Below are 121896 nucleotides of genomic sequence, written 5' to 3' on the forward strand. Positions count from 1 at the left end.
TGGAAGGAGCACAAAGGAACAGGCTGCCTGAAGACAGAGGGCTCCTGCAGGGAGGGCAGCAGCAGACCCCCCGGAATTACTGCTGACCAGAGAACCTGGCTCAGAGTGGAAAGAGAGAGTATTAATTAGGATTAAAGGGGAGTAACTGGCTTAGTATAATATGACAGCTGTGCCAAAGAGAATGCCACATTTTCTAGCTGCAATCCCTACTGTCAGATCTCTGTGTTATATTTTGGGTATTGGACAAATTGTGCTGGCTGCAGAATATTCTCTGTTACTGTAAGTCACTGGAGAGGGGCAGAATTTCTATATTTAGGCCACCAAGTCCCCCATGTTAATCCTTACTCCCTCTTTGTTTTAGTACTCTGTTTTCTATTTTTACCTCGCATATTCTGCCGCAGGTCTGGATGTCTGAAGAAGTCAGGGTGTCCTCTCCCCAGAAGAATTAATGGCCATGCCTGTAGTTTGTTTTCCATTTACTTCTTTCTTCCCATGTGTGGGTTTTCTTATAATACAGAATATAAAAAATACTCCAACCAGAAAACAGCAGACCTGAAATGGAAAGCAAATATGGAAAGCAAACGATAAATCAAACAGCAGTAGTAGAAAAGAAGGAAAGGGGTAACACTTGTAGGGCAGTTTTGCCTAGAATTTCAGTCACAGCTGTGCTTATTTAAGATTATGAAGGTACATTTGAAAAAGAAAGCAAAGGATTTGTGGATGACGATGCAAATCATAACAGCACAGTTGCCAGACTGAGACAGGAGCAATACTCGCTGCGTACCTTTGTCCTCCATCAGCCAGGCTCTCTGCTGCACTCGCAGCCAACAGCACCACGTTCAGCCAGGAGAATGGCTCACTCAGTAAAAAGGGTGGTAAAAAGGGTGGCACCACATAAATAAGACAGTCATATACTTATCATTGCAAGCCAGGGTTATTTCTGAACATCTGATCTCGACATGATTTGAAGCATGGGCTAAACCAGTGATATTAATTGGCATTTTCCATTAATGTGACCTTCAGGAGCTTTGGTTTGCATTATTCATCAGTCTGAGCAGAAGTCCACAGGACCACCTCGAGGTGCTTTCCTTCTGATGGGACTGAGCCTGGCTGGCCGCCTCCTCCCTGGAGCGATGGAGCAGCTCCGGTGCACTCGGGGAAGGGATCGAGGCTGCCGCAGGAGACGGGGTGCTTCGCTCTGGCTCTGCATGTTGCTGCTGGACCACTCCTGCCCTGGGCCTGACCATTCACCCTGCCTCATCCAGTTCTCCTCAGAAGGAACCTGATCTGGGCAGAACATTTTGCATTTCCTCCAGCTTTCCCGGTTTGTGAACTCAGACACAGCGGCGATGTGCATGCCTCTCGCCTCTGCCATCCTTGAGAGCGCAGGCAGCGCCAGGAAGATTTCCTTCTGTTGGTCCTGATCCCTTGCTGCTTTCCACTGGGCTGGGAAAAGCAAGAAAAAGAGGTGAAGTCAGAGGAAGAACAGCTGTGAGAGTGGTCCCGGAGCCATCTCCCCGCCCAGACAGCACAGGGGTCTGCATTGTTCCCCCACCTTCTCTGGCACTGTCCTGGGAAGCTCCTCCAACAGCATCTTGTGGGCAGGTTTGCACTGAAGACCAGGAGCAGGCAGCTGCTGGCCCCCCAGGAGCTGCCTGCTGTGCAGGGACGCCAGTATGGCATGGTATGTCATACACTGCCTTCCCTCGCCATCTCTTGTCTTCCCAGATGTTGCTGCTGGATGCACACTGCAGGAAAGGAAAGCCAGCAGAGCACTGCGGAGGGACAATGCCCGGGAGATTCAGTCCTTGCCAGCTGTGATCAGTCGTCTCAGAGCCCTTTCCCTGCAGGACATGCTTTGGAGCAAACTTTGAGTGGTTTCAAATAATACAGATCAAAGTGAATTCCCCACTAAAGAGAAATCCACTAACCAGCACTGATGCTCTTCTCAAAGCAGGAAAGGTACGAAGAGGAGCATAGGCAAGGAGAAGGGAAGAAATGTCTTTGGAAAAAAGCCTCAGGGCTGCTGACGATATGAAATGCACAACCTCGAACCTGGTCAGTGCACAAACAAACAGCACTCTGGAAAGACAAAAAAAAAAAGAGAGAAAAGGTTAAGCAGCATCTCTGAGCCATGGTGGGGCCACCCTACCCCTGCCAGTAACTGCCAGCAGCAGCAGGTAGGTAACGCCTGTTCTCATCCGTCTCGATAGACAAGAAAAGAAAAAAAGAGATGAGAAAAAATAAGGGAACAAGGCATTTTCCTGGGAGCGAGGAGCAGCAGTGTAGGAGGCTTAGGACTACAGCACTTTCCTGGCAAAGGTCCTGAGTGTTTTTAACTTCCACTGGGTTTGCTGGTTGTTGGCGACACAGCAACAGTGGGACAGCAACAACAGGTCGAAGCATGCTCCCTGTTTGTGGTAACTGAAGTCAATCCTTTACAGAAGTTCCCCTTTGTAAAATCCAGCAGGGCGCTGTGGGTGTGAGCTCTTCCTTCCCAGCGCTGAAGGGACGTGGGCCCTCCCTGCCCGGCTGTGTCTATGGACAGATTTAGATGGACCTCTGTCATCTGCCTGCACAAGTCACGCATTCCTGCTGAGGATTTATTTTAGCCACCTGGCACTCCCTTCAGAGAGAAGTGAATTACTGCAGGGGCAGGCACAGTGGGACAGGAGTACTGGACACCGGGATGCCCGCGTCCTTTTCAGCCGCCTCGCTCCCTGAGCTTGAATCGAGAGTGCAGGTGCCTTGGCTCGGCTCGGGGCTGAGCAGATCGCCACAGGGGATGTGCAGAACGACTCCAGCGGGAATCGGTACCAGACAAAGCAAGGCAGCGAGGAGAGGTAGTGACATGCAGGATGGAAGGGGGATAATGCAGGGAGGGTGGGGGGAGAAATTATTTCAGAGCTGGAGCTAATTTTGTAGAACCTGGCTGTTAAACAAAGAACCACAGTGTTTTTAAAATTCTGCTTATTGAATTAAGTCACTCTCCTGCCAACTGGATTACTTCAGCTGGCTGAACAATCTGACACCTCTTTTTAGAAAAGAATTTGCTAACATGACCAACTCAGTATGACGGCATACCTCACCATCCCCTTCACTGTGCTCTCGGGGAAAACCAGGCACTACAGCTGAAAACAAAGCCCTTTTATGGGAAACTTCTATAGAATGCAGAAAAGGCTTCGAATAGAAATTAAAAGAAAACTCAAAGCATTTCTACTTTGGAGCCTAATAGAATCATTGGTACTTATAGTCTAGCACTTTTTATACATTTGCATTAATGTATAAAATGTGTATTCTTTTGCATTAAAATTTAAAAATAAGAAATAATTTTATTATTACATATTCATGGGTGCTTCTCCTTGGCTTCTGAGAATGCTCTCCATAGAAACACTCAAAATCAGGCTCTGAAGTCAGGTAAACGGCCTCCCTTCGCCCTCTGCGTCGGCGAGTACTGCGCTGCCAGCAGGGCTGGATGTTCGTCGTGTTATTTGTACCGCAGCGCTCACAGAGCGGAACTGAGATCGGGTCTTTATGGTGCTGGGCGGGATTTTTACACCCTCAGAGGCAGTCCTGGACTCAAACAAGTCTGCTCAGGAGAAGGGAAGTTTGTCTATGTTTGTTTTATATAAGGGAGCAGATGCAGAAAGATTATCCGTGCTACCTAAGTGAGATTGCTGGAAAGCTTTTTTTGGATGCCAAAGCAGTGGCTTAACCTGAAGATACGTCTGCTAAAAGGAAACAGATAGCTACTAAACTTCACCTTTTAACTTCTTTACTGTTACAGCTGAATTACTGCGCAGCCTGAACACCTGATACAAGTCATTCCCTCCCAAGCCTCCCCTGCAAACACGCTTCAGCTCTCCTTACAGCCCAGAGTTGTGATGGGGACAAACGCAAACACACCGAGTTTTGGAAAGTTATGGGCACCCGCTGGCTGCTTCTGCGGTATCTCCAGGATATCGCGACTTCTTCTTCCTTACCTCCAAGACAGCTCTATCAGTCTCTGAGGCCTTTTCACTCCCCTGAAATCCAGTCCTGCCTTCTTGCCCACTGATTTCTTGCTCAGAAATAAAAGCAGGTGTTTTGCCCCCAGCCGGTACTTTCAGTGTTAAAACACTTGGATGTCACAGGACAGTATTAAAAACAAAACAACACACCTGAAAAAAGCTGGAACCCTCTGGGACAGAAATCCCAGCGGGATTTTTTGGGATGCCATTTGTGCGAGAGGTCGCTGTTCTGGAGAGTCCTTCAGTGGCATTTTTGGATCTCAGATGCATTGATGGAAATCATCGGACTTCATTAGATCAAAAGGTAACATCTCTCTCTGCCCACAGACAGACAGATCATAGCCTTTGGCCACAAGTTGTACCAATCATTGGTTCTTAAACTAAAACTAACTAGTCAATTGGCATAAAGCCTAGCATAGATGCATTTAGATCAGGTCATGATTTTAGTTTAAAGTTATTCTCAGTGAGCATAATCTAATATTCCCAAGATAGCTCCGTATTAACTCAGGGAAAGATTTGATGGGGATTGTGAACCAGCTTAGCAAAATCAATTTACAAAACATGTCTTCAGTTAAACCGGTTCAACTTCGCGTAGTTCTTTAAATAACAATCCTTTTTATGGCTATTGTTCATCTGAAATGGGCCTGGTGCAATGCAGCATGCTTTACTCGCCCCTTTTCTTTTCGACACTTGCTCCAAGTGTGAGCTGGAGGAACAGAGACATTTCCTTAACTTCCTTGCACTCCTGGAAAGCTGGATCCCTGAATTCCCCCCAGACACCGCTTTGGTTTCTTGCCTCAGGTGCCGAGGAAAGCAGAGCTGAGAATGGCGTCCTCCTGTATGGCCGGCCCAAGGACCCGCCGAATCCACAATATGCCCAGATCGGGAGAGAGAGCAGAGGCTTTGGGGACCCCACGGCTTCGTGGTTCCCGTGCTCGTGCGCTGCCAGCCCTTTGTGACCTGCCGCTGCCAACCTCTCCTGGAGATGGGACCCTTCCCAGGAACTCCCCCAGTTCTCCAGGGGCCGACGGCACCTTCCCCCATTTCCTGCGCCGGGGACGAGCCGTGTGTTGCAGCAGCACAGTGCGTCCGGACAGCAGCCGTACCGCCGGCTGTTCGTCCAAAGGCCGCTCACACTCACTGACCTCAACGTGTTACGGACCAGGCGCTGCGTGAGGACACCGGTCCCCGCAGGGCTCCTGCAGAGCGCCTGCGACACCAGCCACGTCTGGGTGCCACGTCAGGAGGAGACGCAGGCGTCCTCTCTCTTGTGCTGCAGCCTTAGTGCAAAGGAAGCCCAGGTACAGGGTCGCGCCAGCGAGCCCAAGGGCCCGCGCGCAGTGCACGCGTGCAGCCAAAGGCTCCACCGACACCACGGCAAACACCGGAGTGCTGGAAAGCACCTCAGCGTCGTCCTCCTGCGCTGTGAAACCTGGAGCCTTCAGACGTCGGTTCGTCCCCCGCTGTAACGTGCTGGTCGCAAGGTACACTACAGTGCTCCGGGCACCTTCTTTAATACCGTAATTTGAACATATTTGCTTTTCCACTTAATACAGACAACTGTTGTTTCAGTGTCCCCTCAGGACAATATGTTCTCCAGAGAAAGGCCCAGGGACAAAGAGCATCTTTTGAAGGCTCTCATTACTTTGCGCCATATTTCTCATACCTGATAAGCCTATCTGTGAAATTCCAAAAAGAGATGGCTATCTCCTCTTACACAAATAACTTGGGCTAACGTCACTTTGATACAAACCTTCTGTGATACATTTCTGTAAGCAAAGAACTACTTAAGTGCTACCCTTGAGGAAATACTAGCATAATGTTTCACATCTGTCTCGTTTTGACTCTAAGGAAGACTATTTTTTGTACCAGCTCTGCCCTTATATCATTACAGTGTGCTTTTTTCTTTCAGTAAGCAGTTATAATTCTCTTTACTAGCTACTGCAGTTACCGCTTCAAATGCATTTCTCTTCGGAATCAGCAAAACACCAAGGATATTTTACATGAAAGAAACATTTATGTGATTTTGTCAAACAGTAAAAAAGGCATTTTGTGAATTTTTTGATTTGTCTAAGTCCTGTATATTTTTATTTCTTGATAATACTCCAGAGTATATGAGAAATTAACAACTGTGCCTTGGAAACTGTAGTAGCCCTCGCAGGCTGGACCCTAGGTCAAGGCCCGTAGCCTTAGGCTATCAGTCAGCACCACTGACCCGGTACTGAACCATATTCCCACCGCCACAGAACATTAATTCTGACTTATCCATGAGAATGGACAATCTTCCAATGACAGAACAGTCTGAAATTGGTGATCTTGGCCAGGCGGGTTCTAACTAGGTGAGAGTCGAGCCTCGTTAAAGGTCTCGCAAGCACAAACGAACGAGGCAGCCATTCCTCCTACATATGCAAGGCCCGTAACGGAGGCTGTGGCCAAGCAGGCTGGCTCGGTCTGCGGTGTCTGCAGTCAGTAATGAAAAGGCTCCCGCAGGAGCAAAGCCCGTCTGCCGCACCGTGGACCTCCCAGCGGGGCTGGGACGCACCTTCAGCCTCTCACAGGCTTTTTTGCACAGACAGAATCGATCTGGCGTGGCAGGGACCCGAGCAGATGGTCTCCGTAGGCTCACGTCCCGGGGCAGCTTTGCCTCTGGGGCTCGCAGGCTTGCGTAACCGCGCCTGGCGTGCCAGAGCATCACCGCTGCACCCGCAGCTACTGACCTCTCGCGCAGCCTGCCAGCAGGACGCTGCACACCGCGCTGGTGGCTGTGCCGGGGACGGCCTTTGCAGAGCAGTGTAGCATAGAGTAGAACCAGCAACAGGTTTCTTTGTCTACTGCATTCGCTAGACTTATTTCGCTGGCTGTTGTGGTCTTCAGCCTTTTTTTTAACATGCAGATGGAAATGCACATTAAAGGGCAAAAGAGAAAAAACTCTATGGTGTTGCCAGAAAAGATCTATACTTTTCCACAAAACATGTATTAGACCAGTCTAGGCTAAGCTTATCATAACTCTTAGATCTCTGCATGTTGCTCATTCCAATGCAGAATCAAGGGCTAACCACAGTAGAGAGAGAAATAGCTGAGGACACAAAACGCAAGAAGAATTTTAAGCATTCACCACTAAAATCCAGTATATATTAAAAATGCTGTCAGTGTTTACTGCTAAAGTCAAGAGCATCTCTGGATTTAGGCTTTGTTCTATATTTCATGCTGAGTTCAACAATAAATATTCAATCACAAGAATTTAATTTGAAAGTTCAGAAATTTTTAAGGCCCCTCAAAAAGAGTTTAAAATGACTCCCTAAAGCAAAGTGCCTTTCACAACATACAGAACGCATCGCGGTTATTATTGCAAATCGTGGACTCACAGTGTAACTGCAAAGCCTGTTGCACAGAGTACTGCCTTTTAAGAAGTGGTTTATGAAAGAATGAATCCATTAAGAAACTTAGGTCGAGGGTTTGATGTGGAGCCGCCCCTGGCTATTCTCACCCACTCTGGGCCAAGCCCAGCACAGACCAAGCTTTAGCGCACGAGAGACACAGATTCTGCAGCTCATGGCAGGACTTCACCATCAAAAGGACGCAGGGCTCAGGCTCACCCAGAGACTTTATGTGGTGACGCCCAGCAGGACTAGAGACTGCTCCACCTGCGGGGACGGCTGGTCTGCTTCTGAAGCGCTTCCCAAGCCCTGGACGGGGAAATTGTTTGAGTTCAGCAGTTCATGCAGTACTGTCGTCATCGGTTCTGCTCATTAATTAGTGCTCCCAAGCCCGAGAACACAGTTGTGCTTCACTTCCAGGTGGGCCACAGAGAGCGGGCACCGCTGCGGGTGGGACGTGGGTACTGCACAAGGGGGACACGGGCACCGCTGCGGGTGGGACGCAGGTACGGCGGCCGGCTCCGCTCTCTGGGACCCTGCGGGGGCACGCACAGCCTTCCAGGACAGGTCTCTCTGTGCCAGGTGAAAAGCCTTCCACAAAGGGATCCTTCACAAATTGGCCTTGTCTCCTGTTTTGTTTATTTATAAAACTGGTCTGAAATGCTGGGGAGCAGGAGAAGGAACAAGTTTGGGGTTTCTTTCCCCCTTGTTTAAGAAGTATTTGAGGAATGTTAAGTCTGCCTTGATTTGCTAGAGGGTCTCTTGGGGCCTGCAAGGATGTTACTTTTCCCATTGCTTCCTCAGTACTTGTACAGACTTTCAGGACCAGAATGTCTCATCTAGAATACAAAACAGCAAACCCCCATACTTTCCTGCAGTAGTTAAACCTGCTCTTCTTTATTTATCGCAGCAATATCCCTCAGAAGCAAGAAGCCCAGCTCCTTCCTCCCCTCCCGGCAAAGTTCACGCCGCACCAGCGAACGCTCACGACCCGCGACAGCCTGGCAGCTGCACCGCCAACCACCCGCACCGCCGCCCGCCCGCCAAGGGGCCCGGCGAAGCCAGCCACGAAGGGCTGGAAGTGAGTCTCAGAAATGCTGCCAGTCAGAAAGATCAGTAAATCTCTCACAGGTTTGCAAAACCCCTGAAAATGCAAGCGCAGCTTGCCAACTGAAAAGAGAGAAGACAGGAAACACATTAAACTATTCAAAGTGAGGAATAAAATAAAATTATTCTGATGAGGAACACTTGCATTTTAAAAAACTGACACATATATTATCAGTCAGAAAGGCTGCTGTCTCTTCCAGAACGTACTGCTTCTGACAAGACCTCAACTTGTCGGCTGGTATCCCCACTAACACCTGAGACAGCAAACAACAGCTAATCCTTACACTGTTTCTGTGCTAATGACTGAACCAAGGTAACTGGAGTCCCTGGCAAGCTTCCCGTTTAATTCAATTAACTCCAGCCAGGCCTGTGGTGATTGCACCAGTCAGTATAAGAGAAAGCCAGAAGCCAGCTCCCTGGATTCAGATGTTAGAAACCAAGGAAGTCTCCACCGTAACTTTCTGGTACGGTCACTGGCAGTCTACCCTGCTGTTACTGAGCGACCCGGCATCCTCAACAGTTTCTACAAAATGGTGTGGAAAAACGTCATTTTTTTCTGAAAATGCTCATCTTTTTGCAGAGAAAATGGAAGCAATTTATTTCATTGTGTATTTTTTGTATTTATTCTGAAACGCTCTGCTGTGTGTCGGTCGAAGCAAACGTTACGCTGCATCTCCGTACCCGTACGCTGTGCGAGAGCTGCGGAGCCTCCAGGAAGATCACGTTTCCCCTAATGCAACGCAGATGTCCTGATGGCCAAGCTGCTCAACGCACCCTGGGAGCTGCTGACCTCTCCCTGGGGACCCTGACACTTGGAGAGATTTAGGTTCCTGAGGTATTAGCTGAAAAATGCAGCTTAACGGGGAAAAGACTTCAAGTGGAAATTGACTTTGAAGCCGGTTCAACAAACTGAACACTATTGAGTCTGGGAATGTCAAAATGTTTCACTTAAATAAAAAGACATTCCTGACTCGTTTGGAGTTTCATTCCCACACACACACAAAAATTAAATTTTCTTTGTTTTTGAGATGAAAACAAATGGACTCTACATAAATTTCTCATCAGCCAGATACTTGGTTTCATTCATCTCTGATTTCATTTCAAGGTAATTTCTTCAGAACACAAACAACAGAAAATCTAAACAGTGGCCAATATACAGTTAGAGCCCCGAGGGGGTATAACACCAGGTCTCTCCCTCCCCAAACTCACAACACATCTGATTCCACTAACACCATTAGCTGCTTTTTGCAAACAACTGTGAAGAGGAGGAGGAAACCTGACGCTGCTGCCGGTGTTTGTACAGATGCGGCTCTCCAGCACGGCTGGGCAGCAGCACCAGAACCAGGAGAACTCGAGGCCCGCTCTGAGGAATGTGCGAAGACATCGGTGCAGACCTTTGTGAACCCTTGCAAGCCCTGCCAGAAAGCACTGAAGGCTGTTCAGCTGGCGGGACAGCTTGGCTGGCGGGACATTCTCCACGGCAGCTGAGGGGAGGGTGCCCTGTGCTGCACAAGGACTTCTGTTACAATAGGCTGATCTACACCCAAGAAAGGAAACTGGCAGCCCCACGGATCTTAACGACGCAAGAAAATTAATACGTTTGCCTGCAGAAAGCGAGTTACCTTCGTAGCACCCTGCTAGCACGAATCAAATTCACAGTGCAGCTGTATTAGACAAAAAAATGCCGTTAATACAGAGAGGGCCAACGATGGACAGTGATCCCACCAGGTCACCTCCGACGGCAGTATATTTGGCAATCCACGGCTGTGGGCACGGCATACCATTGCTCAGCAGACGGAAACTCCTGCCCTTGGCGGGGCTCATCAGCGCTGCGGCTGCGTAGGGGCTGAACTCGGGGGCTGCTTTCGGCAGCTCCTCTCACAGAAATCTTGCCACACAGCGTGCTTGTAATACTTAAATGAAAACACGGTGATGTTTTTTGTCAAAGCGTTGACCATTCATTGACGACTAAACAGTTCAAGCATAGAGAAACATTAGGAAGGGTTTTGGTTTGGTACCTTAGAATTCTGATAAACATGAAAAATAAATTAACCGGGGAAAATTAAGCTGCAAGAACAATTGGTATGTCCCCTCAGTTGATACAATTTCCAGGTCTGTGTGACAGTAAAAAAATACTTTCCAAATATTTTCCTTTTACTTTTGAACACTCTTCTACTTTAAGCCCCAACAGGCTGCAACATATTTGCCCACTCACATTATTTAGTTAAGAAGTTTTGAAATAGAAAGAGATTTGCATACATGATTCCTTGGTGGTGCTTTTGAAGTGTTATTGTCTGGGATAACTGGTAAAATCCCCAGAAGTCTGTACACTGCCAACATTGATAGAAAGTGTATTTAAGGAGGGGGGATTATCCGTTCCTTGACAGGGCTGTGCTACATACCACTAGCTGTCATACATAGTCTGCTGTCAGTTCCTAGCAGCCATTTTCTTTGAAGCTCAGTCCAGCACAAATAATGCTCAGATAGGCTTTTCTCCTGGAAAACAAAGCGTTCAAACCTTCAAAAGGAGCTGTAAGGACTCATCTGTGACCACCATCTTGGACGTATCTCAGAAACAGCAGGAGCCAGTGGAGATTTTTGAAGCTTCAGAAATTTTGTTTTCTTGGTACAAAACCTGTTACGACATTCCTGTCATCTTCTGGCCTGTGTGTGCATCCTCCAGGATGGCTGAGAGTATAACGGGGAAGCCAAAACCGGCGTTAACAGTTAACATGATGCTGTGTTCCTACCTGCAAATTCACTGGAGAATAACAATTCTCTGCAAATAGAGCTCAGCTGCTCTACATCAGCAACCACTCTTTGAAGTTAGAAAACCTGTGCTGTGGGTCCAGCTCATTAACATTACGTACTATGTTTAAATAAACCTCTACGTTTTATGGAAGTTCTTCCCATCCCATGGCTCCAAGGGGTGGAGGTGCTGAGCACTCCTGGCAGGGATGCTGGGCACTTGTCTCCCACGCGCTCCCATCTACATGCTCAGTATCTTCCAGAAAAGAATAAACCTCCCCACTGCGCTCTAAAACCCAACCGCGTCCGGGTGTTTTCTAGAGGGCCCAGGTCACCCTGCCAGGCACCACTTTTATGCTAGTTTAAGATCCATGAGGGAGACTACAGCCATGCAGAAACACCTGCAAGCAGATGCGACGCCACGAAGCCCAGTTACAGTTGAAATTCCCACCCTCGGCAGTGCCGACAGTTCCTTGGCAGGCTGGGCTCGTGCGCTGCCGTGGCCGTGCCGCAATCCGGAGCAGGGCTGCACGGAGCAAAGCACGTTACGCCCAGAAGAGGACCGAGCTGCGCTGGGACCATGCCAGCAGCAGGAGCGGGACAGAGCTGAACCTGCTGCCGTCCTTCGCTCTGACACTCTCCATCCCGGCGGGTCCCAGGGGACACACAGCGGAGACCTGCAAGCGGCTGCTGCCCGAGGGACGCTTCTTGTCCCTCCTCACTGCTCACAGGTTCAGGGCCACAGCAGCGCATGTCTATGGCATCCTGAAATCAGCAGCCTCCATGTTTCAGATTTGTGAGTTAGTGAGCTCTAATGTAACTGCGTTAACCAAACCTTTGCCTTTATCTTTTGCCAAATGGGGGGTCAGCCGAGGTGAAATCGTGCCTGACCAGGGCTGGTGCCTGTGTGGGTCATGGTGGGGCAGCAGTGGGGCAATGGCAGGGTGGCAGTGGGGCAGCAGCAGGATGGCAGTAAAAAAAGTGTAAAAAAACTCAGGGCCTTTTAAAGCATTTCCAAATGCTGTCCTGATACTCCTGCTGGGTGTCAGGTTAGAGGAACTAGACAATCCGCTCAAAGCAGCTGCAGAGCCATGTCTAAAACTGCATCACCTGCTTCGCAGACAGAGCTGACAATAGCATTAGCATGAAACTAAAATTAGAGGCTTAATTGAGCTCTGCAGTCACTGAAATTGATGACGATTCAGCAATTCATATCCCTGATTTTTCCTGACTGAAATAATCATAAAATCAGATCCCATTCATGCTTCTCCCTGCTCCGTGAGGAAAAGCCTGGTAGCCTGGCACACCTCGCACACGGGGAGCCCGTCTGACACCTTTGCCAGGGCTCTTGCCGTTCCCAGCAGTTCCTGTGCAGGAACAGACCTGGAAAGAGACTGTGTGTCTGCAGATCAGCGTCGTTTTACAGAAATGGGATGGTATCTCCAATGCCAGGGCATGGGAACCATCATTAACCATCACCAGTGCATGAATACAAACCAGACACAGTACATTAGAAACAGACAAATAAAAACACGTGCAGGGTAATGACAGAAGATGAGGAGCGATAAGACAGAAACAGGAGAGCAGTCAGGCTGTCAGTTACACGCTGAATCTCCAGTGCACTGGAGCTAAGAGGGACGTATTAGTGCTGAGTTTGCCTCACCATTTGAGATGGAAAAAGCTATCTGTTCATTTACTTGGGCCATTCAAAAATGAGAACTGGAGAATCGGAGAGAAGGACTAGGTTGCAGGATGCACACCCGTGAGCACACACATTAGGTGTGTGCTGGAAGAGCCCCATCGGCGGCCCTGCTGCCAAGGCTGAGGTGGGATTCCCACTCCAGGTCCTCTGCTCTGCGGGACAGCTAGCTCAGTGCTGCACATTCTTCCTCCAGCAGCAACTTGGTTCATATGCTAGCTCTAGAAGTGACTTTCTTTTTTTGCATTAATATTTCTGGGATGCAGTACTGGTCCACTGGAGTTGAGCAAAAATTGAAGAAAAATTTCAGATTTCTGTAGTTCTTGGATAATTTCATGCAATTAATTCTTCATGTGACAACAAAGAGTTAATTAATATATAGTCTGAAAGACAATCAGAATAGATTTACATTAATATTGTCAGGACTACCTCCTTCCCAAGAAGTGGGTCATGCCTAGATCTAGGCAAGTTTCCTGTTTTGTTGCCACCGCCTTCTCGTGTGGTGTCCACAGCTGCAGGGAAAGAGAGCAGCAGGGACCTGACCGTGCGATGCGATTGCGTGGTGGCACCTGGTCCTATGTGCAGGTAAGTCTGGAAGTGATGTCAGGCTTGTGCTGCTGCTGCTCCTAGCAAAATAGAGAGATGCTAATATTAACAGGTTAGGAAGTGAAAGCATCTCCTGCTAAACACCAGAGCAGGGCGTCAGAGTGGGAAATAGGCCCAGCCTCTACGAGCATGTCTTGTAAATAAATCAGAAGATCTTTTAAGGTGTGCAACAAAATCTACTGAAAGGAACGTGAGCCCTTCCATTGACCTCACTAGGGTGCGTCACACATTTTAGGCAGAGGAAAATGCACCCTATTTAATTGTACATGTTATTTACAAGTCGAGGGGCTTGTTCTTTAAGATCCAGAATGAGAGACCTAACATATTGCCATAACAGCTGCAAAGTCATAGCACTGAAGAAGCAAGCAATTGCTCTGCTTCTGTCTCAGAAGCAGAAGCATGTGTTGAAGCATGTGTTGAAGACCTGCTGTGAAGTATATGGCAGCATGAAGACTCTTGCAGGCTTTCCATGCACGTACTCTGTGTATGCCCTCCTGCCTGTGGCGTGCTCACCTGCAATTTGTGTGAGATTGCTACAGTTTTATTTTTAGTTCATTGTTCTGTACAACATTTGGAGTTTCCGATCCATAAATACATCTTCTCATGGTGGTACATTTGGAAAAGCCATGGGGTGCTCCCGCCTCCACTCACACCTGAAGCCTCTGGTCGCTGACCAGCGTTGAGCTTCCAAACCAGTCCCTCTTCCGTTCTTTCCTCAGCATCTGGCTCGCTTTTGGTCTGGCCAGACCAATTCTATTTGCACCCTCTGGTCCAGATGTTGCCCATGGCTCTTCGCAAGAATGTCCCAATTCCGCTGTGACCCACGTGGAAGGAAGGGGCATGGTACGAGACCTGTTCTTCACCTCAACTGGGATGAAGACCTGGGCATGGCTGGGCCCCTCTGGTGCTGCTCCTGCTCGATACTATGAGCAGCCCTGTATCTCAGTGCAATCACCACGAGCTCACTGCAGCTGGTCGGTCGTCTCTCCTCCTCCCTTCTTCCTACACTTGCTGCAGGCACGAAATGTTCCCAGGCTCCCACAGTCATCCCCTGGGGTATGCCAAGTCCATATGTTGCTGTCCCCTTTCACATGCGTTTCCAAAGAGCCAAAAAATTCACTCCTTGGAGATACACTTCTCTGTGCACAGTCCATCCAGCAGAATGAAGAAACCTAGCCAAGACGGCCACAAAAACATGTCGTTGCTTAGTAAGACTTCACTTGACATTCAGAGATATCAAGTATATTATTTTGGGGTAAAGTAATATAAGCAGCCCTCTTTCCAATGTAACAGTCCTAACTTTTTTTTTTTTAAGTAAAACCTTTTTATACTCTTTTGCTTTAAAATTCTCAGTTTGCCAGGAATAGAAACGTCCCTCTATATTATACTACAGACATCTGTTCGTTCCACCTTTTTAACCAGCATTTAGGGCTACGATCAGAGGACTCTGACTTTATTCTAAAAATCGTGTGTATTAGGAACAATCAGGTGTCTGTACTAAACGCCTACAGTTTACAGCTGTCCTTGGCTACCCCAGGTAGCTAATGCTGTTGGAGACGTCTGCTCCGTCCCGGCATCTGGCGGGGAACACGCCGTTTCGCTGTCGCTGCCGGCAGGCAGACTGGTGCAGGGGCCTGGACCTCTCCCGGTGCCCCGCTGCCCCTCCGCAGGCTGCGTGGGCCGGTCAGCCTCTGCGCCCAGCTCTTCAGCCGACGCCTCCGTCCCTGAGGAGAGCATCGTCACATGGACTGAGGCTTTACTTAAAGCTGGCTGCAAAATACAGACCACTGATCAGCATGTGTTCTAAACGCCAGACTTTTTTTGACTGATGCTCCCAACTGATGGGTAAGTTCATGTTTTAAGGTAACATCACATTTGTCAGTGTCACAAATGATCGCTGCTTTAAACATCATCAAAATATTTCCCTTCATTAAGTATCATCTGCGGAGTCCCCACATGCGGGAAGATGTCTGACACAACTCTCTAGGACACCAAGGCATAATCAGCGTAAAGAACTGCGCTTTGAATGAAAGCTTAGACTTTGGGCTGGAAACGTCGTCTCCTGAGCAGCAGCAATTGCAGCTCACGTCACAACATTCTCGACAACAACAGCTGAAGATCCCCGCTCCAGAAGTGACTGAACGTTATAATGCAAAGCTAAACACTGGTATTCACGGCTGTGACAGCCTCGTGGGGCTCTTCTCCCCTCCTGACTCTTAATGTATATGAATTATCCTCCCAAAGAGCTACTTTTCTATCAACAATATGCACAACATCTTTCCAAAGGCAAAGTGGAAATCCCTGCAAGTATTCCTGGTGCTGCTTCCAGCCAGAAATAACAGTAATCTGATCCACGAGTGAATTCCATTTCTGTTGCTGAACTCCTTTGTACAAATATCTTTGCTTTGAAAAAGGTTTGGCAACAGTGCAACGCAGGCTAATTTTACTTATAAGGTGTGAATCAAAGAAGATTTGCAAGTTTCTGAATCACAGAAAGGAAGCGTCTGTGGCCTCCCTTACCTTACCTCCCTTACCTCCCTTCTCCCTGTCAAGAGAAAACGTCACAGTTCAGCTATTTTAGACACAACTTCAGACCTACTTGCCGCAGCCCTGCAGATCCCCACCCCCCGCCGCCCTCATGCTCTCCCCGAGCACAGCAACGTGGCCGTGTCCAGAGTCTTGTCTCGGGACCCGGGAAACTTCCAGCCTTACTCAAACCCTTTGTTGTTAACGGGCGGCATTACCACGGGCAAAATTTAGTCTGCAGTGTTAGAGAGTTGAGTAAATTATTAGTTTGGGAGAATCCAGCAGATGCTTTGTGAGAGAAACAGATGACCAAGGAAAGGGTGAGCTACTCTCCACGCTGCACAGCGCTGAAAGCCCTGGGAAGCTCAGGGACTAAGCTACAAACACTGCTGCAGCAGAAGCAAACTTCCAAGACTTGCCTATGGCCTGACCCCGCTGCAACGTAAACGAAGGCCTACGATGAATCAACGCCTTCTGTGCTCCTTTGCTGCTGAGAGCGCTCCCATCCAAGGCAAGGCTGTTCTGAGGATGGGGACAGCTCTGCCGCACTGCCTGCAGCAGCCTCGGGGAACACGTACAGCCGTTCGGCTCCGCTTCCTCCAGTCCCAAAGTTTTCACAACTGCCAAGGTGCCGTTCGTGGCCATGTTTAGTCAGCAGCTCAGCTGCAGGGGTCACTGGCAAAACCCAAAACAATGGGAGTTTATTTCTGTCCAGGCTGTGCAGTTGGCCAGCCTGCTTCTGCAGTCCCCAGGAAAGAGGTGCTGCCACCCCGCAGGGTTCGCCAGGGTGCTGGGGCCAGAGCTGCTGTGAGCACTCCCCTAACATTTAGCTCTTCATTCACTGCTTACCACAGACTTGATCTCCTCCAGCCCTGCACGGACAACGCTGAGGGCTGGGAGGCTTTGCGTGTCTTCCCAGTACCACCACTCATCGCTCTCCAGCCTCTAACAGACCATCTCACTGCCCTGCCCCAGCTCACGGGTGAACACCACCGTATCTTCTTCTTAAAACAGGTCCTGAGGGTTTACGGATGACAGGCATGGTATAAAAAAATTAAACAGCATTGTTTGCAGGAGTGCAGGATCCTCCATCTCCCAGCAGTCTGTGGGATCTGGCCATTGAATATATGGGTGAATTCTCCCATAAAAATCGGTATCAGGCATGCTTAATCTTGCTTTATTATTTTTGTAGACTGCCACTCTGCAGCCCGACGGTTCATCTTCTGCACAGCTCCATGGCAGATCACAGCCATTTGTCAAACCAAATTGTTCCCTGACAGTCTGCGGAGACATATATTTGCCATCTGCAATCTATTCCTCAGTTTCTGGCGCATATTTTCAGTGCTTTCTTTTGAAAGCTGTTTCAGATTTCCCTGGGCTTCTTCATAACCTCTACTAGCAAAGCCTCACACAGTTTAATTGTTGACAGCTGTGTCACAAGAAGTATTTTACGTTTCTTTTGTTGTTCCTCTTGCTGCAGACGTACGAGTTGCTACGTAAGGGCTGCTTGGCTGTGTAACACGCACCAGGGTGTGGAAAGCAGACGATGTCTTCTGAGAATGGATTACTGGGCTGTTTAATTGTCTGTTACAGTTTCACAGAGATAGTTGCAGCTCCATACATTAAAACACTGACACGTAAAAGGCATTTGAGCAGACAGGTGTGAAGCTCTGAAATTACAGATTATTGATAAGCAAGTATAGAGTTAATCAGTATAACGACTGTATGTAATGTGCTCAGAGAGCTATGCGCCATTTCACAAAGGAAAATCCAATGCTAGTAACACATTTGTCAGAGTTAGGAAAACTTGCAGAGTTATATTTTCCTGCTCAAGCTCCAAGGACAAGCAGGGTCTGTCTCCCTGACAAAGGCACCCACCGCACGCTGCAGCACGCTGGCTGTGAACAAGCCAGCAGGCAGGCGGGTTATTAGGGGGAGGCCAAGCAAGGCTACGGGACCTCTGCTCGCACCTAACAGCAGCACAGAGAGAAGAAAGGGGCCACAGCGGTATTGCCAGCCCAGAGGCAGAAGAGCCTGGTACGAGCAGCGCCTGTGCCTCTCTGACCTAAAGCCCGACCGTGCCGGGGCTTGTGGTGTCTTTGATGCGCCCTGTATCCGCGGCAAGTCTCACTCCAAAGCAGTCAGACACATACCTAGATGCAAAAACCTCCGTATGTATAGCAAAGGCCAGCATTAATAAAACATTCAGGTCCTGGCCTCTGTGACTCTTGGGACGCTCAACACCCTCTACCCACACATTTCACTCAGTACACTGCCACATGAGGAGTACTAGGCTGGATAAAGTGAATTTCTCCTTTTCCTTTTGAGGAGTTTCCATTTCAGTTTCATGGTAAAGAAAAAGCTAGTAAAAAAAAAAAAATCACTGCTGATTATTTTTTTTTCCACACAGAAAAGGGACTGCAAATATCTGCAGAAGATGTGGTATCTGAGAGCATATCTAGGAGATGTGAGGCTGTGGTAATACTATGAAAGATGGAAAATGCTGAGGACTAGACTGTTCTCTCTTTTCTGCCAGGCTGAACTCAAATCTGAAACATCTGTTCACACAACTTGAGATGAGCTCTCACAGTCAAGTAACATAAGCACAAACTCTTCCTGACATCAGTGCAGAACAACTATCAGTTAAGCTCTTTGTGAAATCTAAGAATCCAGACACTTCTGATGTTCCCTGCAAGCACAGAATAACAATGTATTTTCACTACCAGCAAATCACTTGCAGAGAAAAATTAGCACTTTTTTCAAGTATTCTAAATCCCAAAATCTTTGTTTTTTCTAGAACTAAATTGTACACATTGTCCTTTAGGAGCTATTCAAACTGCCCAGTAACAGCTATATATATAACATATATCTCAGGCCAGCACAATTGGCACTTGAACAGCCGGTTTTAATTCAGCCTGTTGCAAAGATAAAGGTCAGTGGAAATACTCAGTTTTGAACATACACTACCACTACGAAAAGCATAATCCAAAGGGCAGAGAGTAGGATTTTAGCTGAAAGTATTGAGGACAGCATTTACTTGCAGAATTCGCATCCAGACTTTGGTTCAGGGCTCACATCCCTTGTTGCATCCCCGAGCTTGGTGGAAGAGGGATCTACGTTTTGTGCAGGGCTCAATTCTCATGTACATGCCCATGTATACTTACACAAGAAATACTTCTCTAGCTATGTAAGATACGGTAAGTTCAGAAACAGGGCAGTGGCAAATCAAGGAAAAAAACTGTGCACTACCTAGACCTTTTCCCTGCTTCGGCAGCTCTAAAGCAAGCATTGCCTGCAGCCCGCCGAGAAATCTCTGCTTTCAACACGTTTTGGAGAACGAACCCCCTCCTGTCAGGGAAACGGACTAGAAATCGGGGTCAGTTTCTGGTTCTGCTCCTCATTCTATACGTGCATGTAAAAGTCACTTAGTTTCCATGCTGCAGTTCTCAAATCCTTTGTCTGCCTTGCCTATTTAGCGACGGCCAAGTAGGGGCCGTCCCCAGCTATGCACCTGCACAGCATCCGAGGCAGGGAACTGGATTTGAAGTGGAGGGCTCCAAAAGCCACAGAGAGAAGAAAAGAAAGAAAAAAAAAGAAAAAAAGGGAAAGAAAAAAAAAGAGCAGTACATGGTATCCAGTAGCTTTTCAGAGCGTGTGTGGGGGAAGGCCGTTCTGGGTATTTTTGCCTTCTCTTTGTACAACAGTAGATGGAGCTCTCCTTTCACCAGCTCGGGAGTCCATTAATGCCTGCAGTATTACGAATTTGAGCACTGTAATTATTCTGTCAGCACCTGCTAGGGCTGCTGCATGTGACATATCCGTGGCGGTTACAAAGGAGGGCTCTCGGGCTCCACGGCTGCCTGCTTGACATCATTCGGCAGCGTGAAATTCTCTGAAACTTGTAAATGACAAAAATGTTCAATTAACCACAGTATCGCCTTTCTTTCCAGTTCAGCATTGTGTAATATTCTTCCTTTCTTTTGTAAATTGCTACCAGGATTCCATGGAATTCAGCACAGTTTGGGAAATGAGAAGGCATGTTTTATTTCTCTTGCAAAATAAGGAATGACAAATTTGGCTTGTCACATTTAGAGAGAACATATATAAAAATTGTATCATGCCTGTGAGCAATGAAGACTACGTTATCCAGAGGATTTTAGAGGAACTATAGGTCAAGGGATCTGTGGCCAATTTCTCAACCGCTGCTTGCAGATGTAACGCCTGCAATCTGTATGTAACAGCGGGACGGAGGAGGAAGGACGAGGGGGAACACTGGCATTGACTTGCATCTCTGCAAGCTGGGAAAAATTACAAATGCGTATGTTGATTGTCTCTCTTCCCCCCATCTTCATGTGCTACTGCAAGTGACTCCGGTAAGGCCCTGCAGGGACACAGAAGGCCTTCCTACTGCCGTGCACCACAGGACCAGCCCTACAGGTTGCAGTTTCCTCAAGACGTCAGCCAGATCTTCTGCAACAACAGCTGACAAATTAAATACTTCAGAGAAGTGAGAGCAAAATTAGGCTGCTCTCTCTCTTTTTTGGTTTTTTGGGGGGTTGGGGCTTTTTTTGTTGGTTGGTTGGTTGGTTAGTTGGTTGGATAACGCATCATGCACATCCTGCTTCATTCTGCTGCACATCCAACTGCAGGCTTGACTTTAAACAAGAGTAATCACATGCTACTGACTGCCAGGGAAGGCTATCTTCAAAGCCAGTGTACAACTTGTTATTCTCTGGAAACACGTACTGCTATACGAGCAATATATAAAAACATATTTTGACTTTTTTTAGATTTTTTGAAGAAGACTTCATTTTATGCAAGTAGGAAAACTGAGAATATTGTAGAGTTACACGAGATGCTGGAGATTTTACTTTGCCAGCAAAGTAATTCAATATACATCTATTCTGGCATTCAATAATTAAAGAGAGGCCCCCAGCAGTGAATTGCTGGGTGATTACCTCACAGCAGCAGCTATCCTCAGCCACCAGAGAAGTGCCAGCACCTGCAGACAGGCACCGGCAACTGCGCACCGCATCTTCACAGCAGGCACTGAAACGCAAGCGGGCAGTACTTTCAGCAGAACTGATTTTTCATTTCTCTGAATAGAAGTTAACAGAAGAAGGGAGACTAGACACCCGTCTCTGCAGACGGGGGTTTTCTACTGATTAGCCTAGTAGTGACTGGCTTTCTGGATTTAAGACCTTATCCTGGCTCTGATTCTGCCAGATATAATGGTCTGTTCAGACAGGATCCATGCTTCAGCCCTAACAGAGCAAAAATCTAGGTAAGGCCTTTGACGTTTGGTCTTTAATGACTAGAAGCCAACAGCTGACAAATTAAATACTTCAGAGAAGTGAAAATTAAACAGTCCTGCAGTCACGAGTGTTGGCATACAGAAAGCTGCCACTGAGCTAATAATAGAAGTGTCTACCGCAGCAGAGAGGGAGGTCCCAGCGTCCTAGAGCAAGCCATACATCTGGGCACTGGGAAGACAGCCACTAGGCAATGTATGTTTAAGTAGCACATACTTGCTACCTTCCTGCCAACTATTCATCTTTTGCAACCACAGGCCGAGGGCAGCAGTCCATAAGCAATAATGCGGCACTGGGGACAAAAACCAGATTGGGCTCTGCCCACCAGGCTCCCATTTTAGCAGGCGCGTTTCCTGTAGCCACAGGAACACAGGAGGGCCCTTCAACAGCACACTGCCTGGTTGAGTACAACTGCTTTACTTAATTCACCAAAACTCAGACAGCTGGTTCATTTGTCACACACTGGCATTTGCATATTCTGGACACCAGCCACTTTCTCTGGTTACTTCAGGTATCTATGAAGAGCATAAAACCACCTGAGGGCAGAGTCTTCCTTGCTCACTCCAGCCTGACCCCTGCATAATTTCCTTGTGCACAGTGGAGCCATGCTGCTGAGAAATGGGAGGAGGACCAAGGTCATTACATGGAAGATGAACAGAGCATGCAGATACTACTCACAACCAGAGATGGAAAATGATTTACAGACAGGTGGCTATGAAGCTAATCAATAGTGCCTGCATAAGGTATTCACCCGTTAATGAATGACAGAGGAAAGCAAATCAGGACGGCGGAACTGCAGACAGACAGCATCCAGGCTACTTACCTTCAGTTGTCTACAAACGGCAACCCAAGCAGAGATGGGAAAACCAAAGTATGTGATGTGCTACAGTAGCCAGCAGCAAGATCATATATTTATTATACTGCCCTAGGAGGAGAAGCACGCTCATGTGAAACATGCATCACCCACACATGCGTAGCTCTCTTGGAGATGACAGACAAGGTTGATTCACAGCACTACTCCTAAATAGTGTCCTACACTCTGTAATGCAGATAGCTGACAAGAGATAATGGGCACTAAAGAGCAGAAGTGAGATAAAGCTGAAGAGAAGAGGGAGATAAAGTGCTGAAGAGGAGATATGCATGAGTGCATGCACACACAGAGGAACAAGCTCTAATATAAAGTACAGGCAGGCTCCGCCAGCCTCAGCACTGAATCACTGCTTCTCCTCCTGAAGTATCTGGCCCATGTACTTTAGCAGACTTTCAAAGGTACGAAGCTGTAGAAAGCTTTTGGCTGCATCACTACTGAGCAAGCTGGATAATAAGGGGCAAACCAAGTGGAGACAGAGCAACTCTGCTGATGTTAAGGACCCATCAGTCTAGGGAAGAGCAGCTGCTGGTGGCTGAGGGTGGCAGGGAGAAGCTTCTGCTCCCAAGGAAGCAAAAGGAAAGGACACTCTCCAACAAGTCTCTTGGCTGTCTGGTTCTGTACTCACTGATATCCACTGCAAGGGGTATTTGCTGGCTCAAGATGATGCACCATCTGTTTGGGTGATGACTACAGAAGGGATAATTAGGCCATCTTCCCTCTTTGACAGAAAAAAGGCCCAAGTGTCTCAGATTCACTAAAGGGGATTTCTGTCCAACTGTCCCTTTCAGAACACCTGTGAAAACAACAGCCTTAGGAGCTATCAGCATCTTGTTCTCTGAGTTTGTGCATAAAACACCTGGTGCACACACACAAGCTGCTTTTCAGTCAAGCCTGATACTGATTGCCCATAACGATGGCAAATGCACCCAGGGCTTTTCACTGTAGGTGAATAACCAGAAAAATCTGGTCCTCTTTGCCTGCAATTGTAGCAAGAAGAAATAACTTCAAAAATAACCTGCAAGTTCTTCTATTAAACGTTTCAGTGCTTCCTGGTCAGAGCTGTTCAGATCAGAAGCCAAGAGACTGCCTGACAGTTCTGCGTCTTCTAGCTTCTTCCAGCAAATATAGCTACCGTCTTCCACATGTGTAAGGCCTCCACAAGCAGAATTTAGCTGACAATTTCAGCCTTACAGAGACTTCACCTATCAGTACTGCATCATCTATCAGCAGAATAAGGCTTTTATATCATGTCCGATTGGGAACAAGAGCTTCAAAAAGCTCAGAGCTGTATCAGGTGAGTTTATTGCTGGCCTTCTGCTAACATCCCTTCGAGCTTGCCAGAGCAGGAGGTTTGACTCCTGCAGTGCTGCCTACAGGGGACACACCTGGGATGGATTTCTTCAGGGCTGGCCAGGTTCCTCCACCCGTGAAGAGGAAGGGATGGCTCTTTCTCCTTGCTCGACATACAGGCTACTGTGGCCAGGCTTGTCACCAGCCAGGAACAACAGGGAATACTTCTGAAGGCCTGCTCTTTTCTCAGCACAGGGCGCTGACCACGGCCACAGAAGGATTTTGGGCACCAAGGATAGTGCCCTGGCCTTCTCTACCTACTGCTCCCGCATTTCCCCTCCCTTTGGTCCCTTTATGCCCTCCACTTCTGCTGCCACCTTTGGCCTCTGTGCTCTCCTGCCCCTGCTTTGGCTTGAACAGTGTGCGATACAGCAAAATGTGAAGAGCAGGAGACAGGCAGAGGGCTCATGCCCTCTTAGTCCCTTCATGCCACTCCAGGGAAGGTGACACTTGACCATGCATAGCAATGGTGTTGATACCACACAGGGCAGTGGCTCATAAATTAAAATAGCAGCAACACTGACAGTACTCACAGGTCTCAGAAAAGAAAGGTGATGTGGAATTGGCTTGTTCATCTTTTCCATGACAGGAAACATTTCAACGCCTGTTACCAGCACAAACATTGTTTGCTTCCATCATTCTTTGCAACTCGCAATACTCTGCATCAGGAAGACACAAATAAGGAAAACCACAGTATTCCTTTTGCTTTCTATGGAAAGAGCTCAAAATGCAATAAAACCCAGCCTCTCTGTGTTGTTCTTTGCATGCTCCAAAGCGTTCAGCTGCTCACCGTTTATCGTGTTACAGCCTCTGGATGTACCAACCTTCTAAGTAAAGCAAGCTGGTCACCCAGCCGGCAGCTGCTGCAGTGGCTGCAGGACAGGCCGTCTGTCCGGGGGCCAGAAGCTCATGGGCCAGCAGAGGCTGCCCGCAACAGCACCACGAGGAGCCGTCAGCCAGCCTGCCTCAGGGAAACCAAAATCTTCTGTTTTCTACCCAAATCCATTAACAGCAGAGTGAAGAGGCAAGAAGGAGGAAGGGCAACCAGCGCTCACAAGTACATATACAGCACCGTCTTAAGCTACCATTTTTCAATTACTTTTCTGCTTTATGGCCCTGAGCACAAGAGGAAAAATGGAGGTGAGATGCAGAAAGCAATCAGTTTCTCTTTCAGCTTCTCGTGCATTCACACCAAACCAGAGCTTGGATCAGGGACACTCCCGGGAAGTACTGGAAAGCTTTGTGAAAAATTGTTTTTTACAGGACACAGGTCATCTTGGAAATTACAAGCAAAGGGCACTACAGCGTAACAGCTTTTTGAAAGGTAGTCTCATAGAACATTCCTGTGGCATTTCAGACACCCAAAATAAAAGTTTATGACTTTGTAATGTTAATCAGGAGTACCTTAAAGAAGCCTTACTGGAAATCACAAGTGAATCCTAGGGACTTTGATCTAAGCTGGAATCTGTCTCTATCAAATCTTGCTGCAGAAAGGTTCATAATCCTGAAAACAACAGAAAGAAAATACCAATGAAGTATGTGTAAGAATAAGATCCATCGGGGGAAAAAAAAAGAAATCTGATTTAATAAAACCAGGATGGGATATGACGTTAGCCTTGTCTTAAATGGTTCTGAGCTGCAGAGTCCCTCCACTTTTTGCTCCGAGGCAGCCTGCCCACGTTGCACGTCGGCCTGCCCTGGAGCGCCGTTGACCAGAGACGCCGAGAGGGACGCAAGGTTGACTTCCCCAGCGCTGCCCGAAATCCCCCCGCCTGCTGCCTCCAACGAGCTGCGGAGCACGCACAACAGCAGCACCACTCTCCTCACCTTTCTAAACTCCCTCGGGAAAAAAGAAGATAAATCCATCAGTCTTCCGACCCCGCGTTACAGCAGACCCCCGAATGCCGTGCGCTGGGCCCAGAGGCCAGGCCCGCGCAGCAGCCCGCCAGCGCCCCGAGGGCCGGCCGCCCACTCCGTCCCCTGCGCCTGGCCCAGTCCAGCCTGGCCCAGCCGGCACGGGGAGCACAGCCCGGCCCCAGCCCTGCACGGAGGGGCTGCACAGAGCCTTCCGCCCGCTCCATCCCCAGGACTGGGGGACCGGAGCGGGGCCGTGGCCGGGCTTACCTGCAGCCCTTTGCCCTGGTGCCGGTTCTGCACGGCCACTGAGACGGGGACCCGTGGTGAGGCGGCTCCCCACCATCATGCCCGACTGAGCCCAGTCCCCCAGCAGCATGAGACCAGGCCCGGGGCATGCTCCCAGGCGCCCCTTCCAGGGGCTCGGTTACGAGGAGGGAACGTGATCGAGGGGCCTGCTGCGGCGGCGGGGCCATCGCACCAGCCTCAGCTCCCCGAGGGGTCCCATGTCGTGGCCCAAGACAGGCCTGGGAGAAAGCAGGGCAGCTTGGATGAACAGGAGGAGGGCCTCACCTCCCGCACCATCACTGCGGTGCTCGTCCCCACGGCGTGCCCGGTAGCACCGCAGGCGAAGGGAAGGCTGTGGTGATGCGGGGCCCTGCTGTGCTCAGGCCACCTCGCCCAGCTGCAGCCCGCAGCTCACCGTGGCTCGGCAGCAGATCCCAGCGTGGCACGGGGGCAAAACTGCCTCTTGGCTCACTGCGGGCTTCTGGAGATGCCTGCGTGCACCCCGAGCAGCCAGAGGGGAGGGCAGGGAGGCTCCAGACGTACAAGCCACCGGCCCCGAGGCCGGGCACTTGAGCGCAGGTGGCCTGGGACACACTCGGACCTGTCCACGCAGGCACCCTCTCACCAGGGGACAGCACGTGGCCCCCGCGCTACCGGGCTAACGCGTGCCGAGGTAGCCCATGCCCAAGGCAAGGGAACGACTTCCCAAAGCCCGTGCGGGTGCTGAGAAACGCGCAGAGCGGTCCAGAACCCTCCGCTGAGCAAAAACGCAGCGAGCCAAGCCGGCCAAGCTCTCCGAAGCCTGCGCCCAGCTCCGGGAGGTCTGCAGCAGCCCGACAGGCCCTGGTGTCAGCTCCTCGCCTTCCCAGGCCTTCCAGGGGAAGAGGAGGAGGGGACAGAAAGCTCTGAGACAGAGAGCATGTTGCCAGCACCAGGAGCCACACGTGCAGATCTCCTCTGGAGGTCTCTCCCTCAAGCCATGCTGCCCGTTACCACAGGTGAGAGCCAGCAGGACCCCAGCGGTGCGAGCACAGTCAGTGGCTTGCTTGTCTTCCCCCCCAGTTCATGCTCCAGCTTAAAAAGTCTTTGTTAAGGACTGAAATATTCCATTTTTTCCCGGGTGCGTGATGCACACTCAGTCCTGGATGCCACTGGCAATACTAAGAAGGAAGCGGCAGTGAAGGCCGTTTCCCTTCCCACAAACACCTTGAACTTGCTTTTTTGCATTAGCTTTCGGTTCATTTGTCTGTACTCTAAATTTAGACAATGAATTAGCTAGAATTTTTTAATGATCAAATTCTTTGTATTCCTCATTAAAAGCTGGCTCAAACAGCATTGTCTTTAGTGACTGCATACATGGCTTTTGGGGTGTTATGTACCTGTGTTTGGCCGAATTGCTACAGTTTGCCTCTGACTGCAAGTGACGGTTTTCCAGGGGGAAAGAGCATTTGCAGTAACAAGCTGTCCCTTAGGCCCCAACAGCACAAACGGTAGTTTACTGTAACGTACCAGCTATTCCAGATTTCTTTCTAACCTACATTATATACAGCATGGAGGTTTCAGCATGTAATTTTACTTCATGCAGAACGTGATTTTCTTTCACGCATCAAGCACCAGCTTGCACAATAACCCAGCAGTCCCGTAACCGGGCTCCTGGCTTTAGAGGTTAGAGTGAGGTCTCCAACCCCAGTCCCAGGCTGTCACAAATATCAGATATTTGTGTGTATGAATGTGGTGCACAATTACCCCAAAGCTGGTATATGCATGTGCAGCTTGGGAACATAAAAACAAAAGGCAGAGATTTGATAAAAACTTGGCCGTCAAAACACGAAAGCAGGACAATATACGGGCAGAAATCTAATTTCAAATCACAGTAAATGTGTATTAGTTTTATGGATATTCGTTATCTGCGTGGGCCTTGAAAAAACACTTGTGCGGAATAAAGCAGCTAAGAGGTCCCCTGCTTTTCCTCACCACCCAAAGACAGTGTAAAGCAGCAGCTTTGGTGATTGACTTTCCTGAGTTTCTTCGATTATTACGTAAAGAGACAGGAGACAACCACGACAGACATCTCCCTACCTGCCTCTCCTCCTCGCTGCACTCTGGCCCTCTCTCAACTGAGCGCTTCCTTTTTCTTTTCTCCTGACTTCATGTTACTGCCAGTCCTGGTTTTCCTCCCAGATGGCAAACATTCATCTCCTGGCTACATTCACTTGCAAGAAGAAACAAGCCTTCTGCCCTGCTCTGCGCAGTATTAAAACAAATGACACTAGACTAAACTTCACTGCTAACCCTAAGTGCATCTAATCCACTAAAAAGCTGAGGGTCCAAGCTTGCAGGACAAGCTGTTCTCAGAAGTCTCAGTCCTATGCATAAAACACAGAGCACCAGCTTTAAGAGTATTTTACGTGGTAGACAGAGGCTGCTCGTTCAGCGTACTAGAGGTAGATGAACACGGAACCAGCATTAGCAGCTGATCATTTCCACGATGGGAGAGATTTACCCTGTAGCACTAGATATAAAAGTCTTTACATAGTGTGCCACCTACTCAATAAACCCAAGATCAGAACCAAGATCAGAAGACACTGGCACACATGTAGAGATGATAAAGAAAATCCAATAAAAAGACAGAGATACAAAGACATCTTTAACTCCCATGATGAGGACGAGACCAAGGATGGAGGCTAGGAACTGCTCTGTTCAGTGCACGTGCCCCCCCAGTCATCACTCTGCTCTTTCCTTTGAGGGGTTCTCACCTGGGTAAACAACACCCGCCGAGTGAAAGTCGGGAGCTCTCTCGTAAGAGGCAACGGCAAAGGCCAGCAAAAGAGCACGCAAGTCTAAAGCCACGAGTCTTAAGTTATTTGAAGACACAAGCATATGCAGAAAAAGCCCCCAGTTTAAAACACGGGTTATAAAAGCCAAACAGTTGTGCCCAGTAGTGTGATCAAATGCCATCCTTATTCCATCAGAGCTTAAAATAGGTTGAGTAACAAGGCAAACAACTGTAAAAATCCCGAGCTGCTGCCAACAGACACGCAGCAGGCAGCGGCATCGCGCTGTTTCACTTCACTTGCAACAACTGTGGTGTTCGTAGAAGGAAAGCCTCCATTATGATTCAGGAACACATTGAGCTGAGCATGGATACAGCCAGACAAGAACTTCATCGGTAAACTACACACTGCAGAAGGATCCACAGACTGCAACGTTAAACCAACCCAGCGCCAGCCTTACCGGCAGCGCATGCACGCACAGCGTGGCCAGCCTGCCGGGAGCACCCTTGGCTGCCCGTACACAGGCACGGGAGTCCCCTTATTTCATTTACCCAATGCACAGGACAAAAACTGGGTGCAAGTTCACGATCCATGATCTCCCCAGATCCGCTGAACTCCCTCTGTCAAGCCCAGGTAGTTCTCCTATTTTAGCTATTGACTGCACAGGCTTTGTTAGTGCTGGAGGCTGAGGCTTTGTAACAAGCCCTGGGAGTTCGGTACATTCTGTTCAGAGTGCCAAAGGCACTGAATAACCACTTAACATTTGCATTTGCCTAAACATAGCCTAAACATACTGCAAGCAAATAGCAGGAATAGGTTTAGCGCTCAAGAGCACAATTAAAAGCAAAAAACACCCATCAATAATTTGGTACTTTTCCAGAAAGACCAGAAAAAGCCAATATGAATCAGAATCATTGAAATGGTATTTCTGTACTGCAGCAAAAAAACAAAGAATATGAAGTTCGAGATGTTTGCCAAGAACTTTAAAACCTATTTTTAACCAGTCAGTACATTTTATGAGCTTATCTGTAGATAAGATAAGCTGCTAAATACTGTTTCTGGGGTTTAGACTTTTTGCCACAGACATGTGGAATCTCTGTTGCTGCCTGAGCCTGACTGCTTTGCTCTGCAGCAGCAGCGAGATCGTAGAGAGGTAGCCAGCCTGACAGCAGAACTGCTGCATTATGAATCAGAACATGCTCACCAGGAAAAGGCAGGCTGTAGTGTTTAGGGTGGGCTAGAGAGAGCCAAGGGACGTGGGGTGCTATTCTTGGCATCACCAAGGATTCGCCGCATGACCTTGTGAAAGCGACTTAATCATTGCATACATCAGTTTCTCAGCCTCTTCATGTTAAACATCAGTAGTGCTGCAAAACACCCCAGAGGCTGCTCGCTTTAAGAAGAAAGGGAGAAAAAGAATTAGACTATCTGAAAACGAAAGGAAATAACGCGGTGCGTCTGGGGGCAGTCACATTTCTCATTTCAAAGGCAGTTTGGACTGCGTTTGGAACAAAAGCTATAACCCAAGTAATAAAAGAGAAATTAAGTGTTAAAAAAGAAACAGCATCCCCTTACAATTATTTTGTCCCTCTGGGTGTTTGATGAGGCAGACGTTACTATAATCGAACGCCTGTGAGGTGTCTGGATGCTGCGGAAGTAGATGCCTCTGATACACCTGACTAGATTCATCCTCACCGCATCCCTGTGTGAGGGAAGTAGGACGCCGAGCACTATTTGGTGTGGAGGTGGTTATAGAAGAATACTCCCATAGTTAAAGATAGCCCATGTGGCTGGATCTGGGGATGTACGCCAGCGATTCTTTAAAGAAGCCCAGTGGATACAACCTACCGGCAGCGGAGAGAAATTCCCACTCACAACTGGTGTTACACCAAGCCCCGGGCAGCGGCTCAGGCAGCACGCTGGTGCTGACACAGCCCTTGCCAACAGGCGTATCAGCCAGCCCATGGCGCGGTATGATGTCAGCTGAAGTGTCTCATCAACAGGAGTTTCACTGAAACTGTGTCTCAACCGTGCCAGACGGCAAGGCATTTGATCCGGCACGCCCTGCACCGGCCTGCAATAAGCTGTGCTATGGACATGCAACAGCCTCCGGAAGTTGAAACCTGAAGGGTCCTTTGTTCACGCAAGTCTTTGGTGGGCAACGACAGCAGAGGGTTCCCTAGCACAGCTGCAGGAGCAGAGGGGACTGTTACAATGGCCAAGCCTGTTCCATCCCAACCAAACACCTGCAACAGGCACCTACAGCCCCACTCGCTCCCAGTTTCTGTCCAGCTGCACAGGATAGCTTTGGCTGCTGCCCAAAGCCAAAATCCAGCTCTGCGTGACCTCAGGGAGCCATTAGTTCTGCTGCTGGGCCGCGGCAGGATTTTGTTCCTCCGTAACAGAAGGCTCCGATGTGCACAGCTTACCCCGAAGCATCCGTGCTTCAGTATCAGAATACACTGCGCACCAAACCTGGAAACTTTATTTGCTGTGGCTGCCCCCCAGGGCTGACTCAGGTCAGAAACATCCGCTCTTCCCTGCTAGACGCACCATGTGCTCCACTGGCCACTGGCCACCCGCATGCCAGAGCCCAGGACTCAGACAGAACGGTGGAGAAGGCAGACAGGAGAAGAGGAGATGATTAGAAGACAAACTGGTAAGTAAAAAATAGAATTGGAGCACAAAAGAATGTGGAAAATGGCAGGGAACACAAGTGTAAAACCTCTGTAAAACTAGAGGTTGCGCAGAACTGTTAAAGGCCTACTGGATAGTCTGTGGAAGAAGGAGAAAGTTAAAAGAAAAAGGCTACATACACCATGAGCATCAGAAACCTTCGTGTTTACACTCCTGAGACTTCCAAAGCAGCAAATACAAGCAGCAAATGCCCAGAAACCACCAGAAGAAAATTCCGCCGCAGCTGGGGTAGGCGAGGCAGGGAGGCAGCGCGGAACGCAGGAAAGGCTCTGCATCAGCGTGGCCCAGAGCACAGCAGGCTCTGCGGGACTGCTCCCGAGTGCAAGCCTCAGCCTCCACTGCGAGAAATGGGAGTCTCCACAGATGAGAAATGAGAGTCTTAATCTGCTGTGTTCTGGGTGGGGGTTGGTTTTTAGCTACATTCATGAAGCCATTGTCATCAGATCCGCATGTCTGTGCCAAAGCCCTTTTCCAAAATACTGGCGGCCATGGCAGCAGAAAACATGACCACCGCCTGATTACCACATACGCTTCCAAAGCTCGGGCAGCTCCTAGCTTGCATCCTGCAGACTGGATTCACAGCTCCACCTCAACATGCCACCTCATGGTTTATCGGGACGAGCTGTCTCCTCTTTCTGCGCACCACACAATCTCACACTTACTGTTTTCGCTCCTTTACTTCGAGGCTAGCTGTACCTTTGCCGAACAGAAATACTGTGATTCCCAAGAAAGGAATTGTGACAAATCACTTCAGACAGCGACGGCAGCTCTGTGACTGCTAACACACAGTACAGTGAGGCTTCTGGACAGGGACTGTCATTCCCATTGTACAGACAGGAAAATAAGCCCCTCCTGAAGGCACGGACGCAAAATGGCACTTTCTCAATCACCAGATCAGCTGCTTTTGAGTGCTATGAACCCCTTCTGTGTGCTCTGCATTTACCACATTAATCCCACAAACCCACGGGACCACAGGAGCACAAGCCATTGACTCCCTCCCCCTCTCTGCTCTGTAACAGCCCCAGATCTCCTCACCGCACCCCCTGCTCAGTCACCAAACACCCTTTCACTGGGCACCCTCTCTGACAAATCAATTACATTATTAACTCAGTTCAGATAAGCTCAGGGCAATTACTGTACCTCTACCCAGCCTGAAGTCCTCTGCTGCTTCTCCAGAGGCACACTTCTTCATGTGCCTCCTACACTGGTTTTTTTCCCCTAACTGTATCAGTAGGGCAGATAGAAGACAGCGTGCCTTCTCAAAGCATCGCTGCAGTGGAGCAGCGATCACGGTCCCATCACCGCAGTATTTCTTCACTGCCACCAAAACCGTTTATAAAATCCCAGAGCTGCACAGATTACACAAAACCTAATGTAAAGAAAACCACTTGTGCCACTGGACTGGTGCGCCTGACAGCATCTCCACTCCTGGCAGAGGTCAGGGACACGTCAGGGACCCCGTGCGGGTCTTGGAGCCAGCCTGCCTGAAGAAGGCAGCACGCAGTCAGCTACAGCATGAGCCGACAGCAGAGAAAGTCCTCGCACAGACATCGGCAGCGTGCGCTGGGTGCAAGGCAGCTTACCCCGCTGCCAGACACTGTCCACGTGAAGACTCACCTTAGGACAACTTGTGAGCTACGTGTTCGTGTTCTGGCATCCTGCACATGAAGTTCTCCGCGTGGAGATACTCTGAGGATCCTGGCTGTGCTTGCAGAGCTGGCAGAAAGAGATTAGGCAAAAAAACCCCAAAATAAACCAAAAAACCCACCCCAAGTAAACCCCACCCCCCCAGCCCTGCTAAACCTTTCTGCTGCCCCCAAAACCATGCCTCACCACGCAGCACGGCCCCTGCACAGCCGAGCTAGCTCACGTCTTTCTGCGCTCTCCTCCAGTTGCCTGCCCCACCGCTGTGCCAACACGGACAGGGCAGTCATCAAAAGGCAACACACCTGGGACCCCGCCAGGCCCCGTCACAAAACGACCTCCCAGAACAGAGCCACGCTTGCCGAAACCTGCTCAAGATCAACGAGCAAGGGAGAGACCGAGACGAGGCTTCAAACTCCTCCAATTTACACTACCCAAACCTGGCCACCACACACAAACCCTATTTTAGTTTTGCTACTCCTCCCATTTAGAGAAGCCTCCTTGACAAGCACGGGCTGCGATTCCTCCAAACCCATAGTAACCTCGGCTGTTTGTGAGACAGGAGTTCTCTATCTACGGATGGATCAAATGGACTCAGACCTCTCCACCACAGGCAGAAGCAGGATTTTTTTTCCTAGGATTTCCTAAATCTTTTAATCTTCTACCTCTGAAATCTGTAATTCTACTTTTTAAAGTCCATATTCATGAAAGGAGATTGAAGTGACCAAACTGCCGGTACCAGGGCGAGAAGAAATCCTATTTTTCATTCTTCAGCTGCAGTTCACGACATCTCATTTCACAGTCACCAGCCAGGAAAAGGCTGATGTAAGAGTTAATGCAGAGACTGAAGTGACTTACAGAGCATTTCCCTACAAGAGAAACACCCTGCAAAACACTGAGAAGGAACTGTATTTGCGTACGTTGCTCTTGCTGGAGAACGGAACAGCAGAACAGGACAGAACGGCAGTGATCTCAAGGTCTGGCAATATTAAACATCACTTAGTACCAGAGAGACTTGGACACACCGGAGAGAGTCCAACAAGGGGCCACGAGTACGACGAAGGGACATCGCGGGAGAGGCTGAGCGTGCGGGGAGCCCGCAGGCTTGAGAAGAGAAGGCTCGGGGGGATGTCGTCAACGTATAAGTACTGACGGGGGGGGTAAACAGGGCAGAGCCAGACTCTTCTCAGCGGTGTCCAGTGACAGGACAACAGGTGACAGGCTCAACGGAAACACAGGAAGATCCGTTCAAGCACCAGAGAAAACGCTTTTCCTGTGAGGCTGGTCAAACCCGGGCCAGGGTACCAGGGAGACTGCGCAGTCTCCGTGCCCGGGAGACAGTCAGCATGGCTGACAGCGCTCTGCATGACCTGCTCCAGGGAGGAGCTGGACTAGATGATCTCCAGCGGTCCCTTCCAACCTCGACTGTCCTTCAACTCTGTGAGAAACAGGAAGAATGTGATTTGTTTAGTCTAGAAAGCAAGCTGAGGGTGGGCATAACAGAACCTTTTGAGGACAGCAATCCATGTTTCTTCTTCCCAGGACAGATCAAGAAATAACAGGCTAGTTTTGGGGAAAGAAGATGGAGGTTGAGTTTCTACAGGTAGGAGTATCTAAGTGCTGGAACAGACCATGGAATCCCATCAGCAGCAGATTTAAAGAGGAAAATGGGTGAATAGCCATCAGGATGGCCTAGGTATTGCTAACCTTGCTTCCAAGGGGACCTGACTTCCTATCGTATTTCAGTGATTTAAAAGACATCTGCCCTCCTCCCCCAATCTGCTGCTCCCCCACAACCCCAAACTTCTGTGCACCAACTTTTTTTTGTATCTGTAGCATGTGAAAGGCTCTGAAATGGCTTTGTAAAGGCTCAGAAGAACAATGCATCTTTTTAGAAACCCTATTCCAGTTGCATTGGTAGATTTTTTTATTTCAGAGCTAGAAAAGCTGATTTAAAAAAAAAGTGAAAGTCACAACCTTCTGAAAGGTGGAAACACACATTTTCCCAATTTATACTCTATGGTCAATGAAGACACAATTTAATCCACCCTATGAATTCCTCAAAAACTGCTTGGAGTTTTCAAACATTCTTTTTCAGTCCGTTTAGTTAAAACTAAAATCTACAGAAGCATGGCTGTGTTATATGCTGTTCAAATATGCGTGGTTTATTATAACCCAAGGTAAGCTGTGGTCATCTGAATCGTACCTATTAGCTTCTCACTCTCCAGCCCTTAGGCTAGTATCTTCTTGTCTGGTCCCACAAAACGGTGCAGATCACTGAACAGAAGTGACAAACCCTCCGGTTTGCCACGTGTTTCTGCAAATCAGCCTGTGGGAAGGCTGGCCACAGTGGCACTCCTTTTGCATTTGAGCAATACTCAGCCAACAGTCACCGGACCTGGACCACGGGAAGGGGCCGCAGGACAAGCACAGATGTTGCTTACTAGCTTGCCCTCTTCTTCCCTCCGATCAGCTGAGCATAGACACTGTGATCCTACCTGGCATAAGCAGGTTGTGGCATAATACGCATACAGTTAAGGGAAAAAAGAGTTACAGTGAAGCTCTAGTGCATGCTGCCAGGTGGACCACCTAAGTGAAGGGGAAGCTCTGCCTCCTCTGTCAAGCTCAGATCCCTGCCACCTGTGATTTAAGCCCAGCCCCAGACAGCAGGAACAGTGAAACAAGTCTCTGCTGCAACCATAGCAAGAATCACAGCAAGAGCATAGATATTTCACCAATCTTGTAAGTAAAACGCTGTCGGCCTTAAAGGCTGCGGTGGCAAGCGCAGGATAAATACCTAGTAACGTGTACCAGCAGCCAGTTCACCGACATACCTGACACGTCACCACCGTTGATGGCAGTGCTGCAGGCTCCTGCGCGCCTGGCGATTATTAATAGTACAATGGCTACTTGTGGTCATTACCATGGTGTAACAGGAACGCGTTACTGTAGGTACAGTCACTTTCTCATCATTTCATTTGAGACACCAAGCACAAATGTTCGGACTCCAAAGATGGCCTCAGTGGTAGCAGTTTCAAACAGTAAGAGAAGTGAAAGCAACATCACCACAAACCTGTTCGTTAAGTGCAAGTGATTTCTTTTTCGAAGCAGGAGTTGGGCCCCGTTCTCTGCTGAACTAGAGCTCCTCTACTTCTTGGATTTCAGCCCCTGCTTCAATCCTTCCCACTGCCTCAGCACACAGGAAGACTGCACAGCTCCCCTAAGGAATCAGCGGAGGGTTCCTTTGTAGACAAGGCCACCAGCAGCATCTAGTCACTCCCTGCTCCCCTCTTGGCTCTCCCCTGTATAAAGAGAGCTCAGAAAAGCGCTGGCCACGAACACGTCCAGAGCTCCGCTGCTTCGCAGAGCTGCCAGTCCACGCTGTCAGCCAGGAGCAGACAGCAGCTTCAGTAAAGCAGCCTCTACCATTTGGATGCGAGAGCAGAGAATGGGTGGCTTCAGCCTAGACGTCTTCAGCGAGCCCTTGCTCAGGTGGAGCCACCACGGCAAGGAGCTGGCAGCGGGCAGGAAGAAGGATCTGTGGACAGCGGTTCTCAAAGGAAGGGTACACAGACAGATGGAGAGCTGCGGGAGCCAGAGGGCACCGTCATTGTCTTACCAGCAGCAGGCCACAAGCCAAAATGGCACTGCTCCTTAAAATGACAGAAAAGAAAAATATCCATTAAATTGGGTAACTGGGGAGGGGAAAGTCACCGTGACCTTGTTCCTGCCAGCAAACTAGCTGGTTTGAGTCTTTCAGCATGTACAAAGTACGCTGGTCCTTGGCAAGCAGAAAGCATCACAACTTTTTTTTGACATCCCCTGGGAAAAATCTTTATTCTGTAGGAAGGTTTGGCAATCCTAAAGAAATCTCAATGGAAGAGACAGGTAAGAAAAGAAATCTGATCTCAAGACTCTGATGAATTTAACTTGCTAGTATAAATGCGCATACTGCACATCTAAGCAGAAATAAAATACCCTAAAAATACCCCAAATGCAGCCTGAGAACAGAAAATTGTTGCCTAGCCAAACACTAACTTCATTCCAACTAATGCCTGCATTATTATCGGTTACATTGCAAATGGTGAATTTGTTTTCAAGATCTTAGAGCTTTCAAACTCTAAAGTACTCTAGCAAAAAATAATCAGTTTAATTATGTAGAAGCCAAATCTAGATAAGTAGGTGGTACAAAGGGACCACCTACTTGAAGCCCTGCCCTGACACACGCTATTCACAGGATCCACCTTTGTGTGCTTTTTAATTTTCTTTCAAGTGTTCCTTTATTTTAGTCTACATTTCTCTTAATAAATTTATCTTCAATATTGGAAGTGGTGTTTCTGATAACACCATTCCTATTGTTGTACTGAAGCCATGGAGAAATTGAGACTAACACATCCTCTTGAGGGTATTACAAACACCCAGCCTCACCTTGTCCTTTAGAAGGCACCTGACAAGCGCCATTAGTCAACATCGCTACGTGCTCCGTCACCTCTTGTTTTGCAAGAAAGCTGGAATGCTCCATGCACAATATGGGATGCAACAGGGCAGCAGTCACTACGGGAAGAAATTAAATTAACATGCAAGCTTGTGTCTGTCTAGCTGGTTGGAGACCCATTTGCGCAAGGTTTTAGAAACGGCAAATAAACCCACGGCTACAAATAGAAAACTAGCTTTTGCAGGTGGCAGCTTTTAGGGAACTGGCAATGAGACACAGCCTGTTTCAGTGGCCGACACCTGCTTCTAAACGACTGAAAGGCATGGCCAGATGATAGCTGTTGCAAGAGGAGACTGATCATCCCGGCCGAGTTCTCAGTCAGCAAGCCAACAGACAACGCACAACCTTCTTCTCCCACACCTGCTTGCATTTGTCTCCTGCCTCCTGCTTTGCATTTGCCCAGCGTCCGGTCCAACAGGCCTGGTCTTTGGCTGGAGATCCTGCAGCCTCCGGAAACACAAACAACCACCAGAGATCACCACCCTCAGTCTCGCTGGCAGGTTGAACGTCAGGGCAACCAGCTGACAGAAAGTCAGCGTGAGTCTTATCTGCTTCCTTGGACCGGGCTTGAAACGGGCAAAGAGCGTACACGCGGGCACGCAGGGACCTCACAGGTCCTCCCAGCGGGACCGAGACTCCCGCTGGGTCGGCACAGGATGATGGGAGCGAGGAGTTTTTGGAAAGCCCGGAGGCACCAAGGCAGCGCAATGAAGCCGGCTCTACCTAGCAGCAAAGGGGAGCTAAAGCTCATGCCTAACAGATGCCAGGTAATGCACTTTGCTCTCCTCCATGAGCACGTGGAGCCTGCTTTCGATTTATGCTAAGGCCCTGGGCCATGAAGAGTACATAAGGAGCCTCAAAGAGGCATAATATGACTTCCCTTCACGCTACAAACTTTAATCCTGGTGTGACTTCCTGTAAGAGGCAATAAAAAGTCTGCTACCATCGTCTTTTTTTGTTGTTGCTTATATGCCATGGCAGATGTGGAAAACACAGAATTATACATAATAGTGTTAGCATTTTTTCAACCAAACCAACTTTTTAAGCAGATAACGGATAGTGACTTATGTACAACCAAGCAACCCCCCCTACTGAATAATGTATTGGATTTCTTTGCCGTTGTAAGATGCTTTACTTTCACCTAGCAGACCAGTAAATTGGGTTTGAAACTACTCAGAGGTAGACAAGAAACAGATAAAGCCAACTACCAACAAGTTATCTTTTTCCCTTTAAAAGAGCTGGTGTTTCCACTAATGTGGCTAACAACTGCTAGCCTGTCTCTGTAAGCAAGGACTACCCCGAGTCTTGCCAAGACCAGCCTAGCCAACCAGAGGCTTCTTGGTTGTGCAAACTGACTTACACTTGAGAGTGAACAGAGATCTTCAGCGCCTGTTTGACAGCAGAAATAAAGCAAATCCTCACCGGGCTTCATTTCATGTTATGGGCCAAAACCCACACTTAACATTAGCAGGTTAAACTTGTGCCAGCCTGGGAGGAACATTACCATCACACAGCTGAGCCCCAGGCCTCGTCTCATGGCTTCCGTCCACCTTCCTTGGCCAGCGCAGCACCCACAGCAAAGCAGGACAGCACCCAATTTGAGGTGGAATAGCACTGGGACTTAACTATATACCGAGAGGCGAAACAACTCTACGTAGGCTGGTATAACATGTACGTGTTCGCTTCCATTACAATCCATGTTGTCTGAAGACCCAAGTTGTTGCTGAGATGAAGGTTCAAATGAACTCAACGCAAAAATAAATGCATTTAAAAATAAAAATCAGTCGCTGCTTTACAATTCAAGTTCATGTGAAGAAACCAACCTGTGAATGCAAAATTAGATCAGCCCAGGTTCACAACCAGATTTTGTACGCAAACAGATCGAGCTCGCTCAATCCTGCAATCTTAGATTTGTCCCATTTTCAGCGTTTTTCTAGTTTTGCCATGTTCTTCCTACACTGCGGACCCAGGAGTGCAGTATTTCAGCTGCGTTACAATCACACGCGTACTGTAGCATTCCCCTTGTATCTTCTGCTTTCTCTCCCCGTACGTGCAGGGATAGGTACTTGCAGATACAGCCTCTGGAATAGCTCTACCTGCTCTCAAGGCTTCGCATCACGACTGTCTCAGTAGTTTATAGCATTGCCAGACTACAACTGTTCCACCTCTATTTTCCATGCCAAGAATCTGTCTGAAACTGAAGTCTTTGGATCTGCAAAAACCAAATCAGCTATTTTCAGGAACAAGAATAGGGAACAATATAGTACTTTAAGCATAGAAACATTAACAACAGCAACCTCAGAGGAGGGTTTGACAGGCAGGCGGGAGAGGAACCAGCAGGCCACAGATAAACAAAATAGAGAAAGCAAGTACTGCGTAACTACTGTACTGCATAGACAATGCAAATTCTTCCCCAAGGAATTATGTCAAAACAAGGTTAAATTTTTCATTGGGACCAATACTTTCATTTAATTTATTTTTATAAATCAATCTGCATAGCGTAAGCTGGCATCCTTCACGTTTCAATTTTGCTTACAGTAATAAAGCTAACTCTGCAAATCATCAGCTATATGTTATTTTTATATCTAAGAGCACCGAGTGATAGAAGCTTGGCAGGACAGATCTGACTAAGAGAGAGAGAAAAATTGTTCTACTTCCCAAACATACCAGAACAAGACCATGCTCCACAGCCTGATTTGAAAGCAGTAGGATGAAAATGACTCAGCCTCCGTTAAAATTAGAGGTATGACGAGATTGAGACTGCAAGAGAAGTACTGAATTAAATGCAATTTTTACTTGACTTAAAGAAGCTTTTTTGTTAATGCCTGCTAAAGGAAATACTGGAAATCTAGCAGCTTTAAAAGTCTGTGAAATAGCCAGACTTACGAGGAGGTATTTTACAGAGCTATGAGTGCCACCTGCCATCATCGCCACCGTAGGAAGCCAGAGCTGAGAGCGCCCGGGAGCTGCACGGGGCAGGGCCGGCCCCAGGGCCCTCGCTCCCTGCAACGCCGCGCTCGGGCACCCCGGCTCCCCGCACACGCGGCGCGAGCTGCCGGCGCCGGAGGACGAGGCGAGGCCGGGACGGACGAGGCAGGACAGCCTGTCGGCAGCGGCGGGACAGCCCCGAGGGCTCCCGCCAACAACCTCCACAGCCACCTTCGGCTCCTCCAGCCCCCGCTTACCGGGACCCTCCTGGCGTCTCCCCGAGCCCACCTCTTCACCTCTTCCCCGGGTGCCGGGCAGCCACCGCAGCCCCGGCGCGGGAGGGAGATGCTGCAGGCTGGCGAGCGCTCGCCTCCCCGCTCTGCGCAGAGCAACAGCCCGAAACGTGCGGCACCATCGCTCGCCGACAACAGCTCTTCTGAAACCAAACACTGACACAGCTTACACGGCTGTAAGTCATCCAGCTCAGAGCAACCCTGACAAGTTCTTCTGTATCTTCTATCGCTCCTCTTTGTGCTCAGAGACAGAAGCACAGTGTTTCTGGAGCCTTTTATAATGAATACTTACTCGACCTCACCCCATATAGATACATATATATATATAGCATTTTTTAATATGTATATAAAAATATAAATCCCTCCAACATCTTGAATGCTAGATGAAAAAAACGTTAACTGGAAGAGTTCACTAGGCCAAATGACCCAGCCAAGACATTCCCATTCCGCTCCTTCCAGACCCCTACTCGCAGCCAGGAGGAATGCGTCATAGCCCAGTGCCTCTGCCTGCTGCCTCCTCAGGCTTTTCCTTTCTCTTACAGGAAACCCTCCAGCTGGCCCTGTTTTGTTCTCTAGTGCATTTTAAATTCAGCTTCTTTGCATCAGTGGAATTCAGGTGCATGCGGGCATTTGGTACCTGCACGTGGGCGTTGTTCCTCGTGCGATTTCCTGACTTTCTTCATGGCCTAGGTTTCCTTCTAACAAATCCCTAACGAGCAAATTAGAAGCAAAACCGAAAAGAGTAATTCTTTCAATTATTTTCTGCCTTTCTGCAGTGTATATGTACACACACGCACACATTCTTTAAAGAAAGGTGAGAAACTAACTGCCACCAAAGGACTCTGCGTCTCCCAACACGGATTAACAAAGTCCTGCCTCTGTCCATGTTGAACGGTTTGCACAAATGACTGTTGCAGTTTTCTCCCTAACAGGAGGACACGGAGGACAATACTGTAATAAATTACTGTTCCATCCATACAGTCAGTGCTGGCCGTCTCCCTGCGTCTCTAGTACAAGCCCAGAGAGTGACTGAGCTGCTAGTGAGCGGCACTGGCACTGTCCTCAACGTCAGGACGATAGGCAGAGCCTGGGTGACCAGCTTTTTAGGCACGGGTCATTTTTACTAACCCGGTACTGAATGGTTGTGGTGCATAAGCGAGGACGAGAAACCACGGGCCACCAGCATTTTGATGTTAACAATAAAAAAATTGTTTGTTTTGTTTTTAAAAATCAGCAAGGATAAATCACAAGGAATCTGTTACCGACTGGGCATTACAGAGTCTTGTTTGTCTGGATGGACGTGCGTGAAGTAAAGGTACCACTATAAAAATAATTTGCACCAGCTGCTTGCGAACTGTGTTCCTGTCTGAATATCCGCTGCTTCAACGACGACGGCAGTTCATCACCACCACCTCTCACTCTGCGTGGCACGTTCTAACAACGGGGGCAGCTAGCTTTGCTCCATCTGGAGCACTGGAATTTTTTATTTCCCCAAACCTTTCTGCAAAATTATTTACAAGTTGGTGTCATAAAATATCGTGGGCCAAATTTTACCCTGGACGTTAATTCTGTGGAGACTTCAGCAAACGCATATTGTGTCTTTCTGAAGTTTTCTTGGGGAAGGGTCATGTCCATAACGGGCACTAGGCGCTCAGCGATATGGGATGTAGTATGTGAAACCACGTGTCATGCCGTATACTGTGCCTGGGGTGCGTGTGGAAGGGGCCGCTTGGGTTTGATGCCGCTACTGATGTGCAGTTCAGTATCACTTAAAATGTCTGAGCCTCGTGTAACGCAAGAACGGGGGCGGAACTTCTTGTAAAATGCTTGGCTGAAAGCACTGCTCGTAGGAAAAATAATAATGAGGTAGAATTTGATAGATTGAGAGACAAAAGGAATTTTCAGAAAGGAGGAAATTCTCCATTCCTTGGCTGGATACTATGTTCCCATTTTTCTGCAGGAAAGTGCTTTTTGTGTTTGATAAGGGAACATTTTATGTATTGGTTTCTGTCCATCGTCTACTGGAGATCAAACTCCATCATTAGTCCTTGCACTGAGTAATACTTTGCTTTGCTGAAATGCATACATTTGTGCAGCGCTGTGATGTTTAAATAACGTACCTGGGGCATCACCACTGTAAGAGCCCGGTGTTTGGAAGGGGTGCTCTCCCCGCGGCCTGGGAGGGACATTAGGGACCAGAGAGTAACGGGGAGTGCAGAGCTGTACCAAGCGCTGGCACCGTGCCGGGTGAGATGGCCTAAAGCCACCAGCCCTGCCAGCGCCCGGGCACGCCTGCTGCCGTCTGCACCCAGGATTTCTGACTTAGCGGAGTGGTACAAAATATACTGAAAGCACAATACGAACGTGCGCTAGCAATCGCAATACACAGTTCAGTCACCACGCCAGTGCGATTCCCATTACCGGTCTCCGTAATACGCTTGCTGCCGCGACGCTGGGCGTCCCCAGTCGCCGGGAGGGAGGACGTGGGTTGGCGCCAGCTCACGCCCGTTGCTCTCGTTGACATTCCTCTGCTAGTTGTTTAGATGTTTTACCCTAGGCTGGGCTGAGCCACGTAATCCCCCCCATGCCAGTGTGGCTAACTCAGGGAGACATTTATACCCCCAGCTGATCCACTCAGCTGCCGATAGCTGTTTATCTAAACCAAAGGCCACCCTCTGGTCCCCTTCACGATGAGATAAAGTCAGCTTCTTTGCATTGCTCCCCGAGCAGCACGTCACCCTTGCCCATCTCCACCGTCACCCGTGCCCGTCTCCACCGAGCGCTCTTCCCCTGTGGGGTTTATTGAGAGCCGCGTCCACCCCGTGGGGTTTACTCAGTCACACGCTTTCTAGGAAACCCGTCTGTGGCACTGACCTGTCGAGGGGGGGCTACAAGTTGGGAACAACCTGCAGGCTGCGCGGCACGGCCTCTCCCAAAGGGATGCTCGCGTAAATGCCAGGTGCGATGTTGTGGCAAAGCTTTGCACCCTGAGCCCTCGTCCTTCAGAAGGCTGAAGGAGTCTGTGCTCTTGGCAGTCCCCGTGTTCGCTCCTGTGCGGCAGTATGGGGCTGCGACTCTCCCCTCGGTCGTACGGAGCCCGGCCGGAGCTGCGTGACTCGACACAAGGGCCGGTGGGCCACCCAGGAGTCGCGCGAGGAGCTTCTGACCCTCCCGTCTCCTGCGCCCAGCCCTTCCACCCGCCTCCGCTGCGAGGAGCGCAGCAGTGCTTACCTGGCACGGCACCCACGCCCTGCATCTCACCGCTTCCATCTCCCAGCAAGGCGACGGCAGTTCCTCCGGAAAAGTCTCAGGGAGAGAGAAAACGCAGCTCAATTACTTGATGTGAGCTATTCACATACGCTGACTCCAAGGGGCAAAGCCCCTCGGGTTCCGTTCCCCCAGCCGGTCCTTGCTCTCACGAGGCCGTGCGGGGTGCAGGAAAGCACTGATTGTGGTGTTTCAGAGCAAGGCCCTGAAGGGGGAGAACAGGGTTCCTCACCAAACCCTAGGAGCCCGGCTGCTGGTATAGCTGGAGGGGGTGAATCACTTGCTCCAGAAGCACTATCCTTAGCCTGGAGCTACAAGAAGCGAAATAGGGAGTAAGGTAGGGCACTTGCGCGGAAGGATTATCCTCAGCTGGGGTTTTTTTGTTTGTTTTGTTGTGGGTTTTTTTGATGCTTGACAGCTATTACCACCAAACAGCAGAACCTGTCACAATACAGAGAATATAATTGTTTTGCTCTGAGAATATGGGGCGGCATTTTTTGCCAAACAAGAATGGACCTGTTGGGTTGTTTTAATTCCTGGCGTAGCTGGGCATGTCTTATCTCTGGCTCGAAAAAATGGAAATGCATAACGAACACAGCCAGTTGTCTTGTTAGGTAACTACACACAACTATCACCACAGGATAGGAATTGCTGGCAAGATGTGGTATCAGTACAGAGAAACTTAGTATTGCCAGCTGAATAGATCTGTCACATTTCTTCCTGCAAATGTTATGTCTACTACTACTACAAATAGCACAGCTGAGTGATAAAACTTAAAAAATGTGAAAACATATTTTCTCTATTTTCAAGTCTGTTTGCCTTGTGAATCTGACAGCATTTTGTTTTGTCAAAGTCATGTTTCAGGCCCGCAGGGCCAGCACTTCTCCGACCTTTACAGCCGTGCTCATCCTTAGCAGCAGCAGAGCTTGAACAGACTTTGCAGCAACTCATACGGGACAGAGAAGGCAGTCTTGTTAGGCATCTTTCAACTAGAAGGAAATAGGAATAAGATAACCTTATACGAGAATATTGCCCTTAAAACACCGCAACGTGCTCTTTAATGTCTGCTGGCTAAGGCCTGGCCCTACAGAGACTGAAAGAATTTCACATTGCCAGAACCTTCCTTCCACAAATAGTCACACTGATTTCATGTACTTCTTTAGGATCAGGTCTTAGATGACACTATTTTTAACTACATGAAGAACAAGCAAGTCTAAAACACCTTAACGCTCCAGCTGAGTCTATATATATTTTAAAGCCATTCTAATATGCACATAATTAATGTGTATATTACTCAGCAAAGAGTAAACAGCAAGTGCTGCAGTGAGTCTCATGTCACTAATTGCATTACTGTACAGAAATATGCTACTGTAAATTAACTAGTACATTATGATGTGTTATAAATAATTAAAACTAAAACTGCAGCTGACAAAATGAATGAAGCAAGAACATTCTGTAACCCAGTGTTCTTCCTACCCTACTTAATAATTTCCTAACTTGAGTAAAACACTAAATCTGAGTCTGTTTAAGCACAGGAAGGAATTTGTTAGTATCATTTATTAATTTGGAAAGCACCTCGGTCGCAAAAAAATTCGAACATGTTAAAACCTACACATAAGCCACTCTCAGATAAAACATCAGTCCGCATGCCGTACAAAACAAACCGGTCCTTGGTCATCTTTCACAGGTCTCCGAGGTGAAGCCGAAGGGAGCACATCACAGAAGTGGTGACCCACCCAGGACAAAGCTCTGCTGCTGACTGTGGGACATCAAGGGCTAAGAGAGAACCCATCCTACCTGGTATCAGAGGACGAGGGAAAGCGATGGGCTTCTCCAGGCATCCCAGCTCACACCACTTGATGCTCAAGCAGCTCAGCAGGAACTATGGGTTGCTCATCAGCCAGGCTCCTCCACAGCAGTGTCTGCTTTACAGCGTCGCAGGCAGGACTGACAGCTGAGCGCAGGGCACAGAGTCGGGAAAAACGGGCTCTGCTTTGGCATGTGAATTTAGAGCAGTTCCGCTTTTGAGACCTAGAGATGAGAAGAGACAGACAGGTGAACAGCATCTGAGTAAGATCACTGTATCTTTTAGAGGGATTTTTAAAGCAGACCAAAGATGCTTTTATGCAACTTCTTAGAACTCTGCTCGCTCCATTACTTCAATCAATAGCAAGTGTCAGATTGTTTTTGCAGAGGTTTTCTGGGTTTTTTATTTTTATTCTTTAGTTTCACTGAAATAGCAGGTCTCTTTTTTTTTAGGCAGACATAAAAGGGGCTGACAAAGCCTGCTGCTTCATTATCTCCAGGTGAACTCCGTATTCTGCTCCTTCACTCCTCTCAGCTTCCGGCTCTGTCTTCTCTGAAGTACCACAGAGCTTTCCACCTGACTTTTTTTTTTTTCTTTTTAATTTGTGGGTATTTATTTACAGGACAAAAAGCTTTATCAATTAATCTACTGTATATGCTGTCACCTAGCCCTGACCTTCATCGGAATGGAGAACAACCCCTACTGACAAGTTAGGGCCAGATCCTGCACTGCTTCCTTGCAGTGCCGTTGCCCACCTTCCCCCTCCGCAGCAGCCGGTGGGATGCCGAGGGATGGAGCCCCCGGACGAACCTTCAGGGAGAGTTCCCCCTGCGGAGAGGGCTCTGACCCTGTTTCTGTAGCCTCCAAGGAGGGGGTTCCTACATCTCTGGAGACCACCGCGGCATGGAAGGCTCCTTACTGGTGCTGGCTCAGGCGGGTCCACAGGCGTCCCTGGGCTGCTGGCTGGCTGGCAGACTGCACCCACCTCCCCAGCACCGCGGGAGGGGGAGGTGGAAGGGAAAAGCTTTAAATATCTGCGTAACCTTGACTTGTACAGTTACACTGGAGCAGATGGAAATCATAAGAGACAGGAATCCTCTTGCTTCAGTGTAAGGCAGCTTCCACCCGGCGGAGCGGGGGCACCAACAGCAAGTGAGAACGGCCCGGGGAAAAGCTCGTTTGTAACTGCCCTCTGACCGTGGGAAAAGGGATCCTCCACCCACCCGTTGCTGCCGACGCTCGCTACGGCACCCTTACGTGGAGGCTGGGCAAAGGGCCGACAGCCTGTTCTGCTACAAGCCGCCGCACAGGCTACCCCAGGGAGTCTCTGGACCATACGAGGAGATTCGTCAGGCACTGGGTGATGCTGGGAGAGAACGGGATGCTCCTGCGGGGAGGCACTTCCCTAGGAGATCCTGACTTCTGGACAAAGCCTTGTAGCTGAGAGCAGAAGCCTGTAATTCTGTCCTGCCCAGGATGAGGACACCGGTGGGTCTGCACTGGGTATAAGCAAGAACAGTTTATAATTCTCACTTTTTTACAATAAAGACGGATTAATCCCGCCTTTGCTAATCCACCAGGACAGAAGAGCTGACATAAGACTCCTCCAAGCTGCAATGGGTGCTCACAGCTGTATGAGCCAGAGATTGTTAAGCACACAGTTAACTCTCACAGACCGACTATTTCCTTCTTTTTTTATAACCATTTCTTTAGGCAAGTCTCTCCTGGTATTTTAAAAATTCATTTCAATCAATTTAAAATTAATAAAGAAACAGTGAAATCCTTAGGGCCTGAAAGCTCCAATCTCTGCCACGCTGGAAGTGATGAGTCAGCTCCAGCACAGCCCGCCATGGAGCCTGGGAGGGACGCCTCGAAGAGCTGCTGCCGCGCTGAATTAGGTCACTTGGTTTGCTATTTACAGAGAGGCAGCGTCTCCGCGATTGGACGTTGCCTTCTTTCTGGTGTGAAAGAGCTGCTGTACTCCGAGGGCACGACCGCCGGCGACACCTCGCCATCGCCACGGATGCTGTGGCTCTGTCCCGCGCGTGTACCGGCCGGGAGCACGACTGAGCCTCTCCGAGAGCCGGGAAAGGACTGCGGCCGCCGGCAGCAGGACACGGCGACGCGCAGGGTCCCGTCCTGCTCTGCGGTGCCGCGCAGCGTCTCCTCGGGGGACGCTGGGCTCCTGCCCTGGTTACGACCCCGAGCTCTGCTCGGGCCAGGAGCGCAAACCAGCAATCCTGAGAGCCGGTCCTCTGGCTCGCGCCTCCACCCAAAGCCAAGACTCACGCCCAGGCCCAGCTCCGCTCGCTTCACAAGAGAGCACGCGCTCCCTCAGCGCCAGAGCAGAGCCGCAATGCTCCCTCGCTAATCACCCGGGTCTAATTGCTGTGCCACGGTCCTAACAGGCAGCTCCTACGGCAGCTCTCCAGGGGATTATCATTAAGCCTCCGCTTTGTATACTAATGCGGCACGTGAGGAAAAGCGGTTCCCACCTCGTGTGCCCACAGCACGTGAGCCACGCAGGCCGGTCACCAGCATGTCTGTGGGCCACGGCAGCGCTTGGATGCCGGCACCCCGGCAGGGCCAGCCCGGGGCAGTGGCGGACCAGACGGCAGCAGGAGGCTGGCATCCGTGGGCCGTAGGCAAGGAGAAGCACTCTGCCCCCTCCCCACGCCCGGTGCCAGGGACGAGGGAGGCTGAGGAGCTGTTACAGTGCTCTTGCAGCATGAAAGTTCCCGGCTCGTAGCAGGGGAGCGGGAACAGGAGTAACGCAAGGGCAGAAGCCCTCGTACCCTGCCCACGGCATCCCTGCGTTCGGTTCTCTCTACCTGCTGACCAGGCTCAGGCCTCCCCAGCACGCCCCTTCTTGGGCACCCTAAGGAAGGGCGCAGGGATCCCCGACGCCGAGGGCCGTTCCCTAAAGGCGTGCGATGCGACTGCTGTTCCCCTGGGCTGGGAGAGGGGCACAGGAAACCTATATGCCAGCCCTTCGGGAACAGCCAGGCTCTGCTGGAAGCAGAGAGGCTGCCCATCAGCTGGCAGCTATGCTGAAAAGCAGATCTGAATCACCACCGGCTTACAGCACTTATGGGGAAACACTGGTGACCCGCTTTGGAAAAATCAAGCGTATAGTGTCCCGCGACAGCCGGCACCACCTCCGCGTTCCTGCCCAGCTCCGCTCCGGCGCGGAAAGGACTGGCCAGATGGGAAAGCAGAGAAGTCAGCTCGGCTGCCCTGCCCTGGCACCCCCCGGGGCCCGAACTCTCCTCATGCTCCTCGATTTCGTTCCTAGTGCGGTTCGCCTCATGTCGGTTGCTCCCCCCCCGTGCCAGAGCACCAAGAGAGTCAGACAGAGCGAGGGTCTCCCCTTGGCGAGAGAGGAGCACGCAGCGCTCGGCTGGGCCGCACCACGGGGAACAGAACGGTCACCAAGAACTGCTTGCGCGCTCTCAAAAGAAGCCGTTTCACTTCCCCTGCAAGCAGTGGCTCCAAATAACAAGATGCCTTGAGTAATTAACTGAACGTTCTTTGCATAGAGCTTGTAAAAGGAGCTTATACATATTAAACAAGAAAGAAAGACCTACTGTCTATAACTTGTTCTTTACTAACAAACAAAAGGTTTGGACTGAATCCATTTTAGAGCAAACTTTACCAGGGCCTTACGCTGAAATTATTCAATAGAGAGAACTGAACAGAGTCCAGGGCATTTCTGAGGGACTGACCACAAAAAGCAAGGTTTGTGGCCGGTTTGTTTGGTTTTTTAAGAAAATCAAATACTCCCTCTTTTTTGGCATTAACATGACAGAGCCGTAAAGGTTTAGCAGTAGCGCTGCATTAGCCTCCAAGAAACACACAGAAGAACTGCTCCCTTGGCTAGGTCAGCTGCTAGAGCAAGCGTTATAGTTGCCATTATCAGAGCCGAAGGTGGAAAGGAATTCCTCATCAACGCGCTGAAGGACAAAGGCCCTGCTCTGTAACAAGGGCCGGTACAGTGCTAGGTGCTGGGACAGTATCTTTGCATCCTGACATACGCTTGCCCAACGTAGCCTGCTGTTCCGTCGGGAGAAGTAACACTTGGGTAGTAAAGCGAAATAATTCTACTCTGTGAATCGCTATTTTTTACTTGCAACAAGAACCAAGAGCCAATGTTCTACAGTCAAGAGAAGGTAATCACAGCAACATGGAGATCTTCCAGGTAGAAACACAACAGCTACTCAGCATCGGCGTTACTACGCAAGACTCAGATGCTTCACTGTCTTTGGAATACATTGCAATTGCAGGCAGTTAATACTGCTGTGTGGTCTGTGAAAAATGGCATGTAAAGGAAATATGGGGGAAACGTAATTATTTAAATGGGTTTGTTCTGATACCACCAGAAAAAAACCTGCCTGAGTAAACCAGTATTTAGCCCCTTGTCTTTACAAATGGCCTTTAAAGAACAGAAGAGCTGCTGCCCTTCTGTGCCTCTGCCCTGAATGTGACGATATATTCACGCGGGAGCAGGAAAAAGCAGCCGTGTCGTCCAGCAGCAAGAGGCACCAGGAGAGCCCTGGGAGGCCAGCAGAGGCAGAGCTCGCCAACTCCCGTCCCCCAAACAACCCAGCCCAAGAAAACCCAAAGGGGAACCCCAGCTGCACGAGATGACTACTACAGCCCTGCACTTCAGTGTGCTGGCCGAAGACACCTGGTTTGGCCAGTAAACCGTTAAAAGCAGCCGCGTTCTTCTACTAACCGGAGAAAGCTTTGACGATGCGACCTTTCCCAGCTGGTGGTAACCGGCTCGGTACAAAAGGTCAGGCTGGGAGTTATCCACGCCACGGGGCCTTCCACGCTCCTGGCAGCCTGTCTCATGCCAGCTATTCTGGAAACCAGCTCAAGCACGAGGGGTGTACGACCTGGGAAGACACAGAGACAAACTGGCTGCCACAGAGAGAAGAGCAATCGGAGGCTGGAGGACCAGGCTCACCTCTGAGTCCAATTCCCACTCTGGCAAATGTCCTCTTTCTCACAACAGCCTTCAGAAGGGTCCAGCCACCTCAGGGACCCAGAGCTCTAACATTCCTGCTTACCAGCTGCCTAAACTCACAAATGTCTGCGTTTCTGAAGTTACAGTCTCTGGAGACCTAGGAGAAGATCTTCTGAATATACTGGGAAGCACATCAGTCTTGACTCCGCAGAGCAGCCCAGAGTCTATTTCGTGCCTAAGCCTCCCATGTTCAAGAAGTGGTTTTGTCTCTTCCAGAGAGGAGCAATGTGACAAAATCATTTCCTGCTCACCTATTAATATTCAGCTGTGACAGAGACAAAACCTTTTGGCTTGTGCCCTCATTTGCTCACAGAAGAGAAATAAAAATGAACCAAAATGGTTGAACGTGTTTCTTTTTTAAATTAGGATGTGGGGTTTTTTAATGACAGAAGTTGAAGTCCTGCTTCACTGGAAGGCTGCAGGGTGACTAAGACCCAGGGCAATGGTAAATGATAGAATAAACCTGTAAAGTTTGTGCGTGACATTTCAAAAAGCTTTCCTCGAATGTCACAGACTGAGCGTCACAGGCATTCCCGAGATAAACATCAGAATGATTTAAAGAAGCAAATAAAGCTTTCTTTACATATCAAAAAGAAGGTGAGAAGCGAACACAATGACAATTTATTGTGCGTTCTTTGCAGGTCGTGTCTGACTGCATACTGCCAACAATTGCATGCCTTGCTGAGGACTCCCATGCGCCCTCCTCGTCCTATTCGTATACTCCTACTGGTCAAAGCAAAGTCCCTGAAAAGATAGGCCTGTAAGAAGATTGAAATTCAAGGTCAGATTTTGTGGTGAAGCAACAAAAAAATATTCAGTGCTTTAAGGATAAACTTTGGTTTCAGTGTCATGGTTTCAGTTCCCAGCTTCTGTTTTTTTCCTACTACTGAGATTAGGTCAGGGTAAAATACAAACATCAAAGCACTGTCGTAATCAAAGAACAGTTGTTTTGCTTTCTTTCCTTGGCCAATTAACATAGCTTAGCTAGGAGGAAAAAACCACCCCACTAATACTCAGAAGCAACCTCGGCTTTAGGTCATAACCTGCTTTCTATGGTTTGGGTCGCCACAGTTACTACGGACCTAATTCTGTTGAATCAGGAATCATCTGGAGATCAGGAGTGATACCACCATAAGGAACAGGACACGGTCAGGTTCAGGCCTGGTGGCTAAAGCACACGTCCCTCCTTGCCCTTTCCACCTTCCATTCACAGTGCTGTTGCCCTCCCAGCCTGACAACGCAACAAAGGGAAGAACTCCATACAGCTTTTCGGAAGCAGTAGTCGCAGAGTGCCTTGTCCTCAAGCGGCTGGTGCATCCAACCCCAAAAGCATCTGCTACACAAGGTAAATAGAACATTACAAGAATCAGATTTTAATACTAATTGATTGAATTTAATAATAATAGGCAGAGCTTGCCTCCCAGAGCGTGCTAACATGCACTGCTCCAGACTGGCTCCATTCAAGGTTTAGTATTACTTTGGGTTTACATCAATAGAGGTAAGAGCACGTTTGCTGCTTCCTTGCTTGATTTCATTAGCCTGATCCCTGCAAGTAGTAAGGATCATTCTGAGCAGTTAAGTGATTTATTTTCACTTCCCTCTGTGGCCAGTTTGAATTTATGATATTGCACATTCAGTAGTGCAATAGTGCAAAGTAGTCTTTAAAGGTGAAAAACCCTAACGAGGACCTCATTAATTACACAGAACTATTACCCCAGCATGCTGCAGAAAAAAAGATGGATTTCTTCCCCAGTCGACTTTTACATTTCAAATATCCGTAACTGTAGATGTAGTCTCTTGCACAAAAGGACCCATACGGATAAAGATGAAATAGCGTAGCCGAGTTCTTCCAAGCACGATGGACCTGTCTGTGGCAAGGCTCAGTTCGACCTATCGCTCCCCAGCAAGCGGCTGTGCTTGAGCAAGTGCAGCGTAGTAAGAAGGAAGAAGGAGGTGATTTTAGCTCTGCTTGTGGCACGGACATGAACAACACTGGAGTTGTGCCTGCAGTTTTGTATAGCCACGTTTAAAGGGGACACTAAGAAAGGCAGCCACGCAGACAAGAGCATGCTTGTCAAGAATTTCTTAAAGCAAGGGCATAAAACACACCTTGGGCAGTAATTAAATGTAGAACAGCAAAGCAGTGGACAACATACACCTATATAAATATGGTCTTGCTGTCATATTCTGTATAAAGTAATCAGTCCTTAGCCACCACAGGTTCCTTTGTTCTGCATTCCCTGAACCTGCTTAGTTTACTTGCCAAGATGCTATCCAGACTTCAGGGGTTACAGTTATTTATCTGAACATGTATGTCGAACCTACAATCTAACCTCCACATTTACAAAGGGGAAACTTTTCCAAATCTTTAGGTCAGAGGAAGCTTTGTGGGTAAATCCTATACCCATCTTTGAAAATGTGGCGCATGCATCTTCTTTGCCACTTGCGAGGAAAAAGGAAGACTTGTTCAGCCACGTTAACTGGTCTATGGGACAATGAGATAAAGATCATCTAAAAAAGAAATAAAAGTCACTTTATGCACTGTGCAGATTTTACGACACTTATTTCTGTAGATATGCTTTCTAGATAATGATGGTGGTGCCAAAGGACAGCTTACTAGCTACACCTACCCATGTAATGAAATGGTGTCCACATACACAACAGCAGAGGAGCTGCCAAATAACAAAGAATGCTCCAGCACGCTTTGGTCCTTAGTAACTTTACGAGCTACTTCTGTAAAATGAAATGAAAGTGTAAAGAAATAATGACATTTAAGCTTTTTATGCCCTCTATCAGTGCTGCCACCAGGAATGACAACTTCTCATTGCTCTCCAGATGCGTCTGAGGCATTGGGTATCGGTGTGTTCATTCCTACTACTTACTTCTGTCTTCAAAGGGTGGCAAACCACTTCCCTTGAAACCAGTACTAATGAAATTGTACAGACTGAATGCAACTGGTGACAACCTCGTAAGAACAAATTCTTAAAAGATACTTAAGCACCAAAATTCCATTGATTCATATGGAAATTATGGCTGAATACACTCAATCTGGTCACCAGTAGCAATTAAAATGTTGCCAGGTCAATTATGAAACACCCACCTAAATTACTTTCTTCAGCAGGGTCTTTTTCTGAAAGCTGCGTGTGCCGTCTCCCTACTCAGTATGGCCAATACCGTAATCAGATCGCCACATGCAAACCCTGTCGTCTCCACCACTGCACGTACTCTTCCATATATAATACGGTTCCGTAACGGTTTTGTAGTATAGTAGAAATCTTCCAGAAATACGAGCTTCAGCTCTTATTGGCAATACCACATTCACGTGAAGTTTTCTACAAAGGTTTTCTTTCTGTGGTATGTGCGGAGTCCCTCAGTCCTGCTGATAAAAGGTGAAAGACACTGAAGGCTTAGACCTTGAGAAGACGATGGGAGTGAGATGCAGTACGCAGTCATCTTCTTTATCACCTCCAGTGTTCTGAGCACAACATGCCTTGTGACTTTTTCGCAAGTATGTATCTCCTGGTTTACTATATTGAACCATTTAATAGAATAGCAGAGGGGCTGTGAATAGGAGCTGATTACATATTCGCTACTTCAGTGTCTGGACAAAGGTTTGGACTGAACCAGTCTCTTGCTGATAAGAACACATGCACCCAAGAACAAAACTAAACCTACTTCCAGTTATTTCTGTGGAAGGCAGAGATGGTCTTAAATTTCTGATATGTGCTGTGCAGCCTGTGAGACGTGGTGCTTGCTAAACGAAAAGTATTAAACACTACAGTGTCAAAGCTGTTTTTTATTTGTTTCTATTTGTTCAATATTTTCAAGGGTAACACATGGAGAAAAAAAATGAAGTGACTGATAACAGATGATTCTGAATTGTTGGCTTTGGTAGCATGAAGTGAAAATGCAAATGCATTATTGAATGAGCAGAGCAAACAGAAGGCTTGGTCACCCCCACCCCATCCTGAAATCTAAACAGGAACTTTGTTCAGAAAACAGCATTACCTTTATTCAGCACAGCCTAGCTATTAGCTTAGATATGCAGCACATTTTCATTACATCTAACTTACAGCAACCTCTCCCATGAGCCTGAGAGTACACTAAAGGGTGCTAGTAAGAGTGAATACAAAGCACCTGCTAGATCAAGGAGATTCTGCTGCAACAGTTTAATTTTCATTTAAATTAAATTTAAATTATAATTTACACCACTCGCTAACAAAAGGGGAAAAGGGCACTGTAAATGTAGCAGCAGGCTTACATTCCTTCATTTATTCTTCCCTATTTTTAACTTGTGGTTAAACTTAATAGACTTTTAAGTGCAAGTAGATTAAAGCTCCATCTAGTGCCAGGGTCTTGGAAGCTGCCGAAAGATTTGCAGTCCAAAAATAGCAAACGTGCTCACAAAACTATCTAGAAGCAGCAAGCCTAGCGTCTCGAAGCTGTCACGTAGACGACGAGAAGTCTGTTGGCATTACTCTTACAGTGTATGAGCTTAATTTTGAAGCTGCTGTGTCCTGGACCAGAGAACACGGCACTACCTGGAGCGGGACAAAGTGCTCGAAATACACGCCTGCGGCAGCGAGAGGAGGGCCAGCCTGCGGAGCCACGCGTGCACCCAGCACCCCTCTCCTCGGCAGCGCTCTCTCACCATCGCCACACGCTCTGCACCGCTCCCCCCTCGGGGATCCGGGCGCAGGCAGGAGGGAGGGAGGGAAGGCGGCACACTCCTCCCAAAAGCCAGTCGCCAGGAGCCAGGGCACTCTCAAGAGACGTGGAAAGTTTGTAACTTCTCAGGAAGAGAAGGGATTTGAATCCTGGGCTTCCCATTTCTTGCCAAGTGCTCTCAAAGGGTTGCGTGGAAAGGGCGACGGCACCCGAACTCCCCCCAGAAGCAGGTGCCCCTTCAGTTCACAGGGGGACCCCGGCGCTGGTGCTTGCGAGCCATTCCCAAAGAGCAGCCTGCAGGTCACGCTCTCCAAGGACCACACTGGAGGAGAGCTGCCTCCGGCTGCGGGTGCTGCGGGTGCTGCGGGTGCTGCGGGTGCTGCGGGGCGGCATCCTGCACCCCGTCCCTCAGAGCTGCGGGCTCTCCCGCAGCCGCTGCCTGCAGCTCCCAGAGCCGGGGACCTCACCCGGGCTCTGGGCTCGCCCAGAGAGCAGCCAGCAACAAAGCAGGTTTCAGGACAATTTCAGCACTGAAGCTTTGGATTTCAGCACTTGAATTCCATTTTTTGGATCTATGCCCCAGTTACATTCTCTTTTCTCTCGGCAGAAAATACTTTACGACACCAGCTGCCGTCCTTGCAGCAGTGTGTAAATAAGATCGCTGTTTTAATTGTGGAAAGGAACTTACTGTAGCGGTATTTAATGGTAGTTGCACTGTGGCAAAAAAAGGTATTCCTGGTTAATACTGAAAATACCTGAAGAGTGGATTAAGTTTAACCATATTTTAATTATACTTTGAAAACTACCTGGGATGTTTATTTATTCATTTTTACACCCTTCAGAAAAACTACCTTACGACTACCTGGAAATCAATCAATCAGTGTTTTTTCCCATACTTCAGATGTTCGTACACACCAGGCTGCTACTGAGAGAAGGACAGAGCACGGGGAAGGGCCGTCAGGGCGGGGACGGGGAGGAGGAAGGAGAAAGACGGGAACTGCAGCAGAGAGGGCAGAACCGCGCGACTGATCTCTGCTGAGCTCAAAGCACTGCTTTGCATGCTGTAAGGTGACCACAGTTATGCTGCAGTTATAAACTTAACTCCTCTTGTGGTATTTCTTTTCCTGTTACAGCATATAGTTTCTAAAGTAGCAAAGATAGAAACAAAAATATTTAGTTATTTAAATTAAAAACAACCCTTTTTTTTTCTTATTAAGTTTTTTTTGCTTAGTCTTCAACAATCATTTGACAGGGATGAGTATCCTCTCATGCTGCTGAATAACAGAAGCTACCACCAAAGCCGCTGCCGTTACAATGCCTTAAGCGTGGAGAGGGAAGCGCAATCTTATTTTCCCCCACAAACTGCTCTTAAAAAAATAATCGTTGGAACTACAGAAAAATACGTGAACAAGAAGGAGAAACAGCTGCGTCCGATAGAAAGGCGCTACCAAGGGATGAAGTGGAAAAGCGCATCATCGGCATCGAGGAGAAGTGCCATTTCCCCTGCTGCAGCCATTATTTGGCTGATGACCGTCCCCGGGTCCATGCCAACAGGAGGTTTTGAGAAACAAGTACACCTTTGCCTAGATGCTGCCTCCGAGCTGTTCTATTTCAGTACAAGAGTTCAACTTCCTTCCAATCAAAGAGTGCGTATTCCGATTCACTCAACTAACCCGTACCTAAAAACAGGTTATCGATGGTTTTGCAAGGCTGACGCCCTTACTGTTAAATACACGGCTTGACCACCTGCCAGCAGTCTACCGCTATCTTCTCCACAGACATCTACTAAAGGTAACACAAGAAAATGGGTGTCTATTAAAACAAACACACAAAAAAGTCTAGCTGGTGCTAACGTTCCCTTCCTCTCTTTTTCTGCGTTTTTTTTGCAATGGCAACTGCTAAAACTGCCCGTTTCTAGCTCTGTAACCACAACTGTGCTGCGTGTCACAACTGCCTTAGGCACGCTGTTCTCACCTAACAACCAGGACAAGGTCTGTATAGCAAAGGAGGGTTATTCTGATTGTTCAGCCAAAGCAGTAGCATGCCAGACTTTTTTTTTTATATACGGAAGTAATGCTTTTGCATTTGAGAAAAGTGGTCCTCATTCTGCATTTTACATTTGAGTTTCAAATAAAACTGAAATAGGAGGGATCCTTTCACTTTTCTAGATAAATGTAATACACCCGAGTTACAAATCTTTAAAAAGCACTTTGCCAATTTGCCATTTATCTTCATCCAGAGTACAGACAAGCTGTATTAGATGCATCTTTCTTATGGACGTCTTCACATAACTTAAGCATGCACTGGGAAACACATCGTTAGAAATGCGGACGACCAAAAAGCAGGTGTGAGCCGTTGCGGATGCTCCACGTGTGACCCGATGACGTGGCGCAAGCTGCGTTGCTGGATGAGGACGCCAGGAAGACGGACAGGAGAGCACGGCGAGTCACACAGCAGATGACTGGATTCTTCTTCCCCACAGTAACACCACCTCGAGTCCACCCCCAGCTGCTGTAAAGGTTGATAATAAAAACCCAGCACCTGCTTCAACACAGCGTATAATCTGAGATTCAGACGCTCGCCTCCATCGGCACTTACTATGGAGACGTTAGACCAGCGATGCTGGGGGGCACGATCCATCGACAAGACCGGTACGCAGTCAAAAACATGACCACGTTTTTCGTGGCTTCATCAAAACCACGAAGCCACCTCCCAGGTCTCCGCGACGCTGAAGGAGACCTGCCTCGGCTCCACGGTCCTCTGCAACGTTTCTTCCCCGGAACGTTCTCGGCATGTTTACTTTTCATAACGAATAGCTGTTTGCTCGAGATATGGTATTGTTAGTTTCCCTCAGTGAGGTATTTATAAAGAAGAGAAAATGTTCTAAATGAAACCACACCATCTTTAGGCTGTTTTCCCCTTACTCAATTCTACTTCTCCTCGTTCCTCCCATTCTTAGATTCTTAATGTTTCCTTTCTTCCATACCAGAGTGGCTGCTCTACGGTTCAGCAGTATTAGACCTTCAGACTGAGTACACCTTTTCTAAGCATGTAATTCATGTATTTTAAAACTTTTCTTTGATCTTCTTTTGTGATTATGTAGACAAATTTGAGCAGAATAATTTTCATATACTTTGTTTCTCAAAAATGTGGTATTTATTTGACTAGATGTAATTGAGAGTACAACAGCACTGCAGCTGTGGCTGAAATAATTCTCTGGGTGCTGCAACTAAGTAGTACTTCAACGATCAAAAATTGACACAAAAATATTCTAAATATTAAATCTACATACACTGGCTCTTCTTTGGTGAGCTGACAGCAGGCAGGTTGACTGCTACTCACAGCTGGAACCGAGTACTGCATGGCCACAGAGAAATTTGGTACTAAATTAAAAAAAGAATTGCAAAAAAAAGAAAAACGTTTAGCTACTTCTGTTTCATTCAAAGAAAAAAAATTGTAATTTTATAGAGCATTATAAGGTTGGAACTGTGTAATTTCTCTGGGAAAATACGGCTTTTTATACTTCAGAATTATTATTAAATGCTTTTGCAGACAATGTTTTGGGTAGAAATCATATATGACAGATAAATTTATGTATCTGTGATCCAAAAATCCTTTGGACTTTTAACAAATAACAAGCATCAACAGCAAAATTATTTGTGATCAGAGGATGAAATATCACCCAGATAGACATACTTACAGATACTGTCACTGAAAGAAGGCTTAACGAAGGAAATAACGTACCGAACAAAACTTCAGCGTTCCTTGGCTAAACCACGTGGTAGACTGAATAAGCAGCAGAAAGCGGTGCAAAACCAATCACCTAAAGAAACTGAGAGCTAGAAAAACATGAAGGCCTGTCAGTTCAATAACCAGAACGTGACCCTGCACAGGCGGCCAAAACCTGGCACCGGCTACGACACATACTTGGTGCCAGGAAGATGCTGCTGACCTCGTGGTGGTGTTCAGAGGAGAGAGTTCTGGCGTGACTGCAGTGCACCCGCAACGCCATACGACATTCGAAAAAGTTTGGGGTTTTTCCTTAATGTATGCTAGCACAGTGCAAAAATGCAGAGCAGCTATTAAAAAGGTACAATTATATACCAGTCAGCTTTCACAGAAAAAAAAACCAACAGAGGAAGCCCAGGAAAAGTTAAATGTTGTTCTTTTTCATCTAACATCATTTCCCAGTGCGGCCAGTGAAGTTTGCACAGAGATCAGAGCTACAGACTTCGAGTAGCACTAAGAGTGTCAGCCGCTCTTGTTTAACCACGCTGCACAAATATCCGTAAAACCACGACTGTGCTGAGAGCCCGTGCTTGCTCTGCTCCATTTTCCACCTCTCTGCTTTCTCTCCCTCTAACTTTGTGCTTCTCCAACTCCCTTACTGCATTTCTTCGTCTTAGTTTTCACTTTTCAGATTAACTTCTAGACAACCTTTCACCCACCGCAATAATCAGTTAACAAAGGCACGTAATGAGTCACCACTGAGCTTGGATAAAATAAAATAAATAAAAGAGCTTGGACTGAAGATGCTACCACCTTCCCCCCACTGTGTCAAGCTATCTACAAACTTACTGAATTTCACAGTACATACCCTTGTTTCATAATTGAAAAGTTAACCGATTTGGGTTCCGTTTGCTTTATCGAAACCAAAACAAAATCCTGCAGGATCTAAGTACCCTGAGGAGCCTGACTGTTTGATAAACCTGAATACACAGAAAGCTGGGTCATATAAGCCTAATTCTGCACATCTCACTCATATAGAGACTCTCACCAAAGACACCATTATGAACCGGAGACTACCTGTCCAAGTAAGAATTTACACATAATATACTTTAATTTCTAGGATTAAGGTTTATAAAAATAAACCTTAATGTTGGCCACTGGCGAGATCAAGAACTTACCTTAAAAATCCAAAAGCTGAGCAAAGTTCCATGACGTCAGACATCTTTTTTAGTGCTTTGGCCAGTCTGTAAATCAGATCCACAAAGAACTGTCATTCCTCAGATTTAAAGCATTTCTGGAAGCCACTGAAATGGAAGCAACCTCATACCCTTATCATCTGACACAGCGATACCCCTAAGCTTGCATCTGATTTTAAAAGTTACATTTTAGGTTATGTTGGAATTTGATGGCTAAATAAAGGATAAGGAAAGGAAATTCTTCTTAACTGCTTACCTAATTAATCCTTAGAAAGACAAAGGTCTTGCTAAGCTCCCTGTACTGGTAAAACCATACCAGGCAAACCTCCTCCACGGAGACTTAACTCTCATCTGCACGTGGAGTTAAAGCACCTTTCCAAACGACGTCAGATACACCAGAAAAGCAACTTTTTTTCAGAACTTTCTGGATGGTTTCAAGTGCTGTTGTACAGGGCTCTCTGTAGTGCAGCCATAGCTATGCTAGCACTGGCAGGACCTTTTTCATGCACAGGCGTAGCTATGCAATAAAACTTTGTGGTCTTAATCTAATGATTGTTGCATTTTGTATCACCGCATTTTTTAAAGCTAGCTTCAAGTTCTCAGCTCATAAATATGACATTTTTACATTTTATTTCTGGCTAACACTCATCCCAGCCTTTGGTGGCTTCCTCGTTTTTCAGCCAAGTCACTTAAGTAGCTGTGGAGGGACCCTGCAAAGCCCATTTCCTACTCATCGCCACGAGGCTACAAGACAGACTGCTCCTTGGCTTTTAATCAGCAGAAGTGAATCTGCTAACTCGTAACACTTCTAAATCGGTTTCACCCTCTGCACTTCCGAAAGCACTTGTGGTAAAGAGAAAGACTGCCACAGGAAATCCAGTATGGTCTGGAGAGGAAGTCACCAGAGCGGCACCGCAAACGGACGTGAGCGGTGGTAATGCTGGAGACGAACGATGCACCGAGTGAGCTTTGGCTCTGTGAAGTTTCATTTTCACCAAGCAGCCAGCCTGCATTCTGTTGATGGTCACTTGCCCTTCCTGTCTACGCACAAACGCTGGTTCAAGTTCTCTCCAAATGGGCCCGTTTGGTGAAAAGCAGGAAGAACTGGGACACGGTAAGAAATCGTACCTTTGGCTGTCCAACCATTCTGAGCACAGCAGCGGCTCTGGTAGTTACGACGCCTGACAGAAAACTGCAAGTTATTTTACTAACAAAATATAGGCCCTCCTGCAAGTTTTCAGCCAATTTCAACTTTTATGTTACTCATATAAAAGCAGTCAAGTTTCTCACAAAGCTATAAATAGTACACTCTGGCTAAGCACAGTCGGTACTTCAAAATTCTTTCAAATTATTATTTTTCTTAGATGTGATCCAACATAAATTTTAGACAAAGTTCTGAACCGAAGCAAAAAGCCTAATGATTGTTACAAGCTGCACAAAAAAACCCAAACTGTGGCTGTAGTGTGCAAATACCTTCCAGAAAGAAGAACTACTGGGCAGAACGTAGAAAGAGACTAAAATACAAGAAATCACGATTTAGCAACTATTTATCATACAGGCATAGCTTGTGTTCAGACAGCACCATTGCATACATCAGTCCAGGTACCGATGTTAAAATGACCCACTACACCTGTCAATTTTAACAACGGTATTTTTGTTTATATATAAATCCTTCATTTAACGAATGTCTCTGATTCCAATTAAGACTCGTAACAAAAAATAAAACTGGAACTCCTCTCTGTTACAGTCTTTAACTACAGAGCACATCCTCATTTTCTTAAATCAAACAGTCTCAAAGGTGCTGTTGCAGTCGTGTCTATACAAATAGCATTATAATGACTGTATAACATACAACATGACCAGATGAGGCACCTAAGAGTGAAAATAGAATTAAAAGATTATGATTTTTAGAAAAAGCACCGGCGACTGCTGAATCTGCAAATTATACAAGCTACCTGGTCGTTTCATAACATTAACTAACGGTAACCCAATTTAGACTTCACTTTCTAAATATATTACTAGAGTTACTTCACAAATAACACGACTAAAAGCTGAGCTACCAAGCAGGTGGCAAATCCTCTACTCTCATCCACCCATTTATGTTCAGGAGACTTCTGTGCAGTTTTTTCCAATTTAAATCATTAAAAGCAGACAACTGTATCCCCAGTATCGCTAACAGAATCTGCTCATCAAAACAGCACTCACGCTACTGATCACCTGGTTTATGCAGCTATGAAAAAAAGGTGATATTCCCTGGAAAGCAGTGGTAATATTACCAGACCCACTCTGCATTCTTTGACATCCAGGTGAAACATTGGGTGTATTGAAGAGGTGAAGCACTGAACCCACCACACATTAAACTGGCAAGGCTCTGGAGTCCCGGGGACTGCTACGTAGCGCCTCGCGCGCCGGTCGGCGGCTGCTAACGTAGCAGCGTTTCCCCCCGGACTCGGCCCAGCCCCGAGCTGGCAGCGACCGTTGGGTCTCTACCTCCCATGAAACAGGACTGGATATTAGAGGTCGTGAGGGCTCGGAAACGCGTGCTTGGTCCTCAGGCAGAAGGGACAGACGAATGTGTGGAAGGGTGCGTGCAAGAAGGTGAGATACCTCCAGGTATAACGTAGCCTTTGGCTAAAGCCCTGGAAACCCACAGGTTCTTGCGTGAGATACCTCCACGCTTGTACCAAGCAGCCTGCCGTCCACGCGAAGCCCACCCCTCATTGATCAAAGGACAGTGACGCTAGCAAACAGGCAGCTCCAAAATTCCCAAGGCCTGCCCCTGGGTTCGGGATGATAAGATGTCTGCCTCTAGACTTATTAAATCCACTTATTAAAGTGAAACAATTTGGAATCCTTGTTGCAGCTTGCAAAAACAACAAAAAATCCAAACCCCATATAGACAAAAACCAAACACATTTTGGTTGAACTTTAAAAATACCGAACCCATCGGCCTCCTGGTCATTTAAGACGGATGCATTCCATTCTGTGCAAGTAATAGTGTTAAACTGGGACCTCCTACAGAAGAGCATTAAAAGAGAGAAGTGGCCCTCAGTGGCAACTTCAGCCAGAAGAGAACTTTTTCTCCTTCCAGTGGAAGGCATTGGCAGAGAGAGGATGATGAAGGCAATACAAACTTCCCAAAAAGCTTTAGCTATTTAAAAAGCCGAAAGCAAATGTAAAGCCTGTAACTCGTTGGTAGGTACAATGACACAAGGACGTTTTTGTCATGGCAGGAAAAGGATAAAGCAAAGTTCTGGTGCTGTCCAAATTCAGAGGGGGAAAGGCACTGTGAAAATAAAATAGAGAAAATACTCATGGAATTAAGCTAAAAGATGCAAATAAGCTCTTGTGTTAAGGATCTACTAATCTAAGCAATCTACTAATCTAGCATCTGAACAATAGTCGATCCCGTGACAACTGAACTAGGTTTTGAAAGGACTAAGAACACCCTGAAGTATGCTGTAGGGATATTCATTATAATACCTGGTGAATATTCTTCCTGGGGGATATAACCTCAGGAAAAGGCAGATTCAGTTCTTGCACACCGTGCCTCGGCACATACAGGTATAAGATCTAACTTCCTGAATTAAAGCTTCAAAGTTAATTACACGGACAGCCACTTCACATCCCACCTGTCTCCATTCCCCACGGAATCACCACAGATGCCAAGGGATGAGCTGCAAGTGAAACCCACCCTGCTTAATCGGAAGGTGACCGCCCCACTCCCCAAATTTCAACGTTAAGCAAGACCGAGCCGTTGCCCTAAAACGTGGCAACATGCCTGCAACCTGTGGTAGGACAGTCTTCCGAGCAGTCGTCCTGCCCAGGGCCAAATATTAATGCAGCAAAATACTGGTATCGGACCTGGAGCTCTTATAAAAGAACATGGAAACCAAATTATTTCAACAGAAACTTGGTGGAACCAGAAGAATAAAACCTGGACGCACCACCTACAAAACCATGCAGCAATAGAACATAACAGATGCTGATGGGGGGCCCAGCGGCTCAAGACAAGGCCAGCGACTTCATACAGAAATCGTCTTACTGCGTCGACGGGACATTGGCTCAGTTCACCAAGGCAAGCAGGGTGGCAGAGTATGGCCAACTACCAGCAGCGTCACCGCCGGCCTTTTCCTGAAGGATACTCGCAGCTGCCGAGTTACGCAGGAGACGACACGAAACGCATAGAAATAAAACATAAATGCAACCAGCTGAGCGAACGTGGCCTCCAAGAGAGGCTCGGGGAGCGGAGCCTCCACACAGAGACCTTCGGCCGCGCAGAGACGCCGGCCCAGCGGAGCAGGCCCTCCCGGGCGCCTTCAGGAGAAGCTCCGCTCCCGCAAAGGGAAGCGAGGAACCTGCTTGATGGACCTCGGGGAACAGCGGGGGTTCACCCGAGCAACGACCTCGCTTCCAGAAGCGGAGAACAGCGCGATTCCTTGGACTAGGAGCCGCGTTCCCACTTCCCCGCCCACGGACCGACGGCAGAAGGCGGCACAGCGGCACGGCGGCCGGTACTCACCCCCAGCCCCGGCCGCTCCCGGCGCTGCGGGCAGAGCCGGCGGAGGCAGCAGGCGTGGGCGGGCGGCAGCGCTCTGCCAGGCGGCACCGCCGAGGGCCGGCTCGGGGCCGCGCCGGGGCTCGGGGCGGCGGGCGGGGGCAGGCGGCGGCGGCCGCGCCGCAGCGGGGGGGGCACGAATCCCGGCTCCGCCGCGCCCCTCGCCCACGCGGGCGCAGGGAGCGCTCTCCGCTCCCGCCGGGCCGGGCCGGGCCGGGCCGGGCCCGCCCGCAGCAGCCCCGGGCCCCGCCGCGCCCGCCCGCCTGCCGAGGCCCGGGCGGGACCGGGACCGGGACCGCGACCGGGACCGGGACCGAGACCCCGCCGCTGCCCGGCTCCCCGCCCGCACCGCGCTCCTCCGCCCGGCGGCAGCCGCCGCGGCCCCGCCGTTCCCCGCCTCGGCCGCGCGGAGCCGGGCGGCGCGGGGGGCGGCGCCGGGCCGCGCCCCTCCTCCCCTCCGCCCCTCGGCGCCGGCAGCGCGGAGGGCTGGGCTGGGCCGCGCCGCTCGCTGCAGCGCTCGGCTCCGCTCCGCCGTCGAGGAGGGAGAGGAGAGAGAGGAGAGGGACGGGACCGCCTCGCCCAGCCCCGCCGCCCGCCGCCCGGCCCGCGCCTCGCCGCCCGCCCCGCTCGCCCCCACCGCCGCCCGCGCGAAGATGGCCGGCTGGCAGAGCTACGTGGACAACCTGATGTGCGATGGCTGCTGCCAGGAGGCCGCCATTGTGGGCTACTGCGACGCCAAGTACGTCTGGGCAGCCACGGCCGGCGGCATCTTCCAGAGCATCACGGTGAGGGCGGCGGCGGGGCAGGCGGGGAGGGAGCGGGGAAGGGCGAGCCCGCCTGCGGCGCCGGCCCGGCCCCGCGGGAGCGCGGCGCGGCCCTTAGCGGCGGGGCGAGGCGAGGCGGCGGCGCCCGGGGGACGGGGGCACCTTGCGGGGCGGCGGGGGGCGGGGGGCGAGGCGGCGCGGGCCCCGGCGGCGGGGAGCGAGCCCGCGCCGCCGAGGGGCTGGCCCGGCCGCGCCGCCTTTTGTCTGCGGCTGCCGGCGGCGCCGCGGCCGCGGGCGAGGGGCCCTGCCCGGCGGCGGGGCGGCGGCCGCGGCTGCGGCCCGATGCGGCGGGGCCCGCCCGCGCGGCCGCCGGTGCCGCCGCGCGGGGGCCGCGGGAGCTGGCGGGGCGGCGGGAGAGGCCGCGCGCGGCGGGGCTTGCGTAGGGCCGCCCGCGCCCGGGCCCGGCGCTGCGGCGAGGCTTACGTGCGCGGCGTAGGAGGCGTTCGTGAATGCCCACCTCGCCGCTGGCTCCATGTTTTTCACCGCCAAGATGGCGCACTGCCATTGATTCCTCCCTCCCCTCCCCCGCCCCTGCCCGTCCTTCGCCCCCGCCGCCGCCCCGCTCCCGCCGGCCCCGCTCCCGCCGCCCGCCCGGCGCTGCCAGACCCGCGCCGCCGTTGCATAAGGGCCGTGCGGGGGGGGCGACGCGCTGCAGCGCGGCCTGCCCCGGCCGGCGCCGCGCCCCGCCCCGCCCCGGGCGCGGTGGGGCCCGGGCCCGGACCCGGGCCCGGGGCCGGGGCAGCGCGGGGCCGGGCGGGCCCGCGGCCGCGCAGTGCCGGGCCGTGATTGGGGCGGCCGGGCCCGCCGTGACGCTGCACTTTGAGGCCGCCGCGTCGCGGCCGGGCCCGCGCCCCCCCCACCCCGGCCCCGCCTCACCGGGCCGCGCCGCCGCCCGGCCCCCGCCGCCGCGCTCCCCGCCCGGGCCCTTGCGCTCTCCCTCACGCAGGGATGAATGGCGGCGCGGCGCGGCGCGCCCGCCCTCCGCCACACAGCCGAGGCCCCGCCGCCACTGCGGCGCGGGCGGGCGGGCGCGGTGCCGTGCGGCGGGGGCGGCGCGGCGCTGCAGAGGGCGGCTCGGCCGCCGCTGCCGGGCCCGGCCCCGAGCGCCGCGGGGGCCGCCGCAGCTGCTCCGCGGGCGCTGAGCCGGCGCCCCTCGGCGCGGGCAGGTGCGGCCGGGTGGCGCCGGGGCCGGGGGCCGGCGGGTGGCCGGTCCTGCGGGGGCCGGGGGCCGGCGGGTGGCCGGTCCTGCGGGGGCTGGCGGCCGGCCCGGCGCGGTCAGCCGCCGGGGCACGCGTGTCCCCTGCTCGCTAGTCCGGTCGTGCCGTGCCTCCTTGAGCGAGAACTTGGATCCGAGGAGCGCCGCAGACTTGGGCTGCGAAGCGTTCCAAGGCAGCGGTGCCGCTGCCGACGGTGGCAGTAAACCAGCGCGATAGGGCCTGTGACTAACAAAGCCCTCGATTCTGGAGCGCTTCGTGGTGGGAGCAAGGGGAAATTTCCTGTCTCATCCTCCCAGCAGGAGACAGGGCGCTTTCTAAACAGAAATCAAACAATAAAATACTACCGTGCTAACTCTGGACTTTTTTCTTTGACAGCCAGTAGAAATAGATATGATTGTAGGAAAAGACCGAGAGGGTTTCTTCACCAATGGTCTGACCCTTGGTGCAAAGAAGTGCTCTGTGATCAGAGATAGCCTGTATGTTGATGGCGACTGCACAATGGACATCAGGACAAAGAGTCAAGGTGGTGAGCCGACATACAATGTTGCTGTAGGCAGAGCTGGCCGAGGTAAGCGTGACTTTCTTCACTTTCAGATCACTGAATTAAGAACGTGACCCTCAGCATAGACTCCAGCTGTTAAGAAAAGCAGACTCCTGTATTTCATGGTTCATCTCAGGAAGTGCCGTAAGGGGGGTGGGTGGCAGTGGTCTGGTCGACAAACTAGGTTTCTCCCTAGGAATCACACTTGTCCCTGTTCCCCCCTGTGATCGCAGCTGGGCGCTGGGCTGTGCAGTGGTTAAACAGCTCCCTGACAAGCAGGAAAGAGCAGGCTGTAGCTTGAAGTAAGCTTGCCAAGTATACGATGGCTTGGTATCTAAAGCTTACGGTAGGGATCTCTTTAACGATTGGTAGCGAAACGAGCTTTTTTTGTTGTAAACTTCTCAACGGAAAGTTTATTCTGCAAAGATGTGAATGCCTTGTATGAGCTACTCCTGCTTGCCTTTTAACAAGTTCTACACTAACTCTTCTTGCACCTCCTGTTGAGCTCTCTGAAGTCTGTCTGCAGGCAAAAAAGCCCATCCAGTTCAGTATCCCTGAGAAATTTGCTTTATCCTAGTGTGCCTGCTCTCGTGCTCCTCATTTAACTTCTAGTAAAACATATTACGGAGAAGGCACTAGGTTTGGATGTAGAAAATGTGCCTCAAAATAGTGGCTACGAGTAGTATGCCTTGTGTTCAAAGTATCCGGCCTAGCATTTTTTGGCTGGCTAGAACAAATGGGTGAGCAACGGACTTCTGCTTACAAGTATAAAACCAAAACTAGAGCAAAATTTGTCTATAGGCTAAAGCTGGGTGGCAGTGGTACAGGCAGAATGAATGCAGCACTGAAGCGAAACAGGCAGAGTTCTGACTGCTGCAGACGGTGAAATGCCAACGAGAACCGCCTGTCTTAAGCCTTTTGTGAGCAAATTGCTATGTAGATGTACAGTCACCTGTAGGTAGGCTGACTGCAGTGTTTCCAATTGCAGTGTTCCTAGCTTGGGAAACAATTACTGTGCTGGTGGAAGCACAGCGCTTATTGTGTCCGTGTACCTGCTGGTGACATCTGCTGGCAGCTCGCAAGTGGCGTCTGCTGGTTGAGGAGCCTTAGGATGTTCTTGTGCGCGAGACAATTGGGACACTTCACCAAAATTGCGGGATTAGAGAGAGGGTCAGCGTGAAAATCTTCCCTGCGCCTTGTCTTCTGCAAGAAGCATGTTTTATAGTTGTGTTGTTGCATGAAAAGTCTTGGCCCAAGTCTGACCCCGTGGGTTTCTCTGCTAGCTTCCAGGCAGTTACTCTGGTTCTTAGGCCAGTAGTGACCACTGCAGATAAGAATATTCCCTCTTCTGCTCTCCGAGTCACAGTTGTTCTACGTATACTGCTACTTTTGTCCCTGACAACACTTCTTTTTTTCCCCCGTTTTTTTAAGATGCAGCCAGGTGATGATGAATGGTGCTGATGGTGGAGGCACTGCGCTGCTTTTTTGAGATAGTTGGTGGCATTTTTCGTAGCAGTGAACTCTTGGGACGTGCATAGTTACGTAATATCCCTGAGGATAACTCATGCCTTCTCCCAGCCCTGTCTACATCTGTGTTTTTACGAAACTCCTGTTAAACTAGCTTAATACCCAAACGCTAAATCTTGAATTTGAGTGTGTTTATTGCACTGCCTAGAACTTGCATTATTTCCTTGTCTAACACACTCTTTTTAAAACTTTTTTCTTTTCTCTTTCAGTCTTGGTCTTTGTAATGGGCAAAGAAGGGGTCCATGGAGGCGGATTGAATAAGAAGGCATACTCAATGGCAAAATACTTGAGAGACTCTGGGTTCTAGTTGCTAGGCAGACTGTTAAGTATTAGGGGAAGATTGCTATTAAACTTTCCTGGCGGTGAGCTTTAAACCTTACATTCTGGAAACTTTATTAGCAATGCAGGGTGATGGGGTATGAACCTGTGTCTCCTTTGTATCCCTTTGTCGGTGGGGAAAGGTGTTTGGTTTTTTTTTTTTTTCTTTAATTCTGTTCATTTCTGTTTTGTTTCCTTGTGTACTCCAGCATTGGTTATAGTCATGGGAAAGGAAGGTGTCCATGGAGGGACACTCAACAAGAAAGCATATGAACTGGCTTTATACCTGAGGAGGTCTGACGTCTAAGCAGCCTCTCCCCATCCACCTAGCAACTGTCTTCACCACCACCCAGTTGTGTTCAGTGCTACCAGACTGTAGATGGTAGTTTGTGTTTTTTATTTACCCATTTCCTAATGTCATAATTCCAGTTACCCTTTGTTCATTTATATGTTAACCACTGTATGTAACCAAGTCCCGTATCTGGCACCATTACTGCACCACACAGATGATATGCATGATACCTTGAAAAACGCGGGAGGGGAATATGCCAAGTGTAGGCTTTGCTTTGTCTTAGCAATTAGCGTGACATTGACAACTAAAACAACTGAAATACTAAACAAGGTGCCGATTGTACAATCTAATTTGATCAATGCCTCTTCAGCACTTTGAGCAATTACACAGCTCACTAGTCTTCCTTTCATAGAGCATGGTTGGGAGGAAAAAAGTGCATGCATATCTTTACTTCGGTCCCTCTCTTTTTTCTTTTTTTTTTTTTAAACCCACATTTGTTTGCTTACTCCCATTTTTATAGTGCCTGGTTTGTTTAACCAATTTGCCACTCAAAAGCTATTAATGTTGCATCAGTTTTGTCGTTGCACTTCACTGTAGGCTCGAGTCTCTTACTTTTTCTTCATGACGTCTGAAGCTTGTACTGCTTAACAAGTGCAATCACAAAACGATGAAAGGGTACAGATGCACTTCCTCCCGAGACCTTAAAACCACCATCCCGAATGAATCCCCAGAGACATTCCATCGTTGCAATAGCTCAGGCACTTTTTTTTTTTTTTTTTTTTTTTTTTTTTTTGCCAGCTCCTGTTCTGTAGTTGACTTGTAAAAGGATGCCATTATGGACATTAGATATCCCAACATAACCATCTGGAGTGTGTCTGGTTTCAGTTTTTCATAGGACCAATTTTAATTTGCAGCTTGGGGGTCGTGGGGTTTGGTTTTTTGTTTTTGGTTTTTAATATGAAACTGCAATGTCATTGTGGAAAACTGCCACCTTCAGCTACACTGGGAGCTTGACTGACTCCAGCCTTTCTGCCAGATCACTTACTGGCAAAGAGTTTTGCTGCTCTGAAGCCGCTGTTTGGATGAAGGTCGGTAGTTTGAAAGCTAAACTGTCAAAATGATGCCATTTCAAATTTAAAATCTTCATTTAAAATCAGATTTAAAATCGTCACACCCTTGCTGCAGAAATTACGGAGTGAACTGCCTTGTGCACTAGTCATCTGAAATGTCTGTAACCAAACTCTCAGTTCAGGCACGGTACTAACTTGTATGTCCATTTAAAGAGAACTGCAGAACTCTGTATACAAAAGAATAAATGGGAGATGGTATTGGTTGGAATAACTGACTTGGCTGTCTTGTGATGAATTTTTTAATATGTATTCTGTGCCATACTATTGTTTAAAAAAAAAAAATGAACTGTTGCTATTGTGAGATGGATTTTAACTGACTACGAGGGTTTCTTTCGACTGGCACTACTTTAGGGACATTCTAGTATTTGCTTCTATTGTTGGGCCTTGTGGATAATGTACAGATTTAAACAAATTCTTGTTGCTGATTTGTCCATTTCTTTCCCTGCACTTTGTTACATCTGGGATACAGTCTAACTCATCTGATTTAATATGCATTTCAAAAAATGCCATAACTATTAAAAACACCTTGTTTACAGACAGATGAAATAAATTTATTCCAACCAAACAAAATCAGACTGTTGGTAATTTTTTCCCCCCACAGGAATCCTCCGAGGCCCTTCTTCCTTGCATGGGTGACTACACTGATACTGGATACAAGTGCAGTTGTACGTTTTGTAAGACAGCAGTAGTATGGTAATGTAACTAGTCAAAGGCCAGGCAGCCTTCGGGGTAGCTCTCCTTAAATTAGGAGATTATTTCTTGTCACTTAATTCCGCATTTATGCGACCGCTTGGCACGGGGGTTCCCCTGCCGTGGGAATACCTGCTTGTGCAATCCCCGAAACAGAAGCTGGAGGAGACCTTTGCCACCTGATCTATTCATTAGGGTAAGAACGTGCTCTCCTCGAAGAGGGAGGGGAGAGACTGAAGGTCTCTGTTGCCCCAAAAGAATTCTACCTGGCTTTTGGTACTTCAGCTACCCAAGTACTCTGAAACCAGCGGCCCTGCGAACAAGGCGCTGGCAAGATGTGGTACTGAGCAATGGGAGCTTGGGGGATGGGGAAAGAAGGAAAAGCCCCGACCAGAGGAGGTGAATCTCCAGCTAAGGCTGTGCTTCTCCATGTCCGACAGTGCCAGTTGTGTGCTGCTTGGGCATTACCATTAAAATGCCTTTGTTCTCCCCTCTCTTCCCCTACACCTTAATCCTTGGTGTAAGTGTTACGCCCGCTCCTCTGCGCGTCACTAGATCGCAGTCTAACTAAAACCTTTATCTACAAAGAGTTTATTTTCTCCGGCTACTTGGGTTGCTTCGTGGCTGAACTGTATCTTCCAGCTTAGTGCTAAAGTTAGACCAGACCAGAACAAGCCCCGAGCCCTAACCCAGTTTACGTTCAGTAGTAACTAGTATAGAGGGTGCAAACCTCTCGCTTCCCCCATAAAATTATGTTAGCGCATGAATCCGTGTTTTGCTCTGTATCTAAACTTTGGCTAAACCCAATTTAAAACTGCACTCACATTCTGACTGCAGGAGGGTTTTTTCTGGTTGGAGGGGGGGTGCGTGTCCATCCCCAAAGCTTTTCTGTAGTAAGGCCACAGCCGGAATTCACTGTAATGGCACCTCAGAGGCAGGAATAGCCATTAGCAGTGCACACCAAGCAATTTTCATCCCATCCCTTATTTATTTTAGCGTTGTTCCTTTCTGATCAATTCCCCAGGGTGTCTGCAGGGGCTGTCTGCATGTCACCTCTATACTTTTTCTTGGTAAGAATTAGGTGTTGCTCAAATTACTTTTTCAAATGCATTTGTTGTTGCATTTCCACAGCAGAACGGCATCTAGGGTCTGCCTAAAATACCCTTCTGGAATAACCTGGAGTCTCAACAAATTTTACATTTAACTCCCATTTCCAGATTGATAGCCCATTGCAATACAAAGGGTTATTTTCCTATGCTAAAGGTTTGAATGCTACATCGTGACCTAGGTCAGAAATTTGCATTAATACTTTTTTCCTTGCAAACAGTTACAGAGAGAGAGTGAAACACTTCCTCTCAGACGTTACAAAGTTCCATGTGAGTAACTGATTTTACCTGCTGAATTCAAGTCCTACACAGTGCTGTGCACCTGCTGTCCTCTTGCCAAGGGCAGGATTGCACCGCTTCAGGTTTCACCTGCCAGCCCGTGTTACACCATCCGGTGCTGTTCCAACCACTTCGGCAGTCACAGAATTTATTAGGCTGTATCCCCCTCACCATTTACCACGCCGGATTTAGTAAAAGGATTCATACGTGGCAGCAGTGAAGATGCCTGACCTATACAGTTCTCGTGGGTTTTGTGCTCATGGCTTGTTCCTTTTTTACCCTCTTGCTAGTCCATGAAAAACACCGTGGTTTTCAGGAATTTCACTTGCGTACAGCTGTCTTCAATACCTGCTGGCTCTTCGGTTTCCAGTAGAGCTCCCGAACTCATTCACTGTGGTTCGCAGTGCCTGCCATTTTATAGAGAAGCTCTCTGATTGCTCATCTGCTTTAGCAGTCTTGCATCTTTCCTTACGTCAGCAGTTCCCAACCGTAAGGAAGCCAAGCACACCCCCGACGCCCCCCCTCCCTTTTTTTTTTCTTTTGTAGCATATGTTCTCATTCAAGGCTTGGGTGAAGGAACAGAACTGACATTAGAACAGAACGTACATTAGGGTTTTAAAAACTAGATGAGGACAAAGCAGTAGGAAAGATGTGCAAACGAAGAGCAATACAGGGAAGAGGCAGAATTGCTTCAAAGGGTGGGTTTTTTTAAGGGTAGTTCTCAAGCTGTTCTCTCTCTTCAGGCTCAGGAAGGTAATTCACTATGGGCTGAACTGCTTCACTTCCGGAAGGTTTCCTTCTGTCCCCGGTTACTTACGCCTCTCAGCTCGCACGGCGCGCGCTGGAAGGTGATGAGGGCTGCGTTGACGTGCGGAGTACCGGGGCTTTACGTGGTTTTTAGTGCTGACTTCCAGGCCATTCTATCATCCCTTACTTTCTCTGAAATATATTTACGGAGTTAATTGTCAGTGTGCTTACTTTCTGCACCATAGTAATTCACAGACAGATTTTAATTATACCAGCCCTTATTACTTAGCCTTTCAGAGGGTCTTACTTTTATAACGAACGTGTCATTTAGAACTCTGTTAGAATTCAGTAGAAACATCTGACTATTCTGAACGGCTGCTGGCATTGCATTTTTAGACACTATCCGATTTTTAATATTCATTGTATTATATTGCATGTAGGTACCCGTTAGTACTGTTTGTTCAAACCCTGGCCCTGGAACTCTCCCAACATTGTGCACTGTCGGGGGGGGGGCTGGTGAGGAGAGTTGTTTGTTTTGCTATTGAAATCTTCTCCATTCCTTGATTACTGACCTGTCAAGAAAAACACTTGTCAGACTCATCACTTTCTTCCAGTCGCTTTTTACCGGATTCTGCCCACCCCCTAACACATGAAAGCTTACCTTCCCCTTTGAGGGCAAGTTTTAATTCCTGTCCTCTTTTGGCTCCTTTTCCAAGCAGTTTGTTCTCATGATGCAACGAGAGGTTTGGTGCAAGCTTGTTTTGCAAGGAGCTATTGATACTGGTCATAGAAGTAATATTTCATGGTGACTGCCAGTGATACCTCTGCTGTTTTATGCAGAGAGATGATATGCTTCAGAGGTCCCATGAAATACTTTTAACTTCAGACACTAGTTACAACTACTTATTAGGAGCAATTTTTTTTCAACTAGGCAATCGAGTAGGACACTCCGTAAGGCACCAACACCCTGTTCTCAAAGACAGCTAGAGCCTGAAGTTAGATCAACGGGCTTGACATCAGCAAAAACCCTGGGAGTCAGCCGCTCATGGCAGATGGTGAGGAAACGGTGCTACTTCATGTGGATGATGTAGTCAGCCATAGCCCAAAGAAAAATGCGTATTTCTCCCTTCCTTTGGGTTGGGGTAGGCCATACCTTTCCAGACAGAAGATTTGTGCAGCAAGTTTGAATGAAATATGCAAGTTCTACTTAGAAATGCTAAGAGATACTTAACCTTCCCAAGTATTTCTAATAATAAAGTGCTAGTCCTTCTTTAATTTTCATTCTCACTGGCAATGGCAACTGCCTGTAAACTGTATCTGTGGCACAAGGGAGGTATGGCAGGGGAGTAGCACTGCAGCGGTTACTACCAAGGCCTGCTGAAATCAAATTTACATTAATACCTTTAGGAAATCTAGAACATGGAAGTTTTTTAAAAAACCATACAGTGTATTTGGGATGGAAATAGAATATCCTTTGCTGCACACATTTTCTCTGTACAGCATGGAGCATAGCAGGTGAGAAACTGATAAAGAGAGTGGAATTTTACTTTTTGTCATTGCAGCAAATACTACAACCAGAGTTACATATAGCATATGTTATAAAGTTTACTTCAGTTTGTGGTTCTGGATCTCTTTGGGTTTTAGGGTGCCTGAAATACAATTATGAGTAAACACACGCACTCATAACATATGAACAGCAGGAACCTATTTTAAGAAACATCTTTCAGCTTAGTAATGTTTTCAGAAACCAGTTTTCACATTTGGACTTAACTAGGCATACGCAAGCTGAAGTAGAATTTTACACGGTGAAAATGTAATACTACATTGTTTGTCGTGAACCCCATGGATTGCTGGTGGCAGTGGTGTGAAGATGAATCATTCTTTCATTATTATCCTTTTACCATGCCTCATTCTGCAACGTAAACTCTCTCTGCTCTTAGCCAGTCCCAGAGAATTGATTTCCAGTGCCAGGCCGGAGCAAGGAGGGTGTCGCTGCGCTGGGCATTAGGTCAGAAATGGCAATTGAAAGACCTCACCTGTAACGGCCCCAGCCCAGGACTGGGTGTTTCTGACTGCCAGAACACAGGCGCACAGACTGCAGCTCTAAGGGCGCGGGCAGGAAACACTAACACACACTGGCCTGCCTTCCCTCTCCTCCGCACAAATCACACGTACGGACCCAGACTGAGCCAAACTTCTAAACCACAAGTGAACAAAAATCGAGGTTTTCTATGTAACTCGGTCCTCCTGCAAGTAGTACCGCTCGGTACAGCACTTTGTACTGAGAGACACAGCACAGTGTAGGTTAATGTTTACTACGGGATCTTGACAGTTGCATGTTCTGGATCTTTAAAAATAGTTCAACCCTAGGAATAAATGTAGAAGAGTACACAATGAATGCAAGTAATGCAAAAGTTCAATAAACTGCTTTTGATACTTAAAGTGGAAAACGTTTATTAACATTCTTTCAAGCTTTCCTTATTCAAGGCCATATAAAAAAACTCTGCATTTTGATTACACATGTTTTTACTTTCTACATAGTTACAGAGGTATTATATAGCATTTACTTTTTTCATGATACACTGGTAAGTACTGAGTTCTGTTGAACAGTTATAAGCACTTGTTTTCAAATCAGGTATTTGAAAAGAACAAATTTTCTATATACATAGTTTAGCAGACTAATGCAGCATAAAATGCTCTTTAGTAAGAGGTATACGAGTTGAGGATCAATAGAATACTTACCTAAAATTATTTCTCTATGTGGAACAAACCCTCTGTTTTGGTCACCCCCCTCCTCCCCCCAGCTCCCACATCAGCACTGGAAGCCAGACTACATCGTAGTAGCAAGTAGGGATAATGAATGTCTTTATGGTGGATCTTACCGTGTCAGCTGCTCAAAACTGAACATATATTCTAAGTTTCCTTATCCTAGGAATTGCTCAATGGAACTGCTTAAACTCAGCTACTGTGGCAAACTCCAAAGGATTATTTGGAATCACTGCTTTGAGATAAAAGTGGAATTTCTTCTGCTTTGTTTTGATACACCAGCATATAGCATATTGATCTCTTCTACATTTTTCTTTCAGTAGTGGTGACAGTTTTTAGGAAAACTCTATACAAACATGCACGTACATTTTTTGTTGGGCTTAAGGGGTAACACATACCATACATGTAATAAATATTGCTATCAGTATGACCCGGTTGTAGCTACAAAATGGAAAAAAATTACTTCCAGATAAATCCCATTTCAACAAGATACATTTAGAGTCTGTGTGATATTTCTATTGATATAAACTATTAACATTATTCATTAGCATTGTGAAGTCCAGTTAAACTGCTCATTTTGAGAAGACAGAACGTGTGACTGAATACCTGAATCAAAAATAAATCTACCTGTAGAGATTTAACCATAGAACTACTACATGAACTGCTGCTCCTATTGAAGAAACCAAATGGATTACAGATTAAAATATATTCCCTACATAAAGGTTTGTAAAGTATAGCCTTAAGGACTCTTTTGTTCATACACTATCCATCATTAGTAGTCTCAAACAGTATTTGCCACTCTGTACTCCCTTTCATCATTGGGCTGTAGTTGAACCACTACACTTTGTTCGTTTACTCCATTTTCTGCATCACTGCTATCAATATTGTCATTGTCATCCTCCTCATATTCTGAGGACTCGGTCATGTTCTGATGGGAGTGAGATTCTGACAAAGCCCCGAATGACTGAGTACTAACTGAGGCTAACGGTCTAAGCAAAGGAGTATTTTCAGATACTTCATTCTCTTCTTGACTACTGTCTGTTTCAGAGTCAGAGTCCCCCTGAGAAGGGACCACTTTCTGCTTACATACAGGACACGTTTTTTTTGTTTTTGTCAGCCACGGGTCCACACACTTGCAGTGATACGCTGTTAGAAAACAAAATACAAGTGCATCATTATCTAAGTGAAAAGGACAAGGAAACCTCCTAAATTGTATTTATGTTTAGTAACACAGGAGAATTTTAGAACTTAACGCATACAGAGAACTTTAGTCACAAGTCTGTTGGCATGTAGACTGTCTATCCTTATGTACAGAACACCTCATCGATTAGGATCTCGGTATATAGATATATGCAATAACCACCTATTTCCTCTACTGAATGAATCTGAGAGCAGTCCTGCAACGGGCCACCTATGGCAAAATAAACTTTAAAAGCTTCTGCAGGATTTATACCCACCTTGCAGCAGACATGCCCACTGTCATTATCCTCATAATGCCTCTAACCTCCACCAAGATGTATCGAAGCACCTTGTTATTAAATAAAATTACTGCGTGATTTTGCAGATTTTAAATTAGGTATTTTAAATTAGGTCTACAGTTAGCACTGCAATTATACTGGCCTTGTTTAAAAAAATGTGTTTGAAAGTGCCTTCCTTAACAGTATTAAAAACTTAGTTCTGCTTATTAATGGAGACTGCTATCTGGCAAAGAGCTAAGTATTTACAAGGGCAAGCATGTTGTGTTTAGTACCTGTTCAAGCACATTAGTAGCGTGTTCTGCATGAGAACTGATGGTGGTGTTAGTTTGGGGTGGGGTGGGGTGTTTGTTTGGGTTTTTTGTTTGTTTGTTTGTTTTGTTTTATTTGTCAGCAATCTTTGATATTGGTGATCAGGTTTAGTTAACTTTGCAGTCCCTAGCTGGGACAGATGCTATGGATCTGTTCTTTCTCTTCTGAGAACTCTTTGTCAGCCTGTTTTGAAATTGTTTTTTATGACTGAGGATCTACAAAGCTCAGTCTGTCATCTGCTGTGTTCACTGTGGATGTAAGGCTGTAACATCAGTTGCCTCTTTTTTAAAATCTCTTAGTGATGTGGTATTTGCTGTTGCAGTGCCTGGGCAGAGCAGGAATTTAATGAGAAAAAGCTGGGTAAAACTGCACCCAGCCAAAATGGCTGTAATATAGTTAACGGACTGGGAGGTAGAGAGAGGGTCTCAAGCTAGGAAGGATGAATCCTATCTTTTTTGATAGTTTTTACACAGCTTTTATATATTAAAAAAATTTAAGTTTAGAGATGCTCTTGGGCCCAGGCCTCTTCCAGATTTCTAGATATAAGCTCTTAAAATGCTTCTTGTACTTGCATGCAGTTAACAGCAGTCTTGTCTTGTGGATAGATGCAGACGTGACTACTAGATACACCTTTTGCAGGGGGCTGTATTTGAGAAAGACTGTTCAGACCGTGCACAACTTCTCACAGTAAAAATAATCCATTAATTTTTGCACTGACAACACTGTCTTCCAAGTGCAGTCAAGGCAGTGGTCTATACGGCTTCAGGCTACAGGACAGACTATACCCTTCATCCGTACCTCTGTCACTAATAGCTGAATTACGTTTTAGGTTTTAATTGTCTTGGACAAAGTGAAACCCTGGGTTTTTTTAAGGTAAAAAGTAACTCTGGAATGTGTTTCTCTATTAAATACAGACATTTAGAGGACAGTGTCAAGGCCAGATTTTCTTTAATGTGTATATCTAAAGAAAAATGCAAAGTGGGAATGCTAGCCTTTTGCTTTTAAAAAAGAGAAAAAAAGTTTGCTCTTTTCCCAATTTGTATATACACTCCTGCATATTAGCAAAAATAAATTTTATAAATCGATCAATAAACATACTCACTGTGGGTTTTAGACATGGTGTTTGAGAGAGCTGTTTTAATACAAATACCAAACCTACAATACAGGTGCTTACCATGAGAACATGGAAGGATTCTGAGCTTGTCTCCATCCTCATATTCATCCAGACAAATAGCACATACATCGTATTCATCTCCTACAGCACATAAGTGAGAATCAGTTTAACTTCAGAAGATTTGCAACAGGCCTTTTCAGACACGTGCATACAGGGTCTCTTGGTTAGTTTCCCAGGTTGAAGAAACTATTACCCTTCCCTGTCCATGCAAGGGGCAGGTTCTTTGAAGCTATACAGCTGACCGCTATATTTCTCTCCTTATTAGGACTATAGCTCATTCACTTTCCCTTCAGGTTAATAAAAATGTTTTAAACTGTGTGAAGTGCTATCTCTATAATATTATATCATTCTTTTTAAAAGTAAGATAAAAGGACTTAAAGCATAGGATTCACTTTACAGGTATGAATAAGTTATTGAGAAAACTTAGGCAGAAAAATAGCAACAAAGACAACTGGGTAAAAAAAGCAGCATAATAATCAAGAATGATAGTCTAGTCACAGGGGAAAGTTTACATTATTTTGCAATTCAAACCTCACAAATAAGATGTACATTACTGACAGTACTGACAGTATATACACTGCTGTGATACATTATATGACCAAAATATAAACATTTTTTAGAAGTCAATTTATTCCTGTTTCGTTTTTATCAAGGGCTTTACAACATGGTCCTTTCATCAATCCAAATGGTTCTTTCCAATCTCCTGTAAGACGCTGGCCCTCTAAAGTCTGTAGTTACACCAACAGCTTATGTCCTTGTCATGGTTTCAGCCCAGTGGGCAGCTCAGCCCCTCCCAGCTACTTGCTCCCTCCCCACAGTGGGATGGGGGAGAGAATTGGAAGGGTAAGAGTGAGAAAACTCATGGGTTGAGATAAAGACAGTTAAAGGGAAAGCAAAAAAACAGGAAAAAACAGGGAAAGCAAAAGCCACGCACACAAGCAAAGCAGAACAAGGCATTCCTTCACTCCTTCCCATGGGCAGGCAGGTCTGCAGCCATCTCCAGGACAGCAGGGCTCCATCACACGTAACGGGGACTTGGGAAGACAAACGCCATCACTCTGAACGTCCCCCCCTTCCTCCTTCTTCCCCAGCTTTATGCGCTGAGCACAACATGGTCTGGAATAGCCCTTTGGGCAGTTGGGCTCAGCTGTCCCAGCCGTGTCCCCTCCCAGCTGCTTGTGCCCCCCCAGCCTACTCACTGGTGGGGTGGGGCGAGAGGCAGAACAGGCCTTGACGCTGTGTAAGCACTGCTCAGCAATAACTAACACATCCCTGGGTTACCAACACTGTTCCCAACACAAATCCAAAACACAGCCTCATACTAGCCGCTATGAAGAAAATTAACTCTACCCAGCCAAAACCAGTACAGCCCTTTTCACAGATGAAGTTACTGCAAAAAAAGTTGTAAAAATACCACAATTTTCAATGTCAACTTTCTCCTCCTAACCTGTGTGTCCTTGAGTATTTATATTCAAAATTTAGACAGACTTCTTGTCCTGTCACTGGACACCACCAGAAAGAGCCTGGCTCCGTCCTCTTTGCACCCTCCCTGCAGGTGTTTGTGCACATTGATGGGATCCCCCTGAGCCTGCTCTTCCCCGGGCTGAACAGTCCCAGCTCTCTCAGCCTTTCCTCACAGGAGAGATGCTTTCTTGTGCCTCCGTCATCCCTGTGGCCCTTTGTTGGACTCTCTCCAGTATGTCCATGTCTCTCCTGTACTGGGAAGCCCAGAACTGGACACAGTACCCCAGATGTGGCCTTACCAGTGCTGACCTTATTCCATCTTTGTTTCCTTAGCTTCAGAAACTTAAGTCCAACAGCCTTCAGCCTTACCAACATCTGGTACAACTGCTGGAGCTAGAAAACTTCAGGAAACTCAGCAGAATTTACTCCACAAACGTGTACATTCACGATGTGTATGCATGTGTTTCTCAAGATAGCTGAAGGCACTTGCTTGTTAGCCTAATTCTTCAAAGGTGGCACGATATCCTGAATAACAACATTTCTTGCAGATCTGAGTTTCATACATATGTAATGCTTTTCACAGTTATACAGCAGGTATTTTTGTTGGCAAAGGGGTGGAGAAACTGGTGAAGAGAACAGCCTAGAGATGTTGGCAAAAGACAAAACAGTAGAAAGCAGAACAAAGCAGTGAGAGAACAAACACAAATCCATGGTATGTTTCTTAAATTTAAACTATCTCCCTCAATGCACATGGATTCAAAGACATCTCTCTCTCCGAGCAAGGACAGAAAGTCTTGAACCTCTTGGTGCCTTCCTTGCCCCTCCAAATCTAGGACTGTCTTCCGTGAAGTATATACAAGCTCAACAGAAGGGGAGGAGAGTGCCCTTTCCAGAGTGGCCCATAACATAAATTAGGGCACTTAATGAATGATAAGCTATGTAAATAAAGAGAAAACAGGATCAAATATAGCATGGTCATAGTAAAGGTAGACAATGCCTTTGCAAACTGATTGCTAGAAATAAGAAATATGGCACATTTTATCTATGTGGACTTTAGTATAACATTCAGTAAAGTTCTATGTGTGAAATGATTGCTCCTAGTCAGTAAGATTAGTGAGGATTAGTAGAGGGAGCTGAATAAATGGAAATTGCTACTGGTGGTGTTGGAAGTTCATTAGGCTGGAAGAGAGTTATCGGTATTGCCTCTTTACAAAATTGCTTTGGAACAGTATTGATACAAAACCAAGGAGCGTATCAATTATACGTATACGAGACACGATTAAGTACACATCATCAAGAGGGTAAGTGGGATAGCACAGAAAAATCTGTAAATCTGGAATAATGGTACATGAATGAAATTCAGTACTATAACATGCAAGTGCATCCATTTAGGGGTTATGTCCTTGGAAATTTTTAGCTGAGATTCATCAGTTATAAACAACTGAGACAAAACAGAGTGTACTGGTGGATCACTACAGTGTTCCCAATGTGATACAACTGGGAGAAAGAAAAAAGCAACAGTAGGAAGCATCAAGAGTAGTCTTTCCAGAACCAGTAAGTACTCTTCAGGAGTCTGTAATGTGGCCACCCATATCCTCAAAAGATTAATTCAAACAGAAACAAAGAAAAAATATTATGATCACATAACAGAAACTATGATGCAAGGAAAAAAAAAAAATAGCCTGATAATTTTAATATAACAATCAGAAGGCTGAAAGGGGATTCAGCTTTCTCTACAAACACCACAGAGGAGCAATAGCGGGGGGGGGGGGGGGAAGAAGAGCTATCATCTGACCAGGAATCATTAGGTTGGAAGTGAAAAGAAAACTTGACCATTGGAGCAGTTCTATTCTGAACTAGCCTTTCAGGACCCATCAGAAGGTAATCATGGTAAAGGGATAACCCCACCCTTTCCCCAAACCTAGTTTTAGGTCAAGGCTTTAGATATGTGAGACAGGAAGGTCCTAAGAGAATAGCATCGGGAAGGAGATGGAAACAGACATCTTAATCCTAGAAGACAATGGAGGGAACTGAACCCAGATCCCGCAATTCCTGTCTAAGACTGCCAATTACTAGGCTATATTATTAAAGGTGAGTAGTGCAAAGTACATCTTTTAAAATACAGAGGTAGCTACATTTAATTTTGTAAGGAGCCATATTTCATCATACGTCTTGTGAATACTTATCTGATCAAGCCCTGAGAGGGACTTAAGCAGCGTAAAGGGTCCCTGTCACTGTTTGGATCCCTTGCTTTGACATGAGCTGGGTTGAGTATCTGCTCAGCTCTGTCAAGGCTGGAAAAGTTCTGGCCATGTGCACAAAGCCACTGCATCTGCAAAAGCTGGTGAACTCTTCTTTCATACACCTCTTGCAACTTAGACACATCCAGTGCTGCTACTCACTACTTCCAGATGGTACTTCTCCTATTATGCCATTAGCACTTTATTTAGACAACTGAACCCTTCTATCTTAACACTGTCCAGTACTGCACTGTCTCTTCACAAGCAGCTGCTTGCTAGGGCTGCATGCTCTCCTGACCATGAAGCGTTCTTTAGATGCCCAAACTACAGTGTACCAGAAAAAACTTAGTCTGGCCCAGCCCGCCTCTCCCCCTATAAAGTCCTCCCTGTCACACGGCTAGAAGCACATGTGCCAGCAGACTAAACTGCAAGCTTTCCTATCACTTGACTAACACGTTTGGTTGAGGGACTGGCTAGTTAGAGGGTCAAATCATCCAATGAGTATTTGTACATCCTATCATAAGGGCAGTCATCTGCTCAACATGTGGTGTTAGGGTGCCTGCATTCTGGTTATACGCTTTGTGATAAGGAAAGGCACCAATGATAGTGCCTCAGGAAAAAAAAAATATATGGCCCATGTTGCCCAAAGGACGGACACCCCAGATACAGCCTGCAACATCCTGGGGGTGGCCCCAATGAACTATGTCACTCTCTGCACATTTTGGCCAAGTATTTGTAAGAGCAGTCCTAGCCCACCAAGTCTGCCTGTTCCCAACCTGTACTGTCTTCACAGCTGCTTCTTAATTTCCCAGTGCTCAGCAGTTTACATTTTCACCATCTTCAGCGCTAGCTAAGATCCTGGGTTTTACCATACAGCAGAGGAGCTAGGGAAGTAAGGAGATGTAGATCCCATCAGAAAGAATATGTGCAGAGAAGGTTCACTCTCTCATATACCAGAATACAAATGGGAAAAGGCATACAGCAAGGCAGAGACTCCTGTAAGAGAAATGAGGCCCCTGTGATCTTGTCACCTCAAGGTAAAAGAAAGAAGGGTTGAGATGGCATATCTTGTTCCCAGCGCCCCTCAGGGCAGCTTTCCCCATCCCAGCCTCTTCCAGTTCCTTCCAAATTCCACCTAACCTGAGCCCCATCTATCCCACAAATGTTCCCTCATCAGTCATCCTCACAACTCAACCCTCTACTCCCATTCCCCACACTGTCACCTTAATCCTCTCCCAGTAAACTTCCATCAAGTCTTCTGGACTATCTGCTGCACTAAAACTTCATTGCTGCACATCACTCTGAGGTTTGACATTGGAGACGTCAGACGTAAGTGTGTAAGACTGACGTGTGCTAGGGCTAGAGTTAATAGGCACAACAAGAACCTCTTACGTACTTAGTTCACCTTTCAACATACACATATCACACGGAGTAATCTGCAACACAACGCTGTTCAGCGCAAATTTAGATTTTTTTTTTTAATAGCAATTCCCGTATTACTTCCCAAAGCACTGTCCAGATTACATACCTGAGACTGAGATCAACTGGGGACAAGTCAGAGCCACAGTTCACATTCCAAGCTTGTTCAAAAGAGCTGATGTAATACACAAGTTGTCAAAGTGTTGTTTTGGGGAAAACGTGGAAATAATGGAGCACATTTCGATAACATGTAGCTACAGCAGGCCCATGTTTGGGTCATGAGCTTACCCTTTGTTATCAAGAAGCTCGCAAATGAAGGAAGCAGGCAGATTTTGCATTACGCAGAAGAGACGTCCTTTCAACACAAAAGCTCAAACAGTAGCAGAACTTTCCCTTTACTGTAATGAAACTACACGGCAGGAGAGAATTTCTGGAAACTCAGCTCAAAATTTGTTTTGCTACCATGCTGCTAAACCCAATGCTTTTCTACAGATGGCAAAATTAGCTACATTAGGTATTTAGAGTCAGTTTTCAAAGAAAAACTTGGTTTTCATATGCAACTCAGCATGGTTGTTCTGTATCTGCTCAGTGCATGTAAGGAGACTAAGTACATCACAGTAGGAAAATTAGGAGCTGTGCACCAGCAACGAAGGAGCTGAGCTTTCCAAGGAAGCTGCAGAAAACTAACAGAAATAACACCGGTGACTCACCAGTGAGGTAGAGGCACAAAAGATGAATCGCTATCGCCAGCTCAAATTTCGAGCATTACATGAAACTCAGTTTTTGGGGAAAGAGAATCCGCAAAATGAAGTTGTTCAGTGACAGAAAAGAGGCAAAGATGTACTATTTTTATGTTTATGTGTTCAGAATAAGATCATTAATAAAAAAAAGCACAAATGTTAAAAATTCAAGACTTAAAGTTCTAAAAACCAACTTGACCAGGATTTTTCATTAACTATGTAACAATATACTTTGCCGAGAAAAATAAACTTTCTTTGCAGATGTAAAAAAAAAAATCTTAAGCATTTTTAATTCAAAAATGCAGAAAACGGTCAAATAAATGCAGCGTAACAGCTTTTCCCATTTAGTCTGTAAACAATCTTTAACTTGCATGATTAGTCTTGATCATGTTTAAATACTTTCTCATTAAAAAAAAATCATAAAAAACAAACCAAAGAATTACAGGAGTAGCCTAATAGCATTCATATATTCATACAGAAGTAACTGTAGCTTCAGCTTTTAAATAAGGACATGGCTTACATTCCACATTACCAGAAGAGAAGGCAAGTACTCCTCAGCCTTGATTCAGGATTTTTGCAAGCCTTTTTCAGATGTTAACAAAAGTGAGCTAAGAACTGAGCCAGCTCATTAACAATAGGGCTGTTTAATTTATCTGAATTTGTGTTTAGACGCATTATTAGTGGGTGCCTTTTGCATCATTCCAATGTCAAAATACCATTGACTATGATGTAAAACATCAAAATAATACCGGATTGATTTTTGTAGTTCAGAGAATTATTTTACTATAGAATCCCATATTGTTGTGCACACAATTCTCTGAAGTCTATAGCAACTAACATTCTGTAGACTTAAAAATGTTCAGTATAAAGCGTGTTCGCTGAAATAGTTCTATTCTGGGCTTTTCTAAAGGTGCTGTCAATTTTTTTAAAAATACATACAACACCTGGTGTTGTTTTATCTAGAATCTCTCTTCTACAGGGTGGAAAATATGGAATAGGATCTTACCCAGAATCATGACTGTCATGTGTTGCTGTTCTGCTAAAATGATTTTTTTTTTCTTAAGGACTTCAACACTTCAGAAGTACTACACACAAAATTGAAACTTGGCATCTATTGGAGATGAAAACAGAAGCAACATAATAGCATTTGAAGGGCTATCCACTGTGGTACTAGGTAAGGTATATATTTGGAAGGTGGTAAGGGAAGCCTACTTGCATACAATTCCTTTCTTGCCTCATTCATAAGGCTTGCTCTTGTATTCCCTGTGCAACCTAAACTCCCCAAATAAGCAAAGGAATGCAAAATGAGCCCTCATTTTACCAAAATATTGGTTACACCTGATTTCTCATATTTTATGATGGCCATGACAGAATTTCTACTGAATCTATCTTTTGCCTGTGCCTAACACTTCCACTTTAAAAGAAAAAAACAGAACAAAAACTTGTAACCATCCTCCCTTCCAAAGGTAAAAACCCAATAAAATATTTTAAACAGTACTCAATTACATAGCAGATACAAAACCAAGGCACATAAGAGATCCTTAGAAGGCAAGTTCTTCACATTATTAAAAGGATTTATCTATTTGTGTGTGTAAAATAGATGCTAAAAACTATTCACACCTACATAATAACAGACGGATCTCTAATGCAGTAAGGTCTTGTGTTACCTACTACCCAACTTCTGCATTATTACAGATAACACTAAATAAACCAGCCATCCAGCAGTAGGGGTACAATTAACAAAGACACAGCAAACTATTTAAATTACAGGTTTGCTAAAGCTAGTGGTTTGACAGGGAAAAAAGAGAGGCAAGACCGCAGAGATAAGTGAAGAAGCACATATGCAATGTGCTCCACTATCAGCAAAGGTAAGTTACGGGGATTAGTACATATGCATAAATCACATTGCTTTCATTACAAACCAGAAAGGCAATAAAAGGAAGATTAATGAAAACAAAACCAAAAAACCCCAACCAAACAAACCAACCAAACAAAAAAAACCACACCACAAAAAAATCATAGTATTGATAGAGCATTGTAAATTAAGTATTCAATTTCCACAAGAGCACTGCAAAGTAGTAAATATTCTCAATCCTACTTTATAGGGATGGAAAACAAAGCAGACAGAATTCTAATTATTTTTTCTTGGTACGCAGTAAATCGGAGCAGAAGTTGTAACTCAGGACCTGCTGGTTCATAGGTCTATTCTCCAAATAACAGAAATCCATGATTAAAACCAAATTCTCATCTGTTTCCCAAAAGATAAATTCCAAGGGCTTCTGTGGTGGCACAGAAAGTCTGTGAAATGTGGTTCATGTTACTTTTGTTAATATATATCATTCAACATAAAGGCAAAGCTGATGACCGCCACTGGAAAATAACACTGCTGTAATTTGGCATTTCAGAAAATAAGCACAGTGGACATGAGAACCACTTATAAACACAGTTTTCCTGACAGTTAACATACAACCACTGGAGAAGATAAAGGGAAAGCAGGAGAGAGGAAAAAACCTCATGGGCAGGTAGGAAAAGTCAGAGAGATTAAATGGAGTCCATCACTGCCAGACCTACATCACTGAAGTATGAGTTTTCATCTAATGTCACACAGTGAAGAATTTCAGCTACAGCTTTTTAAAAAAATTACTTCCTCTTTTGCTATGACATTCCTTCCCTCTGTTGTTTCTATTAGTCAAACCATGTTTATGGATCAATTATAATCACCACATTATTACCATGTTCAACACAGAAATGAATGTTAACTATCAGTCAGCACTGTCAAGGGCATCATATCTCAGAGAAAAAAAAAACAACGTTCAAATACAGCTGTCTCTTTTTCCCCACTAGTCGTTCAACATGTATAAGAAAGTCCTGAAAAACGCTAGCACACTGTTCTCAAGTAGGCTTATCTCACTAAGGCATTCCCTGGCAAATGAACAGCAGCACATTTGGAAAGAAATGACGCCGTGGTAAAGCATCGCATCCATTTCTAGGCCAGGTAAATACAGATAGAAAGTTTTCTCGGTAAGGCCAACGCTGAAGTTCTCAACCACGGCGGCCACGGATCCCTCCGACAGCATATTGGCGAACTACCACAAAGATACTTCTCTGGCTCTTGTCAAGGCCCCGTATCCCGGCCTACCTCACCCAACTTCGCAGCCCCGTCTTCCATTGCACAGTAACTTGCAACAAGCCTCAGCCCAACTGCTTCACCTGCACCCACTGGATCCATCAACTGCAGTCCATCTCCTACATTCCTCCAGCAGGTCATCACACAAATTAATTAACGTCATTACCCAGATTCTTGCTCTCATCGTGGCTTGGGGAAGGGAGGCAAGCCCACGCAGCAGCCAGGACAGAAACGCCAGCCCTCCTCAGAGCTGAGACCTGTCCGATTTCTGTGAACCCTCCAGCCTCCTTGACTAGTCTCCAAGTTGGTTTCACCTCCTTGACTAGTCTCCAAGTTGGTTTCACCTCCTTGACTACACGCCCCTCAAAGAACAGAAGATTTACTTCTAAAAAGGGACGCTTTGCAGACATCTTTTTCTCAAATACCCATTACTGTATTTTAGAAGCTGGCCCACAACCACCAAAAATCGGGGGAAAAAAGAAGTATGGAAACTGTTGCAAAATAAAGTATCTTGCCTAAATAAACTGTGTATGAAAAGTCTTTAGTAAGCAAAATTATCTTCTAACTACTTGGCACATATAAATTAAAAAAAAATGTTTTCAGAAACACAGAATTACCCATCCACATATGTGTGGACTTGTGAACAATGAAAAATGCAAAAATAAAACTGCCAAGACACTGGTAGACCTTATGACTTGTTTTCTCTATTAGACCATAACTGTGCTGTGCAGTCAAGCAGATGGGTCAGTAATGAACAGGAATTAGATCAGTTATAATCCCATTTATATAATTCCCATGCAGGGGAAAAAAAAAAAAATCCGTTTAGGAATACACAGTAAACTGCAGAACTGCACTTACTCTGGAGCAGATTTTTAAAAGGCATTGAGATACATCTATTTCCCACCATTGCCCAATCATATGTATCAGTCTGCATATAAAGATAAGTACACAAAAATTCAATACACATGATACTTAAAAATATGTATTTGCTTAAAATGACACATACTCTTACAGCTTCTTATTTGTCACATATGGTGGGGCTTTTTTCTATATTTTTTCTAAGCTATTATTCTTCAGAGTATTCAGATTTTCTAATGATCAAATTACAGGCACATTAAATGGATTTGTCCTTTTTGCGGTGTTCACTTTTGTTATAAAGATGTCATACAAAAGGGATCTACTCCCACTGACTTTTGTATGACCAAAATGTAATCCATTTTGTAAGGAACCATAACACAACTGCCCCAAAACTCTTCCAGTGCAGAAAACAGATTTTGATACAGCGTACATTGCATTCTGTGGAATTATTCAAAGGTGAGGCATGTTGATTAGGACTTGGCAAAGACAGTGAATGCCACATCTTTTGTTACTGCATGCTCTACTCATTACAGCAATGCTAAGTGCCTGATCTAAAGCCTACTGAAATTAGTAAATAATTCCCATGCGTTAAGTGGTATTTGACTCAAATCCTATTTAGAGATGATTCATGTATTTTCTGTGTTAACAATTCTTTAGGTATGTTGTGCAATCACCCCTATAGAACAATCATCTTCATTACATCATCATTTGCCTAACAACCTATTAAATTCTAGAAATCCACTAACACCAGCTTTCCCTTAAAAACCCTTTTACAGTGCAGTGAAACCATTTATTAGGCAGTGATTCATGACACAAAAAGCAGTGCGAGAAAGGGAAGAACCAGTAGCTATGGTGTCTTAGCTTCAGTATTTGACTAACGTTTCAATCTGTTTCAGTATGAACAGATTTTTGGAGACAAAAGAAAATCCAGCATTCCTAAAAACAGAATTACAGTCCACAGCAGTTACTTTCACCTATCCTTCCGAAGCAAAAGGTAAGATTGTTTGCGTATATCATCAAGAAGACTGAAGTGAATGGATTTTGCAATAATGTCTTGAGAAATCCTATCTTTCACAAAGCAGCATGAAATAATATATTTTTATTGTAGTTGCCAAAGGTAACATACTGCAAGTACTGGGTCAAATTTTGTCCTTTTAGTAAAAGGACTTAGAGAAAGTAATGTAAAGGATTAATTTCACAGCAGCAGAACCAAAGTGATCATTCACTTAAAGAAACTGAAGCCTTAGTTGAAAAAATAAGCTTTCTGTTCTGTTTTTCCTAAGCCACTGAATGCAGCAGATACCTGGACATTTACAGCCAGGTTTACTTTACAATGACTGACTGAGCTCCAAACAATTCATATTGTGTAAGATTCAGCAAAAGCAAAGAGAAAGGAGAATGAGGAAAACAGCAATAAGATATTTTCATACACTGGCTACTTAGTCATGCAATTCTAAGACAGTTACTAGAGGTGCACACAATTAACTGAAAAAGACATTAACTGACTTTCTTGAAGCAACTTTTTCCTTGCAAATTTCTCTTCAAAGTACAACATAATTTACTTTGTATTTTTATTCTAATTAGATTTCATAGGGAATCGGTAAGAGGAAACAAAATTAATATTAGCTTTATTGGCTTAAGATAATTTTTTAGAGTTACTTTAAATCCATAGCAATAGGTCATTATAGCAAGGTTCAGTCAACCCTGCAGAGGAAAACACTATTTTTTTTCCTTTTTTTTTTCCTATGAGGCTGACTAACATTGCACAAATACCGTATCCGCTCAAATTGAACATCTGCTTTGCACAAAGTGAGAGCAATGTCATTAATAATGCAGGCTGGCTTTATCAAGGGCAAAGAACAGTAAGTGGTTCTATCCTTGAATGCAGGCATATCCCCTAACATGGTCTTTGTGCCAATACATTCTCTACTGACACATGTTATGTAGTAATCAATCATTTCAATTAAGTACTTTTTCCACCTTTTCTTCTCATACCTTGCAATAGCTTGTATGAATGAACAAACAGATGGCAAAATGGTAACACATTTAAAAAACAAAATGGAGAAGAAAAGTAGCAGATTTTTTTCTATTTTTAAGGAGTAGGACTCCTTAAAACTCCTCTCAACAGAGAAGGACTTATGGCAGCTTCTCTATTTCATTGAATAAAGTAACTTAACTACAGCTTGTCATTAGAGCTTGCATAAAATTAATCACTACAAAGAATGACAACAGCAAGTATTTTGGCATTAAATTTGAATTGCTCTTGCCCTCACAGAAGTATTGCGCTTGAATGAAAGGACCACTCCTCTGGAAAAGGAGATAAACTATATCCACAAGATAGTTTTGTTTTTACAGATTCTACAATGTCAGGCAACTTAACATGCCACTAGTATTTAATCAATTTCCAGACAAATAATCATAGAATGGTTCGGGTTGGAAGGGACCTTTAAAGGTCATCTAGTCCAACCCCCCTGCCATGAGCAGGGCCATCTTCAACTAGATCAGGTTGCTCAGAGTCCTGTCCAACCTGACCTTGAATGTTGCCAGGGATGGGGCATCTGCCACCTCTCTGGGCAACCTGGGCCAGGGTTTCACCACCCTCAGCATAAAAAATTTCTTCCTTATATCTAGTCTGAGTCTACCCTCTTTTCGTTTAAAACCATTACCCCTTGTCCTATCTTAACAGGCCCTGCTAAAAAGTTTGTCCCCGTGTTTCTTATAGGCCCCCTTTAAGTACTGAAAGGCTGCAGTAAGGTCTCCCCGGAGCCTTCTCTTCTCCAGGCGGAACAACCCCAACTCTCTCAGCCTGTCCTCACAGGAGAGGTGTTTCACCCCTCTGATAATTTTTGTGGCCTCCCCTGGACCCGCTCCAGCAGGTCCATGTCTTTCTTGTACTGAGGACTCCAGAGCTGGATGCAGTACTGCAGGCGGGGGTTCCAAATAATGGAAATAATGCATCACAGTGACTGACTGCTGTGGTCACTGTTAATGAGAGCGCCACAAGGAAGTTTTGTGGAATTTCTGTACTGATTTTGTGGTATATTAAGCAACATTTTAATTCTCAGCCTCAGTCTGCATATGGTGTCTGCTCTGCTTCCATTAAAGAAATGTTAGAACTCCTCTATTTCAGTGAGAACAGGGTCAAGTCAAATTTTTTGTGTGCTTGCACTCCAAACTCTACTATCTATTTCAAGCATACTCAGAATTATCTCCGGAACTACAAACCCCCTCAATTTAGAGGTTTTTTGGTGTTAAAAACAATGGGGTCTAATTAGTTAGACAAAGAATGATCCACTTGCCTTTCTTAAATTTATGTACAGGAAGTTTCTTAAGCTGATCCTTCCTAAGCCGATTCCTTCTTGCTCTGTGTCTGTCTTGCACAAATTTTGTGATCTGGAAACAGACATAAGTAAGACAACATGAACAGTAAGTTAAAACAATAAAAGAAAAATAAAAGTTTTGATTTACAAGTCTTCACAGTAAGTCAGTCAAAAGGGAAGCCCAGTTCAAATTGAATCACCTCTTCCCTTGCCCAGACTCAAGATGTAGTTTCTAGACGTAGTTTGGGGACGAGTAAAGGGGTTACTTGCTTCAAGCCATAGGTACGTGCTGTCTTCAACTATACTAAAGGTTCTGTTTCCATTTTCTTAATCATCCCTAATGCTATTTCTGTTCAGTTTCTAATTCTAGCATCTGTGGTATGACATTCTTTTCCAAATATGATGACAAACAAACAAACAAAATTACCTTAACCAAAGCATACGCACTAACAAGTCTTTTGAAATCTGCAGAGGTGCTCTACACCTACCTACGCTGTGGATAAGGTAAACACCAAGAGAGTATTAATGTTATAAACACCATTAATATCTCTCACTTTAGGAATCCCTGAAAGGCATTGATATACTTCACAACAGATACATACATTCATACTTTTTTAAAAATAATGTTATGGACAAATATTGTTAGGACCATTTGAAACTGTAATTGGTTTTGGCAAAATAAAATTTATTTATCCTTCTGCATCACACCTGGCTTCACTTTTTAAGCATGTTTGGATCTAAATGGTTCGTTCGGACTCTTTTTACCCCAGCTAAACAATGAGCTGTATGCATAAACTGCAGTTTTTCTGCTGTAATTCAGGTACTTAGTAACAATCAGAGAGTCTCACATTCATTTCTTAGTTAAAAACAAGATTTCCTGAAAGAAGCAGGGCCGAAACCACAAATGAATGAGGACTAAATCCAACCTGGAACCTCCCTGGGATCAAGTTCACTGCACCAATTAATTGTCCAGTGCTCTAATCTATCAAGATCTCTCTGTTAAGGCCTCTCTACGCTCAACAGAATCAACGTCTCCTAATTTAGTATCATTGGCAAACTCAGTGTGCACTCAACTCCTGTGTCCACGTCATTGACAGAGCTATTGAAAAGAACTGCCGTGAAGCTGAACCCTGATGAACACCACTAGTGACTGGCTGGCAGCCAGATGTTACCCCATTTACTACAACTCTTTGAGCCTAACCCTTCAGGCAACTGCTCTCCCATTGTACTGTGTACGTGTCTAGCTTTATAGTGGCCATTTTGTCCAGGATACTGTAAAAGACAGTATCAAAAGCTTTGCTAAAAAACAAACGAACCCAAAAAACCACAACTCCACACATCCATTGCCTTCCCTTCATCCATTAGGTGGGTAACCTTCTTATAAAAGGGTATTAAGTTAGTAAGGACTGACTTTCCCTTCATGAACCCACGTGAGCTTTGACCAATGACCGCATTGTCTTTCAAGTGTTTTTCAAGAACTCCCAGAATAATTTTCTCTGTAATTTTACCAGGCAATGAAGCGAGACTGACAGGCCTATAACTACCAGGACCTTCCTTTTTCATCTTCCTGAAAACAGGGCAAATAACATTTACTAGGTTCAAGTCAACTGGGACCTCTCCAAATTCCCAAGACTGTTGACAAATAACTGAAAGAGGTCTCACAGTAACATCAGCCAACTCTTTCAGTACCCTGGGATGAACCCCATCGGGCCCCACAGACTTATGTGCATTCAATTGCAGCAGCAAATCCCGTACAAGTTCAAAGTCAACTGGGAGCTTATCACTCCCCCAGTTGCAGTCCTCCAACCCAGGGCTCCGGGGGTCCCAGGGCCCTTCATTGGTGTTAAAAAAAGACAACACCATCCACTTTATTAGTTTTTCCTCCAATCCTTACCCAGAGGCTCTCAGCCAATTCATCCCCAACGGCAAGTACCGCACAGTCCAACCCCTCCTTCACATAGAGTGCTACCCCTCGCCCCAGAGCCTGTACCTGTCCATCACAGCACTCCAGTCGCAGGACTCTTCCCACTAAGTCTCCCTTCTGCCAACGATGTTGTAGCTCTGAGAGTGAGCCAAAGCTTCTAGTTCCTCTTGCTTATTCCTCATACCACGTGCATTAGCGTGCACACATTTCTGATGTGCCCCAGCGTACTCAGTACGTCGCGAAGCAGAGTGAAAGCCCTCACCAGCACACCGTCCTCAAGCATTGTCATGCTGCCCCACAGCTTATCACTAGCGAGCCTCATTTTATCCTGTCCCCCCTTTGAACCTGTGCTACGCTCTGGAAAACACTTGCAAACACCTCTCCCTTTTTTTTCCTCTCACAGTTTAACATAAGCCATGCAGACGGATTTTGGCATTTCCAACATTATATAACCTCTTCTCAAAACCCTCCAAACATCTGTCCCAAATACATAGTATAGGTAACCCTGACTTGCAGACGTACAATATAATCTTCTCCTGGTTCCTGTCTGGTTTTCCTCTACAACGTGATTCTAAGACATGGAAATAACCATTCATCTTAGCACCGACTACCTATTGACTCTAACAGAAGAGAAATTCGGGTCTCTCAAAGCCTTTGCTTTTATAACTGGGACATATTTGGAAAAATAAATCTTAATCATAGTTTACAGACATGCCCTTTTTTACTTCTCCTCACAGTGCATAAGCAAGGAAACTGGAGACGAGTTTCAGAGGAAACTGAAATTTTCCTCACCAAATGTTTATTTCCCCTTCTCATAGCTAATCCTACCTCGCATCTGTTTATTCCTTTTGGATTGTACAGATTGTTCTTCCCTATATATTTTATTTGGAATCTGGAACTCTCAAATTCACACATTATGTAAAAAATTGTTTTAATTCAGAGTATCAGCATGCTGATACAAAAAGACCCAGCTCTTAAAAGGCAAATTTAAAAGAATCAGTATCTATGAAAGACAGTATATTTAGATTGGATGTAATGAATAAAGTTTTTATGATGCGGGTGGTGAGGCACTGGAACAGGTTGCCCAGTGAAGCTGTGGATGCCTCATCACTGGAAGGGTTCAAGGTCAGGTTGGATGGGGCTTTGAGCAACCTGGTCTAGCGAAAGATGTCCCTGCTGAAGGGGGGGGGGCGGAGGAGGGAGGGGGGTGGACAAGATGATTTTTAGAGGTCCCTTCTGACCCAAACCGTTCTGTGATTCTACGTCTTCTGCTAAGAGAACTCACTTATGCCCCAAAGACAAACACTTTATGAATTTGTTTAGCTCGCTCCTATAATACTTGTAATGACACTTTTGATGCAGAAAACTGCTGTTTTCACAGTGAGGGAAACACTTGCAATTCTCAGGAGAGGTGGCCTTTCAGTGGGATTAGCCTTGTGTTTGTTACATAACTCTAGTTCCTTGCTAAAGTGACTGGTGCAAATTAGTCTGTAATTTAGTTCGTTTCTTGACCTGAAGATGATAGCACTGAAGTCCAAAAGGAATTTTTGCAACTAACTTAACATCATCTAAAAACAAAAGCAGCTGAACTAGTGAAAAACTCTGAAGCAAAATATGAAGAAATATCCTGGGAGTAAAAAATGCCTCTTTTACTTCTGAATTTCTACAGCGGTTGTCACGATAAGAGTCAAGCTCACACTCCTCATGATTGTAGTTTTCACGTGCCCCCTCCTTCATTAGTTTTCTCTTCAATGGTAACCTTCTAAATCGCTTTTAAATAAGAGACCCCCTAACTATTCTTATTGCCTTTCTCTTCATTCTCTAATTAGTATCTTTCTGAAAAATGACGGATCAGTGCTTCGTACCACATTTTAACAGGGTGCAAAGCCAGTACTTACGATTTTCAAAATGATACTACAGTCCCTTTCACAGCCTTCTTCATTGCATTTCTTAGATAACCAATATTTTGTCTGAATTTTCAACTTAGGTGCACTATAAGCAGATTATTAGTGAAGCTCAAGCTGGAATACTGATGGTCTCAGAACAACAGATGTTCACAGAATATTATCCCTGGTGACTGCTCTCCTTTAGAAATACCATCTCTCCTTATCTCAAACCGCTGACCTTCAGGACACAGTGATAAGGCTACACATTCACCTAATTAACTGAGACAAAGTCCTCTATGATCAAGGTTATCACCAGAAGGTCAGACAAAGCACTGGTTACATCGTCTCTAGTCGATCACTTTTGCTTTGTTTTCAGAGAGCTGCTGCAATTTTGATTGTGCCAAATGTGCCCAGGATTGTCAATGAAATATATAACTTGCAGTGCAAAAAACACTAACACAGAAAGAAATATTTTAAGAAAATGTTATAGAACAGTTGATGCATTACTTGATTTTTATCAAAAGGTAAAATAATACATTGGTCAGAGACCAGCAGAGATTCCAAAAAGTGGGATGCTAAGTATTCTGAAATATATAGTTGTGCTATTTTCCCTTTTATAGGAGATGTGCCCAACTGAGAACCTCTATAGGCAACGTATATGCTGTAAGATATATGCTATATGCTGTAACAGGTTCTGAGCTTGCTGACCGATTACTACACCTGCAGTAAAAAATGGTGAGACCTGCATTGTGGAACAGTGGGACTAATGTTTATTAAGCAGTACGAGTTTGGTAAGGCGGTAACACCCTCAGTGCACGAGAGCACAAGGACAGGTCATTCTTTATAGGGCAGAAAGGAAAGCACTTGTGCAGTGGAAGAGTAGCCATGAGGACAATTCTTTGTAAGTAGTTATAAGCCAGGTAGAACATCCTAAGGGCTCCTAATATCCCTTTGCCAAAATTCTGCACCTGTTTATGGCACTGAGAAAATAAAGGATTACAGGTAAGCATGGTACAGGTATGTACAGTACACAAAGCTTTCGCTGTTCCTTTACTGTATCCCTTCCTTTAACTTAAGTAAGTGACAGTTCTATGATGACCTGTTTGAAAGAAAAAAAACTTATTAAAAGAAGGAACTTACCATAAATATGACTATGAGAATAAGACAGATCCCTACTATTATTAGGAAAGGGATTAAGTAGTACTCCAAAGGAAGACTGAACTCTGGGATTAACACAACATGGCCACTGTGGGGAGAAAAAGATAACACTTTTAAATAGGTTAGAATTCAATGAACAATGAATGAAAGAATAAATACAATGAAAAAACCCATTAAACTAAAAGGTTATCTCTAGACACACTAAAGGAATACCTACCTGTGCGCAACAACATAGAAAATTCAGCTGATATCCACATAATGTAAAGCCAATTAAATAAAAGGATAAAACAATGTTTCTTAGAACATTTTGGAGGTAAAACTACTTACTGACTTCAATCATAAATAAATCTAAAGCAACTAGGAAAATAACCCCATAGCTGCTTTGATAGCAGAATGAGAAAAATACAACATGACTATCAAAAGATACTGTGAAATCATTCTTATTTACTAAAGCATTTTGAGTTATAGAGGAGGTTCAGTTTCAAATCATGAAGCATGGTAAAGTGCACCCTTTGTCCTCTGGAGAGTCAATAAATTACAGTACAGTAACCAAAAATCTTCCTAGAGAACCCGATACGGATGCTGGCAACTGGATATCAGAATGCTGGTGTTTATTGATACTTAAGGAAGTAAAATCCCATTATTATTCTGTGGGCACAAGCAGTCAGAAACACCTGGGAAGGTACAATGTATAAAAGTGTTAGTAGGTCTATAACTACTACTCATGCGGAGCCACACTTTATTTATCAAGCAGTTTCATCAGCAAGGTGTCTACTTAAGAATGACACAATCTAGTTCTTCTGATTAATTTAGTGAAAGGACATCAGAGAGACCAGAAGAAGCAAGATCATTAGACTAATAATACGAAACACACCTCCTTTTCCATCCTATTCAAGATATATATTTTAAGCACTTTGTTCTCACAATGCTTTTCTTTTTGAAGTTTTAAACTTAAAAGCAGAACAGAAGCAGTGCAAACCTAATCACGCATCCTGATAGAATCATCTTAAATGCATCCTGCAGATTCACCTAGCATAGGAAGTTATCTCTGACTTGTTCTAGATCTATTAATAAAGGATGATTTTTTTTTTTAATTTAAAGACCAGCATCTGACTTCAATGGGAACTGACATACATTGTAAAAAGAACACACCCTTAGATCTGAAATACACATGCTCTCACACACATTTCAATGACTCCTGGATCATTAGCTAAACTCATATGTTTAATGCTATGTGAAAACGAAAGGAGAAACATTTGATAAATATATGGTAACCCTCTTGTAAGAAAGCAATTTGTATTAATTTTTAAAATGCTTTCTGCACACTGCTCTCAGACACAAGGTTTCACCTGGAATACCTATAGCCTCTGTCATCACAACATCCTATTTTAAAGCCATAAATATTAAAAAGAGGCAATGACTTAATGCAAGGAATAACGCAGCTGCATGTGAGGTAACTTACCCCTTTTCGTAAGTAAATTCTTCTTTAAGAGAATTAGCTGACGTCTCGCCAATAAAGACAGAAGGAATGTCAATCTTCTTTAAAACCTCAACTGTATTAAAAAAGCAGGAAAATAAAACTATTAGTATGCGGACACTCTATGGGCACTCTTAAGACATAAGACTTGAACACTGGGAGACTATCACAACATGAAGACATATTTTAACATAATGACATATAGAATGATGCACATGCATGCTACATCTTTATGTCATCTAAGAAGTTGTATTATTTTTCCTACCAAATATCTAGGGACTTTATCGCAGGTATAGAAATCAAAATTCTTAATGGAATATTTAAAAGGAGCATAAAAACAAAAATATTTGACAAAAAGAGAGGTATCACCAGAGTAAGTTTAACCAGAACATCATTCTTACTCAGAGACTTGATAAAGCAACACAGCTCCATTGATTTCCAGAATTTCTGGCAACTTATATGATTTTGTGATCTGGTACTGTAAATTTTAATTAATCTTTCTTCCCTCCTTTTTACCCCAAACATAAATGAACACACTGGAAACAGCAGTGGCTAGAAAAGGTCAAAAGGAAGAAAGAAGAGAATGAACAAATCCTACATCTTTATTTCAGTCTCAAGAAACTGGATGGAACCGTCTTCCCCTTCTCTGCTTACTAGTGAAGGTAATAATAAGCTCAACAGATGCACACAAATGAAAAATTATTGAAAGATAGATCCCATATTCTAGAAAGCCTTCTCCTCTGCTTCACTTTATATTGATTTGCGCCGCTGACTTATGCTTCACATTTAAGGGTCAAAGTATCTCGAGTTTAGTCAATACCAAAGCATTCAGGTTCCCCAAGGCAAAAGCATACATGGCTTAACATCACCTCCCACTACCCGAATCTGCATTTGTTGTGAACTTGTTCTACATTTTGATTTCTAAGTGAAACCTGAAAATAAGATTCACTTGGGTTGGGAATTCATTAAAACCACTTTCAGGTAGCTTTCTGGGCTACCCAGCTGCCATTTAGTGTGCTGAAAGTTCACTTCCTAGTTTACTCAATGGTGTTTCTGTTTGGAAAGACTTTTTTTGTTCTCATTTATGTTCTTGTTCCATATTGAGCAAGCTCAAAAACTGGACAAAATAAAGAAATGCCACAAAAAGTCGTAACAGCACTATAGACAAAAACCACATACCATAAAACAAAACCAACATTTTGACTAGATTACAAGGTGTTCTGAACATATTCACTCCATGAAAGGTTAAAATTGGAACAGCTAGCATCAGAATCAATCAGAAAATGGCACACCGGTCTCTAAACATTCTTCTTCCAACTAAAAATACGTACATGTAATATGTGTTCATATGAAATTAGAATCCATTCGTCCAAAGGAACAGAAAAACATACAGAACAGTGCAACAACAAAATGGAACCACTAACAAATATGAAAAAGTCACATTTTAAAGTTTCATTTTAAAGATTTCCTTCCAAAAGAGTACAGTTTTTCACTTTTCCTGTATTTCTACTTAATTAACAACACATCTGCAATTTTCCATATCAGTCACATAAATCTATCTCATAAATTTAACCATTTAACCCAGAACAGTTGAACTAAAATTTAAAGGAAAAGCAAAAGAAACACTCGGGGAATGTACAAACTTAATGCCACAAATAATACACAAGTATACATATATGTTCTTATACAAACATCTCCCATTTTAAAATGTTAAAAGCAGGAGGATTTTGCTGGTTGGGGTGCGTTTTTTTCTGGGGTTTTTTGGTGGTGGTGGTGGTTTTGTTGTTCTGGGGTTTGTTTTGTTGGTTTTTTTTCTTTAAGTGCGAGTTCATCATAATACTTTATACTGATTTTAATACTGTACACTCTAGTGAGTGAAATGATTTTCAAACAGGAGAGAAGAAGTGATACCTGTACTTACTGTCGTTGGATCCCATGCTTATGAGGTCATCAGAATCAACATTGTGAACTATAGCTGCCTTGTATCCAGCCCTCTGTGCATTTAAAACCTGTAAGCCATACAAAATACTTATTAGCAAGTCTACTGCTTCAAAATACAGTAACCTGTCTGTCCTCTCTAAGACAAGGTACACTTTCAGGAAGTCATAAATATTAGCACATCATCATTTGCACTTATAAAACAAGTGTCAACTTTCAAAATAAAATCATATAATTATTCTTATACTCATGTAATTATGTTATTTTTCCAGAAAAATCATTTCATATTGTATGCAGACAGTTTTTACATATATTAAAAACAGGATTAAAAACTTTCTATGGGTAGATAAAAATAATGTTTAATCATAATTGAAAATAAAGGCACTAACTTACTATGCTAAACTAGAAATTACCACTTGATAGCTCATGAAGTCACACGAGTAGTATCTTTTCTGTGCCTTTAGAGATGTAGAAATACCTTAGCTGACAGCCCAGGTATCAGAAGCTTTCTCATGGAAAAGCAAAAAATTATAAATATGGGTGCAAAACTATAAATATATTGTGTACCAGTTATGTTTCTGATACATATCGGCTTTTCTGTCAATACAAGCAAAGCCTAAGGTCCATGTAAATGGCATTTGCTGCAGTGACTATCATTAATGTAAGCATAACTAAGTCACAACTATTCATCTCGGATATTGCTTCTAATGCACCCACGACAGTATAAAAACTCATCACAAGATGCAAAAAGCACTAGAGGACCTTGAGGAACATTTGGGTTTCATTCTGTGTTCAACTCCTATTTAAAACTACGTAATAAGCTTGGCTATAGCTGGATAGACTTGCTCTGAATTGAGCTAATAGGGGACATGGTGATAGCTTTTATGTCCACTTAGATGCATGTATTTAAGACGACTGTAATGCAAATACATATTTATGTAGTGGACAACCAACCAACCATTAAGTACAACTGAACAAAAGATCACAGCTTTAAATACCTTTGAAACTGGAAAACAGTTGCAGCATTCGGCTACTATGGCATCACAACAGCTTTATTACTCAGTCAACACATACCAACTACAGCACCGCTCTTACAAACAAGCATACATACAAACAAATATGGAACCCTGTCCTACACTAATTCACCAAGAAATCACCACCACCTCTCTTTTACAGCAGACTATCATCACCAGATCTGAAAAACCCAGGGGAAAATTCTGGTGCACTTTTTCAAGACCTCTACCCTCAAAGTTAGGAGAAGGGAAAATATATGTATATATACACATACGTACACACACACACTCCCAACTTCTCTTCTTGAGAGACAAACAATAATGAGGAACCTGAGTTGTAAAGCTGGAAAACTTCCACTGATTATTCTACAAAAGGTTCTCTAGGTCAGCCTTGAAATATGAAGCCTTCTTGCATGCTGCATAACAGCAAAAATAGGCAAAAAAGAAAAAATGGCATGAGAATTTTAAATAAAGCAGTCAAAAGTAAGGCAAGGAAAGGATTAAAAGCCTTGAACATCTATCTGAACTTGTGACACCAAATGGCAGTAATGGAGTCATCACGGATAACACACATCGCAAATCACCAAGTGCTGAAACTGAAGAAGGGAATACAAAAGTTCACGGAGTGACCTCAGCTTTAAAGCTCCCTAGTTATCACAGGCTCTTAATCTTCACATCCACATAAATGTGCTATGGTAATTAGGACAGTTTCTATGTAGTATTATTTTTTTGTTGTTTGCTTGTTTTATTTCTTAAACATCATGTCCTGAATAGGCGTTTATTAACTGTCCATTATACACTGAACTATGTCCTTCAGGACAGGTAGTAAATAATTTATATTACTTAAGGAAATGTTTTACTTCCCTACACACTTTTGCCACTTACTTATAACACAGGCCCTTTGTTTAATTACTGGATTATAAAGTGATGCTGTTTGTGTAAACCCACACATAAATATGCCTACAAGATACTCAGCTGACACAGGGTTACTCGAGTAAAGAGTGACATTAACACAATCACAGCCAGGCACCTTCTGCGCAAGCTGCCATGAATAAGCACAGGCTTAACACCATCTAGCTGCCAAAAGCAGTACCAATTGCCTGCTCAATTATATTGCAAAGCTGCAACTTCACTCTCGCTACCCAGGGCCCCAAAGACAAAAACATTAATTGTGCACCAAAACTGAAGCATTAGCCCATTTTTGAGATATATCTAAGCAGGATGGTAAAGCTTCAGGAAGTGATTTCTTATTGCACAGTAACTTTCCACTATAAGAAAATGACAATCAACCCTTTACTCAACAGTTACGTGCCTCCGAGCGCCATCAGTTCAGATTCTCTTCCCATGTTCCTAACAACTATATTCCAAAGAGCAGAACGACATTATTGGAAAATGCAGACACCTTGAGAAATCCCAATATTTAAAATAAATAAATAAATAAATAAATAAATAAATAAATCAGTTTTAGATGTAAACATAAATGCATGGTTGGGAGTTTGGTCAATATTACATCACTACAGAAAATATCCATAGTGCATACATAAAATGATGTAATGTTTAATGATGTATTTGCTGGCTTTTGTGCCTAAAGAGGCAGTTTTAATATAGTGAGGAATCATTTACTTAAATTACATATAATCCCAGGCCATTCTAATAAGCTTTTCCACATGTAGCACAATTTTCTATGATGCTTATTTTGCCAAACAAACCTTTTATGTAGGCAGAAAATATGAGATGCTTCCTACATGATGTCAACAACATATTTCAGAGTCACTGATGACCAGACCCTCAATGTAGGCTTTTTACAAAAAGAAGTTTTGTAATTATGCAGGAGTTGAAAGCACAGCACCACCCTCTCTTGACGAGTCCCTTCCCACACTGATCACCAACACAAACAGCAGTAAAAATCAGTTATAACAAGTGAGAAGACACATTCCAAAAGGCTCTGAACTGCTTCCACTTGCTTCCAGCCTTTACCCTTCTCCTACTGTGACGTAATTTTTCCTGTAAGAAGTCACTAGCTATGCACTTGTATTTGTAGTTTTCAATGTAAAGCAGAAGGAGAGATGGGACTTTCAAATAAACTCCAGTTCTTGTTAAAATCTGCATCCTGTCAGTCTAGTAGCTGATATGTAATATAACTCACATCTCAGTACACGTGCCACTTCCTGGCAGAAACTTCAGGGCAAAATGCTGTAGTATGTATGAAATTATGTAACACAATATTGCAATAGTATTAACAACATAATACAAAAGTGAATTCACTGGCCACTGAGCACATAGATACCCATGCTTGCCTTGGGATTTCTGATCCACTTTCTACTTTGCTTTTTGTCTAACAGAGAAATGTGTGGGAATCCACTTTTCCATGAATATTACATGAAATATAAAACATAACCAAAAAATGCTTACACACAGAGCTAGTGTGACTCAGTCCTTAAAGAACTGACCACGGAAATCCCTCAATGGTAAGGTACAAATCTTCCACTTTCTGCAAGGAACACTCATGGACTGTGTGTGGCAAATCAAGATGTGTAAAATTAAAATACAAGAGTTCACATTTACTAAGTTGACAGCTACGTGGAAAAGCAATTCTGCACGTCTTCCCCCTGCTTGACTCTTGCCTTTAGCTGAGCAGCTTTCCAAAGCTTCTCAGAATCTCAGAATTCTGTGACCAGCAACAGAGATGTGATTTTTCTGGTTTAGTACCAGAGTAAAAAAGCTGACAGCTCAGTCACAATGCCGACTTCTTCAACAAAACAAGTTGTCTTCAGCAAACAAGCATTTGCTGTATTTCTGATTAAAAATATATTCCACTAGAAAAATTCTGGCCTGTTCCTTTAATAGTGTCTTCAGCAGTAATACTGTCACATCAATTTAAGGGCAGCAATTAGATAGGCAAAGAGGACGTGAAAAAGCCAAGTAGTCATTTGCCTCTCCTTTTCCCACTAAGCCATATACACACACGGTGACAGGGTTCACGGTACAAAATATGTGACATTCCCGAGTTTGATGTGAAGGCAGATTGCATGAGCAGTGAGGCTGCCTCTACAGCTGGAATCTGTGAGTAGAATTTACATGTTTAACCACAATGCCACTTAACTGAACATACCACATAGCAGCAAATACAGTTGAGTCTCCTTTTAGTTCATGAAAGTTAACAACGAATTGAAAAGCCCTGTTTTCCTTAAGACGTCCTTTGCTGCCCCATATATCAGGGTCATTTTCAAGAAAACCATATATTCTAGCCAAACACAAATAATTCTGATTTTGTATTTTTAAAATAACACAGAGAATACTCCACTTCAGTTGCAGGTCAAAATTTTTATAATATAAATACTTCATAATATAACATCTAGCTGTTATACCCATTTAAAAAGATTCCCGTCCTGCCACTTGTGCCTGTTGCTACCCGGCAGTGCACTGTCTCCTCTCCCCATCAACCAACTGTGACAGCACCATTGTTCATGGCGTCTCAGTGTGAGCCACAAGAAGATGATCCAGCTATTAAACACAAAAACAAATCAGAAAAGTGGCTTGCAGATTTTGGGTGCTTTTATGTTATCTCCGTTCCCTAATCTCCCCTGTGATCCCTGGCAGCAAAGAGTCTAACTGTCAAGAAAAGCTGATGTTGCTACTGAATGCTTTCCATTATAAAGCTGCAGCATCCGTCATCCTTATTTGCCATGTAAGCTGGCTCAAACAGGTCATCTTAAACTAAATCATATTACAATACTGCTTTACCTGCCTGTAGACAATAAAATTCTCCCTTCCCTTCACATCAGTGTCTATCCTGCTGTTAGCTATAGATATTTTTCTGAAGCACCAGTAAATTCTTTAAGACCTTGAAACAGAGAGGGGAAAAAAATTAAAAAAAATTTTTAAAAATCTTACCTTGATATCAAAGTTGCACTCAAGCCTTCGAATTAACACAATAAAAGCACTGGACGAGTTGTCTTTCAGCGGAGGTGGGGCTATAGGCTCACATGCATTCTCTGGTTTTGAATTTATTAGGAATCCCTAGAAAACAGGAACAAACAGAAGCTTCATTTCTCTTTGTCTTAACAGAAGGATTGGCAGACAAGTATAAGGAAAGAAAACTATGTTTTCATACAATAGCTAAACAAATTTTTATTATCAACTCAGTTCTGTATCCCAGCAAGATTTCTGCTACATCCCTGACTATTTATTTTGATTCATCAGAATCTTTATGTCTGTAAGGAATTAGGAAGTTAGAAAGAAAATACAGTTTTCCCAATTACATTATCTAAAAGTTCATAACTCAGACTTTGCAATATCATTCGGCAGAAAGAGGACTGCATATACTACATTAATATTGTGGAACTACTATCCTAAGATGTATGGAGACTAATCAAGCAAACTGAAGTACAATAGCCTAAGAAGCACTAACACAAACCTAGTACTTGGCAATTAAAAGGGGAAACTGGAGAAAGTTACGTGCGTGAAATCAACACTGAACTAGCATACAAAACAGCTGGTTTGCTATGGTAAGCAAAGACTATGGGTCACCAAATCTGCTATGGTTGAAAGATTCACAGAAGTAGGAAATTCTGGCATATCAGTCTTGAAGCAATCTTTGGATTGTTTTTAGGTGACCGAGTTAGTACTCCACCACTGAAAATGTTTGGAGTGGAAACTCTCCTAACCTCGTGCTTTAACATCTGCTGAAAAATTCTACAGCTTCTCAGAGGAAACATGCTCACCTGAGTACTGAATGCACTGACACTAGGCCCTCCCCACGATGTTGTGACTTCAGGGCTGATCTTCCTTTCCTAGGACTGTAAATGCTTGCTAAACACTGCCGACATGGACATCTATGCAGGACATGCCAGAAGACTATCATGCCTACTGCACAATACTACCTGCTCTAGCTCCAAAGAGAGCAGACCTTCCCTTTTTTCTTTACTAGAATATGCTTGCTTCCTTGGTCAAATCTGTAGATCACCTGAAAAGGAGCTTCTTTATTAATTACATTAAAATCAGTTAGTTAGTTAATAATTAGATTGAGATTAATTAGATTCCCTTCTGTCAGTCTCTTCACAACAGATTTTGATTACCAAGATACAGAAAATCCAGACTGTACACCTAGAGGAGGTTTTGGCTACCCTTCATTTGAAACACACCTCTTCAGAGAAGTTACTTTCTTTGTAAGGTGCTTGTGCAATAAGGTCACTGGGTGGTAGAGGCCTTTGGACGCTAATGCAATGGAGTATCAGTTGACATAAGAACATTCCTACAAGATTCACACTTGTTTAAATCAGTTTTAAAGCTAGAGCAAATTATCATACAGATAAAGAGCAGTGAATTGCCAGAAAATAAGAATGTAAGTATTTTGTTTTATGCAAATAAAGATCATGAGAAGCTGCACTGCTGTAGGCTCAATAAATTATTGCTACAGTTCTAGATATGCCCTTGAGAGCTTTAAACTCTCAGTTTTCACTGACAGCTTTAGATATATAGAGAGATGTCATCACCTGTGTAGGAATAATGATTATTTTTTATAATAATTATATAATATATATAATTATATATAAACATATATATAAACTGTCAGTTTAAATATATAAAATATATGTAAGTTTAAATATATACAGTTTATACATATGAACTGTCAGTTTAAATGTACTTTTCATATATAATCTTACATCTTATCCATAAATACACATTATTCATAAAGTTTAACCTACAACAGAGAGAAGCAATTTTGTCTTGAGGAATAGATTTTTGCAATGGTAATATTCCTTTTGGCAAAGAAGCTGCACCAACACTCTGTCCTTTGCCAAGTTTGTGGTGACAGGCACAACATCACACAGTCTACAACAATTAAAAGCAATATCCACTGAAAATTCTACACTGATTTGCTGACAGCCAAATTTAGGCCCCTAAGGCTCCCCTAATTCATACAGCAAAGGTTACTTATGTTACATAGTTTCACGCAAAGCATTTACTCTTTTTTAGCTAGAGTGGTATGTCTGGAACGAACTGCATTCTACAGAGAAGTTTTACACAAATCACACCTCATGTTACAGTTAAACACGTACATAGAAACCAAAGGCTAACTACGACTAGACCAGATTTTTCTTAATGCTACCATAAGTTCTTAAATATCTTTAACTGAGAAGCTGTTCTTCTAAAGACACAGGCACAAATGACTGACCACTTGTGGTCAGTGCTAGAGCACACGAGCCAAAAAAAAAAAAAAAGCACCTACATTTATGCTTTGGCACCAGATGTTACAGAATCTGACAGATTGCGTTTTACAAGTTGCATATTAATAAATCTTAATCATAAGCATTGAAAAAGTATACCGTTTTCATTCTATTTCAACCAATATCATAGCATTTTTTAAAGTAATTAAAATCTTAATGCAAACAAAGAAAAGAGTTTTAGTATTATATTCAGGACTAAAACTCATTATTATTTCTACACAGGTGACAACATCTACCTCAATTAAGACACAGAGCTGCCTAACAGTTAAAAAGGTTAGAATCAAAGCTCCTTATATCTATTTGTGATGTATTAAATTGGCTCACTACTTGGGCAAATCACTTAATCGCCCTCTGTTTCTCAATATAGTCAGTAAACAACTACACAGCTCTAACACCACTTCTCCCCGTGATAAAACCCACTGGGCATGAAAATGAAGTCATCTTGAGGTTTCATTTGCAGAGGAATTCTTAGAGGTACAGGGATTCTTACAGCAATTTATTCCCCTTTGGGATTAAAAGGACACCCAATCAAAGAGTGATCCAACAACCTTGTACCTTCACATCAGCTTCATTTTTTGTATAGTTTACTCACAATCATTGCAACATCAACGATGCTGCAGAGCCAGATTTTGGGGCCACACAGACTACAGACAGAATGAACAGGAAAGCAGCTCTCTGCCCTCATGTGCTATTCAAGGTCTCTATAAACGACAGCAATTCCCCTTCACCGGAACTTGGAAGGTGGTCTGCCTAAATATGTTTACAGCTTAGAATTCTTACACAGAGTAAGAATTATCTATCTATCTATCATATCTATCTCAGTCATAAATACTTACTCATACACTGTTCAACGTGACAGCCAGACAAACAAGTTACTGCCACAAGATTGACTCCATGTAGCCACTTCCACAGTAAAAAAAAAAAAAAAAGTAATGAAACCTGAACGTCACACAAGTAGTAAATTGTTTGGACGGCTACACGAAATTGCCTTTCTTGTAGATGAGAGTTTCAAGTACAGGAGAGGAAGGGAAAATAAATTTTATCTGAAATGAACAAACTTACTGACACTGCAAGAATGCGATCCAAGGAGGAAAACGCAGCATGGCCATTGTTCTTGAAATCAACACAGCACACCAGCATTTGACAACAAGCATCAGCTACGCAACCTCAGCAACAAACTTACCTCAGAGGATGTGACCACTGTAACTGAACTGGATATTCACCTAGCTTTTAAATACTTTTCTAAGCAGCAGGACTATGACACCAGTTTACACCGTTAACATCACCATATATAATTTATTTTTAAATAATTTATTTTCTACCTCCTCTATCTTACTTTACGCAGATAAAAGGGAGTTTGTCTTTACACCAGTTACTGACTACTGCCGCCGGAATGTATGGACAGCTACTACCCTAGCAGAAGTCAGAACAAGTAGAACATGCCTTCTCATCGTTGCCTATGGAAGCTCCATTTATTTGACCTTCTTCATAGTTCTTTCCCATTTCACCTTGAACATAATTTCCCTTTTATTAATTTCATTCAGTCCGTCTACACATCTTACTACATTCCAAGTGTATTAACCGCACTAGACACACGGAAAAGGAATTATCCTGCTGTACAAAACATGCTTGCTGCTGTACTTCAGAAGACATCAGGTCTTCAGAATTTCTAATCTAGTGCAAAATAATGATAAAGTCCTATATGTATTCCCATGGTTATAGCCATCTTTGACACTTTTTGCACATTAATCGCTTTGCATGATATGTCAATATGATTTTTCCCTTTCCAGTTCCATTAACATTTGCAAATCCTTACAGCTTACTTCTGTCTTCTCTAATACTAGGTGCATTTTACAATTTAATATGCTATAATATTTACCTGCTTTTTAGTTCTTATATATCAAAGAAAACTGGATTAACAAAATTTTAAAAATTTTTAAAGTCACACATACTTTTTCTGCTAATTCAATATATTATCACTTACTAGTGCCTTCTGGTAATAATCCTCTGACCAGCTTTCAAGTCATGTCACAGCATTGCTATCCCAATATGACTTTATTTGGAGTATAAGAGACTACAAAAGATAACTATCAAATATGTGTATCTGTGCTACCTGCATTTTCCCCACTTAACGATATGAAGTAAAATAAAATAGCATTAGTGCAACACATGCCTGAGAGGAGCACTGGGAGAATGGGGAACTTCTCACGTACTACGGGGTGCGGATTGCAATTGAAAGGAAACTGTATAAGGAGAGGGTGCATGATCAATCATCGGCTACCTAGCCACCAGCTTTGTGACACAGCACGCGTGGGTTAAGGCAGAACTGCAGCCCTTGAACTTCTTCATTCAGCTGCTTAAGAAATGCAAGGACGGAAGCAAACTGACAACAGTTCTTATACTTTCCCCAGAAAATGAGCTACAGTTCCCTTACACAGCACTCAATGTGGTCCACATGCAAGGAAGATAATCCCTCTTGCCTTTCCACACTTCACAGTGTGAAAGGGCTCACCAATATATGACCCTACGGAGACAATAAATCCTCCAAATATTTTTTTTTAATAAATCAAGACAAAATTCAATCTGGCACCCACTGGTACCAGTGCAAGGTAACTGACATCATATATCAGTATTGCCACCAACTTCAGAGAAAACAATGGTCTACCAAACTTACTTTCTTAGACTCTCATCATTCAGCTATTTTTCATTTATTTATTAAAAACGTTCAGCAAATTCTCTCTTACACACAAAAGCTCAAGTTACCAAAATTCTCTTCTTAGGAGAGGAATCTCCTATTCACAGGCAACAGTTCATATCAGACCCTTTGCACATTTCTTTTGCTTGAGCAGTAGATTAATCAGTTCTGTATTTATTTTCCCTCAGTACTATATTCATTTAACTTTTATCTTTTTTAGGTTATAGAAGAAGCGTTCAGCAGATACGGTCCTCTCTCTCTATATATATATATATATTTTTTTTTTTTTACCTTCAAGCCTTCTGCTGGCAGTCTGTAGCCAAATCTAGCAGGTAGATCGTCAAAGGTCTGGGTTCCATTTTCAAGGTTATACTAAGAGAAATAAATTTTAAAGAAAATTCAGGTTTGCAACAAGAGAGAAATAGATAACAAGTGTAAATAGAAATAAACAACACTGTGGTATTTTTTTAGATTAAAATATATATCAGACATAGGACCTCTTGTGACCATGTCAATGAAATCACAAAATTGCTTCTTCCACCTGTCTTCCACCCATATGGCAACATCATCCTTTTCTTATCTAGTTGTGAAAACAAGAAAGTAAGTAATAGATCTTTTGTTAAATTATCTGTATGTTAAATCTTTCTTTCTACTGTCTACAATTCAAATACCATAATATTTGCAGAAGAGAAACTACAAACAACCCAAAAAAGCAAAAATCTGAAGAGCTGGGTTTTTTGGGTGTGGGGGTTTTTTTGGATGGTGGTGTTCTTGGTTTTTTTGCTTTGAATTCACTTCCGTACAGGGAAGAACAGCTTTTAACAGGTGGTTCATTGTAGGCAAAGAATAGCCTCCATATGTTATCCCTTCTCAATTCCTTGCTATCAATTCAGGTTAGCAGCTGAAAACTATCTCTACAGTTTTGTTTTATATTAACTATGAGCTTTAATTTCAAAACAGAGGAATACTGTAAAGACCTTAAATCTGTGGAAGCTTTCTTTCCCCTTTCCTTGTTCATCTTTTGCAGCTCTATGATATGCCTAACCAATGTAGAATCCATCCAATAAAAAGTGCAAATTTTACGTATGCTAAAATTTTTTTCATTGAAAGTAAAAAGTTAGTTTACTGCAAAAGCTGTGAATTACACAATAACTGACTTGAATGCCCATCAGTTGGTAAGTTTTATTAAATAGTTTAGTGACTCAGAAATATTTGCTTATTCATTGTATCATCCAATTGTCATACAGAACAGTCAAGTAAAGATCGTGTTTATTTCAGAGGCACAAGACATTTCCTAATAGCCAGGCTTAGACAGGGGAATTCAAACTATAGTTCAAAGAAAAACACCACCATGATTTATCTTAACTCTTTCAAAGGAGCTTCCTTCCCACAGACTTTAATAAAATTGAGACGAAAGAGGTAGGAATGGAACTAAATTTCAAGGAAGTGTTTTTGTTCTGTGTAAGCAACCTGCTCCATGCAACCTCTCCTCCTGATCTTCCATCCTACCATCATGTAGCACAGCTCTGTGCCAGTACGCCGTCTTCCTCCATCCTAACTATTCACTCATCTACCTTCTTCAAAATGTCCTTCCTGAGCTTGTGCTACTGTAAGTTTTCCCTTGAATCACTTAGCAAGCCCCAACTTAAGCTAGGACTCAGACACAAACCTATTTATCTCTTGTTTAAAAAACACCCAGTCCTGCCTCATATACACATAACAGCACTTTATACAAACACAATCCTTCCTTTGAGGCTGCAACTGTGTGAGAACACAGAAGCATAAAAATACATCTAAATCAGTAGGGAAAAGAAGAATTTATTTCGTTGGCAAACCCAAAACTTCGGCTGGAATTTTGCTCCCCAAACGGGCAATCATTAAACCATGAAATCTCTAAAGATTATAAGCTGTCTGTATACCGTCAATTCCAAGTGACACACTGTGCAAACATTCCCTCTCCTTCCGAGTATCTCTTAAGCATTCCACTGTCTCCTTTTCACAGCAAAGTTTTAATAAGTGTCTAGTTCATCTCTTCATTTCCTACTTCAAAGGTATTCTCAGAATAGATCAGTAACTTGCAAATATCCAAGAATAAAAGACACTTCATTTTTAGACTGAATTATTCTAGAATACTGCACACGGAGGCTTCAGTAGAAGAAATTAAACTAAACTTCCAAAATGCCTTTTTTCTTTTTTTCTTTTTTTTTTTCCTGAGGTTGGTGGGGTTTTTTGTTTTGTTTTGTTTTTTTAAATACCTTTTCTAAGGGAGGAAGTAGCAAGAATGAAAATTAGGTTTTTTATGAAAAGAGGAAGCACAGGCTTGGTGAGGGGGGAAGGGAGGAGGGGAAATCAGGTTTACAGTAGAAAGCCAATTTAAAATTTCACAACAGAATGGTGATGTCAGTTCCATAATAAAGCAATTATCCATCTGCATTAATTGTTTCTTAATTTTTTTATCTACAAAAAATAATAATAGAATAGTAAAAACTCAAAGATCCAAATAACATAATTCAGTACTCATCAACCTCACATCACCACAAACTTTAAAGTATTTTTATTTTAACATTTAACTTCAAGGGTTTTTCACTCTGTTCTCCTACATTAATTGGTATTATATTAACAGCTCTCCTGGATATCACTGTAACTAGCAGAGAATATAGAGACTACAGTACTTAGGTTTAATTATTTCAGTGGCTTAAGCTCTATCCTACAAAGACACATATAACTTCCTCCATAAAACTCCACAATATATAAAATTGCTAATAAATAGCCCAGCAACAACTTCTACCACTGACTTTATGTTCATTATACTGCTTATTAGCCCGATAATTTAAAATTCTACACATCCAAAAAATATTATTCTTAATGATAGCAGAGATTACCAGCTATTTAAAAATATATATATCTAGGTGTAACATATACAAAAACTTTACTGACAAGGCCTCCAGCGCACACATAAATTATACTAGCCACAGAAGATATTTATTTATATACCGTTACCCTACAAAATAGCATCCATCACCAAAACTTAAATTGCTGCCTAAACCAAATAATCATGGAATTCTTTTAACAGGGTTATAACATACTATAGAATATTTGGTCAGATTGGAACTTTTTAAATGACTATGGGAATTAAGTTCTTTCACTGTCATGGTATATCTGAGCACACATCATCTGTAAGCTCATTTGAAAATGTACAATTTATTTTTTTATTGAACTAAACTGCTAGGGCAATAACATTCCAAGCAACCTGCTATAACATTTATTGTACTCACCGATTCATTAACGGAATAGTTTAAAAGAAGATTCAATTTTATAGAGATTTCATCTGTGTAGAAAAATATTCTTATACTTACTGCTAAAATATCTGCCTCCACAGGTAAAAGATTCAGGAAAGCAAATAACTGAACAGTCAAAATAGTGTATATCTGAGTGGCAGACAACATCAGCATTCCTACTGACAACAGCATATTTTATTTAGTACCTGCAACAAAAAAGACAGAGAGTCAAGGCATATAGCAAATATTTTCCTTTGTCATTTTACTGGGCTCTATTGGACAGTTAAAATTTTTCTTCTAAAGAAGCATGCAAAATTTATTCTGCATTTACTTTTGAGAAACAAGCAAACTTTAATTTATACGATTATTTCAGAGACAGAAGTCCCTTTTGCTAAGAGCATGTAACCTCCATGGGAATGCATGCATAAAACACAAAAATTATAATAATAACACTTCAAAAAGCTTTAGGCAACATATAGCAATGCAAGCGATATACAGGAATGAACATTCACATGATATTAATCATCCTTAGACATCGTTAATTTTAATCTTCCCTTCTTCTAGCATAAATCCAAATCAGCAAAATTCCTCATGTACCTGGAGTAGTTCTACTGAAAGCATTTATTCTAAATATACACTTGCAAAACCAGTGTGATACCAACAGGTAACAAATACAAACTAGTTCTATCAAGTTCAGTGACATTCACAAATGCTCAAATGTCACTCATGGTCCGGACAGCAGATTTAGTCTCCTGTAAAGCATGTGCGCTTTTGAGACCTTTAAAAAAAAAAGAACAAAAGTACTCTGTAAAGTATGCTTGCATGCATTTCACAAGCTCATGACATTAAAAGGAAGTTAATTCTGCTTTGTTAATAAATTTTCACCAAAAGAAGCAGCAAAAAGCAACAGCTTGTGTCTGAAAATAGAGCGGCATGTTTTCTAACAGAAACTGTTCTTTAAAACTGCTGATTTATCATTAATCAAAGAAAAAAAAAAAGTAAGAAGAGGGGTTAGGAGGAAGCAAAATGAACATTTTTATATTCTTCCTTTGCCACACAGAGATTTTTTTTTAAATGTATTAAAAACACAAATTAAGGGCCTGAACACTTTCCTTGTATGAGCAATGATACCTGCGCCCTTACTGAAGTTATTGAGTGTATCATGTCACCCTCAAAAAAACCCCAACAAAAAAACAACCCCCAACAACAACAAAAAAACAACCCCCAAAACCCCAAATAAAACAAGCATTTGCATGAACAGAACTTTTGAACTCCCTCTCAAATTTAACACATGCATTAACTGCAATGGCAACGGATCTCATTCTGTAATCTCTCATATCAAAACCCGGCCAATTTTACAGTCATACATATCTTGAAACCACAAAATTTGGCCCATCAAATACAACACAAGTGTTAAAGATACAATGTTTAAATTTTGAACATTTCAATTCTTTCCGGCAAGGACGAAAGCTAGCACTTAAGATAATTATCCACAGTACTGCTCAGCTTAGAAACTCAGTATTCTTTGAAATGGGTTACAGATTACTTTCCACTTGTCTCTTGCAAATAATTATTTTTCTGGCCCCAATGAGAGTCCCAGTCTAGACAACAAACATGATTCAGGTTGAAATGTCATTTCCATCATGGATAAAGGCTGTTCCTTAGGACCATAGGATTTACTGAATGTCTGTGGAAGACCAACTTCCTCCACACTTATAGGGCACTCAAATTTATGCTCTCACAATCCACAAACATATGAACAACATGGTGCAAATCTGCAACATCACTAAATATCACGTTTAATGTAGTAAGAAATGGTATCTCTGCAAAGCCTTAGTCTAAAATGCTCAATACCACGTGCCCATGGGCATTTAATCCAATCCAGGTCTTTTGGCTTCTAATACAACCCAGAGGCAATTACATAATACGCACCCAGATGAAGGGAAAAATTCTACTAGCTAAATTGCAAAATCAAGCATCCAACAACTTGGGCTGGGTAAGGGAGAGGAAGAAGTTTCAGCCTTCCAGGTAAATGACTTACGCCTTTTTGTGCATGCCACTCGGGTACTGCACGAAGCAAGGTTCTATAGGGGAAAACTATGAGAATAGGGTTTATTAGAAATGGCTATATGGATAAACGGAAGTTGCACAAGTAGCCATAAGAGCAGCATTTCGTCATTCCTGAGTCCTTGAATTTCCACATAAACTGTACCTTTTAATACTTCCCCCCCTCAGAAGTTTCCTAACGTTTTTAAAGGGATTTAAATTCCTGTACACATACTTCCCACAGCTTGCAGGAATGTGAGCGTTTGAGATTTAGCCTTAAATTGTGCTGTTGAGAAATGCAATCTGAAATGGAGGAATAGTGAGCTGACAAAGGGATAGAGACTTCCAGAGAGGAAAGACGTGGAGCTGGATACAAATCCTGGCCAGATGCCCATCTATCTTCTCCCCCATCTCTCATGAGCTACATGTAGCAGCTTCTGTCCTGTACGATGTTCCCAAAATAGAGGGTGGATTACTGCCATGCTCCCCCCACCCCCAAATTAAACCAGCATTTGTTTTCTCTACCTCTTTACTGACTTTACCCTTTCACTTTCTTTCCCCCAGATGTCATATTCTATCAACTTTATTTTTAAAACAGAACTCAGCATTAATGTACAATTTCACCAAAGTGCTAGTGTAATATGTTCTGCATCAATACTCTGTATAAGTTGCAAAAACAATCTATACGAGCATATTATAAGCCTTTATAAGCATACTGACATGGGAGATGTTTTCTAAATTTGCATTTTAAAAGAACGCATTTTAACTATGTAATAACCTAGATCATTTAATAGCAGCACTTCCATCTACAGAACTTGAGAGACAACAACCGTCGTTCATTTCTGTGTGTCATGCTCTCACGATCCGACTGCACTACCCAAGTTCGGTGGGATAGCTACAAGCACACAGCCTAGAGGGGAAAGACTCAGTGGGATGCTGCGTTATGATCCGTCCGGACAAGACTCTTCATCTGCTGGACGTGGGCTTAAAAAAGAATGACACAACTCTCTCACACAGGAAAGCTTATTCCAAACAAAACTACTAACTGAGTGAGGTAATACATTTTAGTGCTTAAACAAATACCTTTTTGTTTTTCTTTTAAGAGGACCATCTTAACAACAAAAACTCTTTAGAGCAAGGAACAGTAATGGAGAATTACCCTAACTCAGCCTCCCACAACAGCCTTTTACTAACCTGGGATACAGTAAGAGAGGAGTGTACAGCCTGACCATCATTAATTCCCAGAAAATCTCTGGCACCAGGAATAGCCCCATGAGAACGCTGCTAGTCCCTGTTAAGGAGAAGCAGCCAGGAGGAACCTCCCCCTCAGCTCTCACTTCCAAATGCCTTTCACTGCAAAAACACAACCTAACGCAGAAGATCAGGACCTCTGTTATCCACTGACAAGTTACATCTGACCGTTTCTTCTTGTACTGTTGCTACAGCCATAATCCAGTCTTAAGACAGAAAATGATTAGCTGTCTACAGAGGAACTTCAGATTCCTCTTAGGCTTAGCTATAACATGATTATGTGCAGGCAACCTCTTAGGAACACAGAAGTAAAAAGTATCTTATTCCCCTTATAAAAGCTCACACCTAAATGTGATCAAGCTAAAAAACCCAACATTCAAAATGCCAACTCATTCAACAAAACACACGTGATCCAGTACACCTCCTACTTCAGAGTACAAAACAAGCAACAATGAAATGCTACACTCAGCATGAGATCTAGCCACTTTCATTGCTGAATTTAAAAGAACTGCTCGGTCCACAGATGGACGACTAAGTCTCTCTAGTGATTCTTCTAGTCTCACAGTAAAAAATTACTTGAAATGACATAAAATTAAAACAGCGGTAACACAAAACAGCATAAAATACACTGGATCCAATATTGCTATAATAGTTAAAATAATTCAGGGACAAGTTTTAAAAGTAGACGGTACCTGCTGAAAAATATCCTTATCAGAACATCTGGATGTCCTCTAACTTCTTTTATTGGAGGAATTAAAAGTGCTTCACAAAAAATTAAACTCAACGAGGTCATGCAAATTTTTTGTATGATTGTTGAAAACCTCCGAATTGAGGCTTCTTATTTAAATAGTTCCATGTGGATTTGTTTTCATTTGACTGTAGATATTTCATTCTGAAAATGGTAACTTTGTTGACTTAATCAAGAAATCACAGCCAAGACTACTACATTCTTTCAGAATCAAGAAACACCTAAGAATTCCTGTCTTCCTGCCCTATCCTTTGTGGGTTTTTTAAGCAGAAAGCATTGTCCCATGATCTGAGGTCCTCAACATTAATTAAAGCAAATACTGGAGAGTTAGATTTGATTTAAACTGACACTAACAAGAAGATAATTAAAAGTCATTGTTACTAATGGGAGGAAACAGCTGATATTTTCAAAAACAGTTCTCATGATTCTGACTTGGTCATTCAGACATATGATGCTTTGTGAAACTTCAACTGGTTAGCGAAACTGAAGTTACAGTCACAGGAACTTGCAATGAATTATGAAATTCAAGAATTGTTATTTCCAAATTAAGATTTACTGGTTTCTGTCATCAGCCTGCCCTAACAAAGAGGATGTCGGTGAAACTGGAAGGATAAAGAACAATCGTTCAAAAAATACAATCATTTTTACAGCAACAGAAGTAACAATACATTTGAAGCTATCACAGTATTTTAACCATTACGGTAAATTCAGCACACACCTCACAACACAGAGCAAGCATTAAAATAGCATTGAGCAAGGTTAGAAAATACCAGAATTGAAGTTGTTCTTGCAAACAACACACATGTACAGTGTAGCCTTCTCTGTCAAGCAGTTACATACATACAGATTCTTCTGGGCCCAAGAACTATTGCCTCAAATACAAGAAAAGCACCTTACAATTCCTGAAATTCTGTCGCTCATTTCTAGACTACACTCTTGATTGAACGAGGCAGCTTACAGTACACAGAAATATAGGTGTATGTAATTAAAGACTATACTGTAAAAGACACAAAATAAATTAAACTTGACTCTGCATTAATCTTCAGCACTTTACACCTGATTTTCCCATGTCTACAGACAAAGATCTCTGTAAGTAACTTTGGGTGTTTTGAGAGCCCTTTTTTGCCTTTCCACTCTGCATCCTAGAACCCACAAAACAAACCAAGCCCGAGGAGCTCCATCCCTCCATCACAGGACTGAACAGGATTACCAGGTCAGAACTGAGGAGGAGAAAATGCGGGGTGTGTTGTATTACAGCATACCTACAAGAAGCAAAACAACCATGAAGCAAATACTCTAACTTGGAATACATCAGACAAGGTATTGCCCATGAAGATAAGGCAGCAGTAGTATTGTTGTATGTACAATAGAAAATACATTCCTGATTACACTTTTGAAGGAAGAGGAGAGCAAAATGCCCCTTCTCACTTGAAGGTAAGGATGGCTAAATAAGTTTGACACAAGAACGGACAACACACAACAGGTACATCTATCTGCTGTACTGGACGCTAAGAATGCCTTGCTTACCTCTTGGTACATTAACGGTATTGTTTGTATTAATAATAAGGGGCTATGAAAAACAATGTTTTTAACACCACTACACTGACTCTCTGACCAGAATAGGCAACCTGAGTGGAAAACATTCTTCTGGATACAGTCCCTGCATCCTGTCAAAAATACCAGTTTCTTACTTGCCAACGTGAACAAGCCTCGGGAGCACGTTTAAGACAGATTGCACGAAGAAATTACATGGCTTGGGACACAGGTAAGAATATTTAGAGCTTTTGACAACTACCCACAAACCAAGCTCCACAAAGTGCATGTAAATATCAAATTTTCAGAAGTTTGTATCTCAATCAACACAAGACATATTTCACGGCAGAAGACAACACAAAGCAATTCCTCATCCACATGGCTGAGGAATCCACATGCTTCAGCTCTCTTAAGAAAACAGCTCTTTCCCCTCCCATTAGTGAAAAAAATCCCACCTTGCACATCTGTATTAAACAAACTTAAATTCTGTTACATATCCCCAAAAGCCCCGATGTCTCCGGCTTTTTGCATTTCAATGTCATCATTATTGACCCGAACCTCCATCTAAGATCTAGCCACAGAACTGAAAACTGATGCACACAAGGGAAGTCCACTGTTCAGATGCGATCAGACGCAGGAACTACTTCTCTCAGTTTGTTTTCACCTTTTTACTAGCAATCCGGTTGTCAGCCAGCCAGACTCCACGCTACTCGTTATCTTCCGAGCGCAAGCAGTATCCCAGTGCACAGACAGCCTTAGAGGAACCACACGCCAGGCAGTGGTGAATGCCAGAGCACAGGTTTAGCTTTCACCAGCCCAGAAGCCATGCTCGCAGAGCGCTTCAGCGTCCTTCCCTCCCCTCCCTCCCGCCGAGGCGGATCTCCGCGCAGACTGCCGTGACGGCCTGCGGGAAAGGGAAGCGCCAGGGCCAGCGGCCGCTGGCAGGCAGGCACACCGCGGCGGGGCCGGCCGTGGCTCCGCCTGAGCCGCACGGACGGGCGGCCCCGCCTCGCCGCTCGAAGGGTGGAGGCAAATAAGCGCTGCGCAATGGAGCGACGAGCCCGGTAATTCCTTAACCGCCGCGAAGCCAGGGCGCCCGGCAGCAGGGAAGAGGCCCGAGGGGACCCGGCGACCGCGTCCCCCGCCCCGGCGGCCCTCACCTGCGGGCCCGGCACAGGGCCCGGCGCGGGGAGCCGAGGGCCGCGCCTAGGCCGACTCCATGGCGCCCTCCGTCCGCTCAGCGGCCGCGGCGGAAGTCCCGCCCCGCCGCCGCGCAGCAAGAGGCGGGGGGGGGGCCGGGGCAGGCCATTGCTCGCCCGGGCTGCCACTCAGCCGCCGGCGCGTGACGCGGGGCGGGCTTAGCAGGCGAGTGGCGGCGCGAAGCTCCACAGTCGGCCCCGCCCGCGGGGTGAGGGGGGGCGCTGCCTCCGCCGCGCCGCCAGGGGCCGCGCGCTGCGCCCGGGCAGGGCGCGGGGCGGGGCACAGAGCTAGCTGTGGCCGCCTCAGCCTCGGCCTCGGCCTCGGCCTCGGCGGGCGGTGGCGGTTCCCGCCGGCGGTTCCCGCCCGCCCTCCTCGCCCACCGACCCACCCACCCGTGTCGGCTGTCACGGCTCTCCGACGCTGGCGGCCGGCGCGGCGCGGCCTCCTCGGCGCCTCGAGTGCGGCGGAAGCATGGCTTGGCCAAGGCTTGCCGTCCCCTCCCAGCTCGCAGGTAGCGTGAGGGGCGGCAGGGCAGTCCCGCGAAGGTACGTGGGGAAGCAGGCAACGGAGGTTGGCGTAGGCGCGTCCCCGGCGCCGGGCCGCCCCCTCCCTGCCTTCACCTCAGCTCGGAGCCCGCTGCCTCGTGCGGAAGCTCGCGCCCCCGGGTGACGGGCGGGCAGCCGGTGCGGCGGGGCGGCCGAGGACCGCGCAGAAGGCGAGCAGGCTCCCAGGCAGGACGTCGTGTTCCAGCAGAGCGTGGGAGACAAGGGGGTTTTTCCCCTCCGCTAGCTTTAGCCCAGCTCTGTGTTTAAAAAAACCAAAGCCAACCAGAAAAACACACTTGAGCAATGTAAGCTAAGCACAAAAAGTAAACAGGATGGGAGGAAAGGGGGGAAAAGCAAAGGTAGCGAAGCGAGGTGGGGGTCAGTCCCTTCTCCCAAGTAACAAGCTGTAGGACAAGAGGAAACGGCCTCACGTTGTGCCAGGGGAGGTTTAGATCGGATATTGGGAAGAATTTCTTCACCCAAAGGGTTGTCCAGCAGTGGAACAGGCTGCCCAGCGAAGTGGTGGAGTCGCCATCCCTGGAGGTATTTAAAAGACGTGTAGATGCGGCGCTCAG

General features: G+C 45.1%; 2 protein-coding genes across 4 annotated transcripts; one reads left to right on the forward strand and one right to left on the reverse strand.

The window, feature by feature from the left end:
- Positions 1-65292: 65292 nt before the first annotated feature.
- PFN2 (profilin 2) lies at positions 65293-70897 on the forward strand. Of its 2 annotated transcripts, none has more exons than XM_072868799.1 (3): positions 65293-65618; positions 67250-67442; positions 69152-69456. In XM_072868799.1, the coding sequence occupies exons 1-3, from the start codon at positions 65487-65489 to the stop codon at positions 69247-69249; spliced, it is 423 nt and encodes a 140-aa protein (XP_072724900.1). In that variant the 5' UTR covers positions 65293-65486; the 3' UTR covers positions 69250-69456. The 2 variants fall into 2 exon arrangements, with proteins under 2 accessions (XP_072724900.1, XP_072724899.1); XM_072868798.1 differs by lacking the exon at positions 69152-69456 and adding an exon at positions 69470-70897 and having other exon boundaries at positions 65298-65618.
- A 5074-nt stretch (positions 70898-75971) lies between these two features.
- On the reverse strand, positions 75972-120866 carry RNF13 (ring finger protein 13). Of its 2 annotated transcripts, XM_072868801.1 has the most exons (11): positions 120737-120813; positions 120241-120330; positions 114077-114204; positions 111012-111092; positions 105690-105815; positions 100766-100853; positions 98830-98920; positions 97350-97455; positions 92379-92472; positions 79232-79312; positions 75972-77416 (listed from the first exon to the last, which is right to left on the reverse strand). In XM_072868801.1, exons 3-11 carry the CDS (start codon positions 114188-114190, stop codon positions 77052-77054), a joined length of 1146 nt encoding a protein of 381 aa, XP_072724902.1. In that variant the 5' UTR covers positions 114191-114204; positions 120241-120330; positions 120737-120813; the 3' UTR covers positions 75972-77051. The 2 variants fall into 2 exon arrangements, with proteins under 2 accessions (XP_072724902.1, XP_072724901.1); XM_072868800.1 differs by lacking the exon at positions 120241-120330 and having other exon boundaries at positions 75973-77416; positions 120737-120866.
- Positions 120867-121896: the final 1030 nt, after the last annotated feature.

The sequence above is a fragment of the Ciconia boyciana genome, chromosome 7 (assembly GCF_034638445.1).
Source record: "Ciconia boyciana chromosome 7, ASM3463844v1, whole genome shotgun sequence".
Classification (NCBI taxonomy): domain Eukaryota; kingdom Metazoa; phylum Chordata; class Aves; order Ciconiiformes; family Ciconiidae; genus Ciconia; species Ciconia boyciana.

Coding starts and splice junctions, on each gene's coding strand:
- PFN2 (XM_072868799.1), top strand. CDS start 65,487: ATGGCCGGCTGGCAGAGCTACGTGGACAACCTGATGTGCGATGGCTGC. Junction 65,619..67,249: donor GCATCTTCCAGAGCATCACG/GTGAGGGCGGCG, acceptor TTTCTTTGACAG/CCAGTAGAAATAGATATGAT. Junction 67,443..69,151: donor TGTAGGCAGAGCTGGCCGAG/GTAAGCGTGACT, acceptor TTTCTCTTTCAG/TCTTGGTCTTTGTAATGGGC.
- RNF13 (XM_072868801.1), bottom strand. CDS start 114,190: ATGCTGTTGTCAGTAGGAATGCTGATGTTGTCTGCCACTCAGATATAC. Junction 105,816..111,011: donor TGCCAGCAGAAGGCTTGAAG/GTAAAAAAAAAA, acceptor CCTGTTTTCTAG/GGATTCCTAATAAATTCAAA. Junction 97,456..98,829: donor GAATTTACTTACGAAAAGGG/GTAAGTTACCTC, acceptor TTCTCCCCACAG/TGGCCATGTTGTGTTAATCC.